The 144,179-nt window shown below is 43.2% G+C and overlaps 1 protein-coding gene across 1 annotated transcript; it reads right to left on the minus strand.

The window, feature by feature from the left end:
• Nucleotides 1-11,649: 11,649 nt before the first annotated feature.
• On the minus strand, nucleotides 11,650-117,100 carry LOC122926153 (otogelin-like protein). Its single transcript, XM_044277533.1, has 63 exons — nucleotides 116,929-117,100; nucleotides 103,677-103,743; nucleotides 103,489-103,541; nucleotides 102,108-102,248; nucleotides 101,454-101,534; nucleotides 82,106-82,186; nucleotides 71,536-71,649; nucleotides 70,957-71,076; nucleotides 69,231-69,341; nucleotides 68,652-68,771; nucleotides 64,301-64,414; nucleotides 58,138-58,260; nucleotides 53,337-53,341; nucleotides 52,540-52,643; nucleotides 52,296-52,345; nucleotides 51,842-51,996; nucleotides 51,622-51,748; nucleotides 51,270-51,444; nucleotides 49,276-49,376; nucleotides 48,689-48,910; nucleotides 48,061-48,238; nucleotides 47,084-47,161; nucleotides 46,921-46,970; nucleotides 46,664-46,808; nucleotides 44,828-44,938; nucleotides 44,386-44,527; nucleotides 43,434-43,577; nucleotides 43,155-43,292; nucleotides 42,065-42,166; nucleotides 41,862-41,969; nucleotides 41,492-41,648; nucleotides 41,373-41,399; nucleotides 41,126-41,275; nucleotides 40,734-41,009; nucleotides 40,529-40,646; nucleotides 40,293-40,372; nucleotides 40,175-40,203; nucleotides 36,276-36,366; nucleotides 35,701-35,717; nucleotides 34,962-35,070; nucleotides 34,767-34,868; nucleotides 34,593-34,633; nucleotides 34,393-34,492; nucleotides 33,245-33,261; nucleotides 31,951-31,965; nucleotides 31,699-31,801; nucleotides 30,405-30,454; nucleotides 28,612-28,711; nucleotides 28,392-28,487; nucleotides 27,560-27,582; nucleotides 26,882-26,981; nucleotides 25,857-25,873; nucleotides 25,097-25,111; nucleotides 23,753-23,791; nucleotides 23,539-23,641; nucleotides 21,682-21,698; nucleotides 20,931-20,945; nucleotides 18,879-18,917; nucleotides 16,994-17,032; nucleotides 16,780-16,882; nucleotides 14,960-15,052; nucleotides 14,310-14,380; nucleotides 11,650-13,495 (listed from the first exon to the last, which is right to left on the minus strand). Exons 1-63 carry the CDS (start codon nucleotides 117,098-117,100, stop codon nucleotides 13,202-13,204), a joined length of 6,078 nt encoding a protein of 2,025 aa, XP_044133468.1. The 3' UTR covers nucleotides 11,650-13,201.
• Nucleotides 117,101-144,179: the final 27,079 nt, after the last annotated feature.

Genomic DNA, 144,179 nt, shown 5'->3' on the forward strand with positions numbered 1-144,179 from the left:
AGAGGCCTGGAGGCTCTGTGTGGTCCAAGCTAGGAGGGCTGAGAGACCACTATTCCCCATGTGTGCTGAGACACTGGACTGGAGGCAGTCGGCGTACTGTGCTCTGTACAGCCAGGAGGCTGTAGGACATTGGCCGAGAAAGCTGCTTGTGTTCACAGGGTGTGAACAAGGACTTAGGTGAGTCAGGAAACTCTGTGTTAGTTAGAGCCTAGCCGGGCAAGTGTTTATTATTTTATGTGGATGTCACATGTTAGGTGAAGCTGCGACTTCATGATAACCTGTATTGGTTGGAGTGTGCACAATAAATGCACGGTTTGGACCTGAAACCTGGTGTCCTAAAGTCATATCTATGAGAATGACCCTCAAATAAGAGGCGATCCCTTACACCCCTTATTAACCCCTGATCACCCCATATAGACTCCCTGATCACCCCCCTGTCATTGATCACCCCCCCTGTAAGGCTCCATTCAGACGTCCGTATGTGTTTTGCGGATCCGCGGATCTGCAAAACACGGACACCAGCAATGTACTTTCCGCATTTTGCGGATCCGCACATTGCCAGAACTATATAGAAAAAGCCTTTTCTTGTCCGCAATTGCTGACAAGAATAGGACATGTTCTATAGGCTCTACAAAAAACGCAGTGTTCGCCTGATCAGGCCTGATCTTGTGCGCACACTTGCGTTCAGTCCCCCCCACCGCAGTGACAGAATTATTTTTTTTCTGATCACTGCAAAAACACCGTAAAATCGCTGCGGCGCTATAAAGATCACTTTTGAGGGGAATGGTGAGTTCATAGAAGATTCTTTTTTTGGCACAAGTTAGCGGAAATATTTTTTTTTTTTTTTTTTGTCACATGAACTCACCATACCCCTCACGGAATCCAAATGCGTAAAAATTTTTAGACATTTATATTCCAGACTTCTTCTCACGCTTTAGGTCCCCTAAAATTCCAGGGCATTATAAATACGCCACAAGTGACCCCATTTTGGAAAGAAGACACCCCAAGGTATTCCGTGAGGGGTATGGTGAGTTCATGTAAAATTTTATTTTTTGTCACAAGTTAGTGTAATATGAGACTTTGTAAGAGAAAAAAAATAAAAAACATTTTCCGCTAACTTGTGCCAAAAAATAATAATATTCTAGGAACTCACCATGCCCCTCACGGAATACCTTGGGGTGTCTTCTTTCCAAAATGGGGTCACTTGTGGGGTATTTATGCTGCCCTTGTATTTTAGGGGCCCTAAAGCGTGAGAAGTAAAATTTTATTTTTTGTCACAAGTTAGTGGAATATAAGACTTTATAAGAAAAAGAAAAAAAATATAATTTTCCGCTAACTTGTGACAAAAAATAAAAACTTCCATGAACTCACTATACCCATCAGCGAATACCTTAGGGTGTCTACTTTCCAAAATCGGGTCATTTGTGGGGTGTTTCTACTGTCTGGGCATTGTAGAACCTTAGGAAACATGACAGGTGCTCAGAAAGTCAAAGTGCGTAAATTCACATTTTTGCACCATAGTTTGTAAAAGCTATAACTTTTACCCAAACCAATAAATATACACTTATTGCATTTTTTATTATCAAAGACATGTAGAACAATAAATTTAGAGAAAAAATTATATAGAAATGTAGTTTTAATTGAATTTTGATTAATATCAAGAAAAGTTAAAATGTCAGCAGCAATGAAATACCACCAAATGAAAGCTCTTTTAGTGAGAAGAAAGGGAGGTAAAATTCATTTGGGTGGTAAGATGTATGACCGAGCAATAAACCGTGAAAGTAGTGTAGTGCAGAATTGTAAAATGTGGTCTGGTCATTAAGGGGGTTTAAGCTAAGGGAGCTGAGCTGGTTAAATTGTACATTGACTAATCCAGATGTTGTAGATTGCCAAAAAAGGGGGGGGGGGGGGGGGGGGGGGGTTGTAACAGAATATGAAAGCTGTATATATTAAACTTGAATTTAACACTTGCAGATCAGGAAAATAGTGTTTTACTGGCAAAAAAAAGTGTGTTTTTAAAACCTCAGAAAATGATGGGTGTATTTCTAGCTTAAATTGCACACTGACTAATTCAGATGTTGTAGATTGCCCAAAAAGTGTTTTTTTGGTAACAGAATATGAAAGCTGTATATATTAAACGTGAATTTAACACTTGCAGATCAGGAAAATAACGTGTTTTTTTTGCAAAAAAATTTTTTTTTTTTAAAAGCTCAGAAAATGATGGGTGTATTTCTAGCCTAAATTGCACACTGACTAATCCAGATGTTGTAGATTGCCAAAATAGTTAACACACACAACTATTTCTATGTACATCGCTGAGTTAGATTCTCTCGTATTCTCTCCCTACAGTCCAGCAGCATCCTCTCCCTACACTTGTAACAGCAGAGTGCCGTGCAGCGCTACGTGACTCCAGCTTATATAGAGCCTGGGTCACATGCTGCTCTGGCTAATCACAGCCATGCCATTAGTAGGTGATGGATTCTAAGGTCAGACAGTTAACCGCTTGTTGATTGGCTGCTCTTCAGCCTTTCAAAAAGCGTCAAGAAAGCGCCGAACACGGAACCCGAACCTGAACTTTTACTGAAATGTTTGGGTTCAGGTCCGGGCTCCAAAAATCCTAAAGTTCGGTACGAACCCGAACTTTACCGTTCGGGTTCGCTCAACCCTAGTCACGCCCCTAACGCAGTTAAAAAGTCGTAAACACATAGATGGAGATTTATCAAGCCTGGTGTAAAGGAAAACTGGCTTAGTTGCCCATAGCAACCAATCAGATTCCATCTTTCATTGTTCAGAGCTCTTTTGGAAAATGAAAGGTGGAATCTGATTGGTTGCTATGGGCAACTAAGACAGTTTTCTTTTGCACCAGGTTTGAACTCTCCCCCATAGTTTGCAACTTTTTAACACCACTATTCAGGAATATGCTAAATGATAAATCTCCCCCTCTATTCAATCTGTTCATTGTTTACATCCAGTGGCACAACTATAAATGATTGGGTTCCACAGCAAATTTATGAATAGGGTACCCCCCAGTAACATATGTGTGATACATTAGCATCACATTCCTGTGTGGGACGGGTAGTGACCTGTCTTTACTGCTGGGACTGGGGCGTTCCTTCTATTACTATGTCTGTACAGCAGTTATTCACTGATGACTGAGTTATTGATATTATCTGAGAGGCTCTTGTCTCTATGGGAACACAGATGGGCCGGGATGTCATGGGACTGCTCCTCTGAACATGCTTGCTGCAATGCATGATGGGATTTTTACTTTCACTTTGTAGCTGCTCAGCCCACACAGCCGCTCTGAGGGAGCTCCTCAAGGGAAGCATGTCAAGTGCAGGCCGGAAGCAGGGCTGCAAGGCTGGATGGAGGCCTGGCATGACTGGGGCTTGGAGGGAGAGGATTCGGGGTTACAAAGGGTTAAGGAGGAAGGATAGTGACGTAAGGGATGGAGGTGTGGCTAAGGGGTTAAAAGGGTTAGCAGGGGCGGGAAAAGGGGCCATTTTGTGAGGACAGCAGTGTGGCAGCAGCCAGTGTCTGAGCTGCTGCAGTACCTCTTTTGGTGTTCCTGTCCCACGATGTCTGAGGTGGAAGCGCTCCTGGCACAGCTCCGTGCGGCAGCAGAGAGCAGGGGATCTGGATGGCTGCAGGCTACCGTTCAAGGTCTGCTCCCGGGGTCTGGGGAGGCTACTGCTTCGGCTCTCCCCTCCAGCCGGCCGCGGAGGACAAGGCCTCCGGCGCGCCTAAGTCCAGAAGTGACCCCGAGGGTCTGGCGCCGGTTAAGGAGCCCCTCTGTGGCCCCTCCAGCACGCGCTGCGGTGAGTACCCGTTCTTCCAGGCAGTCGCGTGCTGGGAGGAATCCTGTGGTACGGCGGGACCCTAGGAGGGGGGTGCGGGACCTCCCCCTCTCCTCTGATGCAGGCAGCGTGGGATCCGGAGCTGGTTCGGCAGGGGGATCGGGCCCTGGTCTCTCTGCCCGGCGTGTGACAGGAAGGCAGGCTGCATCTGTTGGTCGGCGGGGTCCTGTGTGTGGCCTTGAGCTTGTTTACTCACCGGAGCAGCGCAGCGCTGGCTTCAGGTCGACTCTGGAGGATGAAGGAAGGGCGACATCTGGTGGCAGAGCTGCAGATCTGCAGGCTCTTGGAGCTCCAAGCGGGACGAGGGTGACATCTGGTGGCGAGGCTGAGGTACTGCAGGCCTTGGGATCTACAAGTGCTGTGAGGGAGACATCTAGTGGCGCAGCTGCAGTTCAGGCGCTGGAGGTGGGGTTGGGGCAGCGCACCAGGGAGTGGCGGATAAGGAGGGCGATAAAGGAAGGGACGGGACCAGGGAGAAGGATGGTGAGGAGCCGCGTTTGGATGACGCTGCGAAAGGGGAGGTTTATGTGTGCTTTGAGGGGCCGCTGGGGGCGCACTTGAAGCAGGAGGTTAGGGAAAAAATTTGGAAAGGGGAGTACGTGGATTTATTTTCGCTGCTTCCCCTGGAGTGCTTTAATTTGGACCGGGATAGGCGGGATGATAGGAAAAAGGAGGAAGAGGATAAGCGGCGTTCTCGTTTGATTCCGCAGACTTTTTCAAACTGGTTACAGGCTTTTGTGATCTTAGCCAGTGTTATCGGGGAGAAGGCGCCAGATAATTGTTCAGCACTTTTCTGTTATCTGGATGCAATAGGCGAGGCATACCGTGTATATGGGGGTTTGGGGTGGTTGAGGTATGACGACGGAACTTCCTGGAGTGGTGACAGAGAAACTGCGCAAAGAGGTGGAGTTAGGTCGCATGGCAGGGCCCTTTCGGGAATTGCCGATGCAGGATTTGCGGGTGTCTCCGTTGGGGGTCGTACCTAAGAGGGAGCAGAATAAATTCCGCCTTATACATCACCTTTCTTTCCCAAAAGGGAACTCGGTTAACGATGGGATCGCGCCGGAATTGTGTTCGGTTGTATATACGTCGTTTGATGAGGCGGTTCGTTGGGTCCGGTTGTATGGGCAGGGGGCGCTGTTGGCCAAGGTTGATATTGAGGCGGCATTTCGTCTTTTGCCGGTGCACCCGGAGTGTCAGCACTTGTTGGGGTGTTTCTGGGATGGGGGGTATTTTGTTGACCAGTGTTTGCCAATGGGTTGTTCGGTTTCGTGCGCTTATTTTGAGAAGTTCAGTACTTTTTTGGAGTGGGTGGTACGTGAGCGGTCAGGTTGGGGTTCTATCATTCATTATTTGGATGATTTTTTGTTTATCGGGCCGCCATGTTCTAATGGCTGCTCAGTGATGTTGCATTCTTTTGAAGCCATGTCTCGCCTTTTCGGTGTTCCTTTGGCGTCTGGAAAGACGGAGGGCCCGACGACGCGATTGAGTTTTTTGGGGATTGTCATTGACACGGTGGCTATGGAATGCAGGTTGCCTTAGGATAAGCTTGTGGATTTGCGGCGGGAGGTGTCTGTGGCTTGCGGAAAACGGAAAATGCGGCTCCGCGAGTTGCAGTCCCTATTGGGCAAGCTTAATTTTGCGTGTCGCATAATGCCCATGGGGCGAATTTTTTGTAGGAAATTGGCTAGGGCAACGGCGGGAGTGCGGTCTCCCCACCATTTTCTTCGGATTACCCGTGAGTTGCAGGATGACTTGACGGTGTGGGCGTCTTTTTTGGAAACGTACAATGGGCGGTCCTTGTGGATGGCGGACGGAGTGTCGGCAGCAGATTTGGATTTGTTTAGGGATGCGGCTGGGGGCCGGGGTTTTGGGGCGTATCTGGGGGGCCGTTGGTGTGTGGGGGAATGGCCGGATGTATGGAAGGAGGAGGGCTTGTTGACAAACTTGGTGTTGCTGGAACTTTTCCCCATTGTGGTGGCGGTGTCCATTTGGGGTGGAATCTTTCGGGATCGGAAGGTGTGTTTTCATTGTGATAATATGGGGGTGGTTGAGGCCATTAATCGCAATTCAGCTTCGTCGCCACCGGTTGTGCGGTTGCTTCAGTATTTGACGTTGGGTTGCCTGTCTTTAAACGCGTGGGTGGTGGCATCTCATGTACCGGGGGTTAGTAACTCAATTGCGGATGCTTTGTCTCGTTTCCAGTGGGATCGTTTTCGCGCATTGGCACCGGAGGCGGAGACGGAGGGGACCAGCTTTCCGCCGGAAATGTGGAATCTGCCGTTCGGTCTGGTGAGGGGTTCTTTGGCGGCGGGAACCTGGGCGGCGTATGAACGGGCGTGGGCCCTGTGGGAGGCCTGGAGGCAGCGGTTGCAGGGTTGTGGGTTGGAGGATAGCGCGTTGATGTTGCTTTGGGTGGGGCACTGTTGGGAGGAGGGGTGGTCGTATTCCAGGGTGGTCAAGTTTATGGCGGGTGTGGCCTTTGGTTGTCGGAGCCGGGGGGTGGTGGATGTGTCGAAGTCTTTTTGGGTTGCGCAAGCTTTGCGTGGTTGGAGGAGGCGTGCATCCGATGTGGATAGTCGCCGTCCGATTTCTTTTAGTCTGTTGGTGGATCTGTTGGGTCAGTTGGAAGGGGTTTGTATTTCGGAAGGGGAGGTTGGGCTGTTTAGGTTGGCTTTTTCGCTCGCCTTTTTTGGGGCCTTGAGGATCGGAGAGTTGGTTAGTCCAAGTAGGGGGCGGGCGGGAGGCCTTTGTGGGCAGGATGTGGAATTATTTGATGACCGTTTGGAATTCTGCATTAGACGGTCAAAAACGGACCAGCTGGGTCGGGGTTGTAGGGTAGTGTTGTTCCAAGTGGAGGGTTCGGTCGCGTGCCCGGTTCGATGCCTCAGGGAGTTTTGGGGACAGGATGGGACAGGGCGAGCGGGCCCTTTATTAGTTCATGGGGACGGGTCTTATCTTTCTCGTTTCCAGTTTACAGCAGTTCTGCGATCATGCTTGTCGGGCTTGGGTAAGGATCCCTCTTTGTATGGGGGACATTCTTTTCGGATCGGGGCGGCCACGGAGGCTGCCAGGAGGGGGTTGGGCGATGACGTTATTCGGCGTATTGGCCATTGGGAGTCTATTTGATTTTGGTCATATGTGAGGCCCGCATGGGTATGAGGAACTTGCGGGAAAGGGGGCTGGGGGTAGATGGCAGTGTTTGGTTGACGTTTTTCTTTGTCTCTGGTAGGTGTTCCACCGTGCTTGGTTTGGATTATGGGGCACTCCTACGTGTTCTGGGGAGCGTTGCGAGCGGCAGTCAGGCCGGACGGGCGGCAGTTGTCGATTTCGAGAGAGGTGGCGGTAATTCGTTGGATTGGGATGCGTGGGATGCTGTGGAGTCGGGTTCTTCCTGAGTTTTACAGATTTGCACGGTTGGATAGGCCTCCTAATGTTTTGGTGTTGCATGTCGGGGGGAATGATTTGGGGGCGCGCCCCTTCAGGGAGTTAGCGAGGGACATTAAGTTTGACTTGCTACGTTTGTGGGCGCAATATCCGCGACTGGTGACGGTTTGGTCGGATATGGTGCCGCGCCAGCATTGGAGGGAGGCGAGGTCTGTGGAGCGGCTGAATAAGGCGCGAATCAAGGTTAACAGGGCAGTTGGTAGGTTTGTGGCACGTAACGGTGGCATTGTTGTTCGGCATAGGGAGCTGGAGCCCGGTGTGGGGGCGTTTTGGAGGAGCGATGGGGTGCACTTGAACGGGGTGGGGATTGATCTCTGGTGTTCCGATTTGCAGGACGGCATTGAATTAGCGCTGCGGGTGTGGCGGGACACAAGTAGGTGAGGTGTTCACCTTCTTGAGTCGTGGGCGGTGGGGGGTCCTTGGAGTTGGTGGTTATGGTGGCTCTGGCGTGGTGGGGAGAGAGCCAAAGGAGGCTCTGGACTCCCCAGGTACTGGTTTAAGGTGTGATATGGCGGGTAGCGGCCCAAGTTGGTTGCCCTTGGTTACTGGTTCCTGCCTCTGAGCTGGCGTTCATCGGCTAGAGGTAATTTAACTGAGGGCGAGGCCAGTTATCCGTCATTTATGGGGCTTCAAGGACCCTCCCCGTGTTGGCATTCATGGGTTCTTGGTAAGGTTTTAGGGCGGGGCCTTCAGGTGGGAAGGCCAAGGGTTAAGTTATGTATTTATGATATTTATTTGTATTTATGTTATTAATAAAAGGCTGCTGTGGCCATATAATCCACTTGCTGAGTCTGTCATTATTGGGAGGGGGAGTGGAGTTTAAGAGGTAAGCGACTCGACAATACGCCGGTCATGTTGAACAGATTAGAAAAATGATATATAACCAGTACATTGCACATGATATAAATACTTCCTAGTTTTGACTATTGTCTGGGGCACTTTGGATTTTTTATACTTAGGGTGGCCAACCCCTTTAAGCCATCCTATTCACTTCAAGGGTAGAGAGCTTTTTTTTCTCCCTGGAGATGCCACGTCTCCTCCTCCCTGTCCTGATGCTACTAATTAGCACTGACATCAACTCATCATGCCCTACAATGCGAGGTTCTAATATTGTAATGTCAGGACCAGTGAAAGGTCCTCTTTAAAACTTTTTATAGCTACTGAGTTATTCAATTAAATCTATCAGTACAGCGCCACCTGCTGTTTGCGGTTTTTGTCATTTCTCTGTCCTGCTCACTGAAATAGAAGCATATTCTCAGTTCCATCCTTCAACTGACACCAGCTGCAGCAAAAAGGACATACCTCTGAGAAAAGACATGCCCCCTAAGCTGACAACTTGAATGGGGAGATCTCTGGATCCATGTGTGGTACAGGACTGGTTCTACATTTGTTATAAAGAGGTTGTCGTACTAGAACTAGATTATGTATGACTTTTTTTTTTTCCATCACTCATGGGATAACCCCTTTAAGAGACACTGATGAGCACTCTAAGATCTCAACCATCTCATTGACAATGTTAAAATAGCCATTACCACTTCTCACCAGGTTACAGAACGAGCTTAATTCATAAAGCTCTCTAGAAATAATGATTATACCATATTGGGGTAAAGTAAGATGAATTACATTTTTTATCTTTTTCACTTTATCCCATACTTTCCCCATCATAACAATGGTGGGAAATCTAGCTATGTGACCTGATTCCTGAACCTGCCAAATATTACTCAGATTCTCACTCACTTGTTTGAAAACACAAAGCCTGTCTTATCCCAGTTGCTTACCCCTTCTCAATCAGTGCCTTATATGTATGGTGCTGGGCAGGCCATTAAACAGCAAACACCTGGGGCTAATGTCTGCGATTGGCAATAACGCCCAAAAGCAAGCAGGATAGGAGAAGGGAAACGACAAATGCAGACTGGTACTATTAAAATATAAAAATATAAAGCCCATATGACAAAAGGTGTAGTGGGAAAAAAATAAAAATTGCAGTTTTTTGGGGTCGCTTTAAAGAGGACCTTTCACCTGAAAATGAAAGTTAAACTAAAGATATATCCTTACTTACATGCCCCCGGTATTGCTTATTCAGTCATTCATTTTTCAATAAGTGCCGCCGCATGTCCGCGCTGCCCCCCCCGAATATTTACGCCTTGTATGCTGATGAGCCATTTGGCTCAACTGGACGGGCCTTCAAAAGTTCTCCCAGGCGTGTCATTCTTCTCCCTGGCACAGAGCGCATCCAATCAGCACGCTCCGCTTTGGGAGAAGACACTCCAGTTCTCGCAAGATGGTGCTGGCTCCGGATGGATAAAATCACTCCAGTTCTCGCGAATCTCGCGAGAACTGGAGCGTCTTCTCCCTGGCTAAGAGCGGAGCGCGCTGATTGGATGCGCTCTTTGCCAGGGAGAAGAATGACACTCCCGGGAGAACTTTTGAAGGCCCGCCCAGTTGAGCTGAATGCCTCATTAGCATACAAGGCGGCAAATATTCTGGGGGCAGCGCGGACAAACAGGGGCACTGATTGAAAAATGAATGACTGAATACGCATGTAACTAAGGCTATATCTTTAGTTTAACTTTCATTTTCAGGTGAAAGGTCCTCTAACTCCACAATTTTTATTTATTTATAAAAAGTGATGAAAAAGTCATTCACATCTCATTATGGTATTTAATGAAAATGTTGTCATGTCTAAATAGTCAGCTCTAGATCAATGTGGTTCCTTGGATGACTAATGGCCTCCCTGTATATCCTAGCATTTAATTTTTTTTAAAAGAAAAAACCGCCTTGATTGTCTATGGCCCCTAAGCCCAGTGTACCCTGGTAGCCTTTCAGTACTCATTCCATAAAACAAAATGGGACAGGACACATTCTAGCATAACAAGTCACATGCAAGACTGCAACATACAAATTTTCAATGGGTTATTTGTAACATCTTATAGAACATGTGTGTTACGACCAATTAGTGGGATCCACTGGTCAAACCAGAGAGTGTGGATTCTATATGTCAACAAAGGGATGGCAGCTACTAACCCCTAGGGTGTTATTCAGCACTCTCACAGGAGACCGAACAGAACGCAGCAAGAGAGAAACTAAACCACTACCTACAGGATAAGCTAATATGGTTGACAGCTGACTCACTGAGTCAGGCAAAAGGTAATGCTCCCATAGCTCTGGCTGCAGTAAGAACTGGAGCTAGTGGGAACTGAGTCAATAGCAAATACGGTGGTGAGAAGAGGTATTGCAGAGAAGACTGAAGTAAAGGCAGCAGATGAAGATGATGATAATTGTCAGAGGCAGAAGCTGAAGCATGGTCAGAGACAAGCCAGAGGGCAGAAACCAGTATCAGATAGTAGCATGGGACAGACAGGCTCAGGGTCAGACAGGTCCAGTAGTGGATGCAAGCGACAGGCAAACACAATGGTCAAGCACAGAAGATCAGAACACCTTTGCTATTACTGAGAGTAACTCAACACTCAGGAAACTTTCTGGAAGAGGAAGCTGCTATTTAAACTTGTAACCCCGCCCAGAGGCGGTGCTGGGAGGCAGGACGCACACGCCCCTGGAAGCATAAATGACAAGAAGTGACAGACACGCGCCCCTATGGGATGCCAGCATGGGATGGAGCACGGAGCCTGCATGATCAGAGGATGCATCTGGCAGGCATTCCCCTGCCACATCTGGTGGAGACAACAGCGGGCAGTGAGGCAGGAGATGCTGGGGATATAACAGGTGATACAGTGGGAGGTATGGCAGAAGGCCCAGGCCTAACAATGTGTCATTCTAAGTGATTTTGTATTACTCAAAAAATTATCTCATGGATGGGATGTCTGGTTGAAAAGCAAATGTTTTCATCTTCCTGCTAAATAATTTTAGGCCACCTCCATACGTTTCACTTGGTCTAAACCTTTTCTTCCAATCTGCTTTCATAGGAAGTGTTCCTTTTATATCATTTTTGAAACACATTACTGCCATCACCATCCTGATGTGTTTGTTAAAGGGGTTAAGCAGTTTGTTTAAACTGATTTATCCTTAGGATAGATCATCAGCATCTGATCGGCGGGTTCCAACACCCGGCACCTCCGCCGATCAGATGCTGATAATCTATCCAGAGGATAGGATCATAAGTTTAAACAAACTGCAGACCCCCTTTTAATTTCTACTATATGTGTTGATACTTTGTTTTATTTCCATTTAACTTTTTACCTTTAACTGTGTCATATTATTGTACATTGTCCCACTGATGCGATGGGTTTTTGTAACCAGAATATTTATCAGGATTAGTGTGAAAAGAATGAAAAAAAAATTACAAAAAAAACCTGAAAATTGTAAGAAAGTCCTTTATTTTTGGAAATAAGAGAAAATTCGCAAATCTGCTCTAACGGCTGTATTACAAGTAGAAGAAATTACTGATTACAGTCAGACCATCATTTTCCATTTAGTCAGTCCCCACCTCTAACAGAGCCATAATGGGTTAAAATTACATTTTTACAAATTTCATATTGCACTACAACCCCATGAGTTTTGTAATTCTATATTATGTACATTAAATTGAAGCATTTCATACAGTACTTCATTTTTTTTTAAAAAACATCCTTCATTATCAATTCATCCTTCATTTTACCTTGGTTTGAAAACACCTTAGCAAAAGGGTTATTTCCATTTCAACATTTTTGGAATATCCACATAATATGCCATAAACATCCAACTGGTGTTGGTCCCAGAGGTGAATTCTGACCCAATCTCTCAGCTAATGTGAATTGAACGGTGGCTGCACATACAAGACTCACTTCATTAACTTCTATAGGAGTTGCATGCTTGGCTATTTTTGGAACTCACACAGAAGTGAATGGAGAGATCTGCATGTGTGCGGCTACTTCTCTATTCACAGTTGCTGATAGAAAAGGGTCAGAGGAACCCTGTTTGTGAGGCAGGTCCAAGAGGTGGGACTTCCACCTATTGGACATTTATAGCATATCCTGTGGAATAATGCCTTAAAGGCTATGCAAACCTTTATTATGAGCTAAAAATATTTTTTTCAATAGGTATTTATTAAAAATATGGAGTCCTTTTCTCTGTACAGAGCTGAGATGCTCTACTAACAGGATAGGTATTTTCTCTCTGCTCCATCAGGCAGGGAGCTGACGGGCTCCTTATCTCTGCTCTGACCTCATAAACACTCATTAAAGCTCAATCCTTATCTTACTGATAATAATGTGGCTCAAATAAATTTTTATGACCTTTTGGTAATTTTGAGATAAGGATTATTAGATGACCGGCAGAAAGTGAAAGTACCAGTCACACAGCTAGACAAAAAGTTAATTCTTTGTGACAGAATGGCTGAATATTGTAGGTGTATATAGCCTCAAAAAAAAAATTTTTAATTAGAAAAACATGGCTGTCCTTAGGTTTCTTGTAGTATTGCACCTCAGTCATATTCACTTGAATGAAGCTAAACTGTAATACCACTTACAACCTATTGACAGGAGTGGTGCTTTTCCCAGATTTTCTAATTTTTTACAAGCCCTGAAGAAAGTCATGAAGCAATCTGCTGATACTCTCATGGTAAAATACCCCTTGGGGTGCATGATAGCTAATGGAAGAAGAAAAAATAGGCACAAAATACAACAAGCAGTAACACCATACCAGCATATGTCAAAAATATTGCTAATGCGAGGAGCTACATCAATCCGTATGGTCTATTTGGTTGGTTCTGCCAATAGGTGGAGACAAACTTTGAGACAGAAGTAAGAAATCTTTACAGCATTTTACACTGTAAGTAAAAGTGGCTGATTTATACCATACAGGGTTAGAAAAAAAGTCTCTTACAAAATGATGCAGAAATTAGAGCAGCGGTTTTTGCAAGGTTTCCTTAACTTGAAATGCTATAATTATAAACTACAAATTTAATTTCTTATTACGAAAGGTGTCCACAGACCGAACCCACTTGTCTCATCCCCACTGCCGCTGCCGCTTCCAGATCCACTTGGTTTATCATCAAAGCAATTGTTGCAACCGCACTGGGTGGCTTCATACACTGTCTGGCGGATCTTTGTGCTATCTGTGCATGGCAACTCTAAAGTCTTGGGACGGGTTTTTGTTGCAGAACAGCAGCGGCATTGGGAAACTGGGGTCCAGCGGTATACTCTGGTATACTCTGTTTTGGAGTGACAATATCCACTACAAGAAGATAGTATGACCTGGAAAAAAAAGTATATCAATGTTGAGATCATGAATGTCATACAGTCAATGGAAATCACATTCAGTATAGGAATTTAGGCATTATGTTAACAAAAGATTATATTACAAGAGGCATTGTACAAATCATTATGTCTAAGATCATTTAAGATTCTTATACACATTTAATGTACATTGTAAGGGCCCATGCACTCTGCTATATTACAACTCTGCGATACATGCCTATAGACTGCTGCCTCTGTACCTCTACGTGCCGGATTTCATATATTCTATCCATATATATTCTATGTTACAGACATATAGGGGGTCATTTACTATTAGATAGTCTCCTATATTAGGCATATTTCTGCGCCGCAATCAGTGTCTTTTCCCCCGCTCACTCCAGTGTGGGTAGGGAAGGGGACAAGCCAGCAGGCCCTTCTCATTTTTTATTTTCTACTCCTGTTTTAGAGATAGAAAATGGTCTAAATTTAAGCCAGCAAGGTAGCAACAGTAGCAACAAGGTAGTAACATTTAGACTTGCGGTTGATGTGCACCTCTTCATAACTTCGGCAGAGCCACCATCAGCTAAAGGGGTTATTAAGAAACTCCGGTCTTAATAAACGACCCCATTGTCTTTTACTAGCATTGCCTCTAGGAAAGGTTCTAGCTCTTTACAGAGGTAGCACACAGAATGTCTATGACTCCATAATAACAGTAGGGATTTGATCACCCTACTATTTCAGCTATTTTTAAAGGAAACTCTAGTACAAAAAACGCCTTGGTACTCATAATATTACATTGAATAGAGGCCATTTGATTAATCACTATACTTACGTTAACACTGCATTTTCCTGATGTTATATTCACTTGGGTGGGGACAGGATGACAATTATCCTTCTTCTTCTCTGGAATTGGAAAATAAAGTAGAATTTGAGTTTTTGAAGGAGTCGTTGACAAAGTGCAATGGTAAACCATGATAAACTTGTAAAACTTAAAAAAAAAAATATATATATATATATATATATATATATATGTATATATCTGTTCAACTACGGCAGCAAACATTAGCATTTTGCATTTTTCTAGCAAATGACTCTACAATCTAATGTCTTGGCCAATACACTTCTCCAAGGCAATCTGATCTAGTGGTGGCTGCAAGGCTGGCTATAGCTATAGGCCATCTCAAAGCCTTCATCCATCTGTCCCAATAATCTTTGATTGGATAAAACAGGGAAACTGACAATACCTAACAATAGCAGAGGACATTACAAATCCAACTTCTCCAATCTATCTTCTCCCTCAGGTCTAGAATGAAAGCCTGTTAGGCCCTCTTACAACCATTAGATAGTATGCAGATCCCTCCAAATCTTAGAAGAAAGTAGGACCACATCACAAACCCATCATCATCCAAAACGAGTCCTGAAAGTTTGACCATTGAAAAGGTTTAAAAAATTAGCATTCATTTTTCTTTCCAGAGAACTTACCACACTTGAGCTTGGGACAGCACTGGTTGTTCTGCTGTACTGCCACTAACTGCTCATCAGCGGCACAGGTTGGTATAGTTTTGCAAGGACATTCTGTAGAACAACAGAAATAGTTAAGTTTAAATTTTCACTGCAAAGAATTTACAAACCACATAAAGTCCATTAATTTTTATTTCTCCTTTCATTAGGACTTCTTTGTCGACATCTTCTTCAGTCTTGAAGATTACTGCTGTTGGAAATGTAGTTGTATGTGAAGCATTCCAGGATAGGTCATCAATATCACATTGGCAGGATCTAAGACCTGGCACCCCCGCCGGATCAGCTTTTTTGGGAAGGTGATCACGGCTCTGCTTGGTATTTCAGCTCAGCCCCATTGACTTGAATGGGGATGAGCTGCAACTAGGCCAAGTGGTCTCAGGTGTCCGACCCTTGCAGATCTGATATTGCTAACCTATCTGACAATCCCCAGGTAACCCTTTTAATGTATTTCAGTTATATAAACTGCATGGCCAATTATAGTACAACAAAGTGTGTTTTCAATAGCGATTTTTACTGCATGGCCAAAATCATTTTATGTAGCTACTGTATACCTTCAAGTCAATGGGTAGCTACAGCCAAACAATTAGGGGGTGTGAGCAGTGAACATGCCTAGGGCTGCATAAACACTACATACAGCCCTGGAAACACTAGTTTCACAGACCCCTGGGTGGCACATACTCATTTAGTAGAAGATCAATCTGCTATAATGTAATTGAGAATCTTATTAATTACTATATAGCGTTCGCTCAATTTTACCTCCATTTGTGGATTCAAAATGCATACAGGGATGATCTGCTCATATTACTAAAATCATCTGCCATTACTAAAAGGGGTACCACTGGCTATGATGCCCTTGGCACCTGACCTGGAGCTAACACCTTCTGTCCCATACTTGATGCTCAAGCCTATGGAAAGGCAACTTTCCAAAATGCAGTTTAATTCCTTATATTATTAATTGTGTAATATTTGAGATCTACTATAAGGGAAGGCATCAATAGAAGGTATTGCACAGTGCACAAATCAACTTATGGCTAACTATGTCTCCTTTAATGCCCTTTAATCTGAAGGGCTGATCATATGATTTGTTGCTAGTGAAGTATAACACTTTCACTGAGAAAACTGGGGTTGTTGAGCAGTGCATCCCTAGCAACAAAGCTGGCAGACATGACATTATTAGTAGATACAGTATTTGGGGGGTACTATCTCTCCTTGGGGAGAGTGCTTTAATCAGCTTGAGGAGATTTATAGGCCATACATGCTCTTCTTGAATTCTGGAAAGAAAGGGATGCAAATGAGCTCTTAGCAAGCTCTGCTTCTGATGCCACCAGGTGTAAATCAGTTATCCAATGAGGCAATGTTCAACCCTTTAAATAGGCCTTAAGATATGACTTGAATATTAAATAAGCCAGTACTTTCTACTCTGCAATGATGAAGAGCAATCACCCCAAAAACAGCTGTCTGCAGATGAGATGCTGGCTTATTTAATATACGAGTCATGTCTCAAGGCCTATTTGAAGGGTCGAACATTGACTTATGGGATAGCTGCCTTACATCTGGTGGCATCAGAAGCAGAGCTTGTTGACAGCTCATTTGCAGCCCCTTTTTTTTCCTAGTAGCTACAGCACTAGGGGAAGCAACTCAGTAAAGTTAAAGCCAAAAAGCATCACAGACTGTAGAAATAATGAGATTTTTCTGCAAATAATAAGTTTATCATTCTGAGATCAGCTATTAACAACATTGCTGTGAACAGTAGCATCATTACTATTGTCAGTTACACTTACCGCATGTCTTGATTGGACAGCATGGGTCAAGTGGATTTGGTCGTTCAACCAGTTTTTCATAGTCTTTGCAGACCTTCGGTGGGCAGACTGTGTCATCACAGATCTGTATATTAGCATGATAGAGAAGTATAAATCACAATATCTACCTATTGTTACTACTGCTCATACTCATGATGTTACTAATAGGACGTCTAGTGCGGATGTCTGGACATACCGGTTTTGTGCTCGAGATGATTGTAGTATGCGTAGTTTCCTGTGAAAAGACACAAGACAACACAACTCAGTAAGATGAATTACACGAGATCACAATGACTCATCACACCATCTAATGGACAGGAAAACAGAGAATGTTCTCAATATTTTCTACAATCCAAAAAGCCTGACATGTTTATAAACAATACAAGAACATAGGGCACATTTATTAAGACCGATGTTTTAGACGCCAGTCTTAAAAATGGCCTAAGCTTGGCGGTGGTTCCACCAATGTTATGTGGAGGCGCAGGCGTCGCCAGTTCTAAATTCCTAGCTGTCTTACATGTAGACATTTTTCTACACCTAGAAAATGGTAAATAAGATGGACCTGCCGGCCCGTCCCCTTCCCTGCCCACACCGCGCCCAGAATTTTAGACCTCGCGTGAGCAGGGATTGCTGCTCAATGATTGCTGCCTAATATAGGCGTATTTCAGCTTAATAAATGACCCCAAAGTATCACAAGAATTAGGATTTTTCAGGATTTTACAGTTTCCAGTATAGCTCTTGTTTTTTATTAATCTGTGCCACATGTACAGTATATTATTGCTGTTACTGGTGTTACTGCATAAAGGTGAATTGTTAAAAAGTGATTTGAAAGCCATTCTTACAAGGAATCATAACCATAGCTAAAGTTAGAGAATGGTATTAAGGTCCATTTATATGATCATTTAGGGTACTTTCACACTAGCGTTTTTTTTTTCCGGCACTGAGTTCCATCCTAGGGGCTCTATACGGGAAAATAACTGATCAGTTTTATCCCCATGCCTTCTGAATGGAGAGCAATCCGTTCAGGATGCATCAGGATGTCTTCAGTTCAGTCTTCTAGACTGATCAGGACAAAGATAAAACCGCAGGATGCTACGATTTTGTTTCCGGCCCAAAAAACTTCCCTGAATGCTGGATCCGGCATATTTTTCCATAGTAATGTATTTCAAAATACCGGAATGCCGGATCAGTCCTTCCGTTCTGCACATGCCCAGACTGAAAAAAACATTAAAAAAATAAATGCCGGATCCGTTTTTACGGATGACACCGTAAAGACTGATCCGGCATTTCAATGCATTTTTCTGACTGATCAGGCATTTTTCTGACTGATAAGGATGCTGGATCAGTCTTACAAATGCCATCAGTTAGCATACGTTTTGGGGCTGTCCATTTTACTAATGTATGACAGATCCTAACCGAAGGCTTCAGTTCGCATCCGTTAGGATCTGGTTTCACAGTCTGAGTGCCTGATTTTGAGAGAGAGAAAAAAGAAAGAAAGATAGCTTAGGGTACTTTCACAGTAGCGTTTTTATTTTCTGGCACTGAGGTCCGTCAAAAGGGCTCAATGCCGGAAAAGAACTGATCAGTTATATCCCCATGCATTCTGAATGGAGAGCATTCCGTTCAGGATGCTTTAGGATGTCTTCAGTTCAGTCTTTTTGACTGATCAGGCAAAAGATAAAACTGCAGCATGCTACGGTTTTATCTCCGCCCAAAAAAACTGAAGACTTGCCTGAATGCCGTATCTGGCATTTTTTTCCATAGGAATGTATTAGTGCAGGATCCGGCATTCAAAATACTGGAATGCCGGATCAGTCCTTCCGGATCCGTTTTGCCGGATGACACCGGAAAGACGGATCCGGCATTTCAATGCATTTTTTTGACTGATCAGGCATTTTTAAGACTAATCCGGATCCTGATCAGTCTTACAAATGCTATCAGTTGGCATACGTTTTTCCGGATCACTCTGCCGCAAGTGTGAAAGTACCCTTAGATGAAACATTGTTTTCTTCCTTAATTGTGCTGAGGACTTGAGTAATCTGAGACAGACTATTTCTGAAAGGGGTTGTGTAATATAATACCTGTTTTGTGCTCGAGATGATTGTATTTTGCGTAGTTTCCTGTGAAAAGACACAAGACAACACAACTCAGTAAGATGAATTACACGAGATCACAATGACTCATCACACCATCTAATGGACAGGAAAACAGAGAATGTTCTCAATATTTTCTACAATCCAAAAAGCCTGACATGTTTATGAACAATACAAGAACATAGGGCACATTTATTAAGACGATGTTTTAGACGCCGGTCTTAAAAATGGCGTAAGCTTGGCGGCAGTTCCACCAAAGCTATGTAGAGGCGCAGGCAGCGCCAGTTCTAAATGTGTGACAGCTTCCTAGCTGTCTGACCTTTTTCTACGCCTGAAACAGGCATAGAAAATGGTAAATGAGATGGACCTGCCGGCCCGTCCCCTTCCCTGCCCACAATTTTAGACCTGGCGTGAGCAGGGAGAAGGCGCAGATTGCTGCTCAACGATTGCTGCCTAATATAGACGTATTTCAGCTTAATAAATGACCCCAAAGTATCACAAGAATTAGGATTTTTCAGGATTTTACCGTTTCCAGTATAGCTCTTGTTTCTTATTAATCTGTGCCACATGTACAGTATATTATTGCTGTTACTGGTGTTACTGCATAAAGGTGAATTGTTAAAAAGTGATTTGGAAGCCATTCTTACAAGGAATCATGACCATAGCTAAAGATAGAGAATGGTATTAAGGTCATTTATATGATCGTTTAGGGTACTTTCACACTAGCGTTTTTCTTTTCCGGCACTGAGTTCCGTCCTAGGGGCTCTATACGGGAAAATAACAGATCATTTTTATCCCTGTGCATTCTGAATGGAGAGTAATCCGTTCAGGATGCATCAGGATGTCTTCAGTTCAGTCTTCTTGACTGATCAGGACAAAGATAAAACCGCAGGATGCTACGGTTTTGTTTCCGGACAAAAAAACTGAACACTTCCCTGAATGCCGGATCCGGCATTTTTTTCCATGGGAATGTATTATTTCAAAATACCGGAATGCCGGATCAGTCCTTCCGTTCTGCGCATGTGCAGACTGAAAAAAATGTTAAAAAAATAAATGCCGGATACGTTTTTATGGATGACACCGTAAAAACTGATCTGGCATTTAAATGCATTTTTCTGACTGATGCTGGATCAGTCTTACAAATGCCATCAGTTAGCATATGTTTTGGGGCTGTCCATTTTACTAATGTATGACAGATCCTAACCGAAGGCTTCAGTTCGCATCTGTTAGGATCTGGTTTCACAGTCTGAGTGCCTGATTTTGAGAGAGAGAGAAAAAAAAAAAGAAAGATAGCTTAGGGTACTTTCACAGTAGCGTTTTTATTTTCCGGCACTCAGTTTCGTCAAAAGGAAAAGAACTGATCAGTTATATCCCCATACATTCTGAATGGAGAGCATTCCGTTCAGGATGCTTTAGGATGTCTTCAGTTCAGTCTTTTTGACTGATCAGGCAAAAGATAAAACTGCAGGATGCTAAGGTTTTATCTCCGGCCCAAAAAACTGAAGACTTGCCTGAATGCCGTATCTGGCATTTTTTTCCATAGGAATGTATGAGTGCCGGATCCGGCATTCAAAATACTGGAATGCCGGATCAGTCCTTCCGGATCCGTTTTGCCGGATGACACCGGAAAGATGGATCCGGCATTTCAATGCATTTTTCGGACTGATCAGGCATTTTTAAGACTAATCCGGATCCTGATCAGTCTTACAAATGCCATCAGTTGGCATACGTTTTTCCGGATCACTCTGCCGCAAGTGTGAAAGTACCCTTAGATGAAACATTGTTTTCTTCCTTATTTGTGCTGAGGACGTGAGTAATCTGAGACAGACTATTTCTTAAAGGGGTTGTGTAATATCAGTAAATTGCATTTATTATGTACTGTAGAGGAAGTTAATACCCAGAAAATGCGACTAGATCACCGAAGTGTATATCACTGATCTAAACACGAAATGCAGTATTTATGCAGCTCCAGCTCTTATCCCTCATTCCAGTTATTCCACCTGCATAATACTGACCAAAATAATACATAATGTTACATACCTTGGGGGTTGAAGGCTGTAAAATATGAAAAAGAAAGTTAATAAATCAACCACAAATAATCATTTACAAAAAAAAACATAAAGTTCAATACACAATGGGGAATATTCATCAATAGTGCCATAGGATATGTAAATTTATGATACACATGACATGAACATTTTGGGACATCTAGTTAGGTACATGAGACACGCCTTTTTCTGCCGCTATAGGGGGAATAAAGCATTACGCAGCGCCTGTTCAAATCAATGTATTGTCTTTGTAATGCAAGATGGGACAGACAGGGGCAGGGACGGCCAACCTGCGGCTCTCCAGCTGTTGTAAAACTACAACTCACACCATGCCCTGCTGTAGGCTGATAGCTGTAGCCAGTGTGGGCATGCTGGGAGTTGTAGTTTTGCAACAGCTGGAGAGCCTCAGGTTGGCCACCCCTGCTCCAGGACAAGAGAAGCTCTCTCCTCTGCTCTACCCCCTCCTCTAACCAAGCAATGCGGAATGTGAAAAAAAGACCGTATTAACCTTGCATTTCCTAAATTTAAACTAGACTACTCCTTTAATACATATTCTTGAACTCCCCTCAGCCACATCCCTGTTACTAGATATTTTCCAAATCATACATAGACCTAAAAAGGTCCTAAAACACAAAATAAATGTTAATGTAGTCTGTGTATACCGGGGACTTTTAAAGATTCTGGCCTCCATATTCAATCATACAATATATTATATATCAGATGGCATTTATCAGTATACTTACAGTTGTAGTAATAGGAACTAAAGAGAAAAGAAAAAATAACGTGTTATAAGAAAAGTAGGAGCAATATAATAATTTGACCTTCAAGTTGTTTAGAAGACGTAAGCGACATGACCTTCACTATAAGAGTCACAGTACCTTCTCACTGAGCAGAGCAACAAAGAATGTTCTGTATCTCTATGGGTCACTCAGAACCAGAAACATCTATGCAGGATTTTATCTACTCACTTCTCCCATGTGAGAGAATATGTAATAAAGGTAGGTGAAATAGAAATGGATGTTTTCAGATAGAAGAGAAGGACTCTAAACATGCCACATCGTTTTCTGATAGATACATCGATATAAGACAAATACAGAGAGGCAGACAAACACCCAGATAGATAGATAGATAGATACCGCCTGGTAGGATTGATCCTGCTGATTAACATGATTCCTGGCTTGTGAAAATCAGTTGCAGTGATCCTGAGAAAAAAAGACTTTTATTCTTTATGCAGATGAATACTTCAGTGCACCGAGGGGCGGGGCCTAGTCTGTTCATCTACCCCAGCTTTCCAGCTTTGGCCACACCCCTTAGTGCCCTCATCTGCCTAAAGAATAAAAGTATTTTTTCTCAGGAACGCCACAACAGATTTTCAGAAGACAGGTATTATTTTAAACAACAGGATAGACCCTTCCAGGCAGCCTAACCGGTTTAATAGGGTTGATTCTGATGGTAGGTGCTCCTTAACTAACTAAAGATGAAAAACTACTAACCCCATTCAAGTTTCTTGCCATTTCCATTACAGACTAATATTATGGATACGTGATGGAAAGGAGCTTCCAGCTTTTTGAGGTGTTTTTGTTTTTTACATTGCAGTCAATGGGGGATAGATGTAAATGGGATATGTTCCATTTGCATCCTCCATAGAAACCATTTAATGGATCAGTTTTTGTTTTTACTTTGTTATCCTGACGGATCAGAACAACGGTCAGCCTGGCGCAGATGTGAACATCGCCTTAACTGAGATAATAAATGTGCAAAGGTAAAAAACACTCAACGCACTCATATTCCTCGCAGCATGGATTTTGTGAGTTCAATTCCTCCAATCTGTCATTTTCTTTACACACTGGAAGAGGACTTATGGCTAACTATGTCTCCTTTAATTCCCTTTAATCTGAAGGGCTGATCATATGATTTGTTGCTAGTGAAGTATAACACTTTCACTGAGAAAACTGTGGTTGTTTGGCAGTGCATCCCTAGCAACAAAGCTGGCAGACATGACATTATTAGTAGATACAGTATTTGGGGGGTACTATCTCTCCTTGGGGAGAGTGCTTTAATCAGCCTGAGGAGATTTATAGGCCATACATGCTCTTCTTGAATTCTGGAAAGAAAGGGATGCAAATGAGCTCTTAGCAAGCTCTGCCTCTAATGCCACCAGATGTCAGGCAGCTATCCTATCAGTCAATGTTCAACCCTTTAAATAGGCCTTGAGATATGACTTGAATATTAAATAAGCCAGTGCTTTATACTCTGCAGTGATCACCCCAAAAACAGCTGTCTGCAGATGAGATGGTGGCTTATTTAATATCCGAGTAATGTCTCAAGGCCTATTTGAAGGCTCGAACATTTGTTTATGGGATAGCTGCCTTACATCTGGTGGCATCAGAAGCAGAGCTTGTTGACAGCTCATTTGCAGCCCCTTTTTTTCCTAGTAGCTACAGCACTAGGGGAAGCAACTGAGTAAAGTTAAAGACAATAAGCATCACAGGCTGTAGAAATAATGAAATTTTTCAGGAAATAAGTTTATCATTCTGAGATCAGCTATTAACAACATTGCTGTGAACAGTAGTATCATTACTATTGTCAGTTACACTTACCGCATGTCTTGATTGGACAGCATGGGTCAAGTGGATTTGGTCGTTCAACCAGTTCTTCATAGTCTTTGCAGACCTTCGGTGGGCAGACTGTGTCCTCACAGATCTGTATATTAGCATGATAGAGAAGTATAAATCACAATATCTACCTATTGTTACTACTGCTTATACTCATGATGTTACTAATAGGACATCTAGTACGGATGTCTGGACATACCTGTTTTGTGCTCGAGATGATTGTAGTATGCGTAGTTTCCTGTGAAAAGACACAAGACAACACAACTCAGTAAGAGGAATTACACGAGATCACAATGACTCATCACACCATCTAATGGACAGAAAAACAGAGAATGTTCTCAATATTTTCTACAATCCAAAAAGCCTGACATGTTTATGAACAATACAAGAACATAGGGCACATTTATTAAGACCGATGTTTTAGACGCCAGTCCTAAAAAAGGCCTAAGCTTGGCGGTGGTTCCAGCAAAGTTATGTAGAGGCGCAGGCGTCGCTGGTTCTAAATGTGTGACAGCTTCCTAGCTGTCTGACATGTAGACCTTTTTCTACACTTGAAACAGGCACAGAAAATGGTAAATGAGATGGACCTGCCGGCCCGTCCCCTTCCCTGCCCACACCGCGCCCACAATTTTAGAACTTTAGAATTAGGCATTTTCAGGATTTTACAGTTTCCAGTATAGCTCTTGTTTCTTATTAATCTGTCCCACATGTACAGTATATTATCGCTGTTACTGGTGTTACTAATTGTTAAAAAGTGATTTGGAAGCCATTCTTACAAGGAATCATAACCATAGCTAAAGATAGAGAATGGTATTAGGGTAATTTATATGATCCTTTAGGGTACTTTCACACTAGCGTTTTTCTTTTCCAGCACTGAGTTCCGTCAAAAGGGCTCAATGCCGGAAAAGAACTGATCAGTTTTATCCCCATACATTCTGAATGGAGAGCATTCCGTTCAGGATGCTTTAGGATGTCTTCAGTTCAGTCTTTTTGACTGATCAGGCAAAAGATAAAACTGCAGCATCCTTCGGTTTTATCTCCGGCCCAAAAAACTGAAGACTTGCCTGAATGCCGTATCTGGCATTTTTTTTCCATAGGAATGTATTAGTGCAGGATCCGGCATTCCAAATATTGGAATGCCGGATCAGTCCTTCCGGATCCATTTTGCCGGATGACACCGGAAAGACGGATCCGGCATTTCAATGCATTTTTCGGACTGAGCATTGGCATACTGTTTTGCCGAATCACTGTGCCGCAAGTGTGAAAGTACCCTTAGATGAAACATCGTTTTTTCCTTATTTGTGCTGAGGACTTGAGTAATCTGAGACAGACTATTTCTTAAAGGGGTTGTGTAATATCAGCAAATTGCATTTATTATGTACTGTAGAGGAAGTTAATACCCAGAAAATGCGACTAGATCACCGAAGTGTATATCACTGATCTAAACACGAAATGCAGTATTTATGCAGCTCCAGCTCCAATCCCTCATTCAAGTTATTCCACCTGCATAATACTGACCAAAATAATACATAATGTTACATACCTTGGGGGTTGAAGGCTGCAAAATATGAAAAAGAAAGTTAATAAATCAACCACAAATAATCAACATTTACAAAAAAAAAACATAAAGTTCAATACACAATGGGGAATATTCATCAATAGTGCCATAGGATGTATAAATTTATGATACACATGACATGAACGTTTTGGGACACCTAGTTAGGTACATGAGACACTCCTTTTTCTGCCGCCATAGGGGGAATAAAGCATTACGCAGCGTCTGTTCAAATCAATGTATTGTCTTTGTAATGCAAGATAGGACAGATCCTCCAGGGCAGGAAACAGCCAACCTGCGGCTCTCCAGCTGTTGTAAAACTACAACTCACACCATGCCCTGCTGTAGGCTGATAGCTGTAGCCAGTGTGGGCATGCTGGAAGTTGTAGTTTTGCAACAGCTGGAGAGCCTCAGGTTGGCCATCCCTGCTCCAGGACAAGAGAAGCTCTCTCCTCTGCTCTACCCCCTCCTCTAACCAAGCAATGCGGATTGTGAACAAAAGACCGTATTAACCTTGCATTTCCTAAATTTAAACTAGACTACTCCTTTAATACATATTTTTGAACTCCCCTCAGCCACATCCCTGTTACTAGATATTTTCCAAATCATACATAGACCTAAAAAGGTCCTAAAACACAAAATAAATGTTAATGTATGCTGTGTATACCGGGGACTTTTAAAGATTCTGGCCTCCATATTCAATCATACAATATATTATATATCAGATGGCATATATCAGTATACTTACAGTTGTAGTAATAGGAACTAAAGAGAAAAGAAAAAATAACGTGTTATAAGAAAAGTAGGAGCAATATAATAATTTGACCTTCAAGTTGTTTAGAAGACGTAAGCGACATGATCTTCACTATAAGAGTCACAGTACCTTCTCACTGAGCAGAGCTACAAAGAATGTTCTGTATCTCTATGGGTCACTCAGAACCAGAAACATCTATGCAGGATTTTATCTACTCACTTCTCCCATGTGAGAGAATACGTAATAAAGGTAGGTGAAATAGAAATGGATGTTTTCAGATAGAAGAGAAGGAATCTAAACATGTCCACATCGTTTTCTGATAGATACATCGATATAAGACAAATACAGAGAGGCAGACAAACACCCAGATAGATAGATAGATACCGCCTGGTAGGATTGATCCTGCTGATTAACATGATTCCTGGCTTGTGAAAATCAGTTGCAGTGATCCTGAGGAAAAAATACTTTTATTCTTTATGCAGATGAAGGCTTCAGTGCACCGAGGGGCGGGGCCTAGTCTGTTCATCTACCCCAGCTTTGGCCACACCCCTTAGTGCCCTCATCTGCATAAAGAATAAAAGTATTTTTTCTCAGGAACGCCACAACAGATTTTCAGGTATTATTTTAAACAACAGGATAGACCCTTCCAGGCAGCCTAACCGGTTTAATAGGGTTGATTCTGTAGGTAGGTGCTTCTTAACTAACTAAAGGTTTTAACAAAGATGAAAAACTACTAACCCCATTCAAGTTTCTTGCCATTTCCATTACAGACTAATATTATGGATACGTGATGGAAAGGAGCTTCCAGCTTTTTGTTGTGTTTTTCTTTTTTACATTGCAGTCAATGGGGGATAGATGTAAATGGGATATGTTCCATTTGCATTCGTCATGGAAAGCCATTTAATGAATCTGTTTTTTTTTTTTTGTTATCCTGACGGATCAGAACAACGGTCAGCCTGGCGCAGATGTGAACATCGCCTTAACTGAGATAATAAATGTGAAAGATAAAAAACACTCACCGCACTCATATTCCTTGCAGCATGGATTTTGTGAGGTCACTTCCTCCAATCTGTAATTTTCTTTACACTTTGGTAGAGATGGACAGGTGACACCCGCGCACTGTTTGTAAAGCAGAGACATAAACCATGAATTTCGACTTATCAGTTATATGTTTGACACATATCAGTCAAATTCCTAATCTTAACATGGTGGCTCAGTGGTTAGCGCTGGGGTCCTAGGTTCAAATCTGACCAATAACAACATCTGCATGGAGTTTGTATGTTCTCCCTGTGCTTGTGTGGGTTCCTTCAGGTACTCCAGTTTCCTCCTACACTCCAAAGACATACTGATAGGGAACTTAGATTGTGAGCCCTATTAAGGACAGTTGGATGCTAATGTCTGTAAAGAGCTGCGGTATATAAGTGCATAAAATGTGTGGAATTGTGGGGCAATGTTTTTTTTTTGTTTTTTTTTTATATTAAAGGGGATGTGTGAGATTATTAGAGCTTGTAGGCTCTCCTTTTCCACAGTCCAAAAACAATCCCCATCCAGAGAGGTTAAATAGCTTGATATGAAATTGAATGAGTGATGGCCATCTCTGTACAGCTCCATGGAACATGTTGGCATTATATAAGGATCAGAAATAAAGATGAAGCTACAGGATGCAGAGTTAGAAAATACTTGCAGATTACACTTACAGGTGTTGGAACGCTTTCTTGATCTGTAAAGGAAAATGAAAAGTTAAAGAAAATGCTCATACAGGTGAAGGCAGACTATAATTACTATCATAGATGATGCAGAGCAGTGCATCACCTAGAGGCTTGAGATAGTATTGCAGTGATTTATTGTTGCTAGCATTGAGGTTGAGTGATTTGAGGAGCCATTTTCATATCCTGGGTTCTCCAGAGACAATACAATCTAAGGGGGACGGGGAGGTACTGGGAGTCTACGGTTTTTCTTCAGCCATCACCTGGACATATTGAAGATATCGCAGATATACTGTATACTGAGGGTCTAATCCATAATAAATGTATGAATAAACCAAAACTACGTGACTGAAATCCTTTTGTATATTTTACATTGTTACTCGCATCACCAGGGAGGTGGTTTTGTATACTTTTGATCATCCTCCATGTATGCATTCTGCCACGATTTTATTGTTGTTATGATATTGAAGTATTAATACAGATTTATGTTTTACTTATACATATTGTATGGTAATTATTATAGGTGTTTATATTGCCCTCCAGGCTTACTGAAGTAGTCTCGCCATACAATCCCTTTTGAAATCAAGCTGGCCCTGTGATCCGTTGATTACTGCAGATCCAGCTTCTGAAACCCCTGGTGATCAGCTATGATCACTGGGGGAAGTTGTGGGCAGCCACACTTTCCCCAGCATTAGCAGCGGAGATGTAGTGTATTACTAGGGATACATGGAAGCCATTCTTATGGATAGCCACTGACATAACACATGTATGGGCCAGGTCCCTGAGAATGGAGAACATTTTTATTTAGTAAATGAATACTGACCGCATTTGTATGTGAAGCAGCATTCCTTTTCTGGGTCAATGGACATTGTTGGTTTATTTCCATTACAATTTGGAGGAGGGGGGCATGGGTCACATACTGTAAAGAAAAAGAAACAATGAAATGAGCAAATTAATATTTCAATACAAAATTTAAGACGTGCATAGCTCTCGGACACCAGTGTGAAATGCAGCAAGTGTCTTTCAGATATACAATGACTCACCACAATCGTATACAGGACAGCAATTCACTATTGAATCCAAAACCATACTAGAGCCATTCTTCTCACATCTAAATGGTGGGCAAATGGTGCCGTCACAAACCTACAAATAAAATCAGTGTCAGTCTACATGTAACAAGTAAATTCAAACAATTATAAATATATATAGAAACATTTCATTAATGCACTATCAAGACCTTGTAGCTACTAAATTGTGAGATTCACAATCATAAGGTCAGGGGCTCTGCACCCTATAATGAATGGGACAGCTTGTCGAGCAAGCATTGTGCTCCATTTATTCCCTATGCAGTATGTAGGTGAGGAGGCCCCTAACTCGGCTTCTTATAACCAGAATACCTATTTAAGGGTCAGGAGCTACTATAAGGCCTCATGCACATGACCATAGCAGGTACGTTCCTGTATTGTGGACTGCAAACAGTGGGTCCCCAATATACGGGCACCGGCCGTGTGCTCAGCACAAGTGAATGCAGGGGAGGATTGGCCAATAGACCCAACAGAGAAATTTCCCAGTGGGCCGATGCCCAGGAGGCCGCCCAAACCCTCTTGAAAGCCACAGACCAGGTACAATGGCCACAGGTGCCTTCCTTAAATAAACTGTATTGATAGTGATACAGTTGAATACTGTGGTTGGGGAAGCAGTAATTTGTGCTGCACTGTGGTATTTGGTTCTGCTGGGGTGGTAATCTGTACTGCACTACAGTATTACAAGCCCCACCTACTTCTGTTGACCCTGCCTACTTGTCAATTTGGACCCGCCTACAACATAGGGCCACTTTTTTTTTTTTTTCCAGGGCCACTTTAAGTTCCCAATCAGCCCCTGAGTAAATAGGTCCTCAATCTGGTAGATACTATGAACTGCGGAATGAAGGCACGGATCGGAAGCACTACGGAGTGCTTCCATGGGGTTTTCTGTCCGTGCCTCCGCACCACACACTACTTTTTTGCGGTTTGGACTGTTGGATGTGGATCGTGGACCTATTCAAGTGAATGGGTCTGCAAACAGCGTGCACACGGTCGTTGCCCGTGTATTGCGAACTGCAGCACAGGCACCGACACCGCAAGTTCACCGTAAGGCTAAGTTCACGTGCTACACAGTGCGAGTCCATGTAGTTTTACTTATACTGTGCACATGCTTTGTGGATTGTATGTGGATTTGCAGCGGAATTTTTTTTCATAGATGTTCTGAAAAAGGAATTTTGATCTTTGATATCAAAATCCACAAGAGACAACAGTTTACCTGTGGAGTCCATGTCTAAATCCGCATAACATTTCATGGTGGATTTACGTGCGGATTTTAGCACAGATTTGATGCAGAAATCCATACGAAAATTCTCCACATGTGTCTTAGCCTAAAGGCTCATGCACACGACCATATGTATTTTGCAAAAAACGGATCTGCAAAAAATACAGATGATGTCCGTGTGCATTGCGTATTTTGCAGAATGGAACAGCTGGCCCCTAATAGAACAGTACTATCCTTGTCTGTAATGCGGACAATAATAGGACATAGTGAAATACGGACATATGGAAACAGAATACACACGTAGTAACTTCCGTTTTTTTGAGAGGACCCGTTGAAATGAATGGTTCCACATACGGTCCGCAAAAAAACGGAACGGACACAAAAAGAAAATACGTTCATGTGCATGAGCCCTAACGTTGTTGGTTCTTCTCACTGGTCAACAATTACTACAATGGCGGATTATCAGCCCTCCTGGTTTGTCAGATGCAAGATAAAAGACATTTCAGAATGTGTATAATTTAGGTATACTTACGCCAGGTGTTGGGGTCAATACAGGAGGAGGTGTAGTAGTACCATTAGACACTATAAAGTAAAATAAAGGCTTAAGTTCTGTATTGTTGATCTCTTACCTACAACACATTGGCTGAGTACAAGAGCGCAGCATCTGATGTTGGTCAGTGACCTGAGTAAGGGTACGGCTAAAAAGGGTGCCGCGCGACTCCAAGGTGCAGAACAGTAACGTGAAACAACATATGTGCAACTTGTCTGTAACTAGATGTTGTGTGACTCGTTTAGAACTGGGATTTTACTGTGAAAACACAGCCAAGTGGCAGGAAAGTCATGTGTCATGCAGCACTTACATTAAAGTCAATGAAGTGAAAGTTGCATGCAAGCTGCATTTCGCATTGTGACACCATTGACATACATTTAGTCAAATGTCACCATGTAGCCGTGCCCTAATTCTTAAAGGGGTTGTCTCATCTCAGACATTGGGGGCCCACACTTATACTGAGAACGGAACCCGCAATGTCCCGGAGGGTGCACCGTGCATGCGTGGCCGCTCTCTATTCATTCCTATGGGGGCGCCAAAAATAGTCGACCACCACACTTGCCTATTTTCGGAAGTCCCATTAAAAATTAATTGAAAGAGCACCGCACAAGCGTGTTTACTGCTCCATTCACTTCTATTGGGCTGACAGAAATAGCTGAGCCAGTACCTGGCTATTTTCAGCACTCCTATAGTAATTAATGGAGGGTCTGCCGCTAATGTGCGTTGCGCCCTCCGGGACTTTGCAGGATCCATTCTAAGTATAGGTACGGTCACAGTGGTGAGACCCGCACCTATCAGACATTGGGGGCATAACCTAGTGACATGCCTCCAGTGCCTGAAATGGGAGAACCCTTTTAAACCTTAAAATGTTTATATCCTTTCTAGAAGGTAATACTGAATGCAAAGATCCTTCTGTAACACAAGTTGTCAAACACAAATACCTTTGTCTCCATGTATAAAAACTAGCTATTACTGTGTGACGGCCCAGAATCTCTGCAATCACTGAACAACCACGGAGCATGACAGTCCATGGCGTTTCCAGCCTTCCATTTACAATACTGCACATTGAGCACTCCGTGGCTGCTCTGGGACGGGGTTTGGGGTCTGCAGACAAGTTGCTGTTTCTCACATCACATGAGAACAGCTGATTGTGCTGGGAGAAGATAGGGATCTCACCAAAGACACTCATCTGGATTCTCTGCTAGATTACTACAGTATTGTCAACTAAGGGACAGGGTGCAGTGGTCGTGAGTGTCAGAAACGGCTCTGCACTTACCGCATTCATACATCGGACAGTCTGGATTCTCTGGGTTTGGTTTCACAAGGAGTTTTTCCCCAGGGGCGCAGTTGTCCACAGAAAACGTGACTAGATCACATTGCTGTCAACATGAGAAAAAAGCATTCATATTATTTCTATATCACCAAGCAAGAGATACAACATTCATACAACTCCAGCTCCCTTTCATTAGTCATTCAAGTCATTCCATCTATTCCAAAACTGACCAAAATAATATATCATGTCACATACCTTGGGGGTTGGAGTCTGTAAAAAGATGAAATACCAAAGTTATAAATCAACCATAAATACAACAATTACAAAAAAAACCATATAATTCAATACTCAATGGGGAAGATTAATCAATAGTGCCAAAAAACAAATATGAAAAAAGTTAGAAATGAAGAGCAAATAATCAGTATTTTAAATACACAATGGGGAGAATTCATCAATAGTGCCATAGGATGTGTGAATTTATGACACATGACGTGAAAAATGTGCGGCACCTAACTAGGCATTTTAGAACCTCTCTTTTCTTATGCCACCTCCTGACTCGGGTACTGTATATATAAACCAAACATTGCGCAAAATGGCACGTCACTAAAGAAGTTATCTGCTTGCTTTGGACAATCCCTACTTGTTAGAAGGTCCCTTGACAATAAGATGATCACAAAATCTTCCCCTGTAGGGAACCAGAGTGTTCAACTGTAATCTATGGGGGAACTTGGTAGATATTCAACCTCCCTGCAGCGCCATCACAGGCGGAAGGAAGCATTACACAGTGTTTTTTAATAAGTCAGTGTATTGTCTGTATGATGAAGGACTGGACAGATCCTCCACAGAAGAGAAGTTCATTATAACTGCCCTCTCGTCTATTCAAGAGATGAGGATTGTGAACAAAATTAGCCTTGAATTTTCCTAATTCAACCCTAACTTAATTTCACACCTCAACCCCCCCCCCCCCCCCAACCCCCTCTTAGAAAGGCCACGATGTAACTGTGTGTCCTTGGTGCAGTGTAAGTGTATGGAGCCGCCTCATGAGTTTATCCCACTCCATACATGGCGACTGTCAGTTATGTAATAGACCTGGCGCCCAGCTGCAATGACCAGGATCAGAGATAACACCAATCCTGGTAATTTAACCCCTCAGATGCTGTGTGAATAGAGACCAAGCCATTCGAGGGGTTAGACAGAAAGAGGGGGCTCAGATCAGAATCCCCTCTGTGAAATAAGAGGCTCTGATCAGTTGCTATGACAACCTATGGCCTTGTGAAAACTCCCAGCGCTGTCATTGTGTCTCCCCCAATGTCTCCAGGACAGAGAAGGCTAGACAGCAGGTAACTTCTGAACATAAATGTGGGTTTGTAGCAGTTTTAGGGATTTGTAAATGAGGGTCAACTAATATTTATATGTACTTGTACAATGGGCCCCGAAATAAATGTTACTGGTGGTCCCCAGGCACCGCAATCTGACAGTGACCTAGGGCATTTAAAGATTCAATCATACAATATATTATACACCAGATGGTATTTAGTAATATACTTACAGAAATAGTGATAGGTTCTGGAAAGGAAAGAAAAGAAAAGAATATTTTATAAAAGTAGGTGCAATATAGTCATTTAGATCACTGAGCAGAGCAACTAAGTGTTTCTGTATCTCTATGTATAACTCAAAAACAGAAATATACTGTACATATAGAATTGTATTCATCTGAAAGAGTGCAATATAGGTAAATTAAAGAGGTTTTAACTATCATAATACCACATGGCATGGCATGTTGAGATGCTTCGCCATCTCGCCTGAAAACATTCATTTGAATGGGTTGTTTCATCTCAGACACTGGTGGCATATCGCTAGGATACTCCACCAATGTGAGATAGGTGCGGGTCATATTTCTAGAATAGGACCCTCCAAGTGAATGTAGAGCAGCTGCATAGAAATGGGTGCAGAGCATGTTGCACATGCTCAGTGTGCTCTCCTTCACTTTCAGTGGTACGTTCTGTAGATAAGTGCAAGTCCCAGAGGTGGGACACGCACCAATCTGACATGGATGACAAATCCTGGTGATACACCAACAGTGTCTGACATGAGACAATGCCTTTAAATTAAAATGAATGTTTTCCGGCGAGATGTGGAGGCATCTAAACATGCCTCATAGTGTTATAATAGATTCACGGGTATAAGGTAGATAGATCGATAGATAGATAGATATAGATATAGAGAGATAGGAAGACAACAGAACAGCAATAGACAGGCAGCCTGACATATAGACAAATAAATTATACATAGGAGAATCAGTTGTTGTGATCAGACAGAACTAGCTTTCACTTAAAAAAAAAAAAAGTATAATGCTATTATATTCAATGGAAGCATCCTTTTTGCTGTTACTGTTTACCCTGTCTGCATTTTGTTATTTTTGGCAGAAGAAAAAGTCATTTTTGCAGGGCTTTTTTTCACCCAAAAATAGGGATATGTGATGAATACAGATTCCTGTATATTTTTTTGAGTTGAAGTCAATGGGTGACAGATGCAAGCGGAATTTGTTAAATTTACATCCGTCATGGAAATCATTCAATGGATCTGTTTTTTGTTATTACTTTGTTATCCTGACGGATCAGAACAACGGTCAGCCTGGCGCAGATGTGAACATCGTCTTAACTGAGATAATAAATGTGAAAGGTAAAAAACACTCACCGCACTCATATTCCTTGCAGCATGGATTTTGTGAGGTCACTTCCACCAATCTGTAATTTTCTTCACACTTTGGTAGAGATGGACAGGTGACACCCGCGCACTGTAAAGCAAACAGACACATAAGCCATGAATTTCGACTCATCAGTTATATGTTTGATATTTATCATTTCTGAGAAGTTTATCAAAGTGCATGACTGTACCTTGCCTGGGGTAGATGAAGCTGGGGTAGATGATATAGGGGCTGTCAAAGAAACAAACAGAAATCTTCATGGAACATTTTCAGTGGAATCGTCTGAGTCTGAACTTTAGCAGCTATAAGGATGGTTATACCCAACCCCCTGGTCTACATAGTGACGCTTTCCATGAGTACTTACGGCAGTCATACTCTGGGCAACACTCAACATTAGGGTCTCCAATTCTTACTGGCGGACTTAAATCACTGCAAGTAGGAGGAGGATTGCAGGTCTCCTGACATTCTGAAAAATAGAGAAAACCGGATCCATTGATCAGTTAATGTAGTCCATGGACGTCATTACAATAACAATGGTTGTATGGGCAGAAGGACTTACGACACTCATAGTGTTGACAGCAGGGATCAGACCATGGGATTTCTACCAGTTTAGCACCATTCTTAGTACATGTTGGTGGTGGCTCACAGACGACATCTTTACATGGCGTCTAAAATACATACACACAAAATATATTAACGTGACAGACAATGGTTAATAATACTGTAATACACACTTAATTAAGACTCAAATATATTTGGGATTTAAATAATTGGGATTTAAATAATTGACTTACATTGTAAGTCAGGACGGATCCGTTTGGCTTCGCATCCAGAACTAAATGGAGGCGGAACGGAGCCAAACGGATGCATTCTGAATGGATCCTTATCTATTCAGAATGCATTGGGGCTGAATTGATCCGTTTTGAACCATTTGTGAGATTCATGAAACAGATCTCACAAACGCAATTCAAAATGCCAGTGTGAAAGTAGCCTAAGGAATAGTAGAGATTGTACCTAGAGGGAAGGTAACGATAGAGATAGAACTATTCCTAATCTAAATTGTAGGGCAATGTTTTTTTTTTTTTTTTTTTTTTTTTAGTAAAGCGGATATATGAGATAATTTAGGGTTGTATCCGTTCAGTGATATTTTCCAAATCATACATAGACCTAAAAAGGGCCTAAAACACAAAATAAATGTTAATGTATTCTGTGTATACCGGGGACTTTTAAAGATTCTGGCCTCCATATTCAATCATACAATATATTATATATCAGATGGCAAATATCAGTATACTTACAGTTGTAGGAGGAGGAACTAAAGAGAAAAGAAAAAATAATGTGTTATAAGAAAAGTAGGAGCAATATAATAATTTGACCTTCAAGTTGTTTAGAAGACGTAAGCGACATGACCTTCCTTATAAGAGTCACAGTACCTTCTCACTGAGCAGAGCAACAAAGAATGTTCTGTATCTCTATGGGTCACTCAGAACCAGAAACATCTATGCAGGATTTTATCTACTCACTTCTCGCCATCCATTTCTTATACGTATATACTGTATGTCATGTCACTATATATACTGTCACTGTCTATAATGTCATTGTATAATAGTGTTGAGTGGACCCTGACATCTTTTAGTCTTCCTCCTGGGTGGGCCCCTTCTGGGTTCAGGCCCTACAACAGCTGCTTCCCTTGTTGTCCCTATTGCTACGCCCCTGGTAGTGACTCTTTCCATGAGTACTTACGGCACTCATACTGGATCTGTTTTTTGTTATTACTTTGTTATCCTGACGGATCAGAACAACGGTCAGCCTGGCGCAGATGTGAACACTGCCTTCACTGAGATAATAAATGTGAAAGATAAAAAACACTCACCGCACTCATATTCCTTGCAGCATGGATTTTGTGAGGTCACTTCCACCAATCTGTCACACTCTGGTAGAGCTGGACAGATGACACCCGCACACTGTAAAGCAAACAGAGACATAAGCCATGAAGTTCGACTCATCAGTTATGAAAATTTACATGTGACATCTTTGCACTCCTCCTATTATAAGAAACAGTAAATGAGAATGAATCTGCATCCTGATATTACATCTATGCTTTGTATCATCTAAGCATTCCCAAACCTAAACCACAAAAAAAAAAAAAAAATGCTAACATTATACTAGTAAAAAGCTAAAGTGTCAAAATTATTTTGGCAATCCAACAAAAAAAAGCTACAATACAGCAGTGAAGAAGGTCATAAATTGACAGATACTCACATATGGCGTAGTCGATTGGGTGGTTGTTGTCAAGTCTACAAGAAAATACATTGGGAGACAATATTAATCATAAGACATTAGGGGAAGCAAACTTTCCCCTCTCACATATGAAGGGAACTTATTGTATAAGTTGCATTGTGGTTAAGGCGCAAGATAAACCAATACTTTCCAAAGCCAAACTGAGCCCTATAAGTCAGCTACTGAACGTGATTGGATTGTAACCATACCAATCCCCAATATGTGCCCACCTAGCCTCTCTCTATCAAACCATATTTAATAACTGCTGTGGATATAGATTTTGCAGAGATTTGACACAAATGTTTGTGATATCTTATGTGCAAGTATATAGTATTGTGTGCATTGCACAAACTGCACTTATGAAGGTCTGTGCAGTATATGTTTTCGTGAGATGTACTGTATGGATAGTCAATGGGAGGCTTCAAAAGCAGTCCACCTGGCCAGCGGTGGAAGTTCTTCCGTGGATTCATATACATAGATACAATTTTTCAGCTCTCGAAGGTTAATGAAATCATATAGCATCTGATGGAGTGTGACATGATCTTTTTAAATATTCCAGCACCCAGAATGTACAGTATAGTAAAACACCTCTATATAATAATGTTGCATTGAAGAAGGAAGTGCCAGATTTTATATATATATATATATATATATATAAATCCCCTAGTTGTGTAGATATATATATATATATATATATATATATACATACAGTATATATACCGCCACAGTAATATACATATATATACTTATATGTGCCCAGTAATGTCCCCCAATCACAGGTGCCGCCCCCCACCCCCGCTGCTGAATCCTCAAAGTGACATCATATCCTTAGAGTGCGTGACCTTTTTTTTGGTGGCGACTTTTTTTGGGGACAGGCAGTGTATATATATATATATTAGAGTTTATATTTGTTTTAATAAATATATTTTATTGTTAAAATACAGTACATAGTCTTCAGTCACCGCAGTGTCTAGTGCAGTCATCCTCAAACTGCGGCCCTCCAGCTGTTGCAAAACTACAACTCCCACAATGCCCTACTGTAGGATGATACCTGTAGGCTGTTCGGGCATGCTGGGAGTTGTAGTTTTGCAACAGATGGAGGGCCGCAGTTTGAGGATGCCTGGTCTAGTACATGCACAGAGTTTCAGGAAAGTAAAGTTACAGAAAGGTAGAGTTAGGAAATAGGCAGAGTCAACAGTAGCTTCTTACACCTATTCATTAATATTAATTATTGACATTAATATCAATTATTAATAATCACAAATAATTAATATTTCTTATAACAACATTATTTACATTAGTAAAACACTGTACCCATTTATATATTTAATTATAATGTTCGGCTTTAATAGATACATACCAACGCACACAAAATGTGGGCAGCAAGGGTCTGCTGTAGAAACCTGCTGAAGGTATTGCCCATCGGCACAAGTATCCACTGTACAGTGAACATTTTCACATCCAGTCTGGAAGCAGAACACATAATTACTATGAAAAGTTTCTGTAATTTGAAGACATATAAGGCACGGTGCATAAAAACCAGTAAAGACAAAGGGCAGATACCGATGTTAATTTTAAAATGTGTATTTTGTACCCTCCTGTTGGAGGCACACAGACACATCCTTTCTAAAAAGCAGGGTGTGTTTGCATTATGACAGCTGCAATGAGTGTTAAGTTATTGGCCAGAAAACTGCCATTAGATTAACACAGTATCCTGAAAGGGTTGGGGTACGCCCTCACCAGGCCCGCTTTTGCTATCAGGCGAGATGAGAATCTCGCCTCGGGCGGCATCGGCACAGCCTGTGACCAATGCCCCCTTTGCCAGCAGTGGCACTGTACTTTTTCCTTTTATAAGATGCACTGCATCTTATAAAGAGAACACTAGTAAGCGCTTCTATTATGGAAGCGCTCACTAGTATGCAGGAGGCAGGGAGAGAAGTGCTGTGAGTGCTGTACTTACCCCTCCTCCTGCTTGCTCTTCTCAGGTCTCACGCTGCTGTGTCCTGGCTGCCTGTAGCATCAGGACGTACAGGGCGCATGATTACCTGATGCTGCAGAAGGTCAGTTGACTGCAGCGCGGGCCCTGGGAAGAGAACCTGGGAGACCACAGGACCTGGAGAGTGGCAGTGGAGCAGTAGAGGTAAATTAATTAATTTATTTTTAAGTCTGATTTGAGGTCTGATATGGGGGTCTCGGGGTCTGATTGGGGGGTCTGAGGTCTGAAATGGGGGGTCTGGAGGTCTGATTGGGGTCTGATATAGGTTTCTGGAGGTCTAATGGGAGTCTGATATAGGGCTCTGAGGTCTGGTCTGAGGTCTGATATGGGGGGTCTGAGAGGTCTGATGGGGTCTAGTCTGAGGTCTGGTAAATGGGGGGTTTGGTCTGAGATGGAGGTTTCTGACATGGAGGTCTAATGGTGGTCTGTTTTGGGGTCTGACATAGAGGTCTAAAGAAGGTCTGATCTGAGATGGGGGGTATCAAATGAGGTTTGATATGGGGGTCTGATCTAAAATGTAAGGGGGTATTTTTTGTACTGGCACACTATCTGTGTGGTACCAGTATTTTCAGGGTAACTGTTTTGGCAATATAGTATTGGGGAGTACAACGGGCACAGTATTAGGGATGGCAGGATGGGGTGTTCAGAAGGTGAGAGGATGATGAAAAAGAATGATGAAAAACTCTGCAGAGAGAAGAGATGGCTGAAAGAAATCATCATGGTGATCTGGTCTGAATGGAGAAGATGAGGAAAGAGAATATTTACATCAGAGTGTAGACATCACTAGATGTAAGAGGTACATATGTGGGGCTGTATTATCCTGTATGTTTTGTAAGTGTGTCTTTAAAGCGGTTGTCTGCTTTTTTTCTTCGTATGAGTGCTGCCTTCTCTGCTCTTTTTTCCTGCTCATCACTGAAAATGGTGCGGTGAGCAGGTGAACAGAGCAGAGAAAACAGCTCTCATTGCGCTGCCTTCCCTTCAAACAGCTGATCGGCGGGGGTGCAGTGTGTCGGACCCCTGATAATCTGGAGGAAATGGGTTAGGGCTCATGCACATGATCGTATGTATTTTGCGGTCTGCAAAAAACGGATCTACAAAAAATAGGGATGATGCCCGTGTGCATTCCGTACTTTGCGGCGAGGAACAGCTGGCCTCTAGAAGAACAGTACCGTCCGTGTCCGTAATGCGAACAATAATAGGACATGTTCTATTTTTTTGCGGAACAGAAATACAGACATACGGACATGGAATACATACCGAGTACCTTCTGTTTTTTTGCGGACCCATAGAAATGAATGGTTCCGTATACGGTCCGCAAAAAAAACAGAACGGACATGGAAAGAAAATATGTTCATGTGCATGAGCCCTGCTGACTTTGTCCTAGCCTACACGCAGATATGAGAAGTGAAGTGTAATTCATCAGTGTAGAGGCATATACATTGGCTATCCTCCTTAACAATAGTTTTATTAAAATATAAATAAATGTGATATTTTACCACAGGGGGCTCAACAGTCGGAGTGACACCTAGGAAAAAATAATTCAAGGTTAATAAACCCATAGATACCCATGTACACCAATGTTTTGTAAGGAAAAGTTGACACATAAAAACTTACAATCCTCAAACTGTACACAACGATGAGTAATTTCATCAAAGACCATTCCTGGGGCACACATGGGGTAGCAACCTTCAACCCTAAGAAATGTGCAAAATATAACAGTTTAATAGATGTTATATACATACTAAAATATAGTATATAACATGATAAACTACAAGATTTTTTTTATCAGGAACTTTCCTAATGGGCCTGCTCTAAAACATGGTTTATGGTTTATGTTTAGTGTAACTTACTTGAGAGTCAATGTGCACTTTGTACCAATAGGATCCTGACATGTTGGAATACATGGATTTCCACATGCTTTGTATTTCCAGGTACATATAGAGAAAGATGGCAAGCCAAAGCTTTCCTCTGAAAATTAATAGGCAGTGTTTAGGTCTTAAATTTCGTGAAATAACATTTAAGTGCATATATTCGAATTGGGACAGAAGGTCTTACCGATAAGTTTGAAGCTCATCTGCAGCATATTTGCTGATTTCACTTTCGACATTACTAGACCTTCGCCACTGTTGGAAAGATAAAGTCCTCGTGATAAATAGGATTCCAGAGCATTGAATCCGTTCACCCAGCGACTTGGTCTCAAAACAAAAGTAGCTTTTCTACGGAATTCTACACTTGGTTGCCACTTCATCAGGCTTAGACTTCCATCATCATTCTGTACAATAAAGTAGTTCTGGTGTTGTGCAGACTCCAAGGAGATCAACCTTCTCCCATCTACATAAAGAAACAAAAAGGAGTCAATGTTAATTACTCAAGCTGTACATTAAATATTCTGTGGGTTGGTTGAGCATTGAGGTCACATGACATTTGTGAAAACATTTTTCACATACTCTTATGTTGGTCCACATAAAGGCTTGGAGTGACCATGAAGCTAGCCTTCAAGTTGCCAGGAGTATCATCTTCCAGTGACACTGTCTTGTTATGAGACACTAAGTTTTTGCCGTTCATCATTACCAAGCGGTATGGACCTTCTCCAGCACCTTAAGACAAAAAGTTTCCAATTATTAGTAGACGTCATCTTTAATACACTATTTAAGATCATTCAGTTCTGGTAGTCAGTAAAAAGCTATATCTTACCTCTGTTGTAATATTCACAAGGAGATGCTGAAACAAAACAGAATAGACCATTTAAGTAATCAATAAAACTTTAGAGGCAACACAATAATACAACTTTTTGAAGAAAAAAAAAGACTTACGGCATGTGTCAGGACTTCTCCATTCAATGGTGATACCCTTGCGGCAACAGGCACGGGCATAAGCTGCCAAGGCAGTGCAGAAACAAAGACAGCTTTCCCCCTCTGTGCAGGCCTCGGTTTCCTCAACACAAGCCACGTAGTAAGGCTCCACATTCACCTTTTAGGAAAACAATTTGTACTCAGTACATTTTTACAGTATTTTATACCTTATGTAAGTTGTTCTCTAAAATGACAAAAAGCCTTAGTACCATTCACTTTACATGGCTACCAAGGCTGTCAACCTTTATTTCTGTTGAAGGTTAGTAATAAAAAGAATACCTAAAAAATTACATTTACAAACACAAATATAGTAGTGAAGAACAAGTCCTACCAATGTGTTGCATTCAGAAAACTCATCACTCCTAAGAAGGCTGCATCGTTTCTCCACAAATGCCTTGTGATTATCAGTAACAGGAGGAGGAGGTGGCACTTCAGGACACTGTTCAAAAATGAAAAAAATTGTATTAAAAAAATGTGTATGTATGTGAGAGTGTGTGTTTGTGTGAGTATGTATGTGTGTGAATGGTCACCTACCTCATCATACAGGAACTGAGAGGCATATTGAGCCATATTACTAATGGATATCTCACTAGTGGTGGTTCCATCAGCATCACCGCACATACCTTGAACTTTGCCCTGTATCCAAACAAAAGAAGTTAACTATCCTCAATGGTCTATGACTACACATAAGCAAAGTTCTTAAAAATTCAATTCTGCTGCTTTAGCGCATTTTACAATAAAACACGCTTTGTGACGAAATTGCTTGAAGATCCACCACAAAATCTCGCACAGTGCAAGGTGACATCACATGACATGTTGGCCAGTGTGGTGACGTCATGCATCACTGCGCATGAGATTTCGTGGAGGATCTTCAAGTAAGATGGCTTCAGTGGCCTCTTCATGCTGAAATGGATGAGGTAAGTATGATTTTTTTATTTTTACTGCCATTTCAGGGAAAATCAATAGTTTAAAGCTGCACTAAAATGCATTGTCATAGTCCAAGCTGTTAATTTCAGCACAGCATTCAGTGCTAACAATGGGGGAATGGTTGCAGTAGGAAAATAAAAAATGTCGATCTGGTCTCCTTATGTGTAGTACTACTGCTATGTATTACTGCAGCTAATAGTCCAGAACTGTGGTGACAGATTCCTTTTAAACAATTTGTTGCATCCCATATACAGAATAGTGGTGGTACTGTCGCTTCATAGCGTTCACATTCAATGGGGGAGATTTATCAAGACTGGCACTTTCTGTGCCAGTATTGATATCCCCTGCACTGCCAGAGGATGCTCCTAATTCATGACGAGGTGCATGCCTTGTCATAAATTAGGTACATCCTCCTCCTTTCCCCTAACCAGAAATCTACAAAAGCTCAGAACGGCTGTAGATTTCTGGCTTCATTTACACCAGAAAACTGCATAAATGAAGATTATTTTGTCAGGGAAGCTGGTCAAGCCCCTTCCTGACCCTGCCACAGCCCCTTTTCAGACCTGGTGCGAGTGGAAAGAAGTTGTAGATTGAGGCGTAACTAACCGTTGTGCCTCCATCTATGCCTGAAATACACCTAATCTATAATATATAAATGACCCCCTTCGTTTTTAAATCCAAGTTAGTCGTAACATACCTGTAGTTTTGGTTCCAGTTGAATGATAACATCTAGATGTTGGTCATAGTACACAGCAAGACCCTCCAGGAAAGTGACCACCACATAGAATCCAGATCTGTAAGTTCTTAATTGAGTCCTACTGCCTAGTTCATATGCCTGCAAATATAAGACATCCAAAAAACTATGTAATTTCAAAGATCTGATGACACCAATCTCTACAATAAATAAAATACATTTAAAGTCCTTTCAGCCCTTCAAGACGAAGTTGTTTACTGCACAGCTTTGTACAAGTCTTACCACTGTGGTGTCAAATTCACTCAGCACTACACTTGCTCCTTCAAATGTGATGTAGATAGTCTTCTTAAGTAGAGCTCCTCCCATGTCTGCATTTGGATCATTCTTCATTATAACCTTGAAGAATGGGCTTTCACCTTCACGAGACTAGAAGGGAAAATAATTGAAAAATATAGATATTTGAATTTGTGTTACTTGCCCGTTCATTGTGTGCCACTGTTCCTAGGACCATATGTCTGTGTGGCAGTGCACATCCGCCTCTGTTCCGTGCATACTGGCCGCTGTTTACTTGTGAGTGTGAATAGTTCTGTTGTGATGTGTGCTCTCTCCATACTGGTTCTGGGGTTAATTCACCAGTCTGTGCCTGAATCTGTCTGAATCTGTACCTGTTGTCCATTATGTGCTTATTAGTTCTGCTATTTAGTTCCTGAGTTCTGCCTGTTTGGAGTACGTTCTGTCTGAAGTGTGTCGCCAGACCATAGCTGTTCAGCAATGTCTGGTTCTGCGCAACAATGTTTGCTTCAGAAGTCTAAAGCCTGCCCCTAAAGGTTTGCCTTGTATCTGTATGTTCCTGGAAAGTGTTTCTGGGTTTCTGAAGTTATTACCATGTCTGCTTGCTACTACTTGTGTGCTTGGGTTCCTGAAGTTATCCAAGTCCATATCTCTAAGGGTTTGGGTTCCTGAAGTTATTATCCAAGTCTGAACTAGTCCCAAGTCTATTTCCCCTTATGCCTTAGGGTTCCTGATGTTAATTTTTAGGCACAGTGGTTCCACTCAATCTGTAATAACATGTAGCTTCATGCTTTTATAATCTCACAAAACCTCTGGGTGACTAATATTCTTATAGTTTACTGTAGAGAGGGACATTATGAATATTGTTCTATATGTAAAATACTTCAGGAAATATTATTTTCAGTCTATTTACAGATATAAAATCCCAATTTTTACAACTAACCTCAACTAGCACAATTGCACATTTTCCTGTGGTAAAAGTTTTCCAGACATTGTCGAAAAGGAAGAATTGTGATCCACCGTAAGCATTACACACTTTGTTACATTGGTTATTGGTACATGAGAACTTTCCATTTTCACATGTGCTGTAATAAAAATAAAGTAAACATGGATTTTTTGATAATTTGTTTAGTATTTTATTAAATCAAATTATTTTTATGGAATTTAATTTATGGTCATTTTTTAATTTAGGACCAATTTTAAAATCCAAAGGAAGGTATGTAAGGCAATCGAATAAATATGCAAATATAGCAGCGAATAATTTTTTAACAAAAATGTACAGTAACATTTGCCAGGGTTAGATATAGAAATAGTAATAAATGTGTTTAATATGTCTAATATGTGTTAGTCATAGACAACAAGTGTCAACACCGCAAGAGGCTTACCAAGTGTTACAGTCCTGGGCCAGTGTCTCTCCTGGTTGAAACAACTCATCTCCATGGACACAAGGGCATTCATTTAGTGGTATGCAACTTCCATCACTGCTCCTCAGAAGACTAAAATAATTGCAAAGTTTAGCATAGCACATTTTATGCATTCCTGTATCCTCCAACAGCTTAAACCTTCAGCAGATTATACAGTTTAGTTTATACTAAGCGACATATTCACATTGAATAATACTCTAATCCCTTTTTCTATCCCTAAAAGGAGTTCTTCCATCTATCTGGACAACCTCTTTTCTTATCTGATGATTAGTTGATTGGTGTACATCTAGCATCTAAAACCCCCAGTGATTGGCTGTTATTCCAGTGAAAAGCTGAAGGTGGCTGCATATTTGTGACCACTGCAGGAGATATCTGGTTTCACATACCTACCATTCAAATAAATAGGTGACCATTTAATGCATGGTTGCATAGACTCCCTGATAATGGAACCTGCTGTAAGTCTTGGCTCCTCACTTGTGACTAACAGAGAGGGGTCTTAAGCAATGGACCTTCCACTTCCACATGCCATATTAAGACTAATAGATACTGACTTTCCTAAGGTAACAACCCATTAATAATATACATATTCTTGATTGTGAATTCAAATGAAGGGTGACTTAAAAATCACCATTGATTTTCCTTCAGTTACTATAGTAGCTGTGAGAATGGTGAAAGCTCCCAGGCCTGCTGTTGTTAAGCTTCTATTAGGTCCTGCCTCATGCAGGGCTTAATAGGAACTTTGGATCAGAGTTATGAAACTGTCTAAAAGTAAAACTGTCTTTGTTGTTGATAGCACCCAATCACAGTGTAGCTCTCATTTTCAAGAGATATTATCAAAAATATTAAATATTATCAAAAAGTCACACATAGACCTATAGTAAATGTTATTAATAAAACTAAAGAGGAGCTTTACACAGCACTTAGGCCGAAGAATATAAAAGTTATTTATAAAAGTTTGGTATTGTACTGACTGTAATCGTGCTGTCTTTTTTATTGTAAAGTTAAAGGGAATCTGTCACCAGCAACCTTCCTGTCCAACTGTTTGTATAGACACATAGCTGTGGTTTACCTGGTTAAAATGCTGCTTTTCTATTTTTGATTTGAGGCTCCATTCCCAAATTATGATACTTGTTCTTAATATGCAAAATAGGCATTTGGTGCATTGAGGGTGTCACCGTTGCTCAAATTGCACCGAAGCTCCATTCTGTGGGCAGCCCCTCACCGACTGCTTTGATTGACAGGGCCAGGCAGTCACAAAGCAATAAGGAAGGGGTTGGCCACAGAAAGGAGGGGAGCTGTGGTGCAACAAGAGCCAAGAGCAATGGTGATGCCCTTGTTGCACCAAAGGTCTAATTTGCATATTAAGAAAATATATAACTCAGAAACTGACCAACAATGGACCAACAATGGAAAAACACATTTTATTCAGGTGAACTATAGCTATGTGTCTATGTAATCAGTTTGATAGGGAATTTGCTGGCAACAGATTCATTTAGATTTTTTCTTTTCTAGCTTCCCAATACATCATATTAAAGTTTAATTAAAGTGACATAAGAAAGTACAAAAACAAGGCTTCATATGGCAATGTGCATAGAAAAAAGTTATGGCTTTTAGAAGGCAGTGTTTAAAAAACCAGAGAAAATAAAAAAAAAGCCTGTGTTCGCGAAGAGGTTAACTCTTCATGACAGTTACCTATATTCCGTAATTTTACATTAAGATCTCTTAATGGGCCTTCTAGTTTCATATTACTGGAGCTATCATTCATGACCACAAATCTTGGGTATTGACTTTACCTACCCAGATTTACAGACACATCCTGGAACGCATTCAAGGATACATCCGTTTTCGAATATAGCCAAGTTGCTACAAGAGGGCTCACAATACTTTCCAAAGCCAGCTAAACAATCTGAATAGATTTCATTCTCAGGGCACTTTTCCACCTCTGTCAAAATGAAAAACAAGCAAGTTACCTCCACAGCAAAGCATTTTTATAATGATATATCATGAGATCAGTTACTTATTAAAATACAAAATCAAGATTCCAGGAATCTCACCTATTGGGGGTATTTCTGGGTCACCACATTGCAATAATCTCTCACAAGGGCTAAAATGAAAAACACAAGTGATATATGAATTTCAACCATTTTTCTTATGCCGACCATAACCATTATCTGTCTAGTGAAAGAATTGGAATAATTCAGTAAATATATTCCTTACCATGTTTGTCCATCGGCCTGGGTTATAGTCTCGCCTAACTTGTACAGATGGTTATTGTTGTAACAAGGACATGAATCTCTGGAAGAGAGAAATATATTTGAATGGTCACAAATAATGCAGATGTATATAAATATATAATAGTATGTGTTCAGTCAAGCGTTGGGCTAGTGGTTGGGTTTCTGCAATTCATTGGTGAGAACAAGTTGCCCTTCTCAATAGTAGATCATGATTAATGTTGAGCGAATCGAAGCATCTAAAGAGGAATTTGATCCGAAGTGTAGGAAAAATTCAATTCGTCACAAAGCCAAATTTCCTTGTGCTTCGTGGTAACCAATCGTTTTCCCTAAAATGTTGGCTACAGTGGTCTTAGAAAGAACATAAAAAAATACTCACCTCATCAACAAGCTTGGGCAGAGGCAGTCCGCTCCTCTCTTGAGTAGAAAAGACCTGCCCTGCACTGAGTGTCATGATGTTATTGCGTGTTCCCAGTGATCACATGGTGACATCATCAGTGATAACATCACCACTTGATCACGCTGGGAGTACGCAGTGATGTGATGACGTCACTCACCACGTGATTATGCTTGGACATCACCACGCTCAGCGCAGGTCGTTTCGGCATGTCTTTTCCACTGAAGAGAGGGGTGGACTGCCTCTGGATGAGCCAAGTGGATGAGGGGAATAATTATTTTCTTTTAAACCCAAAAGGCCATACTGCACTAGTGTATTACCGCTTTTAATGGCCATTAGACAGGTGCACTTCTGTCTAGGCAGCTGTTAAAAACGATCCCATTGATTGACTGAATAGGGTTTTAACATAGAGATTCGTGACAAATTATTTATTAATGAATGGAATTTCTTGTCAAAATTCGACAAAGCTGCCGAATCAAATTTTTCAAAACTTCACTCATCTCTAATCATGATTATTGCACAACATGACTCATTCTCATATAAGGCTAATATTAAAGTGCCCTTACCCCAACACACAACTATTCAGAGATGCATCATAGTAGAGGTCAGGAGGACAGACACAAGCTTCATTCAGTGGGATAGAAGATGTAATTTTTATAAGGTGTGTAGTAGAGAATTCAGCACAATCGTGTTGTGAGAAGGTATCATCTGTAATTAAAGTCATATCCCCTTCACAAGTCGGAGCTGAAAGTGTAATTAAAAAAACATTGATGGTTAGGAGGCATTTTTTGTCTATGACTAAACATTGACAGACATCATGACTATTGAGATGATTCCTTTCTGTGCTTGTGGAGAAAGCCACATACCAGTTCACATTATGCATGAGGAAAACGCAAATCAAACCTGAATCACTTATCTTAATCAGTCCTTCTTGGGGTTACTGCTAAGGTATCCATGCTTGCTCCTAGTGTAGTTTGAACTGTATGCTGCATGTTACTAACCAACATAAGGTGTTGAGATACAACATGCTGTTTCGGATAATAAAAGTTTGGGGGGGGGGGCTGTAATGCTTAGAAACGCCATATTTTTTTAATGGCCAGAAAACTGGAGTAATAGTACTAATAACACTCCTCCAATCTCTCCACTGAAAGCATTAATACTGGTTGATTTTTCAAAAATAGCAATAAAACTCACTGCAGTCTGAGAATGAAGAACTAACTGGAACAAATATTCCTGCCCGGCCACAGCGATAAGCATAGTCTGCTAAAGCTGCACAAAGTCCAATCTGTTTATTGTAGTAGACACTATTGGCACAAGAGATCCTGTAGGAGTGGGTGTCAATAAGAAGAATGCAGTCTTCAAAGATGGAGCTTTCCAAGGCTTCAGAACAGATCAAATCAGCAGTAATTTTTTTATCTGGTAGAGAATAAACAGAAATGTGTCAACCTCATGTAAGCCAACCATTCAGTTATAATAAGACAGGACACTATTATAATAAGACAAAGATTTTTGACATCTGTCCATCAAGATCAAGTTCTCTGAGATCTAAATCTACAGTAGGTCAAAGGCAAAATATACTCATAGAATAATTTTGGCCACTTTTGCTTGACCAGACAGAAGAAGGAATCCTTTCAGATCCACCAAGGGTATTTGGATACATCCCCTCATTCACAGGATATGCATGTAACACAGATCCCAATTACAACTGTGAAGTTTTTTGTACCTACGAAAAATGTAGATGACCCTTTAAAATATTTGATTCTCAATAATATTGCAGTTACCTTCGTCTTCCAACTGTTTTGCATGTTCTGAGCACTGGGATTGTGTCTTCCAGGATTTGCTGAAGAAGCTGGATACAGTCTCAGTGATATCATTTGAGCTCCTGCAATGCACAAAGGAAAATAAAAAATTACCAAAAGCTTAGAGGTATTTAAATATTATTGTATTTAAATAATCTTCCCATCTTAAAGGGAACCTGTCACATTGAAAATACTGTCTGAGCTGAAGGCAGCATGTTAAAGAGCAGGAGGATCTGAGCAGATTGATATATAGTTTTGTGGGAAAAGATTCAGCAAAACTTGTATTTTATTTCATTGAAATTCCTGCTCATTCTGGGTATGAAGTCAAGGAGTGATTTCCTCTACGGCTGTGCAAACAGAGATAGCTGTCAATCGCTAATAGGATTGCCTCTTTAACTTAAAAGCTCCGAATCACTCTTTAACCTCAAAGCTCAGAATAACTCCCATACTAGCTGTGAACAGTATGAAATGGAACTTAAATATAAAAGCACAGGGGGCACTCAATATCTGGCCATATGGACAACTAAATCCGTTTATTATACATCATAAAACACCTGGCTAAAAAATGCAATAAATATGATGCATTCAATAAAACCTGGACCCCACCTGTGTGGCCCAAATATAGGCGTAGTGTGTGGAGATTCAGAAATTAAGAAGTTCGGCACACCAATTACATTTACTATTGCAGCGGTGAAGACGTTTAGGAACTAGAAGACACGCTCTGCCACCTGCCCCGTCATGTGGGACGCCACGAGGAAATGGATGGATCACGTGGGACGCCGCGTAGGTCCTGGCAGGCCACAAAAGAAAGAATCCATCTCGAAAGGATAAGACCGAACATGGGCGGAGAGTGGTAAAGTACTAACACTTACGCTGTCATTTATTTCTTGCATTCAGCAAATTGACTGTATACACATCGCTAATGAGTGAACATACAGACTGTATACACAGTTTGGAAATTAAATGAAAGGAGGAGGACTTGGATTAAGTGCAAGAATACCAGTAAACTATTGTATATACATATAGTTAGTCGCAGCAACATTATAGCAGTGCATTTTAGCCTAGTATTTATCCCAGTATTTATTGCATGCATCATATGTATCATATTCATTGTATTTATTGCATTTTTAAGCCAGGTGTTTTATGATGTATAATAAAAGGAGTTAGTTGTCCATATGGCTAGATATTGAGTGCCCCCCGTGCTTTTATATTTTAGTTTGATTGTAGTACAAGCATAGGGTGAGCCAGTGGGGTGTGCCGTCTCCATCTTCGGTTTGATAGGTGAGCCACTTACTATCTAGTTTTTTCATGAAATGGAACTTGAAACCTTTCTTTGAAGGAACACTCCTGGCAAAACCAGTACACTGTGTTCTAGGGTAGGACAAGGTATAAGGAGGCAGTGCATGAGACAGAGATTCAACTAATTCCCTTGTCATGCTCCATATCATCATGCAGTACTCTGGGCATAACATAACAAGGTGTTTCAGTTTGCCTTGAGTGTTCATTTAAGTACTAAGGGAGTCATTTATTAAGACTGTAGTTTTAAATGCATATATAACTTTGGCGTATCCACTGCCGGTCTAATAAAAAATATAGGCATATTTCTGATTGTAAATGACCCCCTATATGTTTTTTAAACCCTACCAAAAGAAAGAATTGAGGAATAAATGGGAAGCACTACCCTCCCCATAAGCTGTGTCTAAGGCATCTTATCCAGCCAACCAGTACCATGCTCTGTAAGTACTAAAAGGCAGGAACCCCAAAACATATTTCAGGTGGGTTGTGCTTCTTTTTGGCTAACATGAGCTAATTTTAATACTATTTTCCCATGGAATATTGTCTTGAAAATACATTTCCAAAAACCCATTGGGCCACTTCAAGTAGAACAAGCTAGCCTCCACCCCACCTGCCCAGAGTCATCTTCCATACATATTAGAGTAAGATATTAGTTATGGGGTACAATGAAACAAACTTACCTGAAATCATCGTTACGATTGTCATTGTAAGTTCCACACAAGCCACTGGTTTGGTTTTTGTAGCTGGCATCAAGGATAACATATAGGCGGTTAAGAGTAAGGTCATACTGCAGGTTAAACAGTGGGCTCACCACATCCAGGAAGGTGGAAGAACTTCTTATGACGGTAATAGTGTCTAGAAAGAAAGACAGATTATTAATATCTTAATTTAAATTTGAAGCAATGGTATTAATATTATGAAGCTTGATGTTTGATGGACTGATGAAAGCAAATGACAACTGAGGTTTATCTATCTCTAGAAGAGGTCTTCATCTGATGGTGGCATGATCTTCATAATGCTATATTTACATACCTATGAGGAAGTAAGGGAGAGCTGTGGTTTCTCCTTCTGACAAGATTTTTCCATCATTAAGGAGTTTTATGCTGGCTTTCGATGGGATGTAAATGTCTACAGATTCAATACAAACTGCATCTTTATTCTACAACAGAGGCGGAAAAAAGATTACGGTACCAGACAAATGTAAAATAAAATTTGGGGCTTTTCTTGTACCCCATTGTAATGGAATACCTACATAGTTGTTACCACCCAACTCTGAACAGGGTTTATTATTCAAGCTGATTGTGAAGGCTGCAGTCTTAGCCAAAATGTAACTACAATCTCCAGGCGTTTCATACAATGTCCCATCAAAGGTACGAATCATCTGGAAACCAGTCACTGAACAGACACCTGAGATACAGAATGCACAGAATATCATACACCCTTAAAATTATTATAACTTTACTATACTTGACTGAGGATTTATGTAAAACAGAGAACCTATAATCACACATAAAGATACAACGGACCTAAGGTATTTGTTGGAAGGAAATAATGTCAACTAGTGGTGACACAAAAATGACTATATTGGCTGTGTCCTGGATGATGAGGCATTATATGGACAGTAAATATATTCCAGTGAGTATTCTGAGTAATAAAGTAATGATTTACAGGACTGAAACAAAGAGATGAAGAGGAAATAAAATTACCTGGGCAGTCCAGATTTTTCACACAGGTCAGTGAGCCATCATTGCAAGTACTAAAAAGTCAAAACATGGATTTAATTGAATATAATAACATTTTCACAAATACGAACCATAGAAGACCGGTAATGAAAATGATTTTAGGGCAAAATACATGCAGTTAAAGGTGTTAAGAGACTATAAAGGACAAGGATGTGAGTTACACACTGTTGGAGATGATATACAGTACATATAGAGAGAAGTAACATACCAAGTAACGCAGTTGAGTTTTACACTATCTCCATGAGACACAGAATCATGGTTGAATGTACAAGATTCTCCCACGGATGGAACTGCTGGACTAGGTTCCTCTTTCTTAGGGGATCACTGGTTTCTCAGGCAGAACTGGGGTCTCTGGTTCAGTGGGATTCACCTCCTGAGTAGGCTTAGGTTTCTCTGTTGTGGAACATAGCATGAGAAAATGTATGATACCAAATGTATTACTTGTTTTTCAGTGTAATATTAGACTCCCTTTACAATTAGGATGAGAGCCTAAATAATTGAGGAACAGATCCTGAGTTCTGAAACTGATGATGGTTAGACACAATGGTAGTTAAGAGCATGAACGTATGCTGGATTTACACTTCCTAATGGAGAATATGATTATCGGGAAGGCCCTGTAATTGCTTGCTCCTTGTTGTAGAAGAAGAGCTGCATTTACATACAACAATCTCCTCCACTGTATGTGAAGAAGCAATGGATATTGTAATTTTCTGTGGGCAGCAGAGTGCTGTTTACACAACAAAATCTGCTGCCCAGAAGCTGTTATTTTACAGTCCACATGAAAGATTAATTCACAGAATTTTACAAAAAACATTCGCTATGTGGCGAATTACTTCGTCCCTAAGCACATTTTTTTGTAAGTAGCGGGTGCAATGACAGGGAACGGCGATTGCACCGCTCACCATCTTTGAACCACTCAGATGCCACATTTATCGCTGATTGCGGAATCTGAGATCAATATTAAAGCATTTTAGTGGTTGCTAAAAAAAATGTAATTGTACTTACCTCATCTATTTATCAAGAGAATGAGGTAAGTACAAATGATAAAGACCGTTTGGTTGAAACGTTGCTGCACAAGGTGTAATAAAGAAATCAATTGGATCCATTTGAAGTGCCGTGGCTTATTCTACTCATTTTCTGGCTATTACGGGAATCCTAGGACCAGGATTCAACGCTACGGGCACCACCATTGGAATCATTGCAATAACAGTGAGTAGTGCTGGCCTATTTGCGATCTATTTATCAAGAGACCACCAAGGCCATCTTGCTTGAAGATGCGGCGTGAAATGACACACAGCGGGATCTTCAGGCAAGATGGCCGCGGTGGCCTCTTTGCACTCAAATGGATTAGGTAAGTATGATTTCTTAAAATTTTTACCACCATTTCAGGGAAATTGATTAATTACCTTGAAGCACCGGGAAATTTGGCTTCACAGTGAATTAGAATTTTTCACTTTGTTAACTTCGAGATGATCAACACTAATAATAATTAAAATGACTCTGTAGAGGTCTCTGGAGTGGTCATCTTCATCAGAAATGAAGCACTCATGGGACCGTTAAACCTACATCATGAATTGGATCTGCTCCCGAGATGGTAGCCTACCTTGCCTTCTCATTGACCTAACTTGGGGATCATTATCCTAGGTAGAGATGGCCTTGCGGTTCACCCGGCGGTCGTTTCACGGCGAATTTTGCTCGTTCGCGATTCACCGAACATGCGAACATATGGCAATGTTCGCATACGACATATTCATTTGCATTGCGCCGAACTTTGACCCATGACACATCCATTAGGTGGGACAGAACAGCCAATTGAGACTTTTCAGCACATGGACATACCCCCACCCTATAAAAAGAACCTGATCCGGCAGCCATTTTACATTCTGTCTTTTGTCAGTGTAGGGAGAGGTTGCTTTGTGGAGCAGGGACAGGCTGTTAGGGACACCAAATGCTAGCTAATAGGGCCATAAAAGTCCTTTTAAGGACTGGTATAGGTGTGCTATTGATAGAAGTGATATACTGAGGGGTGTGATATACTTATAATATAATTTCTAACATAGATAGTATATCATAGTGCATTTGTATTGTGTAGCAGTTGTGTGCGGTTCTGCTGCAATATCGCAGCTAGATAGAGGGACAAACGCTATTGAAACGACTGCAACATACCTGCTTCCACAAAATACTGATTGAGGGGTGCAATATACCTGCTTCTACAAAATACTGATTAAGGGGTTCTATATACCTGCATCCACAAAATACTGATTGAGGGGTGCGATATACTTGTTTACACCAAATATTGATTGAGGCCTGCAATACACTGGCTTCCACGAAATACTGATTGAGGGGTGCGATATACCTGCTTCTACAAAACACCGATTAAAAGGTTCTATATACCGGCTTCCACAAAATGCTTAGTGAGGGGTGCGATATACCTGCTTCTACAAAATATTGATTAAGGGGTTCAATATACCTGCTTCCACAAAATACTGATTTAGAGGTGCAATATACCTGCTTCTACCAAATACTGATTGAGGCCTGCTATACACCGGCTTCCACAAAATACTGATTGAGCGGTGCGATATACCTGCTTCCACCAAATATTGATTTAGGGGTTCTATATACCTGTTTCCACAAAATACTAATTGAGTTGTGCGATATACCTGCTTCTGCAAAATACTGATTAAGAGGTTCTATATACCTGCTTCCACAAAATACTGATTGAGGGGTGCGATATACCTGCTTACATCAAATATTTATTGAGGCCTGCGATACACCGGCTTCCACTAAATACTGATCGAGAGGTGCGATATACCTGCTTCTACAAAATACTGATTAAGGGGTTATATATACCAGCTTTCACAAAATACTGATTGAGGGGTGCGATATACCTGCTTACACCAAATATTGATTGAGGCCTGCTATACACGGCTTCCACAAAATACTGATTGAGGGGTGCGATATATCTCTTTCCACCAAATATTGATTCAGGCGTTCTGTATAACTGCTTCCACAAAATACTGATTAAGGTTTTTTTTTTTGGGGGAGGGGGGGGGGGAGCTGTACTGGCCTACAGTAAAATTTGTATCTAAAACAATCACAAGTTCTTTTCTGTCAGGTTAATGCCTAATTTTGGGGGCCTGTACTGGCCTACAGTATTATTTTTAGCCAGTGACCGCCTAATGTACCTCCAGCCACATAATCACAAGTTCTTTTCTGTCCGGTGAATGCCTAATTTCTGGGGCCTGTACTCCAGTGTCCTACAGCAAATCTTTTCTAGGCTCCAGCAGGGCACATTTTTGAGAGTTTCCCTTTAAGACGCATAAAAATGGCCCCTGATTAAAATACATATTTTTTGTGGGAATTTTTGCCAAAGATCCCCCTCTGGTATGTCACTGTTCATGTTGTGGGACTATTCATGCACTTCTAGTAAGTATTTGGTGGCTGCAAATATGACATGAAGGTGTTTAAGGTTTGCCTGCCATTAAAGTCAATGGGGCCCGCCGCAAACTAGCAGTTCGCGAACATTTGATCGCGAATACGCCTTCGCGAAACATCCCGACAGATGTTCGTCAATTACTAATCCTAGGGTATCCTAATTATTTATTAATAACAAATAATATATTTGTTGTTGTTATCATTTTTTTGTCCACATTAATTTGGGGTCTGAACTGAGGTCTCGATTTAATAGAAGGAGGTTATAGTGGGCCACATGATCTTGTGGTCTGTATGAATTTGTGGTCTGTATAAATTTGTACTGTGCAGTAATTGACATAAGGCAACATTATAGGTACATTAATGTGGCCACACAGGGCAACAGCATGCACAGTATTGGTAGAAGCTACACAATGGGCATGTTAAAGGGGCAGCTGGATTAAGGGGTTCTTTGCTATATGGAGTGGGGATAGACTGCAGAAGCAATGAGTGAAGTCAGATAAGTAACCTGATTGTAAAATCTGTAACAGCCCGCCATCTATCATTTTCCATTTATTAATCCTAGTGTCTTCTTATATGCCAAAGCGGGTAGTACACCCCTGGCCAAAAGACGTCTGTGCATGATGGTCTGGACGAAACAGAGAAGAAAAGTGAACAAACTGAAATCCGTGGAGACATCATCTGTCAGTCACTGGAATTTATTTTGCTATAGATGTGACTGCTTCTTATTAGTGTTGAGCATGAATATTCAAATTGCGAATATCAGGCACTTCGAGAATTCGCGAATATTTAGAATATAGTGCTATATATTCGTATTCGCGAATAGTGTTGAATATTCTAATCACAAATTTATCACTAATCTATCAGCAATATATTACATTGCCGATGTTTGCAATCAAGTAAACAATGACTGGATTTCACAAATTCTCGAATTTGAGAATTAGTTGGCAAATATTTGGCCAAAAATTCGCTAGATATCGCGAATTCGAATATTGCCTATGCCGCTCATCACTACTTCTTATAAGATGTGTTTAAAGGGAACCTATCACTGGGATTTTGTGTATAGAGCTGAGGACATGGGTTTCTAGATGGCCGCTAGCACATCCGCAATACCCAGTCCCCATAGCTCTCTGTTCTTTTATAGTGTAAAAAAACGATTTTATACATATGCAAATTAAGCTGAGATGAGTCCTGTTCCTGAGATGAGTCCAGCGTGAAGGAGCCTAGCACCGCCCCGCATCCTCAGAATCTCCTCCTTGATCCCCGACGTCACAAAGCTAGAGCACCGTAATCTCGCGATGTGAGAGCTAGCGCATACGCAGTTCCTTCCCTGAGGCTGATGCCAGCACAGGGAAGGAACACTATGATGACACTGCGCATGCGCTAGCTTGCGCATCGCGAGATTACGGTGCTCTAGCTTTCTGATGTCGGGGAGCAAGGAGGAGATTCTGAGGATGCAGGGCGGTCTGGGTTCCTTCATGCTGGATTCATCTCAGGGACAGGACTCATGTCAGGTTAATGTACATATGTATCAAACAGTTTTTTTTTTACACAATAAAAGCACACAGAGCTATGGGGATTGGGGATTGCGGATGTGCTAGCGGCCATTTAGCAGCCCATGTCCTCAGCTCTATGTACAAAATCCCAGTGACAGGTTCCCTTTAAATATCTTTATTAGAATGTTGGGTCAACGTGAATTGATTGGGTGGGGGGTGCAATTCGCCTGCTCTGCCTAGGGCAGCAAAATACCTTGTCCCGGCCCTGGGTTTGGCAACCCCTCAAACCCACACACATACACTTTACCAGACCTGTAAAGGAAAGACTACTTACCCACTTTCCAGCACTGGCTCCCTGCTCCTCCAGGCCTACAATGCTCTGCTGGGCTCCCTCACTATAAACATCCAGCTTCACATTGTTGCAGCCAATCACTGACCACAGAAGAGACCAGATCCATTTGTGTCATATATCGATTTTAAATAAGGTAAAGGGAGCCGGTAACCACCGTGGCGATGTCAAACCACATGTTTACAGTGAGGGATCCCAGGCTGGGAGAAGAAGGAGCAGGAAGCCAGCGGGGTGAAGCAGGTAACTAATCTTCCCTTTACAGGTCTGGAAATGTATGTCTAGGACAATCACAATAGTGTCACACACTTAATATTGTGATTATAGTTATAGTTATGACAATGAATGCTGCTTAAGACTACCACTTCTCTCCTTGGCGCAGAAGGCTAATTAATCGTCTGAATCAACCTTCTTATATTGCTCTGATTAGATGTCCTCTTAAAAATAGATGTTCCAGGTCCATGGAGGCAGAGTACTTTACAAGATCTAGAGATCCCCATTAAATAAGCTAAGCACATGAACATACAATTACCCTTGTTTTCGCTAGAGTTGTCTTCCTCAGATGATTCCTTGCTTCCTCCTTTTTTATGACCCACCCTTCCTTGGTTCTCCTTGCTTCCACGTTCATGGCCAAATTTACCTCCAAAACGGTTTCCTGTAGAAATGAGCAAAATTAATTTAGATATTAGACCAAACCATCAGCTGAGTAGTTGTATTTATAGTGCCCTGGACCAAGGGTACTTTGGATTATTGATGTTTGTGGACAACACACCTATTGCTACTATGCAAAGCAATCAACTCCCTAGTTTATTGCACTTTGAAGAGTTATGTTGCACTGTGATTTATGCTATTGTGTGCACTTTTGTACTGTTTCATATCATTGAACTGCATTTTATATGTTTATTGTAATATATCCTATATATTTATATATATATATATATATATATATATATATATATTTATATTTCGCCCTATAAGACGCACTGACTAGTAAGACGCACCTAGGTTTTTGAGGAGGAAAATAAGAAAAAATTAAATTTGAACCAAAATGTGTGCTTTTAGTGGGTTTTGAACTAATGGTGGTCTGTGGAGGACACTATTATGGGGGATCTGTTGAGGACACTGTCATGGGGGATCTGTGGGTGACACTGTTATGGGGGATCTGTGGGTGACACTGTTATGGGGGATCTGTGGGTGACACTGTTATGGGGGATCTGTGGGTGACACTGTTATGGGGGATCTGTGGGTGACACTGCTATGGGGGGGATCTGTGGGTGACACTGTTATGGGGGATCTGTGGGTGACACTGTTATGGGGGATCTGTGGGTGACACTGTTATGGGGGATCTGTGGGTGACACTGTTATGGGGGATCTGTCGGTGACACTGGTTTGGGGGATCTGTGGGTGACACTGTTATGGGGGATCTGTGGGTCACAGTGTTATGGGGGATCTCTGGGTGGCTCTTATTGGGGTCTCTGGATGGCACTGTTATGGGGATCTGTGGATGACACTGTTATGGGGGGGATCTGTGGATGACACATATATAGCATCTTATGCTATGTGTCATCCACAGATCCCCCCATAATAGTGTCCCTGCAGTGTGAATGACCCCCAAAACAGGGGGTGGGGGTCACATCTGCTTTTATAATGACAGCGGGGCGGTGCAGTGACTGTATTCTACTACACGGGCCCCGCTCACTGTATGTAATCTTATCTATAATTGTAGACATTGTTAATATATAAAAGTTCAGGGTAATCAGCACCTGTATTACTTACAAGCGCTTGTAGCAGAGAGGAGGGAGGAGGCAGGCCGGGAGGACGGGCGCTGGCAGCGTAAGTCACTACGTCATGCGCCCACGCCGCCTGCTTCATTCATAAAGTGGGCAGCGCAGGCGCGTGACATAGTGACTCACGCTGCCAGCGCCCGTCCTCTCGGCCTGCCTCCTCCCTCCTTTCTGCTACAAGCGCTTGTAAATACGGTATACAGGCGCTGATTACCTTGAACTTTTATATATTAACAATGCCTACAATTATAGATAAGATTATATACAGTGAGCGGGGCCCGTGTAGTAGAATACAGTCACTGCATGGGCCCCGCTGTCATTATAAAAGCAGATGCCGGCCCCTAGCCCCTCCTCCCTCTCAGCTGATACACCCGCCGCGCGGCATCATGGTGCAGCGTATCACTGAAAATTCAGAAAAATGCATCATTCGCCCCATAAGACGCACTGCTATTTCCCCCCACTTTTGAGGGGGGGGGGAAGGGCATCTTATAGGGTGAAAAATTCAGTATATATATTGTTTTCATGATATTTTGCTAATTTTTTGCTTAATATTTGCAATAAATTCGCAAATTGTAGAATTTGTGATCTCGTCATTCTTTTTCGCCATTGCGCAAATTGGCACTAATGATGTGCATATTTTTTGTGCAATACGTGGAACTTCACATTTTATCAGGTCTGAGTAGATATCACTGATTGGTGCACTAAGTATTGTTGTGACATCACAGCACTATGTCTGTACCATATATGTATGGACAGCAGAGAAACAGTAATTCCTATCACACTACCTAACACCCTGCAATGGAACCTATCAGCTACACTATATCACTATCTAACCTACACATCTCCCACTAACTATGTGTACTATATATATATATATATATATATATATGAGATAACTAGCTTTCCAATGTAATTTGATAATGAATAGGATCCAGATAAAAGCACAGAGAACAGCAATGTCACTGCTCTCTCCCTCAGAACTGCAAAAAACTGCAAACTGCAAAACCTACTTATAAAGTAAAGGGGTAGGCAAATTTCCTATTGGTTGCTAGAGATGTTGCTAAGCTCTGACAAAGATATTGCAGCCTTCTTATCTGCCCACAAGCAAGAAAGGAGGTTACTGATAAAAAAAAAATCTAGAATATTCACAATTACGAATATATAGCACTATATTCTACATCTTCGCAAATTCTCGAAGTGCCGATATTCACAATAAAAATTTCCAAATAGATTATTTGTGATCAACACTATTAATTAGCACTGTTATTGCACTGTATTTGCACTGTGCTGTGGAAATTATTAATGCACAGCCAGCTATTGCTGAGAGAGTTTGGCACTTTCTAGTTATGCATTGAGAAGTTAGAATTCTTCCACTGTTACTATAAGGCTACTTTCACACTAGCGTTCATAGGTCCGTTCGTGAGCTCCGTTTGAAGGAGCTCACGAGCGGACCCGAACGCCTCCGTCCAGCCCTGATGCAGTCTGAATGGAGCGGATCCGCTCAGACTGCATCAGTCTGGCGGCGTTCAGCCTCCACTCCGCTCGCCTCCGCACGGACAGGCGGACAGCTGAACACTGCTTGTCCGCCTGGCCGTGCGGAGGCGAGCGGATCCGTTCAGACTTACAATGTAAGTCAATGGGAACGGATCCGCTTGAAGATGTCACCATATGGCTCAATCTTCAAGCGGATCCGTCCCCCATTGACTTTACATTGAAAGTCTGAACGGATCCGCTCAGGCTACTTTCACACTTAGAATTTTTTCTAAGTTATTAATGCAGACGGATCCGTACTGAACGGAGCCTCCGTCTGCATTAATATGATCGGATCCGTTCAGAACGGATCCGATCGAACGCTAGTGTGAAAGTAGCCTAATGGATGCACTGTCCTTTTGACTGCCTGGTTAAGCTTGTTTAAGTTTGTGAAAACTGTGTACTCATTACCATACACTTGTATTGAAACTCTATTCAAGTATATGACAGACTGAAATTGCAACATAGTTTTTTTTTAGGCCGTGCTTTTCTACCCTTTCCAATAGTAAGTTCTAATTCAGTTAGAAACTGTATATAAGCAGTTAGAGCTCCTCATTGTCTGCAGATAAGGACCAGTGTTTAGTAGGAACCTCTGCCAATCTAAATCTAAAGATAGCGACCAGTGGTCAGTAAGACAGACTCTGCCAGACTCCACAAGTGACCACAAAAAAACACTGCAAAAAAGAAAAAATGTAGCAGCACTACAAAAATGATGGTTGTTCCTTACTGTGGTGGTGCTCGCTGTGTCAGAAGCCAGTCTTGTGCTTCCCCAAATCCAGATGCAATTGTAATAGAAAACTGCAGCACTCTCCAGCCTTGATCTTTCCAAACTTTATTTCACCAATACAAATGCGTTGTTTCGATCTGTGTGATCTTTCTCATTGCTTGAGAAAGATCACACAGATCGAAATGTCGCATTTGTATTGGTGAAATAAAGTTTGGAAAGATCAAGGCTGGAGAGTGCTGCAGTTTTCTATTACAATTGCACAAAAAAACACTGGGATGGGAATACTGAGCCAAAGCCGTTTGGCCAGACTAACAGCTTTCTAAGGCTACCTTTACACTGGCGTTTCTGGGTCCGCTTGTGAGATCCGTTTCAGGTCTCTCACAAGCGGCCCAGCTCAGTTAAGCCCGAATGCCTTCTGAATGGATAAGGATGCATTCAGAATGCATAAATTTGGCTGCGTTTGGCCTCCGTTGCGTTTTTTAAATGATCACTAAAACGCAGCTTGCAGCGTTTTTGTGACCGTCTGACTATGCAGAGCCTAACGGATCTGTCTAGACTTACAATGTAAGTCAATGGGGAGGGATCCGTTTTTCACTGACACAATATGGTGCAATTGAAAACGGATCCATCCCTATTGACTTTCAATGTAAGTCAAGACGGATCAGTTTTGACTTACACTTTTTTTTTAATGAATAATGCAAACGGATCTGCTATTAACGGATACAAGCGTTTGCATTATTCGTGTGGATCCGTCTGTGCAGATACAAGACGGATCCGCACAAAAAGTGAGTGGGAAAGTAGCCTAAGAGAGAGAGTGACAGCTAGCTCTGGTCTTTCATCAGCACAAAACCTTCTACCAGACTGGAGAAGCCAGCTCAGTGCCTTGTCTGTATTGTTTTGCACTTGAGTTCCATTAGTAAAGAAGCACACTGGTTTACTGCAGACTTTGACTCTCTGGACTTACTGCCTATCGGGGTGTACTATGCCTTACAATCCTTTTCATAGACCAGCAACACATGGTGACACCTCAATGGCGTCTGGGGGGCCCAGCATAGCGTTGGGACCATCCCAAACCCGACCATTGCATAGTAAGCCCTGATAATGTACCAGATAGCAATTTCTCCCATAGAAAACAACAACAGGGATAAGAAAAGCAATGGAGCGGGGCGCAGCTGTAGCGAAATGCGGCTTGACTTAGGGGGAAGTAAGTGGCGGATAGGGTTAATTATGTTATGAGGGGAGTGTTCCAGTAGGAGAAAGGAAGGGGTGGAGCAGGTTATGGGATGTGAGTTTAGAGGAAATTGGGGTGGGGCTTATTCAGTGAGGGATAGCGTGGGTAGAAGTTGCCCACCCGCCCTCCCTTATGTGTTGTTTATTTGTCGCAGTGGGCAGTAAAGAAGGGGATCCTGGGAGGCAATATTTGGTATAGGTGCATGGCTTTATCTTTACGGCGTGCATCTATGAGGTTTTGGTGGTAAATGGAAAACTGGGGACCCTGATGGGGTTAATAGCCTTGCTGGGATATAAATCGTGCATTTGGGGCCCTTGGGTCGGAGAGTGTGGCCGAGGGTAAAAAAGTGATTTAAAAACGTGGACCGGATGCTCTGATTGCCTTCTAGGATCCCTCAGTGTCTTGGTTATCATATATGTTAAAAGTATTATGTTTAAAGTGGTTATAATAAATGTTAAAAAGTATGGTATTGTTTTTATTTATGGTTATTTAATAAATTGCCGGTACGGCCTTTACACCAAGTACGGTTGTTGTGTTTTATTGATCAGGATGGGGGGTAAAAGGGTAGAGGGTAGGAGCCAGAGTCTCTTCCATCCCATGAAGTCATACCAGTAGTTGCAGTGATAGATATTGCATACTACATAGGGTGAATCTGCAGTCTAAACCTTTCTCAAGAGACTGATAATCGCCTCGTATTAGTCATTACAATTGTCTCATCTATGAAGTGAAAGGACACCGGCTGGTGATATCATTGTGTGTCTTCCTCCTCACTTCACTCTGCTGATTCAAGATGAAGAGTAATACCAACAGTCTTTGCCTACTGAACTATGTTATATATAGCAATATTCCTATGTAAGGCTATGTTCACCCATGACCGTTTAGATGTGGATTTTCTGCAAATGAAAACCTGCATTGTTTCTGCTTGTAATCTTCAGCTGACAAAAACACACCAAATAGTGTTTTTTTGGTGCTGAAATGCTGCAGACTAGACATAGTGATTTCTGGGACTGTGCAATACTGCAGATTTGCAGAATGAAAATCAGCAAAAGCAAATCCACAGCTAATCAGTCATATGTGGACATAGTCTAAATATAAGAATGTACTGAAAGAGCACATGGCCCCACTAGTGACTGTCCACATCTGCCTGCCCACATCACACTGCAACTCTAAGGAGAAGAGGAACCCGGAGACACATAGATGGAACTGCTAGGAAACTAAGGAGATGAGTGGGGATCAGGGATAAGTGGAAGCCACTTTTATATATTGTGCTGATACATGATATAAGATGTCAGCATGGTGTCTTCTATGGAGAGGACACATAAACGACCTCTTGAAAAGTGATGCTCCAGGTCATAGGGGCACAGCACTTTATAATATTTAGAGATCCACATGAAAGAAGATAAGCATTAGCACATAAAATTACCCTTGTTTTCATTAGAGTTGTCTTCCTCCGATGATCCCTTGCCTCCTCTTATTTTATTACCCACTTTCCCATCGTTCTCCTTGCTTCCATGCTCATTACCTCCAAAATTATTTCCTACAGAAATGAAATAATGAATTTAGATATCAGAGCAAAGCTGCAGCTGAGCAGTTGTATTCAGTGCTGATAGTGGACTGGATTGTGTTCTACATGCCATATTCCTGTGTAAACAAAATAATAGCTGATTTGGGGGAGACCAGCTACAAAAATCCCTGTGGAGCCTCTGTAGAGAGTCTCAACACAGCAATCCAAAGTGCAAAGCTCCGTGGGAAACAGTAATATGCAAAATAACCATGAAGCCCCAGTTATGGGTCTACAAAACAGTGAACGCCAGAATTCACTTAAAAAAAAAAAAAAAGAAATACCAGGAAAAGGGGTGTCCTCATTAAAGAGATCACCATATGATGTGGCCCCCAAGTCATGATTTGGCTCTCTTACAAGAAAAAAACCTGTGTAGGGTAGAGGATGTTTAAATAGGGGTGCTCCCACTAACAAGTTGCACCCAGACATCATTTCAGCTGCCCCAGAGTTGCCCCTAAACAATTTGTGGGGTCCTCCTTTCCATAGGACCATCAATGTCCTGTTCTTTCTATTCCAAGAGATCCACTGATCTAAGGATTACCTTTTGCACATTTTGGATTTTTTTCCCCTGATGATAGACCACTTGAAACGTGACACGTCGGGAACTATCCCATAGGGCATAAATAGGGACGCCTCCCTATGTTAGGGTAAGGTATCCGGACAGGGCCGCCCCTTGCGGGGTAGGAACTCTGTGTAGACAGGCAGGTGAACATTAGCAATGCCCCACTCCCCATCAAGGGCTTACTAGGGACATTGGTTCCCTGCACCAGTCTACATCTTCAAACAACCTATGACCACATCTAACCATCGGCCCAGACGCAGCATTTTTTCCTCCACACTAGGCTGATCCCTATCAGGGTGCATCAGAATGGTAAGACTGTTACATAATTTTTAAGCCATACCTCAATCATCTGTTTGTGGCGCTTATTTTCTTAAAAGGTCTAATAGTAAAGGCTCTGTTACAAGCCTTAAGGATGTGACAGGGGAAAAATTAAACCAGTTATCTATGCACAGACAGCTGTTTCAGGGGGTGTATCCCCTCATCAGTGTGCAGTAGGATTCTGGCTAACAGGAGCAATGCCTTGCAGACTTCAAATACTCCAAAGTGGATTGCTGTGTTGAGGCTCTCTACAGAGGCTCCACAATGCTTTTTGTAGCTGATCTCCACAGCAATCTCCAAAACAATACTCCAGAATCCTACTACACACTGATGAGGGGCAATACCCCGAAACAGCTGTCTGTGGATGGATAACTGGCTTAGGTTTAGCCCTGTCACATCCTTAAGGCTTGTAACAGAACATGATCTTGACATAGGGGCCACTTAATATGGTGGATCTGGTGATCTCTATAATGGGGACACCAAATTGTTTAGTTTTCATTCTCTGGAGGACTCTGGACCGCCATAGGGATTGCAAGGGAGGACTGGACCGTAGGACAACTTAAATGCTCCATTCATCCACCTGATATATCTGTGGGGCCAGACTTACGTGATCTAGGACCTTTTCAAGCCATATATCTATATCACATAGGGACGCTCGTCCTATAACATGACGACCTGTGCCCTGTTGGCATACTATACATGGAGTGACATCAAAACACTTAGACAGAAATCCTAATCTGAAGTCCTGCATCTATGTAATTGATAGCCATGCATCGATGGTTGATTATGTCGGATGCTCCCTTAAACTCTCTTTAATACTAATAATATCATGCAAAACCAATAGGTCCAGTTCGAACTGCCATTTGTGCAGTAACAGACATTATCACACTAGGGATGGTGAGAGAGATTCACCAATAGAGTGGTCCCATTATCTGGGCCTTTATCCTATCAGTGTGATATATAGGCTATATGCTGCTGACCTGATGCAGCATTTTCTACACCTCATTATTTAATTTAACGGAAAGATTCATTCACCCCCTGATGATCCCACACCGTGGGGGAAACGCGTTGGGATATTAGTGTATTGCTTTGATTCGGTCCATATATCTGGGTGACCGCTTACACCCCTATAACGGAGTGTCTTTTAATGAGTAAGTCCAGTGCGCCGCGTACCTTTTCATATTTTTATATCACCAGGGATGTATACATGGCGCACTAAATTTATGTTTGTTTTTGTCTTGCTGTCCATAGAGGTCCCCCACAGAATAGGCTCATCTCAACAGGGAGGGCTACCTAGGATCTGTTAGCCTTAGGCTGGAGGACAGGGAGTCCCCACCATCAGGGGCCGTCCCTAGGCAAAGGGTTTAGCACAGGGTCCATAATAGGGACATTGTCCTTGCCCACAGCTAAACCCATCTAGTCGGATAGGTGGTGGACCAACCGTGGACACTCGATATGTGTTGAGATAATAAAGAATATTTAATAACTGAAGCGATTGTTCTCTTGAAGGGTTGACTCTGTAGCTGGATTTTGTACTTCTTCATTGACCCATTTATTAAAAACCTATATTTAATTGCTGGATTAAGTAAGATTTCTGGCTTTCACTGTGTTGTAGACCTATAACTGGGTCTCCATGGTTATTTTGCATATTCTAGTTTCCTGGGGAGCTTTGAACTTTGGATTGCTGTGTTAAGACTCTCTACAGAGGCTCCACAGTGTTTTTTGTAGCTAGTCTCCCCAAGATCAGATATTGTTTTGCTTGAGTAATCTCCAAGGCATTGCTCACATTAGCCAGAATCCTACTACACACTGATGAGAGGCAATACCCCGAAACAGCTGTCCGTGGATGGAAAACTGGCTTAGGTTTTCCCATGTGACATTCTTGACACAGGGGCCACTTAATATGGTGGATCTGGTGATCTCTATATTGGGGTTACCCCTTTGCTTGGTTTTCCTTCTCTGGAGGGATTTCTGGCTTTCACTGTGTTGAAGACCCATAACTGGGGCTCCACGGTTATTTTGCATATTCCTGTGTAAGGCTAATTTTACACATGACTTAAAAAATCCATGCTGGCAAATCAACAGCTAATCAGTCATACGTGTACATAGACTAACTGTAATAATATACTAAAAGGGCACAAGGCCCCAGTAGTCACCCAGCCTTTAACTAACAGGTTATTCAAATCACATTTTTCATCTTTCCTGATCTGTATCACTGCTTGACCGTGTCATCAAGAGAATGGATCAAAGCAAGTGTGGCCGCCAACCGTTTCTAAGAAATGTAGATAGATTTTGAATCTTGCTGTAAGAGAACCACTACCCTTATCCTTAATTTTATCCTAGGGTGTTCTAATTATTATTATTTTTTATTTTTTTTGAACAATAGGTTTTTATTCAATTGAAGAATAGATTACAAGTACAAGATGAGGTAGTACATGAAAAATAGGGTATTGACAATCTCAGTCAATATGACATATGTAATTATAAGTATATTGCAATAGGTGCAAAGATACAGTAGATGTAAATTGTATTAGTATAGCATATACAATTAAGAAACAATATCTATCAGAGAATATAAGTAGTTAGAGGCATAGCTATGTAGGAATCATCCCCGATCTGATGGATGAATTTAAAGGTATCTTACACAACTTGTGATTGATCCATTGTTCCCATTTTCTAGTGAAAGGAATTTTGGCATTTCTGGAGGAAGCCCAAGACCCTTCATACATGCAGCTGTTATCTAAATCTCTGAATATTCTAGTGATGTTAGGGATTTCTAAAGATTTCCAACAAGATGCAATTTTGGAACGGGTGGCAAATATGACATGACCAGCAATAGATCTAATATCTACGGGGAGGTCTCACAAACCCATAATTAGTAAAGCTAATTCTGTTGATGGATTGATATATAGTGAACTGAAGCTAGATAAGAAGTCAAAAACTTGAATTATTGTTTAGCCACTGCTTTATAGAACGAGCAGTGGCTGGTCAGAAATTCAACCGCATCTGCCTACCTACACCACACTGCAGCTCTACGTAGAAGAGGATCACTGAGTCACATAGACCAAACTGCTAATATACTATGAGAAGAAGTGAAAAAGTGCTAGTCTAAAGCCACTATCACATGTTGTGCTGATGCCTAGTTTTAGAGGTCAGCATACTGTCTTCTATGAAGAAGATAAGACACTGGTGGCATACTGTACTTCACGACAGTCTGCCACACACCATTCTACAGTCCTCTTGAAAAGAGATGCTCCTGGTTATAGAGACAGAACACTTTACAAGACCTAGAGAGTTACATGAAACAAGACAAGCACTTGCTCATATAATTACCCTTGTTTTCGTTAGAGTTGTCTTCCTCCGATGATCCCTTGCCTCCTATTTTATTACCCACGTTCCCATGGTTCTCCTTGCTTCCATGTTCATGGCCAGATTTACCGTCAAAATTGTTTCCTGTAGAAATAAATTATTAATTTAGATATCAGACCAAAGCCACAGCTGAGTAGTCGTTATCAGCCCTGGGGATGAGCTGCAATACCAAGCACAGTGACTATACAGTGCACAGTGATGTGCTTGGTGAGCAGAGAGAAGGCTTTAGCACAAACTACCAACTTCTGTGCCTTCTCAATTAGCTTATTGGTAGGGTCCTGGATGACTGACCCCCAACTTATCAGATAAGTGGAAGCCACTTTTACATATTGTGCTGATACATAATATAAGATGCCAGCATGGTGTCTTCTATGGAGAAGACACACGAACGATGGTGGCATACTGTACAAAACTTCACTACTGTCTGCTGCACACCATTCTGCTGTCCTCTTGAAAAGTGATGCTCCAGTTTATAGGGGCACAGCACTTTACAATATTTAGAGATCCACATGAAAGAAGATAAGAATTAGCACATAAAAATACCCTTGTTTTCATTAGAGTTGTCTTCCTCCGATGATCCCTTGCCTCCTATTTTATTACCCACGTTCTCATGGTTCTCCTTGCTTCCATGTTCATTACCTCCAAAATGATTTCCTGTAGAAATGAAATAATTAATTTAGTTATCAGAGCAAAGCTATAGCTGAGAAGTTGTATTCAGTGCTGATAGTGGACTGGATTGTGTATACATTCCTGTGTAAACAAAACAATACCTGATCTTGGGGAGAACAGCTACAAAAGACACTGTGGAGCCTCTGTAGAGAGTCTCAACACAGCAATCCTAAGTGCAAAGCTCTGTGGGAAACAATAATATGCAAAATAACCGTGGAGCCCAAGTTATGTGTCTACAAAACAGTGAAAGCCAGAAATTCCTCCAGAAAAGAGGAAAACCAGGCAATGGGGTGTCCCTATTAAAGAGATCTCCATATCCACCATATTAAGTGGCCCCTATGTCATAATTTGGCTCTGTTACAAATCTTAAGAATGTGACAGGGGAAAACCTAAGCCAGTCATCTATGCACAGACAGCTGTTTTAGGGTGTTTCCCCACTTCAGTGTGCAATAGAATTCTGGCTAAAAAAAAGCAATGCCTTGGAGACTCCAAAGACTCCAAAGTGGATTGCTGTGTTGAGACTCTCTACAGAAGCTCCACCATGTTTTTTAAGCTGGTCTCCCCAGTAATCTCCAAGGTATGACTCCCGTTAGCCAGAATCCTACTACACACTGATAAGGGACAATACCCCCCAAAACATCTGTCTGTGGATGGATAACCGGCATAGGTTTAGCCCTGTCACATCCTTAGGGCTTGTAATAGAACCTGATCTTGACATGTGAGCCACTTCATATGGTGGGTCTGGTGTTCTCTATAATGAGGACACCACTTTGTTTGGTTTTCCTTCTCTGGGGGGATTTCTGGCTTTTATTGTGTTGTAGACCCATAACTGGGTCTCCATGGTTATTTAGCATATTCCTGTGTAAGGCTATGTCAACACATGACTACCTGTATTTAGCTACATTGGAGAAATGCCACGCAAAAATCCATGCTGGCAAATCAACAGCTAATCAGTCATACGTGTACATAGACTAACTGTAATAATATACTAAAAGGGCACAAGGCCCCACTAGTGACCTAGCCCTTAACTAACAGGTTATTCAAATCACATTTTTCATCTTTCCTGATCTGTATCACTGCTTGACCGCATCATCAAGGGAAAGGATCAAAGCAAGTGTGGCCGCCTACCGTTTCTAAGAGGTGGAAATAGATTTTGAATCTTGCTGTAAGAGATCCCTTACCCTTATCCTTAATTTTATCCTAGGGTGTTCAAATTATTGTTTAGCAACTGCTTTATAGAACTAGCAGTGGCTGGTCAGAAATTCAACCGCATCTGCCTACATACACCACACTGCAGCTCTACGTAGAAGAAGATCACTGAGTCACATAGACCAAACTGCTAATATACTATGAGAAGAAGTGAAAAAGTGCTAGTCTGAAGCCACTATCACATGTTGTGCTGATGCCTAGTTTTAGAGGTCAGCATACTGTCTTCTATGGGGAAGATAAGACACTGGTGGCATACTGTACTTCACGACAGTCTGCCACACACCATTTTACAGTCCTCTTGAAAAGAGATGCTCCTGGTTATAGAGACAGAACACTTTACAAGACCTAGAGATTTACATGAAACAAGATAAGCACTTGCTCATATAATTACCCTTGTTTTCTTTAGAGTGGTCTTCCTCCGATGATCCCTTGCCTCCAATTTTATTACCCACGTTCCCATGGTTCTCCTTGCTTCCATGTTCATGGCCAGATTTACCGTCAAAATTGTTTCCTGTTTAAATAAATGATTAATTTAGATATCCGACCAAAGCCACAGCTGAGTGGTTGTATTCAGCCCTGGGGATGAGCTGCAATACCAAGCACAGCGACTATACAATGCACAGCAATGTGCTTGATGAGCAGAGAGAAGGCTTTGGCACAAACGACCAACTTCTGTGCCTTCTCAATTAGATTATCGGTAGGGTCCTGGGTGACTGACCCCCAACTTATCAGATAAGTGGAAGCCACTTTTACATATTGTGCTGATACATAATATAAGATGTCACCATGGTGTCTTCTATGGAGAAGACACACGAACAATGGTGGCATTCTGTACAAAACTTCACTACTGTCTGCTGCACACCATTCTGCTCTACTCTTCAAAAGTGATGCTCCAGGTCATAGGGGCAAAGCACTTTACAATATTTAGAGATCCACATGAAAGAAGATAAGCATTAGCACATAAAATTACCCTTGTTTTCATTAGAGTTGTCTTCCTCCGATGATCCCTTGCCTCCCCCTATTTTATTTCCCACTTTCCCATAGTTCTCCTTGCTTCCATGTTCATTACCTCCAAAATGATTTCCTGTAAAAATGAAATAATGAATTTAGATATCAGAGCATAGCTACATCTGAGCAGTTGTATTCAGTGCTGATAGTGGACTGGATTGTGTTCTACATGCCATATTCCTATGTAAACAAAATAATAGCTTATTTTGGGGAGACCAGCTACAAAAAGCACTGTGGTGCCTCTGTAGAGAGTCTCAACACAGCAATCCAAAGTGCAAAGCTCAGTGGGATTCAGTAATGCGCAAAATAACCATAAACCCCAGTTATGGGTCTACAAAACAGTGAATGCCAGAAATCATTGCAAAAAAAGGGAAAACCAAGGAAAGGGATGTCCCTATTAAAGAGATCACCATATGATGTGGCCCCCATGTCATGATTTGGCTCTGTTACAAGCCTTAAGGATGTGACAGGGGGAAAAGTTAACCAGTTATCTATGCACAGACAGCTGTTTCGGGGTGTTTCCCCTCATCAGTGTGCAGTAGGATTCTGGCTAACAGGAGCAATGCCTTGCAGACTCCAAAGACTCCAAAGTGGATTGTTGTGTTGAGACTCTCTACAGAGGCTCCACAATGCTTTTTGTAGCTGATAGAGTTGAGCGAACACCTGGATGTTCGGGTTCGAGAAGTTCGGCCGAACATCCCGGAAATGTTCGGGTTCGGGATCCGAACCCGATCCGAACTTCGTCCCGAACCCGAACCCCATTGAAGTCAATGGGGACCCGAACTTTTCGGCACTAAAACGGCTGTAAAACAGCCCAGGAAAGGGCTAGAGGGCTGCAAAAGGCAGCAACATGTAGGTAAATCCCCTGCAAACAAATGTGGATAGGGAAATTAATTAAAATAAAAATTAAATAAATAAAAATTAACCAAAATCAATTGGAGAGAGGTTCCATAGCAGAGAATCTGGCTTCCCGTCACCCACCACTGGAACAGTCCATTCTCAGATATTTAGGCCCCGGCACCCAGGCAGAGGAGAGAGGTCCCGTAACAGAGAATCTGTCTTCATGTCAGCAGAGAATCAGTCTGCATGTCATAGCAGAGAATGAGGCTTCACGTCAGCCACCACTGCAACAGTCCATTGGCATATATTTAGGCCCAGCACACACACAGGCAGAGGAGAGAGGTCCCGTAACAGAGAATCTGGCTTCATGTCAGCAGAGAATCAGTCTGCATGTCATAGCAGAGAATGAGGCTTCACGTCAGCCACCACTGCAACAGTCCATTGGCATATATTTAGGCCCAGCACACACACAGGCAGAGGAGAGAGGTCCCGTAACAGAGAATCTGGCTTCATGTCAGCAGAGAATCAGTCTGCATGTCATAGCAGAGAATGAGGCTTCACGTCAGCCACCACTGCAACAGTCCATTGGCATATATTTAGGCCCAGCACACACACAGGCAGAGGAGAGAGGTCCCGTAACAGAGAATCTGTCTTCATGTCAGCAGAGAATTAGTCTGCATGTCATAGCAGAGAATGAGGCTTCACGTCACCCACCACTGCAACAGTCCATTGGCATATATTTAGGCCTAGCACACAGGCAGAGCAGAGAGGTCCCGTAACAGACAATCTGGCTTCATGACAGCAGAGAATCAGTCTGCATGTCATAGCAGAGAATGAGGCTTCACGTCACCCACCACTGCAACAGTCCATTGGCATATATTTAGGCCTAGCACACAGGCAGAGCAGAGAGGTCCCGTAACAGACAATCTGGCTTCATGTCAGCAGAGAATCAGTCTGCATGTCATAGCAGAGAATGAGGCTTCACGTCACCCACCACTGCAACAGTCCATTGGCATATATTTAGGCCTAGCACACAGGCAGAGCAGAGAGGTCCCGTAACAGACAATCTGGCTTCATGACAGCAGAGAATCAGTCTGCATGTCATAGCAGAGAATGAGGCTTCACGTCACCCACCACTGCAACAGTCCATTGGCATATATTTAGGCCTAGCACACAGGCAGAGCAGAGAGGTCCCGTAACAGACAATCTGGCTTCATGTCAGCAGAGAATCAGTCTGCATGTCATAGCAGAGAATGAGGCTTCACGTCACCCACCACTGCAACAGTCCATTGGCATATATTTAGGCCTAGCACACAGGCAGAGCAGAGAGGTCCCGTAACAGACGATCTGGCTTCATGTCAGCAGAGAATCAGTCTGCATGTCATAGCAGAGAATCAGGCTTCACGTCAGCCACCACTGCAACAGTCCATTGTCATAAATTTAGGCCCAGCACCCAGGCAGAGGAGAGAGGTCCCGTAACAGACAATCTGGCTTCATGTCAGCAGAGAATTAGTCTGCATGTCATAGCAGAGAATCAGGCTTCATGTCAGCCACCACTGCAACAGTCCATTGGCATATATTTAGGCCTAGCACACAGGCAGAGGAGAGGTTCATTCAACTTTGGGTAGCATCGCAATATAATGGTAAAATGAAAATAAAAATAGGATTGAATGAGGAAGTGCCCTGGAGTCCAATAATATATGGTTATGGGGAGGTAGTTAATGTCTAATCTGGACAAGGGACGGACAGGTCCTGTGGGATCCATGCCTGGTTCATTTTTATGAACGTCAGCTTGTCCACATTGGCTGTAGACAGGCGGCTGCGTTTGTCTGTAATGACGCCCCCTGCCGTGCTGAATACACGTTCAGACAAAACGCTGGCTGCCGGGCAGGCCAGCACCTCCAAGGCATAAAAGGCTAGCTCTGGCCACGTGGACAATTTAGAGACCCAGAAGTTGAATGGGGCCGAACCATCAGTCAGTACGTGGAGGGGTGTGCACACGTACTGTTCCACCATGTTAGTGAAATGTTGCCTCCTGCTAACACGTTGCGTATCAGGTGGTGGTGCAGTTAGCTGTGGCGTGTTGACAAAAGTTTTCCACATCTCTGCCATGCTAACCCTGCCCTCAGAGGAGCTGGCCGTGACACAGCTGCCTTGGCGACCTCTTGCTCCTCCTCTGCCTTGGCCTTGGGCTTCCACTTGTTCCCCTGTGACATTTGGGAATGCTCTCAGTAGCGCGTCTACCAACGTGCGCTTGTACTCGCGCATCTTCCTATCACGCTCCAGTGCAGGAAGTAAGGTGGGCACATTGTCTTTGTAGCGTGGATCCAGCAGGGTGGCAACCCAGTAGTCCGCACAGGTTAAAATGTGGGCAACTCTGCTGTCGTTGCGCAGGCACTGCAGCATGTAGTCGCTCATGTGTGCCAGGCTGCCCAGGGGTAAGGACAAGCTGTCCTCTGTGGGAGGCGTATCGTCATCGTCCTGCCTTTCCCCCCAGCCACGCACCAGTGATGGACCCGAGCTGCGTTGGGTGCCACCCCGCTGTGACCATGCTTCATCCTCATCCTCCTCCACCTCCTCCTCATCCTCGTCCTCCTCGTCCTCCAGTAGTGGGCCCTGGCTGGCCACATTTGTACCTGGCCTCTGCTGTTGCAAAAAACCTCCCTCTGAGTCACTTCGAAGAGACTGGCCTGAAAGTGCTAAAAATGACCCCTCTTCCTCATCCTCCTGGGCCACCTCCTGTTCCATCATCGCCCTAAGTGTTTTCTCAAGGAGACATAGAAGTGGTATTGTAACGCTGATAACGGTGTCATCGCCACTGGCCATGTTGGTGGAGTACTCGAAACAGCGCAACAGGGCACACAGGTCTCGCATGGAGGCCCAGTCATTGGTGGTGAAGTGGTGCTGTTCTGTAGTGCGACTGACCCGTGCGTGCTGCAGCTGAAACTCCACTATGGCCTGCTGCTGCTCGCACAGTCTGTCCAGCATGTGCAAGGTGGAGTTCCACCTGGTGGGCACGTCGCATATGAGGCGGTGAGCGGGAAGGCCGAAGTTACGCTGTAGCGCAGACAGGCGAGCAGCGGCAGGATGTGAACGCCGGAAGCGCGAACAGACGGCCCGCACTTTATGCAGCAGCTCTGACATGTCGGGGTAGTTGTGAATGAACTTCTGCACCACCAAATTCAGCACATGCGCCAAGCAAGGGATGTGCGTCAAATTGGCTAGTCCCAGAGCTGCAACGAGATTTCGCCCATTATCACACACCACCAGGCCGGGCTTGAGGCTCACCGGCAGCAACCACTCGTCGGTCTGTTGTTCAATACCCCGCCACAACTCCTGTGCGGTGTGGGGCCTGTCCCCCAAACATATGAGTTTCAGAATGGCCTGCTGACGTTTACCCCGGGCTGTGCTGAAGTTGGTGGTGAAGGTGTGTGGCTGACTGGATGAGCAGGTGGAAGAAGAGGAGGAGGAAGCCGAGAAGGAGGAGGTGGCAACAGGAGGCAAAGAATGTTGCCCTGCGATCCTTGGCGGCGGCAGGACGTGCGCCAAACAGCTCTCCGCCTGGGGCCCAGCTGCCACTACATTTACCCAGTGTGCAGTTAGGGAGATATAGCGTCCCTGGCCGTGCTTACTGGTCCACGTATCTGTGGTTAGGTGGACCTTGCTACAGATGGCGTTGCGCAGTGCACACTTGATTTTATCGGATACTTGGTTGTGCAGGGAAGGCACGGCTCTCTTGGAGAAGTAGTGCCGGCTGGGAACAACATACTGTGGGACAGCAAGCGACATGAGCTGTTTGAAGCTGTCTGTGTCCACCAGCCTAAATGACAGCATTTCATAGGCCAGTAGTTTAGAAATGCTGGCATTCAGGGCCAGGGATCGAGGGTGGCTAGGTGGGAATTTACGCTTTCTATCAAATGTTTGTGAGATGGAGAGCTGAACGCTGGCGTGTGACATGGTTGAGACGCTTGGTGACGGAGGTGGTGGTGGTGGTGTTGGTGGTACATCCCCTGTTTGCTGGGCGGCAGGTGCCAACGTTCCTCCAGAGGCGGAGGAAGAGGCCGAGGCGGCAGCAGCAGAATAGGCCGAGGCGGCAGCAGCAGAAGAGGTAGCAGGGGGAGCCTGAGTGACTTCCTTGGTTTTAAGGTGTTTACTCCACTGCAGTTCATGCTTTGCATGCAGGTGCCTGGTCATGCAGGTTGTGCTCAGGTTCAGAACGTTAATGCCTCGCTTCAGGCTCTGATGGCACAGCGTGCAAACCACTCGGGTCTTGTCGTCAGCACATTGTTTGAAGAAGTGCCATGCCAGGGAACTCCTTGAAGCTGCCTTTGGGGTGCTCGGTCCCAGATGGCGGCGGTCAGTAGCAGGCGGAGTCTCTTGGCGGCGGGTGTTCTGCTTTTGCCCACTGCTCCCTCTTTTGCTACGCTGTTGGCTCGGTCTCACCACTGCCTCTTCCTCCGAACTGTGAAAGTCAGTGGCACGACCTTCATTCCATGTGGGGTCTAGGACCTCATCGTCCCCTGCATCGTCTTCCACCCAGTCTTGATCCCTGACCTCCTGTTCAGTCTGCACACTGCAGAAAGACGCAGCAGTTGGCACCTGTGTTTCGTCATCATCAGAGACATGCTGAGGTGGTATTCCCATGTCCTCATCATCAGGAAACATAAGTGGTTGTGCGTCAGTGCATTCTATGTCTTTCACCGCTGGGGAAGGGCTAGGTGGATGCCCTTGGGAAACCCTGCCAGCGGAGTCTTCAAACAGCATAAGAGACTGCTGCATAACTTGAGGCTGAGACAGTTTCCCTGGTATGCATGGGGGTGATGTGACAGACTGATGGGGTTGGTTTTCAGGCGCCATCTGTGCGCTTTCTGCAGAAGACTGGGTGGGAGATAATGTGAACGTGCTGGATCCACTGTCGGCCACCCAATTGACTAATGCCTGTACCTGCTCAGGCCTTACCATCCTTAGAACGGCATTGGGCCCCACCATATATCGCTGTAAATTCTGGCGGCTACTGGGACCTGAGGTAGTTGGTACACTAGGACGTGTGGATGTGGCAGAACGGCCACGTCCTCTCCCAGCACCAGAGGGTCCACTAACACCACCACGACCATGTCCACGTCCGCGTCCCTTACTAGATGTTTTTCTCATTGTTATGGTTCACCACAACAACAAATATATTATTTGGCCCAATGTATTGTATTCAAATTCAGCGGGATATAAATTTGAGGCCTAGTATTTAGGCGCTGGGTGACCGGTATGGATTTAGTGACAGAATTAGACTTGGAAATGCACAGAAGCGTGTGTGTGAAGTTATTCTGAATGACCCAATGTGCACCTTGAATATTATATACCCTTTTTGGGATAGATTTCAAATAGCTCTGATATAGCAGGAACCACTAAATTATGAAATTGCTAAATTGGGAATTGTACTTCAACCCAGAACAAAAAATGTGCTTCGACGGGCACTAAATATCTTGCCCAGCAACAACAGTACAGCGGTGGGTAACGAGAGATTTAGAGGGATTTAAATTTGAGGCCTAGTATTTAGGCGCTGGGTGACAGGTATGGATTTAGTGACAGAATTAGACTTGGAAATGCACAGAAGCGTGTGTGTGAAGTTATTCTGAATGACCCTATGTGCACCTTCAATATTATATACCCTTTTTGGGATAGATTTCAAATAGCTCTGATATAGCAGGAACCACTAAATTATGAAATTGCTAAATTGGGAATTGTACTTCAACCCAGAACAAAAAATGTGCTTTGACGGACACTAAATATCTTGCCCAGCAACAACAGTACAGCGGTGGGTAACGAGAGATTTAGAGGGATTTAAATTTGAGGCCTAGTATTTAGGCGCTGGGTCACCGGTATGGATTTAGTGACAGAATTAGACTTGGAAATGCACAGAAGCGTGTGTGTGAAGTTATTCTGAATGACCCTATGTGCACCTTCAATATTATATACCCTTTTAGGGATAGATTTCAAATAGCTCTGATATAGCAGAAACCACTAAATTATGAAATTGCTAAATTGGGAATTGTACTTCAACCCAGAACAAAAAATGTGCTTTGACGGACACTAAATATCTTGCCCAGCAACAACAGTACAGTGGTGGGTAACGAGAGATTTAGAGGGATTTAAATTTGAGGCCTAGTATTTAGGCGCTGGGTCACCGGTATGGATTTAGTGACAGAATTAGACTTGGAAATGCACAGAAGCGTGTGTGTGAAGTTATTCTGAATGACCCTATGTGCACCTTCAATATTATATACCCTTTTAGGGATAGATTTCAAATAGCTCTGATATAGCAGAAACCACTAAATTATGAAATTGCTAAATTGGGAATTGTACTTCAACCCAGAACAAAAAATGTGCTTTGACGGACACTAAATATCTTGCCCAGCAACAACAGTACAGCGGTGGGTAACGAGAGATTTAGAGGGATTTAAATTTGAGGCCTAGTATTTAGGCGCTGGGTGACAGGTATGGGTTTAGTGACAGAATTAGACTTGGAAATACACAGTAGCGGGTGTGTGTGAAGTTATTCTGAATGACCCAATGTGCACCTTCAATATTATATACCCTTTTTGGGATAGATTTCAAATAGCTCTGATATAGCAGGAACCACTAAATTATGAAATTGCTAAATTGGGAATTGTATTTCAACCCAGAACAAGAAATGTGCTTGAACGGACACTAAATAACTCGCCCAGCTACAGCACTAGGGACAGATTTAGCTGGATATAAATTTGAGGCCTAGTATTTAGGCGCTGGGTGACCGGTATGGATTTAGTGACAGAATTAGACTGGGATATGGCCAAAAAATGAACAGACTATTGCTGGTTAAATGCACTTGGTGTGACAGCTTCACCCTGATGTAGGCTTTAGCCAAAAAACAACCACACCATTGAGGGTTAAATGCACTTGGTGACAGGCGCAGCTTGCCCCTGATTTTGTATATGGCCAAAAAATGAACAGACTATTGCTGGTTAAATGCACTTGGTGTGACAGCTTCACCCTGATGTAGGCTTTAGCCAAAAAACAACCACACCATTGAGGGTTAAATGCACTTGGTGACAGGCGCAGCTTGCCCCTGATTTTGTATATGGCCAAAAAATGAACAGACTATTGCTGGTTAAATGCACTTGGTGTGACAGCTTCACCCTGATGTAGGCTTTAGCCAAAAAACAACCACACCATTGAGGGTTAAATGCACTTGGTGACAGGCGCAGCTTGCCCCTGATTTTGTATATGGCCAAAAAATGAACAGACTATTGCTGGTTAAATGCACTTGGTGTGACAGCTTCACCCTGATGTAGGCTTTAGCCAAAAAACAACCACACCATTGAGGGTTAAATGCACTTGGTCGCAGCTTGTGCTGGCGCACCACAAGACACAAAATGGCCGCCGATCACCCCAGAAAAATGAGACTGACAAACGGTCTGTGCAGCCTAAAAACAGTGAGCAATTGAGGATCAGCAGCTCAATGATCCACAGCTGCAGATCGATCAGTTAATCAAGTCCTTTGGAGGAGTTAATCTGCCTAATCTCGCCCTACTGTCGCAGCCGCAACCTCTCCCTACGCTAATCAGAGCAGAGTGACGGGCGGCGCTATGTGACTCCAGCTTAAATAGAGGCTGGGTCACATGGTGCTCTGGCCAATCACAGCCATGCCAATAGTAGGCATGGCTGTGATGGCCTCTTGGGGCAAGTAGTATGACGCTTGTTGATTGGCTGCTTTGCAGCCTTTCAAAAAGCGCCAAGAAAGCGTCACAAAAGCGCGAAGAAAGCGACGAACACCGAACCCGAACCCGGACTTTTACGAAAATGTCCGGGTTCGGGTCCGTGTCACGGACACCCCAAAATTCGGTACGAACCCGAACTATACAGTTCGAGTTCGCTCATCCCTAGTAGCTGATCTTCACAGTAATTTCCAAGGCATTACTCCCGTTAGCCAGAATCCTACTACACACTGATGAGGGGCAATACCCCGAAACAGGTGTCTGTGGATGGATAACTGGCTTAGGTTTAGCCCTGTCACATCCTTAAGGCTTGTAACAGAACCTGATCTTGACATAGGGGCCACTTAATATGGTGGATCTGTTGATCTCTATAATGGGGACACCAAATTGTTTGGTTTTCCTTCTCTGGAGGGATTTCTGGCTTTCACTGTGTTGTAGACCTATAACTGGGTCTCCATGGTTATTTTGCATATTCCAGTTTCCTGAGGAGCTTTGAACTTTGGATTGCTGTGTTAAGACTCTCTACAGAGGCTCCACAGTGCTTTCTGTAGCTAGTCTCCCCAAGATCATATATGTTTTTGTTTGAGTAGTCTGCAAGGCACTGCTCACATTAGCCAGAATCCTACTACACAGTGATGAGAGGCAATACCACGAATCAGCTGTCTGTGGATGGATAACTGGCTTAGGTTTTCCCATGTCACATTCTTAAGGCTTGTAACTGAACCAGATATTGACACAGGGGCCACTTAATATGGTGGATCTGGTGATCTCTATATTGGGGTGACCCCTTTGCTTGGTTTTCTTTCTCGGGAGGCATTTCTGGCTTTCACTGTGTTGTAGATCCATGGTTATTTTGCATATTCCTGTGTAAGGCTATGTCAACACATGACTACCTGTATTTAGCTACATTGGAGAAATGCCACACAAAAATCCATGCTGGCAAATCAACAGCTAATCAGTCATATGTGTACATAGACTAACTGTTATAATATACTAAAAGGGCACAAGGCCCCACTAGTGACCCAGCCTTTAACTAACAGGTTATTCAAATCAAATTTTTCATCTTCCCTGATCTGTATCACTGCTTGGCCGCATCATCAAAGCAAGCGTGACCGTCTACCGTTTCTAAGAGGTGGAGATAGATTTTGAATCTTGCTGTAAGAGCACCCCTACCCTTATCCTTAATTTTTTCCTAGGGTGTTCAAATTATTGTTTAGCCCCTGCTTTATAGAACTAGCAGTGGCTGGTCAGAAATTCAACCGCATCTGCCTACCTACACCACACTGCAGCTCTATGTAGAAAAAGATCACTGAGTCACATAGACCAAACTGCTAATGTCCTATGAGGAGAAGTGAAAAAGTGCTAGTCTGAAGCCACTATCACATGTTGTGCTGATGCCTAGTTTTAAGGTCAGCATACTGTCTTCTATGGAGAAGATAAGACACTGGTGGCATACTCTACTTCACGACAGTCTGCCACACACCATTCTACAGTTCTCTTCAAAAGAGATGCTCCAGGTTATAGAGACAGGACACTTTACAAGACCTAGAGATCCATACGAAACAAGATAAACACGTTTTGTATTCCAAAGGATCTACCGAGTCATATATTTTAAACCACCCAAATTTAAAAAATAAAACAACTGAAGCAATTTTAATATTAGATATCTTACAAATATCTTGGTTGTTATAGACTTTTTGGTAACTCAGAGAATGATTACAGACCCGTGTGACCTTGTTATGTTTTTACAATATTTGTAGATACTTGATCACTAATTAGGGCAAGCACACATTTCATATTAATTAAAACTAAATTAACTGCAAAGACGTTTAAGCTAATATTTTTGAATCAATGCTCCTTTTCTCCTTGTATAAATATAATTATTATAACCAGACAGTTTTGGGTAAAAATCAAGACTTTATTTTAAATCAAATATATACAGACCCTTTTCTTTTGAGTCATCATCTTCACTTGAGTCATCCTTGCCTTTACCAGATACCTTCTTTCCATCAATACCAAATCCAACTGAAATAAAAGAAAATGTGTTTTAAGAACTTTTTCATTTGGTTTTATATTTTTAAGTCCATAGGTATATCAATATAATGGTAATATACTTTGAACATAAAAAATAATTAATAAATGTGTGGCTACCAAGCTCATCCACAGTTCTGTAATATTCCTTTAGAATTAAAGAGGATCTGTCATCACTCTATACTGATGTCTATGTTTTATAAGCTTCATGCATTCCCCATGTAATGACAATTCTGCAGTATCTATTCTTATGGCTCTATGTTGTGCCATTCCTTTATTATCAACACATACAGCCATAGGTATAGATGATCCTGAATTGTTATTACATGGCAAGTGCATGAATCTATTAAATAGGCATGTCAGGAGTGGTGAAAGGTCCTCTTTAAGAAGAATCATAGATGCCTTAAGCAGTGCACAGAAATATAGCATAAATCACCTTTAATAGAATTTACGACTACTTTATTTTACTTTGAAGGCTGAAGAAAGTATGAATTATGTAGCCACTTAACTACTGACTTTGTTATGTAGTGTAAGTATACTCTGTAAGGGAGGCAGCCCATGAAAATGTATACACCATGCTATGCCTGGAAGAGGGTCTGAGGGTGTGATACATAACACTTGAATTGAATTCACATTGAAGAACGAATCCCTGTCTCATGCAGTGCCCCCCAGATCCTGAACCAGGCATTACACTTTGTGTCAATTACTATATGTGGTATTGAAACCTTCTGATGATTACTTAATATGATAAGACCCCAACACCTGCAGTTATCACTATTATCAGCTTACGTTTTCCTCTATGCTGTTAAGAACATATATCAATTCCACCTGTAATTTCATGTTTTCCATTCATTTCAAAAGTTTTTGTCACCACTAGTGTTGAGCGCGAATATTCGTAATACGAATTTTTATCGCAAATATCGGCACTTCGATAATTCGTGAATATTTAGAATATAGTGCTATATATTCGCAATGACGAATATTAATTTTTTTTTTTAACACAGTACACATCAGGTGATCATCTCTCCCTTCTTCTAGCTAGTTGGCCAATGAGAAGGCTTTGTCACAGCTTAGCAACATCCCTAGCAACCAATAGAAAAGTTGCCTACCCCATCACTATATAAGTTAAGCCACTCCCCAGCAGCCATTTTGTGGAGTTTCATGTGAGAGAGAGAGAGAGGATCTTGAATACTGTGCTGGGCTTTTTCAAATTACATTCCAAATCGCATATAAATAATCCTAATATTTAGTGTTAGATAGTAGGGATGAGCGAACTCGAACTGTATAGTTCGGGTTCGTACCGAATTTTGGGGTGTCCGTGACACGGACCCGAACCCGGACATTTTCGTAAAAGTCCGGGTTCGGGTTCGGTGTTCGTCGCTTTCTTGGCGCTTTTGTGACGCTTTCTTGGCGCTTTTTGAAAGGCTGCAAAGCAGCCAATCAACAAGCGTCATACTACTTGCCCCAAGAGGCCATCACAGCCATGCCTACTATTGGCATGGCTGTGATTGGCCAGAGCACCATGTGACCCAGCCTCTATTTAAGCTGGAGTCACATAGCGCCGCCCGTCACTCTGCTCTGATTAGCGTAGGGAGAGGTTGCGGCTGCGACAGTAGGGCGAGATTAGGCAGATTAACTCCTCCAAAGGACTTGATTAACAGATCGATCTGCAGCTGTGGATCATTGAGCTGCTGATCCTCAATTGCTCACTGTTTTTAGGCTGCACAGACCGTTTGTCAGTCTCATTTTTCTGGGGTGATCGGCGGCCATTTTGTGTCTTGTGGTGCGCCAGCACAAGCTGCGACCAAGTGCATTTAACCCTCAATGGTGTGGTTGTTTTTTGGCTAAAGCCTACATCAGGGTGAAGCTGTCACACCAAGTGCATTTAACCAGCAATAGTCTGTTCATTTTTTGGCCATATACAAAATCAGGGGCAAGCTGCGCCTGTCACCAAGTGCATTTAACCCTCAATGGTGTGGTTGTTTTTTGGCTAAAGCCTACATCAGGGTGAAGCTGTGACACCAAGTGCATTTAACCAGCAATAGTCTGTTCATTTTTTGGCCATATACAAAATCAGGGGCAAGCTGCGCCTGTCACCAAGTGCATTTAACCCTCAATGGTGTGGTTGTTTTTTGGCTAAAGCCTACATCAGGGTGAAGCTGTCACACCAAGTGCATTTAACCAGCAATAGTCTGTTCATTTTTTGGCCATATACAAAATCAGGGGCAAGCTGCGCCTGTCACCAAGTGCATTTAACCCTCAATGGTGTGGTTGTTTTTTGGCTAAAGCCTACATCAGGGTGAAGCTGTCACACCAAGTGCATTTAACCAGCAATAGTCTGTTTATTTTTTGGCCATATCCCAGTCTAATTCTGTCAATAAATCCATACCGGTCACCCAGCGCCTAAATACTAGGCCTCAAATTTATATCCAGCTAAATCTGTCCCTAGTGCTGTAGCTGGGCGAGTTATTTAGTGTCCGTTCAAGCACATTTCTTGTTCTGGGTTGAAATACAATTCCCAATTTAGCAATTTCATAATTTAGTGGTTCCTGCTATATCAGAGCTATTTGAAATCTATCCCAAAAAGGGTATATAATATTGAAGGTGCACATTGGGTCATTCAGAATAACTTCACACACACCCGCTACTGTGTATTTCCAAGTCTAATTCTGTCACTAAACCCATACCTGTCACCCAGCGCCTAAATACTAGGCCTCAAATTTAAATCCCTCTAAATCTCTCGTTACCGCTGTACTGTTGTTGCTGGGCAAGATATTTAGTGTCCGTCAAAGCACATTTTTTGTTCTGGGTTGAAGTACAATTCCCAATTTAGCAATTTCATAATTTAGTGGTTCCTGCTATATCAGAGCTATTTGGAATCTATCCCTAAAAGGGTATATAATATTGAAGGTGCACATTGGGTCATTCAGAATAACTTCACACACACCCGCTACTGTGTATTTCCAAGTCTAATTCTGTCACTAAACCCATACCTGTCACCCAGCGCCTAAATACTAGGCCTCAAATTTAAATCCCTCTAAATCTCTCGTTACCGCTGTACTGTTGTTGCTGGGCAAGATATTTAGTGTCCGTCAAAGCACATTTTTTGTTCTGGGTTGAAGTACAATTCCCAATTTAGCAATTTCATAATTTAGTGGTTTCTGCTATATCAGAGCTATTTGAAATCTATCCCTAAAAGGGTATATAATATTGAAGGTGCACATAGGGTCATTCAGAATAACTTCACACACACCCGCTTCTGTGCATTTCCAAGTCTAATTCTGTCACTAAATCCATACCGGTGACCCAGCGCCTAAATACTAGGCCTCAAATTTAAATCCCTCTAAATCTCTCGTTACCCACCGCTGTACTGTTGTTGCTGGGCAAGATATTTAGTGTCCGTCAAAGCACATTTTTTGTTCTGGGTTGAAGTACAATTCCCAATTTAGCAATTTCATAATTTAGTGGTTTCTGCTATATCAGAGCTATTTGAAATCTATCCCTAAAAGGGTATATAATATTGAAGGTGCACATAGGGTCATTCAGAATAACTTCACACACACGCTTCTGTGCATTTCCAAGTCGAATTCTGTCACTAAATCCATACCGGTGACCCAGCGCCTAAATACTAGGCCTCAAATTTAAATCCCTCTAAATCTCTCGTTACCCACCGCTGTACTGTTGTTGCTGGGCAAGATATTTAGTGTCCGTCAAAGCACATTTTTTGTTCTGGGTTGAAGTACAATTCCCAATTTAGCAATTTCATAATTTAGTGGTTCCTGCTATATCAGAGCTATTTGAAATCTATCCCAAAAAGGGTATATAATATTGAAGGTGCACATTGGGTCATTCAGAATAACTTCACACACACCCGCTACTGTGTATTTCCAAGTCTAATTCTGTCACTAAACCCATACCTGTCACCCAGCGCCTAAATACTAGGCCTCAAATTTAAATCCCTCTAAATCTCTCGTTACCGCTGTACTGTTGTTGCTGGGCAAGATATTTAGTGTCCGTCAAAGCACATTTTTTGTTCTGGGTTGAAGTACAATTCCCAATTTAGCAATTTCATAATTTAGTGGTTTCTGCTATATCAGAGCTATTTGAAATCTATCCCTAAAAGGGTATATAATATTGAAGGTGCACATTGGGTCATTCAGAATAACTTCACACACACGCTTCTGTGCATTTCCAAGTCTAATTCTGTCACTAAACCCATACCTGTCACCCAGCGCCTAAATACTAGGCCTCAAATTTAAATCCCTCTAAATCTCTCGTTACCGCTGTACTGTTGTTGCTGGGCAAGATATTTAGTGTCCGTCAAAGCACATTTTTTGTTCTGGGTTGAAGTACAATTCCCAATTTAGCAATTTCATAATTTAGTGGTTTCTGCTATATCAGAGCTATTTGAAATCTATCCCTAAAAGGGTATATAATATTGAAGGTGCACATTGGGTCATTCAGAATAACTTCACACACACGCTTCTGTGCATTTCCAAGTCTAATTCTGTCACTAAATCCATACCGGTGACCCAGCGCCTAAATACTAGGCCTCAAATTTAAATCCCTCTAAATCTCTCGTTACCCACCGCTGTACTGTTGTTGCTGGGCAAGATATTTAGTGTCCGTCAAAGCACATTTTTTGTTCTGGGTTGAAGTACAATTCCCAATTTAGCAATTTCATAATTTAGTGGTTTCTGCTATATCAGAGCTATTTGAAATCTATCCCTAAAAGGGTATATAATATTGAAGGTGCACATAGGGTCATTCAGAATAACTTCACACACACGCTTCTGTGCATTTCCAAGTCTAATTCTGTCACTAAATCCATACCGGTGACCCAGCGCCTAAATACTAGGCCTCAAATTTAAATCCCTCTAAATCTCTCGTTACCGCTGTCCTGTTGTAGCTGGGAAAGTTATTTAGTGCCCGTCAAAGCACATTTTTTGTTCTGGGTTGAAGTACAATTCCCAATTTAGCAATTTCATAATTTAGTGGTTCCTGCTATATCAGAGCTATTTGAAATCTATCCCAAAAAGGGTATATAATATTCAAGGTGCACATTGGGTCATTCAGAATAACTTCACACACACGCTTCTGTGCATTTCCAAGTCTAATTCTGTCACTAAATCCATACCGGTCACCCAGCGCCTAAATACTAGGCCTCAAATTTAAATCCCTCTAAATCTCTCGTTACCCACCGCTGTACTGTTGTTGCTGGGCAAGATATTTAGTGTCCGTCAAAGCACATTTTTTGTTCTGGGTTGAAGTACAATTCCCAATTTAGCAATTTCATAATTTAGTGGTTTCTGCTATATCAGAGCTATTTGAAATCTATCCCTAAAAGGGTATATAATATTGAAGGTGCACATAGGGTCATTCAGAATAACTTCACACACACGCTTCTGTGCATTTCCAAGTCTAATTCTGTCACTAAATCCATACCGGTGACCCAGCGCCTAAATACTAGGCCTCAAATTTAAATCCCTCTAAATCTCTCGTTACCGCTGTCCTGTTGTAGCTGGGAAAGTTATTTAGTGCCCGTCAAAGCACATTTTTTGTTCTGGGTTGAAGTACAATTCCCAATTTAGCAATTTCATAATTTAGTGGTTCCTGCTATATCAGAGCTATTTGAAATCTATCCCAAAAAGGGTATATAATATTCAAGGTGCACATTGGGTCATTCAGAATAACTTCACACACACGCTTCTGTGCATTTCCAAGTCTAATTCTGTCACTAAATCCATACCGGTCACCCAGCGCCTAAATACTAGGCCTCAAATTTATATCCCGCTGAATTTGAATACAATACATTGGGCCAAATAATATATTTGTTGTTGTGGTGAACCATAACAATGAGAAAAACATCTAGTAAGGGACGCGGACGTGGACATGGTCGTGGTGGTGTTAGTGGACCCTCTGGTGCTGGGAGAGGACGTGGCCGTTCTGCCACATCCACACGTCCTAGTGTACCAACTACCTCAGGTCCCAGTAGCCGCCAGAATTTACAGCGATATATGGTGGGGCCCAATGCCGTTCTAAGGATGGTAAGGCCTGAGCAGGTACAGGCATTAGTCAATTGGGTGGCCGACAGTGGATCCAGCACGTTCACATTATCTCCCACCCAGTCTTCTGCAGAAAGCGCACAGATGGCGCCTGAAAACCAACCCCATCAGTCTGTCACATCACCCCCATGCATACCAGGGAAACTGTCTCAGCCTCAAGTTATGCAGCAGTCTCTTATGCTGTTTGAAGACTCCGCTGGCAGGGTTTCCCAAGGGCATCCACCTAGCCCTTCCCCAGCGGTGAAAGACATAGAATGCACTGACGCACAACCACTTATGTTTCCTGATGATGAGGACATGGGAATACCACCTCAGCATGTCTCTGATGATGACGAAACACAGGTGCCAACTGCTGCGTCTTTCTGCAGTGTGCAGACTGAACAGGAGGTCAGGGATCAAGACTGGGTGGAAGACGATGCAGGGGACGATGAGGTCCTAGACCCCACATGGAATGAAGGTCGTGCCACTGACTTTCACAGTTCGGAGGAAGAGGCAGTGGTGAGACCGAGCCAACAGCGTAGCAAAAGAGGGAGCAGTGGGCAAAAGCAGAACACCCGCCGCCAAGAGACTCCGCCTGCTACTGACCGCCGCCATCTGGGACCGAGCACCCCAAAGGCAGCTTCAAGGAGATCCCTGGCATGGCACTTCTTCAAACAATGTGCTGACGACAAGACCCGAGTGGTTTGCACGCTGTGCCATCAGAGCCTGAAGCGAGGCATTAACGTTCTGAACCTGAGCACAACCTGCATGACCAGGCACCTGCATGCAAAGCATGAACTGCAGTGGAGTAAACACCTTAAAACCAAGGAAGTCACTCAGGCTCCCCCTGCTACCTCTTCTGCTGCTGCCGCCTCGGCCTATTCTGCTGCTGCCGCCTCGGCCTCTTCCTCCGCCTCTGGAGGAACGTTGGCACCTGCCGCCCAGCAAACAGGGGATGTACCACCAACACCACCACCACCACCTCCGTCACCAAGCGTCTCAACCATGTCACACGCCAGCGTTCAGCTCTCCATCTCACAAACATTTGATAGAAAGCGTAAATTCCCACCTAGCCACCCTCGATCCCTGGCCCTGAATGCCAGCATTTCTAAACTACTGGCCTATGAAATGCTGTCATTTAGGCTGGTGGACACAGACAGCTTCAAACAGCTCATGTCGCTTGCTGTCCCACAGTATGTTGTTCCCAGCCGGCACTACTTCTCCAAGAGAGCCGTGCCTTCCCTGCACAACCAAGTATCCGATAAAATCAAGTGTGCACTGCGCAACGCCATCTGTAGCAAGGTCCACCTAACCACAGATACGTGGACCAGTAAGCACGGCCAGGGACGCTATATCTCCCTAACTGCACACTGGGTAAATGTAGTGGCAGCTGGGCCCCAGGCGGAGAGCTGTTTGGCGCACGTCCTGCCGCCGCCAAGGATCGCAGGGCAACATTCTTTGCCTCCTGTTGCCACCTCCTCCTTCTCGGATTCCTCCTCCTCTTCTTCCACCTGCTCATCCAGTCAGCCACACACCTTCACCACCAACTTCAGCACAGCCCGGGGTAAACGTCAGCAGGCCATTCTGAAACTCATATGTTTGGGGGACAGGCCCCACACCGCACAGGAGTTGTGGCGGGGTATTGAACAACAGACCGACGAGTGGTTGCTGCCGGTGAGCCTCAAGCCCGGCCTGGTGGTGTGTGATAATGGGCGAAATCTCGTTGCAGCTCTGGGACTAGCCAATTTGACGCACATCCCTTGCTTGGCGCATGTGCTGAATTTGGTGGTGCAGAAGTTCATTCACAACTACCCCGACATGTCAGAGCTGCTGCATAAAGTGCGGGCCGTCTGTTCGCGCTTCCGGCGTTCACATCCTGCCGCTGCTCGCCTGTCTGCGCTACAGCGTAACTTCGGCCTTCCCGCTCACCGCCTCATATGCGACGTGCCCACCAGGTGGAACTCCACCTTGCACATGCTGGACAGACTGTGCGAGCAGCAGCAGGCCATAGTGGAGTTTCAGCTGCAGCACGCACGGGTCAGTCGCACTACAGAACAGCACCACTTCACCACCAATGACTGGGCCTCCATGCGAGACCTGTGTGCCCTGTTGCGCTGTTTCGAGTACTCCACCAACATGGCCAGTGGCGATGACACCGTTATCAGCGTTACAATACCACTTCTATGTCTCCTTGAGAAAACACTTAGGGCGATGATGGAACAGGAGGTGGCCCAGGAGGAGGAGGAGGAGGATGAGGAAGAGGGGTCATTTTTAGCACTTTCAGGCCAGTCTCTTCGAAGTGACTCAGAGGGAGGTTTTTTGCAACAGCAGAGGCCAGGTACAAATGTGGCCAGCCAGGGCCCACTACTGGAGGACGAGGAGGACGAGGATGAGGAGGAGGTGGAGGAGGATGAGGATGAAGCATGGTCACAGCGGGGTGGCACCCAACGCAGCTCGGGTCCATCACTGGTGCGTGGCTGGGGGGAAAGGCAGGACGATGACGATACGCCTCCCACAGAGGACAGCTTGTCCTTACCCCTGGGCAGCCTGGCACACATGAGCGACTACATGCTGCAGTGCCTGCGCAACGACAGCAGAGTTGCCCACATTTTAACCTGTGCGGACTACTGGGTTGCCACCCTGCTGGATCCACGCTACAAAGACAATGTGCCCACCTTACTTCCTGCACTGGAGCGTGATAGGAAGATGCGCGAGTACAAGCGCACGTTGGTAGACGCGCTACTGAGAGCATTCCCAAATGTCACAGGGGAACAAGTGGAAGCCCAAGGCCAAGGCAGAGGAGGAGCAAGAGGTCGCCAAGGCAGCTGTGTCACGGCCAGCTCCTCTGAGGGCAGGGTTAGCATGGCAGAGATGTGGAAAACTTTTGTCAACACGCCACAGCTAACTGCACCACCACCTGATACGCAACGTGTTAGCAGGAGGCAACATTTCACTAACATGGTGGAACAGTACGTGTGCACACCCCTCCACGTACTGACTGATGGTTCGGCCCCATTCAACTTCTGGGTCTCTAAATTGTCCACGTGGCCAGAGCTAGCCTTTTATGCCTTGGAGGTGCTGGCCTGCCCGGCAGCCAGCGTTTTGTCTGAACGTGTATTCAGCACGGCAGGGGGCGTCATTACAGACAAACGCAGCCGCCTGTCTACAGCCAATGTGGACAAGCTGACGTTCATAAAAATGAACCAGGCATGGATCCCACAGGACCTGTCCGTCCCTTGTCCAGATTAGACATTAACTACCTCCCCATAACCATATATTATTGGACTCCAGGGCACTTCCTCATTCAATCCTATTTTTATTTTCATTTTACCATTATATTGCGATGCTACCCAAAGTTGAATGAACCTCTCCTCTGCCTGTGTGCTAGGCCTAAATATATGCCAATGGACTGTTGCAGTGGTGGCTGACGTGAAGCCTGATTCTCTGCTATGACATGCAGACTGATTCTCTGCTGTCATGAAGCCAGATTGTCTGTTACGGGACCTTTCTCCTCTACCTGGGTTCTGGGCCTAAATTTATGAAAATTGACTCTTACAGTGGTGGGTGACGTGAAGCCTGATTCTCTGCTATGATATGAAGACTGATTCTCTGCTGACATGAAGCCAGATTGTCTGTTACGGGACCTTTCTCCTCTGCCTGGGTTCTGGGCCTAAATTTATGAAAATTGACTCTTACAGTGGTGGGTGACGTGAAGCCTGATTCTCTGCTATGATATGAAGACTGATTCTCTGCTGACATGAAGCCAGATTGTCTGTTACGGGACCTTTCTCCTCTGCCTGGGTTCTGGGCCTAAATTTATGAAAATTGACTCTTACAGTGGTGGGTGACGTGAAGCCTGATTCTCTGCTATGATATGAAGACTGATTCTCTGCTGACATGAAGCCAGATTGTCTGTTACGGGACCTTTCTCCTCTGCCTGGGTTCTGGGCCTAAATTTATGAAAATTGACTCTTACAGTGGTGGGTGACGTGAAGCCTGATTCTCTGCTATGATATGAAGACTGATTCTCTGCTGACATGAAGCCAGATTGTCTGTTACGGGACCTTTCTCCTCTGCCTGGGTTCTGGGCCTAAATTTATGAAAATTGACTCTTACAGTGGTGGGTGACGTGAAGCCTGATTCTCTGCTATGATATGAAGACTGATTCTCTGCTGACATGAAGCCAGATTGTCTGTTACGGGACCTTTCTCCTCTGCCTGGGTTCTGGGCCTAAATTTATGAAAATTGACTCTTACAGTGGTGGGTGACGTGAAGCCTGATTCTCTGCTATGATATGAAGACTGATTCTCTGCTGACATGAAGCCAGATTGTCTGTTACGGGACCTTTCTCCTCTGCCTGGGTTCTGGGCCTAAATTTATGAAAATTGACTCTTACAGTGGTGGGTGACGTGAAGCCTGATTCTCTGCTATGATATGAAGACTGATTCTCTGCTGACATGAAGCCAGATTGTCTGTTACGGGACCTTTCTCCTCTGCCTGGGTTCTGGGCCTAAATTTATGAAAATTGACTCTTACAGTGGTGGGTGACGTGAAGCCTGATTCTCTGCTATGATATGAAGACTGATTCTCTGCTGACATGAAGCCAGATTGTCTGTTACGGGACCTTTCTCCTCTGCCTGGGTTCTGGGCCTAAATTTATGAAAATTGACTCTTACAGTGGTGGGTGACGTGAAGCCTGATTCTCTGCTATGATATGAAGACTGATTCTCTGCTGACATGAAGCCAGATTCTCTGTTACGGGACCTCTCTCCTCTGCCTGGGTGCTGGGCCTAAATTTATGACAATGGACTGTTGCAGTGGTGGCTGACGTGAAGCCTGATTCTCTGCTATGACATGCAGACTGATTCTCTGCTGACATGAAGCCAGATTCTCTGTTACGGGACCTCTCTCCTCTGCCTGTGTGTGTGCTGGGCCTAAATATATGCCAATGGACTGTTGCAGTGGTGGCTGACGTGAAGCCTCATTCTCTGCTATGACATGCAGACTAATTCTCTGCTGACATGAAGACAGATTCTCTGTTACGGGACCTCTCTCCTCTGCCTGGGTGCCGGGGCCTAAATATCTGAGAATGGACTGTTCCAGTGGTGGGTGACGGGAAGCCAGATTCTCTGCTATGGAACCTCTCTCCAATTGATTTTGGTTAATTTTTATTTATTTAATTTTTATTTTAATTCATTTCCCTATCCACATTTGTTTGCAGGGGATTTACCTACATGTTGCTGCCTTTTGCAGCCCTCTAGCTCTTTCCTGGGCTGTTTTACAGCCTTTTTAGTGCCGAAAAGTTCGGGTCCCCATTGACTTCAATGGGGTTCGGGTTCGGGACGAAGTTCGGATCGGGTTCGGATCCCGAACCCGAACATTTCCGGGATGTTCGGCCGAACTTCTCGAACCCGAACATCCAGGTGTTCGCTCAACTCTATTAGATAGTAATAGGGAATTGTGTAGCAGAATAGCTGATAGGGTCCAGTGCAGGGTGTAGTGTAGGTTATAGAGATAGTTAGCTGAACTATATTACCCAGATAGTTAGTGCTAGATAGTGTAAGTTAGTAGGGAATACTGTAGTTTAGCTGATAGGGTCCAGTGCAGGGTGTAGTGTAGGTTATAGAGTTAGCCTGTGATGTCCCAACAATACTAAGTTCAACAATCAGTATTCTGTTGTTCGACCTGATTAAAGGTGAAGTTGTATGTATTGCGCTAAAATATTCGAATCAATAGTGGCGATTTGCGCAATCTCGAATACTTTAAAAAACTCTATCTGCATATAAAGCTATTGTTATGACATGCATGGAATTTTAATCTAAAACAGTGCTGCAATGTACAATTACTTACTGTGATCAGGAGTTCTTCCTCACCTTCTTGAAATTGCTGCCAACCATTTTCATCAATTATGTAGCTATTAGCTAATAGTGTGTGCATGCGTAGGTGCACACACGCAAAATAGTGCAATTGAAAATAATTTCACGAATATCACGAAATCATGAATATTTGGCAAATATTCGCTTAAATATTTGTGATGTATCGCGAGTTTGAATATTGCCCCTGCCGCTCATCACTAGTCACCACACCATTACCAAACTTAATTTTTCCAGATTGGTGACCAGTGAAACCCCCAAGATTGGCATCACCCACTACTTTGACATCACCCAACTGTAATTTGCCTCCTTTCAAATCAAATAGATCTGTTGAAGAATTACAATAATAATTTTCAATTTTATAACCAAAAATACATTAGGTTATAGTTCAAATTCCCAAAGTCTGTTATTTAATATAAAATTATCCCAACACTTCAACAGTTACATACATAGTTACATAGTTCATACAGTTGAAAAAAGACATGGGAATCCCAGAAGGAATTTAGACTCAGATTTCTACACGTTTTCATAAGCACTAATGTTGTTTACTTTTAAGAATTTATCTGAACACTTTTTAAAACCGTCCACTGTTCCTCCTGTGACCACATCCTGAGGAAGTCTATTCCACAGATTCACAGTTCTTACAGTAAAGAAGCTTTGACGCTTCTGGAGACTGAACTTTTTCTTCTCCAGTAGGAGGCAGTGCCCCCTTGTCTATTGAGGGCATTTTACATTGAACAGCTTTTCACCATATATTTTCTACGGCCCATTTATATATTTATATAGGTTAATCATGTCACCCCTTAGAGATCTCTTCTCAAGACTAAATAAATTCAATTATTTTAATCTTTCTTCATAACTAAGACCCTCCATGCCCCTTATCAGCTTAGTCGCTCTCCTCTGTACTTTTTACAGCTGCAGTGCGTCATTTCTATGGACTGGTGCCCAGAACTGAACTGCATATTCCAGATGAGGCCGCACCAACGCTTTGTAAAGTGGTAATATTACATCCCTGCCCTGCGAGTCCATGCCTCGTTTAATGCATGACAATATCCTGGTGGCCTTAGAAGCAGCTGATTGACATTGTATGCTGTTATTTAATCTACCATCTACAAGGACACCCAAATCCTTCTCTATGAGTGACTCTCCCAGTGTTACATCACCTAGGACATATGAAGCACGGAGATTATTGCTACCAAGATGCATAATTTTACATTTGTCCACATTGAACCTCATTTGCTAAGTTGATGCCCAATCACTCAGAGTGTTCAAGTCAGCTTGTAGTTTATGGACATCTTCCATAGACTGTACAGTGCTACACAGCTTAGTGTCATCTGCAAAAATAGAAATGGTGCTATTAATCCTGTCCTCGATATTATTAATAAATAAATTAAATAATAGAGGGCCAAGCACTGAACCTTGGGGTACACCACTTATAACCCAGGACCATTCTGAATAGGAATCATTGACCACAACTCTCTGGACACGGTCCTTCAGCCAGTTTTCAATCCAATTACAAACTATACTTTCCAAGCCTATAGACCTTACTTTACCTATTAAACGTCTATGAAGGACAGTATCAAAAGCCTTTGCAAAATCCAGAAACACTACATCCACAGCCGCCCCTCTGTCCAGGCTACTACTCACCTCCTCATAAAAACAAGATTAGTCTGACAACTTCTGTCCTTGGTAAACCCATGTTGGTTATCACTTATAATATTTTTACAGTCACATACTCCTGTATATAGTCCCTTAAGAGTCCTTCAAACATTTCTCCCACAGCAGAAGTTAAAATTACTGGTCTACGTGTGGAGGACCTAGATCCTTTTTTGAATATGGGCACCACATTTACCTTGTGCCAATCACTTGGCACTGTACCAGTACCTAGAAAATCTTTAAAAATTATAAACAGGGGCACAGAAATGACTGAACTGAGCTCTTTAAGCACTATTGGGTGTAATTCATCTGGACCCTGAGCCTTGATCACATTTACCTTATTTTACTTCTCTTGGACCATATCTACAGTTAGCCTATTGAGTATATTACTGGATGTACTAACAGCCCCAGCACCACAAATATCCGCTCCTTTCTCTTCTTTTGCAAATACAGAGCTAAAAAAAACATTTAGTATCTCTGCCTTTTCCTTATCCTTAGTGACTACCCTCCCCCTTTACCATTATTTAGGAGACCTACCTGCTCGGACCTTGGCTTTTTAGCATTTATACATTTAAAGAATTTCGGGGGATTTGTGTTGCTCTCTTTTGACACCTGTTGTTCGTTTTGTATTTTTACAAATTTTATCTCCTTTTTACAGATTTTATTAAGCCCTTTGTAATCTTCAAATGCTACAGTTGCCCCTCAGATTTGTATTTTTAAATGCCCTTTTTTGTCTTTTATTGCCCTTTTTACAGTAGCTGTAAGGTGACCGGGGGGGTGGGGGGGGGGGTACCTAAAGGAAATAAATATTTTAGTGCAATTACTCAATGTGGATTTGAAGCTCTCCCATTTATTCCCAGTATTATTATGTGAAAGAAGCTACTCCTAGTCTATGCCCTGAAATGCTGCCCTCAAACCAGCGAAATTAGCTGTTTTGAAATTCAGTGTCTTTGCTCTGCCTGACAGAGTTTGCTTCTTATAGTTTAGGGGGAATATAATTATATTGTGGTCACTATTACCTAGTATTTCTTGAACAGTAACATTTCCAACGAGCTCTGCATCATTAGAAATTACCAGATCCAACACAGCATTGCCCCTAATGGGAGCTTCTACAAACTAGCCCATAATGTGGTCCTGCAGCAAGTTGAGGAATTTTATCCCCTTTGCTGTTGAGGCAGAATCATGACCCCAGTCAATGTCTGGGAAGTTAAAATCTCCCATTATGACCACTGTACCAGCCTGTGCAGCCTGTTCTATTTGGTTATACAGTTGTGTTCCTATCTCCAAAAGACTATTTTCATGTATACAAACCAAGGTATGCATTTAAAAAAACAAGACATTATATTGTTCCAGTGACTAAGAATGAAGTATTGTACTCTGATTTTCCTTCTGGAAATCTATGTGCAAATTACCAACTGATTGTAACTAGAGATGAGGAAACCAACCAAGATTTAGTTCGATTAGCCAAAATTAAAAAAAAGTTATTTTCAGGCCAAAACAGAATTGCACCAATTGTCCTGAAAATTGGTATATAACCCCCTCTAGCATCCTAGGACCCATCATTTGTAGGAAAACGTGTTATCTCTTTTAATTTATCTTTTATGACTTTTATCTTTTTCCCTCCCCCTCCCCAAGCTCTCAAACACAATGACAGCAATAGTAAATAATGTCTGAGTGACACTGAAATACATACATATGACTTCACTAACATACAGCGTGTTTAAAAACACACCATGCCGTGACATGTGTTTTACTTTTTCATATTCCACAGCTTCCAAAAATTGCCTCTTATCAGGGGCAGATGGTGTTTAAACACACATGGTCTTATAGGATAAAATAAATAAAAAAGAGTCTTGGGGGACGAAGCTTCCAAAAACGCTGCCTTGACAGGGTCAGAATGCCTGTCCATGCAAGTGTTAATTGTCAAAAGAAAAAGTGGCTTGTTGGGAACGAGCCTACAAACATTCTCCCATTTAATGGGAGCAGCAGCACTGCAGTGTTGATGTGGAAAGGGTACGGATATAGTGTCATGGGGCCGCAAAATTAGCAGCAGCAGGTGCAGCATAGAAAGGTAGCAGAATAGCTGTCTATGAGTAATAGTAGTAGTAGTGGTAGCAGTGACAGATGCTTTGCATTATTAGTGGTACCAGTAGGGCAATAGCAGCGAGGAGCAGCAGCTGAGGCAGTGACAGCTGCAGCAGCCATATGGTATATGTTAGCAGGCACGCAGGCAGCATGATGGAGGCAGCAGCCTTACGAAAGATGATTGTTGGCAGGCCGCAGCAGTGGCATGATAGAGGTGGTGGCATGATGGAGGCAGCCATACAGAACATGATGGTTGGCAGGTCGCAGCAGTGACATGATGGAGGTGGCAGAAGCAGCCATACAGAATATGATGGTTAGCAGATTGCAGGAGTGGCATGATGGTGGCAGTGGCATGATGGAAGCAGCAGCCATACAGAACACGATGGTTGGCTGGTCGCAGCAGTGGCATAGTGGAGGCAAAAGCCATACAGAACATGATGATTGGCAGGTCGCAGGAGTGGCATGATGGTGGCGATGGTGTGAGGGAGCTGGCAGCAGCAGACGTACAGGACATAATGCTTGGCAGCTGAACTGCGTGAGCAGGGCAAAGCCATTCACAATTTGCTTTTGTACCAGACCACCTTAGCATGTGTTGCTTCCAGGTCAGGCATTGGCAGCTCATGCAATTCATACTGCAATAGCCCCTCTTCCCTCTTATGTATTTTTGAATAGAGACTGTAGAAAAGCTAATTGCTGCTGGAGAAAAGTTTTTTCATGGCCAAACATTCAGTTATAGATGTCTCACGATGGAGCCGAGGAGAAGTCTTAGCAGAAGAAGAAGGTAATGATGATGAAGATAAAGACAAAGATTCCGTATTGCTTGGGGATGGGAGTTGGCTTCCACAAAGAGGACAAGGAGAAGAACGACAGACTTGTTCTGTTTGGGAATGCTGGCCAGTTGTATTTCCCCAAAAGATCTGGTGATGCCGCCTCATGTGCTGCAATAGACCTCTGGTAGCTATGAATGTGTTTGAACAGCCACCGCTTATTTTAAAGGATAACAGTCATATTTTTATTTTATTTGCTAGTTTATTAGAGCTAGACAGGTATACCTGAGTTAGACTGTCGATAATTGTCAAAAGATCTGCAATTACCTTATAATAACAGCTCTCATTAATGTCTCCTGTCCCTTTCCACAGCTCCCTTAAAAGACCGTTGCTAGGGCTTGTCTGTTTTCCTTTTAGCATAAACAGAAGACAGAGAGGCGGTCTTCCACACTGCATGCCTGCATTAGGCTTCAGAGTGAGGAGGCGTGTTTCTCAGTAATCCAATCTAATTGGCTGCTAGGGAGCTGCTGGCTACAGCAAATGTGTATGGGAAGTGAGGGAAAGCAGTTTTGGCCTCATAGAACTGGCAAAGGAGCCATCTTGAGAAGATCCTCATATTGTAAATGTTTAAACAGCCGTAACTAAGGGAAAAACTCAAGGAAAACAGTGAAGAAACTAAAGATTGCTTTATGTATAATGCTGCTGCAGCAGTAACATATGCTAAAATAGATTTTTTTTTTATGAAAACATTACAGTTACCCTTTAATCCTGCAGATGTTGCACACCGCTGGACTTTTGTGTGCTTGCCTTGTGGACAAAAAGTGCCATATGGGAGTTGCTCGTACAGAGCTACAGGCAGCTGACCATGTCAGCAGCATCACCAGATACTAAAGAAAATGTGGCCTGGGCTGTTTTTTGGGAAGTATGTTGTTTCTGCTCTTTATTGCTGCCCCACCTCCCTTCTCCACTAATGTTGCCTCCTCCTCAGCACCCTGATCCAGCTCCCAGGCGCTGTCCAGCACAAGATTGGCATTGGAGTCCTCATCCTCCCTGCCACTTTTATCAGACTGTGAGATATCATGGTGGGCTCCTGGGAACCCCTACCCTGTTCAGCATTTTCCCCAACTGCCACTGTTGTTGCCCCAACCACCAATGCAGTGGATATAGGTGCCACTATTACCACCTCCATCAACACAGCTATGCATGGGTCCCCAGCTTCCTCCCCAACCTCCTCCTCAGGGCAGCTCAAACAGTGAGGGCTCTCACACAAGTCGTTAACAGGGAGACTCTCTTGACTATCTGCCGTATAGTGTGGTGGGTTTTTTTGGCTGGTTTTAGGAAAAAGTAAAGTGTCTCACTAGGAAGGAAGTGAAGACTGTGAGGGCTCCACTGAAAGTCTTCTCTATGGCTGAAAGGAAGAGGAGCAAGAGGAACACTGTGGCCCCTGGCTCCATGGAACAGTGTTGGACTCCAAAGTCACCTCCACATCATATTGCATGCGAATCAGAGGAGGAGTGAGACATCCATTCCACAATCTCATCCTCTTTCTCCTCAACACAAATGTTGCGGCTTTCCAAAGCCAGCAGGGACAACTGCGGGCTACTTCTACTGCTAGTAATACCCTTGGCCAGATAGCTGGTGCTACTACTACCCACATTCTGGCTCTGGGTACTTCGTTTGGAGCCCTTCCATAGCCTTGATATATTTGGGCCTCTCAGACAATATTAGGCACTACCCTGTGTATTGGTGAAGTAAAGACTTATATGCTAGTTTGAATATAATCAACACCTCAACAAAAAATCAGATTGGAAATGTGTAGATACAGAAATAAATGGAAACGGATTCAGGACAAAATTCGTTATCACTCACAGATAATTTTGTGCGATACCCAATGTTTTGTTGTACTGATCACCTATATGCTGGTTTAAATGAACAACCCCAAAAAAATTACATTCCGACTGTGTGGATATAAATAAATGAAAACTGATTATTAAGGGCCAGGCCTGATGCTCAATTTCACATTATCACTCACAGGTAAACTGTTTCTCTAGCCTGTGTATTGTTGTACTGATCACCTACTGTATATGCTGGTTTATTTAAATTGAACATTCCCAAAAAAAAATAATCTATAGAACTGTGTGGATATTAAATAAACAAAAACAGATTATTAAGCGCCAGGCCTGATGCTCAATTTCACGGTAAGACTCACAGCTAAGTTGTTGCCCTAGCCTGTATATTGTTGTATGGATCACCTTTATGCTGGCTTAATTAAATTGAACAGACCCCCCCCCCCCCCCCAAAAAAAAAAAAATTGCAACTATCTGGATAAAGAATAACCAGAAACAAACGATGATGCTCAATTTCATGTTAACACTCACAGGTAAACTGATGCCCTAACCTGTGTATTGGTGTACTGATCACCTATATGCTGGTTTAATTAAATTGAACACACCCCCCAAAATTAAATTGCGCAGGGCAAGGGCTTTTTCTGCTGATGTATTTGGCTTCACGTGGGTATGCTAGGTGGAGACTTCCGGCACTAATGGCTGGTTTTTAGGACTGCCCTAGGATGTTTTATAGGATAGGGCAGTGCTAAAGACCACCCATTAGTGCCAGTGATGTCACCAGGCTCACTGCTAAACCATGTCTTCAATCAAGATGGCCGCAATGGCTTCTACGTGATCAAATGAATAAGGTGAGCAGCAAGTCTTCATCAGTACCACCACAGGAGGACTAAAGTAATACATAGATCCCCCAATGAACTATTCCTGTAAAGCAAGGATGTACCAGTTCCTCCAGAGAAAGAGGTGTTCTTTGTATATTATGTGATACTTACTTGTCTGCTTTTGCTTTTCCTCTGATATCTTTCTAAGCTCATCTTTAATCCTCTTCTCTTCACCTTCATCTGCATTTACACCTGTTTGAATGTTAATAATACCAGCAACGCCACATTAGTAAAAATAATAATAATAATGTTTTCTATGGTTATTGAAGGAAAACTACATGAGTGTTTTGCTCATCAGTGAGCTGTATATGCTTAGAAAATTGCTTAAAGGGTTATGTTATTTAGAAATCCCTTTTTCAAATACTCTATTGGAACATTCTGGATGTCAGGCAAGAAACACCAGAGAACAAACACCCAGCAAACATTGGTGGAAGAATACAAGCTGCTGGTGGCAGCGTTATAGTCTGGGAAATGTTTTGTGGCATTCTCTGGGCCTACTCATCCATGTGGAAGGCACTCTCAACCAATTTGGGTAAGAATCCATCATTGCAGATCAGGAACGCTATGAAATGTTTTTGAAATTCATTGCTTTCTTCACAAGCCTATGACCCTTGCCAATATGGATCATGTAGACCTAGCTGGACTATGCCAATTATCTCAAAGTGTAATAATGAATCAAAGTGATACAGTATGTACAATATTGAAAAATTTTAGCTAATTCCAAAACCTTACCTAATTCCAAAACCTTACATCTGGTTAACTTACCAAAGCCATTTGATTTTCCAGACATGTCCTTGGAACGCTTTAGACGATTTGGGGCTGTCTGGTCGCTGCTTCCAAAGACATCTGGTTCATCATTATAATTAATGCTTTCTTCATTCAAGGTAACTTTCTGGTCTGCAGGAACTTCAATACATATATGTATAGATTAGTGATGGTGTCTGATAAAATGTACAGGATATACATATTGTAACACAGTAAAAGGTCTGAGGGGGAGGTGCTTTCCTCCCAGTATGTGCTGCTGGACTGATTGACAGACAGGTGTGGTCAAGCACTGGACTGGATCTGAGATGCCGGTCCAGGCTTTGCCGATACCTGTCTTAAAATGCCAACTGGAGTGCAGTAGCGGGGTCTGTATGAGGCTTGTGCCTGGATGAATGTTGGCAACCTGTCTGGGGAGGACAGGTCGACTAAATCCTGGACTTTTTTTTTGTGAGGACCTGTTTGCAAAGCGTGAACACACGCCTGGACTTGGACTCTATATGCAGGACCTGCAGCATAGTGTGAACTGAACACCAGGACTTTAAACTAAGGTGAAGTTGTTTGCTGAGCTGCTATACCTGCTTGTGTGAATAAAACACTGGAGTCTGATTAAGAACTGTTTTTTGGTGCCTCTGTTCTGCATCCGCTCACGCCCTGCCTACCAGAGCGAATCTCTACTATATATATATATATATATATATATATATACATATATATATATATATTATACATATACACGTGGTCCCTCAAGATACAATATTAATTGGTTCCAGGATGACCATTGTATGTTGTATGTTGAAACCATAAATCCAAGATAAGAGAAAATAACAGATAAATAAAGTCCTTACATATAGCAGTTAGGAATAGCTGATAACTGGCAACTAACACAGCTATTTTACCAGAAGTGGCCTTGATTGGTTGGATCTGATTCTGAGACTTTGTATGTTGGGTCTAGTTTCAACTTACAATAGGACAGAAAAGACAATTGTATGTTGAAAATATAGTATCCTGAGGGCATTGTATCTTGAAGGATCACTGTATATCAGGAGTGCACAACCTTTTACGGTTGGGGGCCACATTGTCTGACTGAAGAAATCCCAAAGGCCAAAAATAATTACAAACTGAAATACTGTATTTATGGGGTATTGTACATACAGTATGCACCATAAATGTCTGGTTACACTTCCTGGCTTCCCATCTAACAGCCACAAGATATAGACATACATGTCTGTCACCAGATGGTTGGAGGCCGCACAGAATGATATTAAGGGCCGCATGTAACCCCCAGGCCGCAGGTTGCGCATCTCTGCTGTATATAATGTCAAAAGTTTCTGGTTACGTCATTTACACCATAAGAATATAATAACACACAACATGAGCTTACCAGCGCAATTCACAGTGAACAGACAGTCTTTGATTTCTCCTTTGACACACTCACTACAGATAAAAATAAAATAGGTTAAGATCTTAAAACTTAGCTCACATCATTAAAGAAAATGCTACCTTAATAGTAAAAAATAATATATAGTCTTCTTTAATTTTTATTTTTTTTTTGAAAATTATGTTACTTACCAGATGTAGCAGTCTTGGGTCACCGTGTCGCCATGTTTGTATGTCCTCCCTTCATAGTAGCAATTTTCTGTTGATGAAAGTAAGTTTTTATTGAGATATCATTGAAAGATACATTGAAAAAGAAAATCCCAGTGTACCATTCATTTGGAAACTATCTAGTATTTCTACAGGATGCATGTAGTTTTATTAACTGATCACCACCAGCTGGATCTTTGCTGTATTAAATCATCCATACAAATGAAAGGATAATCATCTGATACTTGATCGTACTGAATCCTCCATATTGATAGTGAATTATCATTTGCTGTCTACTCTGCCTAACAAAGGGGAGTCCTGAGCAAGGAACACTCTTTATGACATCTGTATGCTCGTATAAGGTATACAGAGAGGCAGAGGAAAGCTAGGCTTACCTTCACCTGGAGAAAAGGTTTAGTTTGCTGGTCTAGCTCTGTATCTTCATAACCTGTCCAAGGTGGTGTGGCATAAAGATGCATGCTCTACCAGCCCCCAGCCCTTACTCATCCACAGAGCTGTAGCAATGAATTACTGCAGGTATTGACATCAGACTAAGGGCTCACTCACACGTGGTTTTGCGGCTTGGGTGCGGACCCATTCACTTCAATGGGGCCGCAAAAGATGCGGACAGCACTCCGTGTGCTGTCCGTGTCCGTTGCTCCATTCCGTTTTGCGGACAAGAATAGGCATTTCTATAATGGCAATTTGCGGACTGCAAAAACACGGCTTGGTCGTGTTAACAATCTCTAAGGGCCCTTTTACATGGGCTGAGGAACAGGATAATTGACCTGTGTACGGGTGCTGCCAATCACCCAACAAGTGAACAAATGCTTGTTTATCAGCAGCACATTACCCTATGCAGGGCCGGTGCAAGGATTTTTGCAATAAGAAGCGAAGCTACAAAATGGATATATATATACAGGGGGAAAATGGAATATACACAGAGGGGGCAAATGGATATATATACAGGGGGCAAATGGATATACGGTATATACAGGGGGCAAAATGGAATATATACAGAGGGGGCGAATGGATATATATACAGGGGGCAAATGTATATATATTATATATACAGGGGGATAACTGCTCACAGAGGCCAGGCGGCCATCGGCACAAGTGATTTATTTAAAAAAAGTTTTTCCGCCCCCCTGTCTCTGCGCCCTAAGGCAGCCGCTTGGTCTGCCTTATTATAGCGCCGGGCCTGACCCTATGTAGACATGGGTTTGCTGCTGACAAAGAAGGAAATTTTATGCAGATGAATGAGTGTAGTATCATACATCACCAATCATTGCTGCATGAATCTCCTCACCCCATCCATTGCCCACTCTGCTACCCAATGTAAAAGGGCCCTAATATCGCACTTGAGCATTTGTACAGCCTTTTGTCAACTTGTAGAAGTTCTTGTGCCCACAGGCTACAGACTGAGTATGGACACACTATGGACTAAATGGCCTTAACATGAGCAATTTATCATAAAATTACAAGAATAATTGGGCTAATTTATCAAACTGGTGTAAGTTAAAACTGGCTTAGTTGCCCATAGCAACCAATCAGATTCCACCTTTCATTTTCCAAAGGCACTGCCAAAAATAAAAGGTGGAATCTGATTTGTTGCTATGGGCAACTAAGCCAGTTCTACCATACGCCAGTTTGATAACTGACCCCAAATGTGCTTTAGATAAAAAGACAGAACTACAAAGCAAGATACAGAAATCCATTACTTGTGCTCTATTGGTTTTTTAACAGTATGACAAATGTGATGTTTACGTAAGGCACAGAGCTGACGGGAGTCCCCCACCCTTCACCCAGTTCATAATAATGAAACTCCGTCATAAATGTCCTATGGTTTTATGTGAAATGTTGCTCAAAGTACAACATTTCTAGTTATAGCAACTCTGCAAACACGCACTCTGTACTACTACTCATGTATTTCTTCAGACAATAGTCCAATATCACGGTGACAGACTCCTTTTAAGATTGATGTCTTGTAGAGATTTGGTGACACCACTCAAATAAAGTATGTTATGAAAAGTTGCTTTATAGGATCAATTTAATACTCGGTCTGCATTTGTTAGGAAGAAACCATTTAGAAAATGCTGTTTAAAAGAACAAAATAAAGTATTTTTATGAAGTTTCATTGTCATTGTAGAGGCTTCAAGTAATGAAGTAGGAAGTATAGCTGCATGGGGATCATAGATGGTATATATAGCAAAAATCTTCCTCATAATTACTCATTATACTGGTTTATGTAGATTATCTTCATTCTCTAGCGAAAAACTGTCCGAAGATTGGACCTTCAAAGCCTTTCTTACAATGGTCCATGTCAGAGAATAGAAAGGGGGGATAACCCAGGCTTTGACTGCACTGGTTTAGCTGTATGGAGCAACTACTTTTCCACAAGAAGCACCAGGTAAGTAAGAATTCCAGGGATGTCTAGAAGGTGCTATCTCCAGCTAAACGTCAGCATCTGAGACCGACTTCAAGGTTATATTAGATGACAATGCCATTTGTCTACATTGAAAGGTCTGGACCCCTGAAGGATCCCCATCAAAAGTAGCCTAAAATGAATAACTGATGACCCTAACTATAATAACCCCCAAGGTTTTCTTTGCTTGGGGCCAAATATAAATTTTGTCTGTGAAGCAACTGATTAGTATCACGTCAGTAGGACTTGGGTACTTGTATTTTGTATGCAGCTTTATAGCCACATATATTAGGTAGTAGTCAGTGAGTGGGTATATTTCTGCCAATACCTTAAAGGGATTTTCATGCTTATTATAAGCTAAAACCAATGTATAATACTATTTTCTGGGGTGGTCGGTAATATACTTTGTGTTTCCATTTTCAAAATCTCTTCTTGTTATAAGAGAATTGAATGTTTTTTCTTACATTACTCTGTGTAAATCCCATAGAACTAATACTTCTCATGACTGAGAGTGTGCTAGAACTGTATCCAATCTAGACAACCTTCCATGAGCTAAACAGCCTGGACAATTTAACACCATTTGTATCCAAATCCACTTCAAAATCCTCTTGTAAGATTGCCTGTGGCACAGCATTTATGGTGTGTGTGTTCCATCCTCCAAGGCAGAATAGGAAATTGTGCTGCTAATGAATTTACTGGAGCTCACAGAGAATTGTCTTCACAGGATTATAGCTAAAGCTCCACTGTGGAGGACACTGGACCTATAGGGTTTTTGGCCTCTGGACTAAAAAAAAAAAAGACTTTGACAGAACCAAATTCAACAGATTTAACTAATTAATAGTACTGAAAATAAAACAAACATGATAAACTAAAAATATAATAAAGATCTGTTCATATGCATTAGAAGCTTATTCATCGGCCTCCCATTCACTCAACACATCAAAAGGGTTTCATTTAGGCTTACATGGGGGTTACATTGCTAAAGCCATATTTTCTGTAAGGAATACAGTAACTGACGACCTTATATACATGTGTCCTATGGGTAACCTAAGCAACTGTATGCCCATGCAAGTATACATCAGGAAATACTTTCAATGTACAAACACCTTCGAGGACAGCTCAAACGGAGCCTAAAAGAAATACAAGAATGAAGTAGAACAAGAATGCAGCAGGTAGGTGAATTTAATCCCTGCTCCTCTAAGTACGTAAATATGCACAGGTTCAGCAGGTGACGATAAGGGGCCACATATAATGTGACAATACAAGCACTACACTGTAGATCCAGCATGGTCAGATTTCTCAAGGGAATTAATCTCTAGTATATGGTTGAGAAGACTCAAATAACACGAAGAGGAAGATATCTTTAGAGGAATGCCATTTAAGTTTTTATGGTCAAGAGTTTAAATATACCTAGAGAACACACATAGATAGAGCAGGGTTCTCCTGCATAAGCGCAGAAGAAACTGACCCTTGTTTTCAACAGTGGACATTGTCAATCCCTTTGACCAAACTGCAAAGTAATGCCGCTTTCAAATAATCAGTGTTTGGTCAGCGTTTGATCGATGATTTCCATTAGTGATTGTGAGCCAAAATCAGGAGGAGGCTACACAGACATAAGGTATAATGGAAAGATTTGTACTTGTTCTGTGTTTTTGGCTTGCACCAGTTTTTGGAAATCACTGATCAAACACTGTGTAAAAGCGGTCTGAGCAGTGTCAGGCTGGGGTACTTAGGGCCCACCAGCGTAACGGATTATGGTGGCCCACCTTTGGGCTCCCAGAATCAGGGTCCATGTCCGTACCGTTCTCTTCACTTCAATGGGGCCGCAAATAAAAAGACTCTGTGTGCAAAAATGATAGAACATGTCCTATTATTGACCACATTACAGACAAGGATAGGAGTGTTCTATTAGAGGCCGGCTGTTCTGTTCCGCATATAATGTGCAATGCACACACCCGTTATTCATATTTTGGGTATCCGCAATTTGCGGACTGCAAAACATCCAACGGTCGTGTTCATGAGCAATAACAGTGATAACAGAAATATTAAAGATGAAGTATAATGGCAGACATTCACAGTAAAATGCACAAACATACATGTGGCAGAATTTACACGTATATGGATATCCTGCACTTAAGTCAGTCAGAAACAAGACACATGCAGCGCACACCAATCACTCATTGGACAGATATGGCACACAAGACATTTATATATCAATTTTTGCAGATTACACTAAACTGTGTAAAGTAATTAACACTGAATAGGACACTATACAGCTACAGAGGATTCTGGATAGACTAGAGACTTGGGTAGATAAGTGGCAGATGAGGTTTAACAATGACAAATGTAAGGTTAAGCACATGGGAAGGAATAATGCAAGTCACCCGTACATACTAAACGGTAAAACACTCGGTAACACTGACATGGAAAAGGACCTAGGAATTTTAATAAACAGCAAACTAAGTAGAAAACAGTGTCAGGCAGCTGCTGCCAAGGACAATAAGATAATCAGTTGCATCAACAAAAGGGGCATAGATGCCCGTGATGAGAACATAGTCCTACTACTTTACAAATCACTAGTCAGACAACACATGGAGTACCGTGCACAGTTCTGCGCTCCTGTAAACAAGGCAGACATAGCAGAGCTGGAGAGGGTTCAGAGGAGGGCAACTAAAGTAATAACTGGAATGGGTGGACTACAGTACCCTGAAAGATTATCAAAATTAGGGTTATTCACTTAAAGACGACTGAGAGGAGATCTAATAACTATGTATAAATATATCAGGGGTCAGTACAGAGATCTATCCCATCATCTGTTTATCCCCAGGACTGTGACGAGGGGACATCCTCTGTGTCCGGAGGAAAGAAGGTTTGTACACAAACATAGAAGAGGATTCTTTACGGTAAGAGCAGTGAGACTATGGAACTCTCTGCCTGAGGAGGTGGTGATGGTGAGTACAATAACGGAATTCAAGAGGGGCCTGGATGTATTTCTGGGGTGTAATAATATTACAGGCTATAGCTTCTAGAGAGAGGTCGTTGATCCAGGGAGTTATTCTGATTGCCTGATCGGAGTCGGGAAGGAATTTTTTCCCCCTTAAGTGGGGAAAATTGGCTTCTACCTCACAGTTTTTTGTTGTTTTTTTGCCTTCCTCTGGATCAAGTTGCAGGATAACAGGCCGAACTGGATGGACAAATGTATTTTTTTGGCCTTATATACTATGTTACTATATAGATCACATGCCACTGATGCATATGGCACATGCTGCACATACATCTCTGATACATAGATCATATATAGCACACACCAATCACACATAGGAAACAAGCAATGCCCACACCAAGACATTTATGCCTAACACTATTAAGTGTAGCACACTTAAAGGGGTTGTCCCACATCAGCAATTGGCATTTATCATGTAGAGAATGTTAATACAAGGCACTTAGTACAATGTATTTTGATTGTCCATACTGTCTCCTTTCCATTACATTATACACAGCACGTATCCGTGGTTATTACCACCGTGTAATCCAGCAGTAGTGGCCGTGCTTGCACACTATAGGTAAAGGTGTTGGCCTATGCACACTCCCAGCATTTTCCTATAGTGTGTAAGCACAGCCACCACTGCTGGATTACACGGTGGTAATAACCACGGATACGTGCTGTGTATAATATGATGGAAAGGAGGCAGTATGGAGAATGACAATACATTAGTAAGTGCCTTGTATTAACTGCATGATAAATGACATTTACTGAAGTGAGACAAACCATTTAACACCTTTAAGCATAAATGTCTGACAGGAAATTTACAAAATCCTAACCTCCTCAGATTGCACATAATCTACAGCATATTTAAAAGGGTTGTCCTACCATAATGACCTATTGCCTATCTACAGGATAGGTAATAAATATCAGATTGCTGGGGTCTGACTGCTGGAACACCGACTGATCATGAAAAAATGGGTCCTGAGACATTCAATTACATTACCGCCAATCTATGTAAACAAGAGTCTTACTGGGGTCTCTTTTTGGAGAAAATGATCTTTTAGATCAACATGCTTGTATAAATAATATGGCAGGTTGTCAACTCCCTTTATGCACGCTACAAAATACTCAGGGTGAATTGGCCATAGAGCCTACAGGGAAATTTCCTGGTGGACCGATGCCCAGGGGGCCACCCAAGCCCTCCTCTCTGCCGCTGGCTGTGAGAATCAGGTTCTCATGTACCTGGACAGCAACCACACATGCCCTCCTGAATTCAACTGCTGTGGCTCACACCTTATCTCCTAAGCCTCCTGCTCCATATCTTAGAGACAACTGAAGGAGGAGGACAATAAATATCAGAAATGTATAGCCACCAGGGATGGTTTTGGGGCAATATATTGTTATGCACTGTGGTATATGGTTCAAACAGGAAATTATTTTACCCAACTATCTGAATGAAGGAGCTGCCATTATTTCTTGCCCAGGCACAGAAGCACCCATTTGGTTGTGGCTGTCCAGTTCGGTCCAATATCAATATTAGTCACAGAAAAAGCATCTAAAGCCTGATCGGTTAAACGTTCCTATAATTTCCATGGACAGAAAACAAGAACTTTTTTTGCTGTGATGGGAATGACTTCTTGTTCCCTTGCATTGCTTTGGAACATCTTTCCATTGAATGGAAAAAAAAAAAAAGAACAGTTTGCCTTCAAGTGCATTCAATGATGATCATGGCTGGTTATGGTATATTTCAATGCATCCCTGGAAATTGGATCTCTCTACCAAACAGACTTTAGCCTATAATCTTTAGTGAAATAAATTATATTTACCTGTATGTTCAGCAGCTCCTGTGCTAAGCAAGCAGACCGCAGATAGAACCACAAAGGGTAGAACACCCATGGTGCCAGGTTCAAGTTCTACACCTTCCACTGTAGGTTACTGGGACTGTGCTATAATTACTGACCCAGCAACAGTCTAAACTGGTGGAATGCAGTAGCTGAAACGCTGTGTGACACCTTTTATAAGGAGAGTTATTGGAATGGAGGAGGAGAACATTGACAGGTACAACAGGTTCCACCACAACAATACCAGTTCTTAACATTACAGAAATCGGGCAGCAGTTGCTCGTCTAAATGTTACACTGATTAAAGAGCAAGCATATAGTTATCAATTTATTATTTTTTTTTTTTCCTTTGTAGTTTTTTTAATCCTATGTTAATTTGTTACATTCCTTCATGTTTAGTATTCGGAGATATTTTAGAGGCAGCTTGCCCACAAATCCTGTATTCCCAGTAATCAATAACAGTTAACAGAATAATGCAGGATGTGGAGTTTACAAAGAAAAAATATATAAATGGAAAATACTTAGCTCCTTAGGGTACTTTTACATGTGTCATAGAATTCCAGCAGGCTGTTTTGGGAGCTCTCTGGATCCAGCATAATCGGATAATGCCGCATGCCCGCCGGACCCCTTTGACTATAATGGAATGCGGCAGTGATCCAGCATGCTCCTCAGTATATCAGCCAGGATTCAGACTGACAAAAATTCCTGCATGCAATGGTTTTATCCAGCCAAATACCAACATATATGCTGCAGAGTAGCCGGATCCCCGCTGCATCCCAATAGAGTCCGGCGGGCATGCTGCATTATCCTGATAAGTTGAATCCAGAAAACTTCGGAAGGCTTTTATCTGCAGAGGCAGTCTGCCTGAATTATATAGCCAATAGCAGGCCAGTGACGGGAACGACCATTCCTAGCGTCACCCTAGATGGCTCATTCCCGTCATGGCCTGCTATTGACTGTGCCTCCCCCCGGATGTTTTCATCTGCACGGCGGGTGATGAAGCGGCCGTGCCGGTGTCAAAAGCAACGTGGGAGCAAAGTAAGTACAATCTGTGTGAAGGGCCTGGGCATATGGGGAGGCATTGTAGGTCTTAGCTCTACCTTTCGAAAGGTGTAGTGGGTTCAGGTTTCCCATATTGAAAAAGCCTCCATATCATATGTGCGGCAGCAACAATTTTTTTTAAAACCATTGTGGCAATGTTGGCAGAGGTGGTTTGTTCCATCTAAATGGGACAATGGCCTTTGCTGCTGAAGAGAGCATGTAAAAAGAGTGAGGAAGCGAATTTTCAGAAGGAGCATAATGGGTGTGAAAGCCAAGACCAATCTACAGATTTTCTTAATATTTATTTTACGCACTACTATATTCTCTGCGCTTTACAGACATTTGCTTTCAACTCTCCCCAATGGGGCTCACAGTCTAAGTTCCCTATCAGTATGTCTTTGGAGTGTGGGAAGAAACCAGAGTACCCGAAGGAAACCCACGCAAACACAGGGAGAACATAGAAACTCGATGCAGATTCGAACCTAGGACCCCAGCGCTGCTAGGCACCAGTGCTAACCACTGAGCCACCAAGCTGCCTGAAAGTTTGTTTTTCTTAATAACGGCGGCGGGCAGTGAGATGGCACTAATATAGTTATGTTCAGCTGACATTATCACATCGCTAATGTCAGCCAGCTTAATACCCACAACAAGAATTGTGTGATGTAATTAGTATGAATGATTCAGAGATAAGTGACAAATCACTTGGTTCTCGTCCATCGTGATCTTTCAGCATGTTGCTCCTCGATAACAGAACTGTTCGTATACAGCAATATGGAGTCTACTCGCTAAGGATCTCATACATGCTTTATGACAAAGCATCTGTCCCCCATCTTTACATGTAATAACTAGGAACAATTTAAAAGTGAACGAGTAACAACCACAAGTACAAACATTTATCTATGTGTATGATGTGACATTTTCTTTGTTAACAAGTCACTTGTCCTTGTCCTGTCCACTAGGTGTAATTCTCAGTATCTGCTCTTATTCTGTATACTGTATATGGACACTGCACAGTACCACTTCTCTTGCCCTGTATACTGGGTGTGATTCTCAGTATCTGCTCTTATTCTGTATATATGGACACTGCACAGTACCACTTCTCCTTTCCTGTATACTGGGTGTGATTCTCAGTATCTGCTCCTATTCTGTATATATGGACACTGCACAGTACTACTTCTCTTTTCTTGTATACTAGGTGTAATTCTCAGTATCTGCTCTTATTCTATATACAGTACAGACCAAAAGTTTGGACACACCTTCTCATTCAAAGAGTTTTCTCTATGAAAATTGTAGATTCACACTGAAGGCATCAAAACTATGAATTAACACATGTGGAATTATATACATAACAAAAAAGTGTGAAACAACTGAAAATATGTCATATTCTAGGTTCTTCAAAGTAGCCACCTTTTGCTTTGATTACTGCTTTGCACACTCTTGGCATTCTCTTGATGAGCTTCAAGAGGTAGTCACCTGAAATGGTTTTCACTTCACAGGTGTGCCCTGTCAGGTTTAATAAGTGGGATTTCTTGCCTTATAAATGGGGCTGGGACCATCAGTTGCGCTGTGGAGAAGTTAGGTGGATACACAGCTGATAGTCCTACTGAATAAACTGTTAGAATTTGTATTATGGCAAGAGAAAATCAGCTAAGTAAAGAAAAACGAGTGGTCATCATTACTTTAAGAGTAGTCAGTCAGTCCGAAAAATTGGGAAAACTGAAAGTGTCCCCAAGTGCAGTCACAAAAACCATCAAGCGCTACAAAGAAACTGGCTCACATGCGGACCGCCCCAGGAAAGGAAGACCAAGAGTCACCTCTGCTGCGGAGGATAAGTTCATCCGAGTCACCAGCCTCAGAAATCGCAGGTTAACAGCAGCTCAGATTATAGACCAGGTCAATGCCACACAGAGTTCTAGCAGCAGACACATCTCTAGAACAACTGTTAAGAGGAGACTGTGTGAATCAGGCCTTCATGGTAGAATATCTGCTAGGAAACCACTGCTAAGGACATGCAACAAGCAGAAGAGACTTGTTTGGGCTGAAGAACACAAGGAATGGACATTAGACAAGTGGAAATCAGTGCTTTGGTCTGATGAGTCCAAATTTGAGATCTTTGGTTCCAACCACCGTGTCTTTGTGCGACGCAGAAAAGGTGAACGGATGGACTCTACATGCCTGGTTCCCGCCGTGAAGCATGGAGGAGGAGGTGTGGGTGTGCTTTGCTGGTGACACTGTTGGGGATTTATTCAAAATTGAAGGCATACTGAACCAGCATGGCTGTCTTGCAGCGGCATGCTATTCCATCCGGTTTGCGTTTAGTTGGACCATCATTTATTTTTCAACAGGACAATGACCCCAAACACACCTCCAGGCTGTGTAAGGGCTATTTGACCATGAAGGAGAGTGATGGGGTACTGCGCCAGATGACCTGGCCTCCACAGTCACCGGACCTGAACCCAATCGAGATGGTTTGGGGTGAGCTGGACCGCAGAGTAAAGGCAAAAGGGCCAACAAGTGCTAAGCATCTCTGGGAACTCCTTCAAGACTGTTGGAAGACCATTTCAGGTGACTACCTCTTGAAGCTCATCAAGAGAATGCCAAGAGTGTGCAAAGCAGTAATCAAAGCAAAAGGTGGCTACTTTGAAGAACCTAGAATATGACATATTTTCAGTTGTTTCACACCTTTTTGTTCGCTATATAATTCCACATGTGTTAATTCATAGTTTTGATGCCTTCAGTGTGAATCTACAATTTTCATAGTCATGAAAATAAAGAAAACTCTTTGAATGAGAAGGTGTGTCCAAACTTTTGGTCTGTACTGTATATGGACACTTCACAGTGCTACTTCTCTTGTCCTGTATACTGTGTGTAATACTCATTATCTGTTCTTATTCTGCATATATGGACACTGCAGAGTACTACTTCTCTTGCCCTGTATACTGGGTGTAATCGTCCTTTACATTCCCTAATCAGGTATTTTTTCCTGCCTTCAGTAGGGTCTGACAGAAGTAAAAAATCTGCCCTTGATTTATTTGTCAGTCTTTATTATGCATGTGACAATAAATGACGTCCACAGTGCAAACCAGATACTTAGTATTTTCTGCAACCAGGGCTCTGAGGAAGGGATCTGAATTATATGGACTGACCAAGAGTTTTTGATACATTGCTGCCAGCAGGGGCGTTGCTAGGGTCTGAAGACATCCGGGGCACGAGCCCACGTGATGCCACGCCTCCACCCCATGAAGCCACACCCTCATTGCCACCTTCAGTGAATGGGGGACTGCTGAATGGGGTTAATAACTACAGTGAAGGGCCTAGCCATCTGTGCAACCCCACAGATCATCCTAACCTATGGTTAGCCTAATTTAAAATTAAGCAAACCCTATAAACTAATCACAGAAGTTGGAACCCATCAACCTCCCATGTACTTGTTCTGCTACTTTCAGGCTGCGTGGGCATGAGTTCAGAACTTCAGTCACTTCGGTCTGCAATTCTGTTTGGGGGGTCTCCAGAGTAATATCCTGAGAAGTATTGGGCTAAGGTGTTCTTCTAGTGCCCACCAACACCATGACCTTTATAATCACGGGTCAAAACCAATATAGTACAGTAATGTTTCTCAGTCTTCCTCAGACAAGTACCCCTTACTTAAAGAAATTCCACCAAAGTGCCCTCAAGACTTTATCATATTCTATACTGTGCCTTTTAAAACCATAGCATGAAGACAGTGAGAATACCTCATTAAGATGTGGGGTATAACCCACTGGGTACAGAGTTTGAGAAAAACTAGGTAGTAATTAATTCTGTAGGATATCTTCTGAGGATGTATCGTGAGTGACCCACCCCTATACAGTATATTTGCATTCAGATATATCCTCAGTCATACCAGCCTACATTTTCAAATATTATTTTTCAGGTGTTATAAAATTTTGCCTATGACTAACGTGACTTAATTAACATATCTTATATTGGTTGCAAAAATAAAACAAAACAAAAATTACAAGTGACTTCCCCATACAGTTCAGTTTTCTATGGTGGGCATAGTTCTCAGGTCCTTTGCTTCATCCTTCATGCATTAGTCATATTTACCTTTGAAAAGACTAAAACAGCCTAAACCGGATTGTCTTTTTAGTAAAGGGCTTTTGAAGAATGTTCACTAAGAATACAACAATGTCTTGTACCTACAGTGCATTTTCTTTTCTTTTAATAGCTGTGAAGCAGCTGGGTGCTCCGTGATGGTTATTCCATTTCACTATATTATAATATAGTAGCTTTTAAAGTGTGGTCCCTACAAAATATCCATTCCTCCATAATTTGTATATATAGTCCTTTATATATTTGCTTTACAGATGATATATTCAGTCACATTGATCACTACCCTCAGTGAGGACATTTTCTCTATATAATAATGTGCAGTGTATGTCTATGTACTGTATAAGGCAAGCACACCATATTAGGAGTATTGGTAACAACTAGACTATTTCTAACAAGCCATCAGAAACCCACACAAATGGTAACATTTCTAGACCAATGCTCGGGTTGCAAGGCTTTTGTTGTTGTTTGTCCATCGTTTTAGATGAGGACCTTGACATCTGATAAATAGATCTTCGGCCATTAGCAATGTATCCTTAGATGGCTAATAAGGCCTATGTTGGCATTGAATGCTTTGTTGCATACTGAACAGACAAATATGGATGTTTTAGTTTCAGCATTGGCATTTGCAGCTTTGTGTTTCCGAAGTGTACGATTCTCCTGTGCTAGAATTGTCCTTCTGGATTCGTATGTCTGGCAACCCTGATGAATCAGGGAACGCCATGTATAACGATCATGCGCCAGAGATTCCTACGAGGTGATGTTGATATCCAGGGACTTGAGAGAGTCTTTCCGTGTATCTTTGTAACGCTTCTTTTGCCCCCCCCCCTCCCCCCCACCCCCTGCGATAGATTACCCTTGGACAGCTCACCATAGAAGATCTGTGTAGGGATGCAATGGTCTGGCATCCTTACAACGTACCTGCGCCGGTGCATCTGGATTTTCATCAATAAGGTGTAAACTGGTGGTAAGCCTGCTCTGGAGAGGACTTCTGTGTCTGGCAACTTATCCTGCCACTTGATCCTCATGATTCTAAGGAGGCAAGTCATGTGAAAGCGGTTCAGCTGTCTAGCATGTCTTCTGTATACTGTCCAGGTCTCACTAGCATACATCAGGGTGGTTAACACTACCACCTGGTAGATATTAAGCTTTGCAGCAAGGCTTATTCCATGGCGGTCCCACGCAATGGTCCGCAGTCTGCCGAATGCAGAATTTGCCTTTGCAATTCTGCAGTTGACATCGTTGTCAATTGTCAATGCACGGGAGAGGGTACTGCCAAGATACGTATATTGGTCCACTGCATGCAGCTTCTGTCTTTTCACGGTTCCTGATATTGGGCTTTCGGAGCTGGCTGGTACATCACTTTGGTTTTCTTTGCGTTGATGATGAGGCCAAAGTTATCACATGCTGCTGCGAATTTGTCCATACTGGCTTGCATTTCCTGCTCTGATTCCACATTAGGTGCACAATCGTCAGCAAAAAGAAACTCCCAAAGCATTGCTGAAAACATTATGCTGAATAGGGTTGGTGCGAGAACGCACCCTTGTTTCACGCCATTTGTAACAGGGAAAGCCTCTGAGGATTCACCATTGCTCAGAACACGAGCCGCCATACCATCATGGAATTGCCGAACCATCAAAATAAATCTGTCTGGGCATCCAAACTTAGACATGATGCACCATAAGCCTTCGCGACTAACTGTGTCAAAAACCTTGGTAAGATCGATAAGGGTGGTGTATAGTTCACGATTTTGTTCCTGACATTTCTCCTGAAGCTGACGAGCTGCAAATACCATGTCCACCGTGCAACACTCTTGGCAAAAACCACACTGTGTCTCAAGCAGCAGACCCCGTTCCAGATGATCAATCAGACGATTCAGGCTACTTTCACACTTGCGGCAGAGTGATCCGGCAAGCAGTTCCGCCTGCCGGATCCTGCAATCTGTATGCAAAATGTCATCCGGAGAAACGGATCCATTAAATATTTTTTTCACATTTTTATTGGAAGGACAGATCCGCCACTAATACATTTCAATGTAAATTAATTCCGGATCCAGCATTCCGGCAACTGATCTGGAATTTTGGACGGAGACAATACCGCAGCATGCTGCTGTATTTCCTCCGTCCGAAACACCATTCAGTGACTGAACTGAAGACATCCTGATGCATCCTGAACGGATTTCGGATAAAACTGATCAGTTATTTTCCGGTATTGAGCCCCTGTGACGGAACTCTATGCCAGAAAAGAAAAACGCTAGTGTGAAAGTACCCTTAGCAACATTTGTGCCAAGATCTTGCCTGCAATTGAGAAAAGTCATATTCCTCTATAACTATATTATATAGCCATAAGAAACCCACACAAACGGTAACATTTCCAGACCAATGCTCACGTTTCAACGCATTATGGTTAGAAAAAATATACTATACTAAGACATTAGTACATAATATAGGACTATTACCCATATAGGATCTATCAGCCAGAATGGCTACAGAGATTTACCAAGCTAAATTTGCTAGAATCTTGGATCAGTTAATGAAAAAAAATCCTGACATACAGTACCGGTATATGGCTTGCACTGCATTTTGTGTGTGTTTTAAACACCTTTTGCCCCCGCAAGCCAATACAAGTGGCTTAGGGTATGCTTAGGGGCAAAATCTGGACATAAAGTAAGCCAACTAATTGGTGCAATGAAGTCAGACAGAAGTAAATAACTTCTACAAAGATGCACCAAATTTAATTTATGCTGCACAACTACCTGGTCTAAGACTGCAATGTTTTAGTTGTTTCATTGGAGTGTCTGCTGTGCCTATCTTATTTGCAACAAATTTAACAAATGTCATATGCCAGTTCTTAATTTTGGAGCTTTAGATTTTTGCCTGTGACATTAATTATAATGGTACCTTCAGTTTCTACTTTACAAGGCAGCTGAAGTGGACTATTCTATCTCCAAACAACTAAGAACACTCCACTTTTCTGGCACGTGCATTAGGCTTCTTTTACACTGGCATTATGATTGTCCGGCAGGCTGTTCTGGCAGGGGAACATCCTGCCGGATCCGTACTAACGTTTGTACAAGTGTACTGCTGGAAGTCCGTGCCTGCCCTAATCACTATAATGGAGATGGGCGGGAGAGGCGGCCGAAGCACAGCAAACAGGCCGAGAGGCGGCTAAATAAATACCGCAGCACACTCGTGCAAACTTAAGAACACATCCAGCAGGCTGTTCCCTTGCCAGAACGGCCTGCCGGAAAATCCTAATGCCAGTGTGAAAGATCCCTTAGACAGTATTAGTGCCCCAAGGTATCTTGCTCTGTGGAACTGCACAGTTCCCATTTCAGTGTGAACTGTGCAATTCCCCATTTTCCCTGAGGTGGTGCTGCAGGGAAACGGAACACTCGCTGCCAGATTCTCAGTTCATTACAGCTGACCACTAGGGTCCTGGTACCATGAGACCTTGTAATCAGCTTATTTTCAGGGGCCCATTTTTATCCAAAGCAGAAAATCTGTTAACCCCTGTCCCTTTTATTCCATTGGACCTTGAAAAGTACATGACATTAACCCTTTCATGACCGGTCCCAAAAAAGGCCCAAACATCCAGGCAACTATTTTCTATTTGTTTGACTACCCCAAAAAAATTTGAGATTTTTACTTGATAATTAGGACTTTTTATTAAAATTATTTTTAGACATTTTTTCCTTTTTTTGTTTCTTTTTTTAGGTTTAATTATTATCAAAAAGTTTTTTTTTTTAATTATAGCTTTTTATTTCATAAATATTAAAACTGACTAAAACTATTTTGTGACAATTATTTTCATATAGCATGTGTAGGTTTGAGCGAACGGGGCGACTATGGTGACAGTTTCTGTTAGCGACTGCATTTTAAAAGTTTTTTTGACATTTTTTTTTATTATTATTATTATTATTATTATTATTATGTTTTTACTTATATTTCTAATGTATTTTTGGCACATATGTCCCCCAGGAGGTCATTAAAAGACCTCTGGAGGACACTGTTTGTTTTTTCACTGTTTATACTATAACTGGGGCATCCACAGGGGGAAACAGCCCCCTGTGGGGCATAACACACAGGCAGAGCTGATCAGGGTCTCCTTAGACCCTGCAGCTCTGTTCCTGTCCTTGCCCCAGACACCCCCGGCGGTCACGTGCCCGCTAGGACTAAGAGAGGTAGTGGCACTGCCTCTTCCTGCTCTCCCCCCTGCGCTCATGCAGAGCTCTCCTCCCAGCACAGGAGAAGGTATAAGTGCTAATAAACCGCTCCTGTCTTTTCCTCAGGGTCCCTGCTGTGTCTCACAGCTGGGACCTGACCTGCTCCTGCTAAATTGCAGGAGCAGGAGCTTTAATCCCAGAGCTGATCAGTAATGCACTGCTTGAACGTTTATACAGGGAGTGCAGAATTATTAGGCAAATGAGTATTTTGACCACATCATCCTCTTTATGCATGTTGTCTTACTCCAAGCTGTATAGGCTCGAAAGCCTACTACCAATTAAGCATATTAGGTGATGTGCATCTCTGTAATGAGAAGGGGTGTGGTCTAATGACATCAACACCCTATATCAGGTGTGCATAATTATTAGACAACTTCCTTTCCTTTGGCAAAATGGGTCAAAAGAAGGACTTGACAGGCTCAGAAAAGTCAAAAATAGTGAGATATCTTGCAGAGGGATGCAGCACTCTTAAAATTGCAAAGCTTCTGAAGCGTGATCATCGAACAGTCAAGCGTTTCATTCAAAATAGTCAACAGGGTCGCAAGAAGCGTGTGGAAAAACCAAGGCGCAAAATAACTGCCCATGAACTGAGAAAAGTTAAGAGTGCAGCTGCCAAGATGCCACTTGCCACCAGTTTGGCCATATTTCAGAGCTGCAACATCACTGGAGTGCCCAAAAGCACAAGGTGTGCAATACTCAGAGACATGGCCAAGGTAAGAAAGGCTGAAAGACGACCACCACTGAACAAGACACACAAGCTGAAACGTCAAGACTGGGCCAAGAAATATCTCAAGACTGATTTTTCTAAGGTTTTATGGACTGATGAAATGAGAGTGAGTCTTGATGGGCCATATGGATGGGCCTGTGGCTGGATTGGTAAAGGGCAGAGAGCTCCAGTCCGACTCAGACGCCAGCAAGGTGGAGGTGGAGTACTGGTTTGGGCTGGTATCATCAAAGATGAGCTTGTGGGGCCTTTTCGGGTTGAGGATGGAGTCAAGCTCAACTCCCAGTCCTACTGCCAGTTTCTGGAAGACACCTTCTTCAAGCAGTGGTACAGGAAGAAGTCTGCATCCTTCAAGAAAAACATGATTTTCATGCAGGACAATGCTCCATCACACGCGTCCAAGTACTCCACAGCGTGACTGGCAAGAAAGGGTATAAAAGAAGAAAATCTAATGACATGGCCTCCTTGTTCACCTGATCTGAACCCCATTGAGAACCTGTGGTCCATCATCAAATGTGAGATTTACAAGGAGGGAAAACAGTACACCTCTCTGAACAGTGTCTGGGAGGCTGTGGTTGCTGCTGCACGCAATGTGGATGGTGAACAGATCAAAACACTGACAGAATCCATGGATGGCAGGCTTTTGAGTGTCCTTGCAAAGAAAGGTGGCTATATTGGTCACTGATTTGTTTTTGTTTTGTTTTTGAATGTCAGAAATGTATATTTGTGAATGTTGAGATGTTATATTGGTTTCACTGGTAAAAATAAATAATTGAAATGGGTATATATTTGTTTTTTGTTAAGTTGCCTAATAATTATGCACAGTAATAGTCACCTGCACACACAGATATCCCCCTAAAATAGCTAAAACTAAAAACAAACTAAAAACTACTTCCAAAAATATTCAGCTTTGATATTAATGAGTTTTTTGGGTTCAATGAGAACATGGTTATTGTTCAATAATAAAATTAATCCTCAAAAATACAACTTGCCTAATAATTCTGCACTCCCTGTATATGTGCTATCTGCACGGGGCATGTGCAGATAGGATGTATATACCCAGTGGGCAGTCGGTAAGGGGTTAAAAATGATAAAATTAGAACTTCTGCCATGTACTATATTTGTATGTCTTATAACATGTATTATTTATACAATGTATTATTTATACTTGTTGTACTGGATGTAGTTTGTTTTAAGTAAAGAAAATATACCATTTAAACCGAAGGTTTACAAAGCAAAAGCAGAAAAATGCTAAGGAGGAAGCTGTGAAGGAAAACAGGGTACAGTGTTGAAATTGTGAGAAGAAACATGCACTAATACAATGATAGGAGGAGTACTGATTCATTGGATTCTTCTATAAATCGTAGGCAAAGGAAAACACTAAACAAAAAAGAAAATCATTTTTATTTTTGCCTATCTTCCAATTGGCAATGTTTCCTCAAACCTTAACATGTCCCGAACTTGTTTTTCTTTTCCTACTTGCTGCAGTTCCTGGTATTCTTAGAAGCTGCAAAGAATAATGGCATGACAGCGGCATAGAGTTGGGGGATACTGTTAATTGAGAGCCACAGGAGCCTATGGCTCCCATCTCATCCATTCTGACACATAGACCTAAGGCCACTGGATCATGGTGAATTTATTATGATCTCCTGCGTCGGGAACCGCAAGATGATGTGGTAAAGCAGCGCAGGAGGGAGTGATGTGTTTGTGACTGCCTGAGCCAGGACACCTGAACTCAGGCCACAAACCGCAACAGAGAGCGGAATAGAGGTGAGTATTTGTTTTACTTTTTTAATGTATGTACCCTAATGCAGTGTTTCCCAACCAGTGTGCCTCCAGCTGTTGCAAAACTACACTTCCCATCATGCCCGCACAGCCAAAGGCTGTCCAGGCATGCTGGGAGTTGTAGTTTTGCAACAGCTGGAGGCACGCTGGTTGGGAAACACTGCCCTAATGCATGCAGTACTAGGGACTCTATAAGAGTGGGGGAGCATTATAAATACTATAGAGGAAAAATACGTACAATAATTCAAATGGGGCCATTATATAAATAAATAAATATATATATATATATATATATATATATATATATATATTTATAGAGAGGGGGCCTTTACATATACTATATATATACACAGTACAGACCAAAAGTTTGGACACACCTTCTCATTCAAAGAGTTTTCTTTATTTTCATGACTATGAAAATTGTAGATTCACACTGAAGGCATCAAAACTATGAATTAACACATGTGGAATTATATACTTATCAAAAAATTATGAAACAACTAAAAATATGTCATATTCTATAAATATGTCATATGACCTTCATTTCGTAAAATAATGATGGCCACTCGTTTTTCTTTACTTAGCTGCTTTTTTTCTTGCCATAATACAAATTCTAACAGTCTATTCAGTAGGACTATCAGCTGTGTATCCACCTGACTTCTCCACAACGCAACTGATGGTCCCAACCCCTATTTATAAGGTAAGAAATCCCACTTATTAAACCTGACAGGGCACACCTGTGAAGTGAAAACCATTTCAGGTGACTACCTCTTGAAGCTCATCAAGAGAATGCCAAGAGTGTGCAAAGCAGTAATCAAAGCAAAAGGTGGCTACTTTGAAGAACCTAGAATATGACATATTTTCAGTTGTTTCACACTTTTTTGTTATGTATATAATTCCACATGTGTTAAGTCATAGTTTTGATGCCTTCAGTGTGAATCTACAATTTTCATAGTCATGGAAATAAAGAAAACTCTTTGAATGAGAAGGTGTGTCTAAACTTTTGGTCTGTACTGTATATCATAATAATATAGAGGGGGTATTATATATTATAATAATACAAAGGGAACCATTATATATACTAATAATAAAAAGGGGGCATTATATATCATAATAATTTAGAGGGGGCATTATTGTCATGACCGGCGTGCCGATCACATGCGTGACACAAAGGGAGGGAAAGGGGAAGGCCCTGTCCAAGGGAGAGGGAAAGGTGGTGACCCCTAACTCACCTTGAGGCTGGCACCTGATTGCCCTGACGTCCCTAGATGGGTTCCTCACCCGTATGCCGATCACGTGCCTAAAACCCTGGCTTTCCCTAAGAATGAGCCCTAGGTAGTGAATAGGGCGGTAGGAGTACTAGTCCGCACCACTAACACTAAAGGAAAACACCAAGGAGAGGACAGACAATACAGACAAAACATATAATCCCAGGTGGGCAACCACAGTGGACAACAAAAGCCCAACAGGGATCCGGAGGCAGGGCTGTTGCTACCATAAGGCAGACCAAGCGGCTGCCTTAGGGCGCACCCTGGGGGAGGGCGGAAAAATGTGACATGGAGGGGGAGAAAGGTGACATGGAGGGCTGATGTGACATATGGGGAGCATGATGGCTGACATGGGGGGCTGATGGATGGGGGCTGATGTCTGACATGGGGTCTGATCTGAGGTCTGATTAACATTGGGGGTCTGATTGGTGCTGTTAGCTGAGGTCTGATTAACATTGGGGGTCTGATTGCTGGTCTGACCTGAGGTGTAATGGAATTTTTTTATTTATTATTATCCTCCTCTAAAACCTAGGTGTGTCTTAGAGGGCGAAAAATACGGTCCTCAAACCAGCGATTGTCTGAAGCAGAGAGAAGATACCAGGACCAAACAGAGGAGAAGCCAGCTGCTGCTGTCATGGTCTTACCTTCTTGCTGTTCTCCTTCGTTTGACATGTGCTGGCGGCCATCTTGGTTTCTGGGTTTCTTGTAGCCTCCCACCCTGCGGCTTCTCCTTCCCACTGGGAGGAGCTGGATGCCTAGCTCATATATATAGGAGGTCTGTGGCTTCAGTTCCTTGCTTGGTCCTCCTGTGTTCACATGCTTCTAAGACTGCTGCTGCTTCTGGTTCCTGATCCAGGCTTCGTCTGACTACCCTGCTGGTTCCTGATCCAGGCTTCGTCTGACTACCCTGCTGGTTCCTGATCCAGGCTTCGTCTGACTACCCTTCTGGTTCCTGACCTCTGGCCTCGCAAGACCCTGCTTCGGTTTAGCCATCCGTTTGGACTTTTGCCTTACAGCTTGATTTTCAATAAAGCCTTCTTATTTCCACTTATCTCTTGTTGTACGTCTGGTTCATGGTTCCATGACATTAGGACCAAGCCATGAATTCTGACGGTACAGGGCCATCCTCGCTACCTACGCTGGTTGCCAGACTTGATCAGCAGGATCACCTGTTGGGTCGGTTCGCTGTGGCGTTGCAAACCCTGCTTGAACGCACGGCTCATTTAGCTTCCGTTGCCGATGGGTCGGTTGTCGCTCCTGGGCCCGCTCCTACTGCCGCTCCGGTTGTTGCGCCAGAGTCTACCCCGACACCTGTTGCTGCGCCTGCGGTGTTTCGGGGTATGACCGGTTCTGCCCCCCTTCCACAGCGCTTTGGGGGAGAGCCAACTCAGTGCCGAGGTTTCCTTAACCAGGTGGGCATTTATTTTGAGTTGCTGCCACATGCCTTTCCTACTGAGAGATCAAAGGTGGGCTTCTTGATCTCGCTGCTCTCGGACAAGGCCTTGGCCTGGGCCAGGCCTTTATGGGAGAACAACAATCCGGTGGTTGCCGAGTTTTCCGGTTTTGTTGCTTCTCTTCGGAAGGTATTCGATGTGCCGGCTCGTGCTGCCTCTGTTGCGAAGCTCCTTATGTCCATCAGACAGGGTTCACGATCCGTAGCTGAATACGCCATTGAGTTTCGTACCCTGGCAGCAGAGGTGGGCTGGAATAATGAGGCTCTGGTCGCTGCTTTCTCTCATGGTCTCTCGGATGCCTTGAAGGATGAGGTTGCAGCTAAGGACCTACCAGTGGAGCTCGAGTCTCTTATTTCTTTCCTGATTTTGATTGACACCAGACTCAGGGAGAGACCTTCCTTTAAGGAGAGCCTGCGGAGGTCTTCTAACAGATTGGCGCCTACGTTTGCTGTCCCACCCGTGCCTCCCTCTCCTCCCACGCCTCCTGGGGATGACTTGTCTGGGGGTGAACCCATGCAGCTGGGGTTTGCTCGCCTGTCCGAGGGGGAGAGGGTACTCCGGAGACGCGAGGGCCGATGCATGTACTGTGGTCTCGGTGGGCATTTTCGGTTGGCATGCCCGAACCGTCCGGGAAACGCTCGCACCTGAGATCCTGTCGGGGGCAGATCTTGGGTGGAGTCTCCTCGTCCCCGGTTTCCCGTGTTGACAAACCACTGATTACTGTTGTCCTCTCCTGGGTCGGGGGCTCGGTGACGACCCAGGCGTTGGTGGACTCTGGTGCTGGTGGTTTGTTCATTGATAGTGTGTTCGCTGCCGCCAATTCCATTCCTCTGCAGCCTCGAGGTTCCCCACTGGCTCTTGAGGCGATAGACGGCAGACCCCTTCTGCCGCCACACGTGACTCAGGAGACCCTTCCAGTGGGGATGGCCATTGGTGCCGTTCACAGAGAGTCGGTCTGTCTCCAGGTTATTTCGTCTCCACACTACTCGGTGGTCTTGGGGTACCCCTGGCTCCAGAAGCATAATCCGACTTTCGATTGGAGATCGGCCGAGATCCTCTCGTGGTCACCGCAGTGTGGGGCTAGTTGCATCCATGGGCCTGTCAAGTTGCTGTGTACTTCCTCAGACTCTCTGTTGCCTCCTGAATACGAGGAGTACCGGGATGTATTCGATAAGGTGCGTGCGGTTGCCCTACCTCCGCACCGCCCATACGATTGTGCCATAGAGTTACAATCTGGTGCCGTTCCTCCTCGTGGCAAAGTCTATCCACTGTCGGTAGCGGAGAATGAGGCCATGGAGGAGTACGTGAGGGAGGCGCTTTCACGCGGACACATTCGCAAATCCTCGTCCCCGGCAGGGGCTGGATTTTTCTTTGTGAAAAAGAAGGGCGGTGAGTTGAGGCCTTGCATCGATTACAGGGGTCTCAATCGCATCACGATCAAGAACGCTTACCCGATACCCTTGATTTCCGAGCTGTTCGATCGCCTCAAAGGGGCCACGGTCTTTACCAAACTCGACCTGAGGGCGGCATATAACCTGGTAAGGATCAAGGCGGGCGATGAGTGGAAGACCGCGTTTAACACCAGGACCGGTCATTATGAATCCTTGGTTATGCCCTTTGGGTTGTGCAATGCGCCCGCAGTCTTCCAGGAATTCATCAACGATGTTTTCCGTGACCTGTTGCAGCAGTGTGTGGTGGTCTATTTGGATGACATCTTGGTATATTCTGAATCCATGGAGGCTCACATTCTGGATGTCAGACGAGTGTTGCAACGGTTACGAGAGAACAAGCTGTTCGGTAAGCTTGAGAAATGCGAATTTCACCGATCCCAGGTAACCTTCTTAGGTTACATCATTTCCGCTGAGGGGTTCTCCATGGATCCTGAGAAGGTTTCGGCTGTCTTACAGTGGCCCCAGCCCAGTGGTCTTCGTGCCCTGCAGCGCTTTTTGGGCTTCGCCAATTATTATCGGAAGTTCATCAGGGACTTTTCCATGCTAGCCAAGCCTCTCACGGATCTGACCAGGAAGGGCAGTAATCCCCAGGTCTGGCCGCTCGAGGCCATCCGAGCTTTTGAGGCTCTAAAGTCCGCCTTTGTGTCGGCTCCGATTCTGTCGCATCCCAACCCTGGGTTGCCTTTTGTCCTCGAGGTGGACGCGTCTGAGACAGGAGTAGGCGCCCTTCTGTCTCAGCGTAGAACACCAGAGGGTCCTCTGCTTCCTTGTGGGTTTTACTCCCGGAAACTGTCTTCCGCGGAGGGCAAATATCAGATTGGTGACAGGGAGTTATTGGCCATCGTGCAGGCCCTTAAAGAATGGAGGCACTTGCTCGAGGGCTCGGTGGTTCCGGTTCTCATCCTGACGGACCACAAGAATCTGACCTACCTCTCTGAGGCCAAGAGATTGACACCACGTCAGGCCAGATGGGCTCTGTTCTTGTCACGTTTTAATTACGTGGTCTCCTACCTACCCGGTTCCAAGAACATCAGAGCGGATGCCTTATCACGGCAGTACTCCGAGCTGTCCGGGGAGGAGTCTATTCCGACTTCGGTCATACCTCCGAATCAGATCCTGGCCGCTATTCGCACCAGCCTGACCTCTCCCCTGGGTGAGCAGATTTTGGCGGCTCAATCTGGTGCTCCCTCTGGGAGACCCAACGGCAGATGTTTTGTGCCTGAGGAGTTGCACACTCGGTTGTTGCGAACCTACCATAACTCCAAGGCCGCGGGGCATCCTGGAAAGAATCAGCTGTCCTGGGCTGTTTCACGTCTGTTCTGGTGGCCTTCTCTACGTTCCGACATCGCCGCATATGTAGCGGCATGCTCCGTTTGTGCCCAGAGTAAGTCCCCTCAGCACCTTCCGTTGGGCCTTTTGCAACCCATAGCCACCGGGGAGCGTCCATGGTCACACCTGGGGATGGATTTCATTGTGGACCTCCCTGCATCCCGAGGCCATACGGTCATTCTCATGATTGTGGATCGGTTTTCCAAAATGTGCCACTGTGTTCCTCTCAAGAAGTTACCCTCTGCACAAGAGTTGGCCTCGATTTTTGCCAGGGAGGTCTTCCGGTTGCACGGTTTGCCCAAGGAGATTGTGTCGGATCGGGGGAGTCAGTTTGTGTCCAGGTTCTGGCGCGCCTTTTGCTCCCAGTTGGGGATTCATCTCTCTTTCTCCTCGGCCTACCACCCTCAGTCCAATGGGGCCGCAGAACGATCCAATCAGGCCTTGGAGCAATTCCTTCGTTGCTATGTCTCCGATCACCAAGACAATTGGGTTGACCTCCTGCCTTGGGCTGAGTTTGCCAGGAACACGGCGGTGAACTCTTCCTCTGGGACGTCTCCCTTCATGGCCAATTATGGGTTCCAACCTGCCGTGTTACCGGAGGTATTCTCTCCCCAGGATATTCCGGCTGTGGAGGATCACCTTTCCGTCCTACGTGCTTCTTGGGTACAGATTCAGAGGTCCCTTGAGGTCTCTGCGCAGCGCCAGAGACTCCAGGCTGATCGCAGACGAGCGCCCGCTCCTTCCTACCAGGTCGGAGACCGCGTATGGTTGTCCACCCGCAACCTCAACCTTCGAGTGCCCACTCCCAAGCTGGCGCCTCGCTTTGTTGGTCCCTTCCGAGTGCTTCGCAGGGTAAACCCGGTAGCCTATGCCCTTGCGCTTCCTCCTGGCATGCGGATCTCCAACGTGTTTCATGTCTCCCTGTTGAAGCCACTGGTGTGTAATCGTTTCACTTCCTCGGTTCCTCGGCCTCGTCCGGTCCAAGTGGGCAATCGTGAGGAGTATGAGGTGAGCAATATCCTGGACTCACGCCTGGTCTGCGGTCGAGTGCAGTTTTTGGTCCATTGGCGTGGTTATGGTCCAGAGGAGCATTCCTGGGTTCCCTCCGCAGATGTCCATGCTCCTGCCTTGCTCCGAGCCTTCCACGCACGCTTCTCTCAGAAACCGTTCTTTACTCCGCGGAGGAGGGGCCCTTGAGGGGGAGGTACTGTCATGGTCTTACCTTCTTGCTGTTCTCCTTCGTTTGACATGTGCTGGCGGCCATCTTGGTTTCTGGGTTTCTTGTAGCCTCCCACCCTGCGGCTTCTCCTTCCCACTGGGAGGAGCTGGATGCCTAGCTCATATATATAGGAGGTCTGTGGCTTCAGTTCCTTGCTTGGTCCTCCTGTGTTCACATGCTTCTAAGACTGCTGCTGCTTCTGGTTCCTGATCCAGGCTTCGTCTGACTACCCTGCTGGTTCCTGATCCAGGCTTCGTCTGACTACCCTGCTGGTTCCTGATCCAGGCTTCGTCTGACTACCCTTCTGGTTCCTGACCTCTGGCCTCGCAAGACCCTGCTTCGGTTTAGCCATCCGTTTGGACTTTTGCCTTACAGCTTGATTTTCAATAAAGCCTTCTTATTTCCACTTATCTCTTGTTGTACGTCTGGTTCATGGTTCCATGACAGCTGCTGACGGGACCAGGGCCAGTTGAGATGCGAGGGGAGGGCGCCAAAATGTAGCTTCGCTTGTGTTGGCAAAAATCCTTGCACCAGCCCTGTCCGGAGGGTAACACTCTGGAACAACAACCAGGGATCACAGCTCCAGTGGGTCAGTATAGAAGTCCAGGCAGGAAGCTCTATATCTGGCAACCAGAGAAGTGGGAGAAGAGAATAAAAGGAGGTTGGGAGTGACAGACAAGAAACAGCTGAGGAGAAGAAGCTACGGATCCCTGAGTGAGGCAAAAAGGATTGCAAGACAAACACAGAAGACTATCATTAAGAAACAACGTGATCTTTAGACATAGAGCGCGCAGCCACCCGCTGCGACTTCCTGACCCCGGGTATAACGGAGTCAGACGTGGCTCTTGACACCCGCGTGACAATTATATATTATAATAATACAAAGGAACCATTATGTATACTAATAATACAGAGGGGGCATTATATATCATAATAATATAGAGGGGGCATTATATATTATAATAATACAAAGGGAACCATTATATATACTAATAATAAAAAGCGGGCATTATATATCATAATAATATAGAGGGGGCATTATATATTATAATAATACAAAGGGGACCATTATATACGCCTGTGGTGGCTAATCTCCAGCACTCCAGCAAGGAGAAAACGACGACTCCCAAGATGTATACTTGCTTGGCTGTTCTCAGAACTCCATAGAAATGGATGGAGCATGCTGGGAGCCGTAGTTTCACCACAGCTGGAGTGCCGGAGGTTAGTCACCACTGATATATATACTAACAATACAGAGCAGGACATTATATATACTAATAATACAGAGAGGACCATTATATATACTAATAATACAGTGGGGGTCATTATATATACTAATAATACAAAGGAGACACTATCTATACTATCCATACAGAGGGCATTTTACATATGGGCACTACGGGGGGAGTGTATTTTATCTAGTGGCACTACAGGGGGCATTATAATACAGGATACACTACAGACCATCATTCTAACATTCTACATAGGGAACTGCAGTAGGTCTTTATAAATACTGGGGCTACTACAGGGGTTTTTATATATACTTGGACCCAGGCACCCTAGGTGGAGCGGATAACAGTGTAGAGGCACCAGGATGGGAGGATGATAGTAAAGTGAGGAATGTAAAAAATTTATGATCTACTCTCTACTCTGAAGAGACGAGACTGAAAGAGGTATCATGGTGGTCTTGTCTCCGAATAAAGACATTGAGGAAAGAGTGAGAACTTGTCACTGGATATATGAGGTATGTGGTGCTGTATTCTCCTATATATTTCGTAGCAATGTATGTAATGTCCACCGTCCACGCAAGTATCTGTTTCAAGGTAGAGTTTGGGGGGCGGAATTGGTAATGCCCCGAGTGGCATTACCACACCTACATCCTGTTTCTATCTGGGTATGCAATCTCAATGTCAATTTATACATTTATTCCAGGTCCTATATATTATGCATTTCCTGGTATGCATCTGTTTACGTTAAAATGTTATGTGCCTGGTTTACCAGAAGGTGGCAGAGAATATGGCAGAGCAGTAGGTAGAATAGAATAGAACCTTCCAGTCCATTCTAATCCCCCCATGGAGGAGTGGGCGAGTCCCATGATCCTCAGGAAGGGTGGGGACCAGTTAGTTCCAGTTGAGTAGTTGAGTGCTAACTAAACCAGGGGGGTAGCTAGAAATGCATGGGCCCCATAGCAAAAAAAAATTATGGGCCCCCCACATATCTATCGGGCCTCCCACCACCCCTTCCAGAGCTCCCACCCAAACACCCATCCTAGATCTCCCACCGCCATGAGCAGTTTCACACTTGCGGCAGGACGGATCCGACAGGCTGTTCACCATGTCGGATCCATCCTGCCGCAAGTGTGAAAGTACCCTTAAGAATTTAGATTATCTCAGAAATCATAAATTCTCAATAATCTCACTTCCTTAAGTTCCAATGAATCACATATTCACATCACTTACTTGTAGTCACACAGACAGCAGGTGCCAGCCAGGCACAGACTGGAGTGGCACGACCGACGGCGTCACGGCGGGACTGAGTCTGTCACTGGACTGGAGAGTGGAGACCAGGCAGTGAGGCAGGCACTGACTCCACTGAGACTGAGGACTGGAGTGACTGTGAGATCACGGGTGGGTTCCCCTCTCTCTCACTTTCTCTGAGTGTCTGAGGCTCTGAGCTGTGCCGCCGCCTGCTCTGCTCAGCCAGACTGGTTTCGGGCAGTCAGATTAGCATATCACCTGCCAGCCGCATAGCGCCTAATCTGACTGGTACCCCCCCGGCCCGGCCCCGCCCCCTCCACCACCTGAGTCTGCCTCCTGAGTCCTCCCTCTAGTTACTAGGACTCTAGGAGGCGGAGCCAGAGGAAATCTTTCCTGCACGCACTGCTCTGGTGCCAGCCTGGCTCCGCCTCTGCTATGCCCCCGTTCCGGCCCCCTCCACCGCCTACCTTATGTTCTCCTGGGCCCGCCTGCTCCTACTACAGCTCCTCCTTCCTGTTGGCCTCCTTCCCCCCAGCCAGGCCAGAGCCACGGACCGCCCGATCCCTGCCCAGTGTGTGTGTCGTGTTTGTATTAATAAAAAATAAATAAATAAAATTATGCGGTGCGGACGGGCCCCCAGTGGCGTAGGGCCCCATAGCCACTGCTATGGTTGCTATGGCGATCCCTACGCCACTGAACTGAACCCTGCTAAGATGGCAGGTCTGCAGTGCTGCGTCCCTCCCGGACGTGTGCTGCCCACACCAGCCAGAACACCTCCAGTTCTGCTGGGGCAGAGAGACCACTTCTAAAAGTCTCATTAGCCAGGAAGAAGTTGCCATAGAGTCAGACAAAGAGAGAAGTTGCAGCAGAAAGCAAAAGGAAAAGTTCCCATTTAATCCTGTCAGCACAGTAGAGCCAAAGAGTAGTAGATGTAGCAGAGCTGAGACTGTTTGCCTGCCATTTTAATGCTAAAGCTTTCTGGAAACCAAGGCCAAGTCTGTAAACCGTTTGAAGAAACATTTATGCAAAGTAAAGCTGCCGTTGAACTATATACAAAGTCTGGACTCTCAATCTCTTTCATCATCCTCTTCACTACCTATTCACCCTATTTGCTCTTCTTCATCCGGCAACGTCTGGGGTTCCCGGATATCCAGGTAGGAGCACCGTGACAAGAGCGCAGCCACAATACCTGAAGGGACATTATAGACCACCCTTACACCACTCTGGCATTCCTTCACCTGGGTTCCACCACCACCTTCTATATAGGGGGACTTAGTCCCTCGTTGCTGAAATGCAACTGCCATCACAAAAAATAACATTTATTGCATCTTAAAAGGAGCCTAGTCGCACGTAGGAGTGTTGCAGATTGAGAATTTGCCCCACACTGCTGCACCCTGGCCCCAAACTTCAGGTCACACTGCATGTGTGCTGAATTCTATGGCCTCCGACCTATCTACTACATTATCTGCACTCAGAGAACTATCACCGTGTTATCTGTGGTGTTAAATAGGACTGCAGGTGACATGCATTACATTATCTGTAAAAAGGGGCGTTTCCACAAGTTTGGGGGCGCAATACTTGGCTTGCCTCCTGTGCTGGCAACCCACTCTACGCCACTGTGGCATGATCTACCTCACTCTCCCCTTAACCCTTGCTTTCATGCATCAAGGAGTTGTAAGTGATAACAATATTAGGGTGAAAGGATACATTTATTGGGGGACACTGTACAATAGAAAGGAGTCTCTATTACCTTGTTGGGCCGCCTCTAGACTGGATGCAAGATGACATATGGTTGAACATGAAGGCATATGGTATCCTGCGGCACATTTCCCCACAGTTTTTGCAGCTGGGCCTCAAGATTCTGCACGTAGGTTGCCAAAGCTGGTGCAGTGGCTGGATTTGAGGTAGCCCCCAATGCTACACTGGTCCCTCGCAGATGTTGTGTTTCTGCTCTCTGGAGGGGATGGTAATAATAGGGCCCACAGAGCATTTAGCTTGGGAGACACATGGTGGCACCATTCTGTGGGCTTTATTGTTATTGGTACGGTCCACTTACCCCCCCCCCCCTGCTTTTCCTCTTACCGAGTGGCTATTTTTGGGTCAAGCTGTACATCTGGTATGAGCTGGTTCTGGTCACTTCAGCTGTTCCTGGGGATATCTTGGACAACAGCTAATTGGTTATTGAAATTTGTGGCAGAAAGATTTGCCCTTTATAAGACTGTACCATCTGAGGTTCAGTGCCAGTCTGAGAAGAAAGAAGACCAGCACTGAAGAATGGAAGAGCTCCTGAAGCAGCTGAATTTCAAAGCAGAAGTGGCAGGTGGTGAAGAGTGGCTTCGGCAGTAACTGGAGTTGTAAGAGCCTGGACTTCGCGGTTAGAATGGCGAGAGAGGAGAGCGAGCGCTCGTGGAGGAGGGGCAGGCAGTGGCATCCCATTCAAATGAGCTGCCGTGTGGTGATTTGCCGGCCAAAAGAGCTAGATCCAACGTTAGATCTAACTAATTTGTCTCCCAATTTTCGGCTTCTCCGAAAAGAGCATAGAGGAGGAACTTTAAATTCTTCTATATTGTCGAAGCCACTAGCTAAAATTGGCCAGTGTTTCCTGACAACAGAGGAGACTTGAGGGCTACTGATACAGTAATCGGACACCAACGGGATCCTTTGTGTAGACTCCCTCGGTCTCATCTGGTCTCCATCTCTCAACCTAACTCTAGTTTTCTGAATGCTCTGTGTTACAAGTTTATTGGGGTAACCCCTGGCCCTAAATTTATTGGCCATTTCTGATAACCGCTGATCCCTCACTGGGCCCTCACCAACTATCCTGGCCACACGCAACATCTGGCTCAGGGGAAGAGATTCAATCATCGGCCTCGGGTGGTGGCTCTCATATCTGACAAGAGTATTTTTGTCTGTAGGCTTCACATAGAGGTCAGTGGCCAGAGTATCACCCTGAATCAGCACCTCTGTGTCAAGGAATTGTAATTTGTCATGAGAATACATTACCGTACATTTGACACTAGGGTCAATCCCATTCAAGAGTGAGTGGAAAGCCATGAGGTCCTCTATGGCACCCACCCATATCAGAAAAATATCATCTATATAGCGCCACCACCCCAGCACATGGCTGAAGTGGCGGCACCCATAGATGTAAGAATCTTCCAAAAATGTCATATATATGTTTGCATAGGTGGGCACCACATTGGACCCCATTGCGGTCCCTCTTAGCTGTACATAGTAATCATCCCGAAATAGGAAAACATTCTTGCATAAAATAAACCTTAATAGACCAAGTAAAAACAATCTGCATTCCTCTGTATAGTTTGTCCGAAGCAGGCATAATTCCACAGCATGGAGACCGAATTTATGCTCGATTGACGTGTACAGGCTGCACACGTCAAAAGAAGCAAGAATGGCACCATCTGGGACCCTCAAATCCTTGATCTTCATAAAAAAATCATTTGTATTTCTGATATAGGATCTAACAGATACCGCAAAAGGCCGCAAGATCCTATCCAGAAAAACAGCCGTGTTGCAAAATAGAGACCCCCTGCCGGATACAATGGGCCGGCTAGGGAACTCCCGCAGATTCTTGTGTATTTTTGGAAGAGTATATAGTATAGGAGTTATTGGTTTTTCAAATAACTACATAATTTCTCATCAATGATGCCACCAGATTTGGCCTGTATTAACATATCTGTAAGTTCCCTCAGCAGATTAAATTTAGGGTCATTTGAGACCCGTTGATATACATTATTGTCGGCCAGTTGAGATAAAATTTCCTGCACGTAATGATCCGTATCCATTACCACAACCAAACTACCTTTGTCCGCAGACTTGATGGTGAGGCTGTGGTCCGCAGACAGATCATTAACGGCCTTGATATCATCAGAAGTCAAATTCCCATGACTCAAAGAATTCACCATCATATCCTGTTTTAACTTTTCTATGTCCCGCCCAACCGCCAGAGTGAAAGCCTCAATAGCGGGATGGTGTGACACAGGATTAAAATCACTCTTCAAAAACAATCCCGTACCTTGTAAACTTAATTCACTAATTCTTACATTAGTAAACGTGGAACTGTCTTGATGCTCAGATGCCCACACCTTCAATTTGATCCTACGGTAAAACCTCTGTAGGTCTAGTTCCACATTAAACCAATTGGTTTTGGCAACTGGGCAAAAGGACAACCCCTTATTTAAAACATGGATCTGAGCATCAGCTAATTTGGTTGAAGAGATGTTTACCACTGTGCTTTCTTCTTTTCTTTCACAGTCCTTGGTCTCTGGGACCTTGGTGTCCTCTCTCTTTCGCCATTTGTGCTGACGCCGACCGCCCCGCCGGAGTCTCCTGGACCTGGGGACTCTAGTGTTGGGAGAATGTGCTGTATTTTTATCCTTGGGACCTCGATTTACATTTCTGCTGTCGCCCCCCATAGTTGGATTTCTCTTATCCCCCAGTGGTCTTCGCAAGTCACCTTGCCAGTTGTATACATATCCTGTGGCATAATCGTCCATATCCCTGGACCATTTATTTCTTTTTTTATTCTGGAGGTCACTTTTACATTTTTCAAAAATTAATGAACTAGTTGACATATATGTATCAAAGTCCTCTGTAGGCAACATAGCTTGTAGTTGTTCAACGAGGGCCTGCATAGCAGCTCCCGTGGAGATCAGCTCTTTTTGTAAAAATGTGACATTTAACAAAATGAAATCAAAAGCATATTTGTTGGAGATCTGTGTAAATCTGGCACAGAACTCAGGATTATTTAAAAATAGATCTGGTCCGAGATGCGAACGCATCCCTCTCTGTATTCTATGGAGGCGATGATATTCACTTAGCGTTTGTAGATGTAAATCCAAATTAATAGAACGTTTCGATTCATTTTCACATTTTTTCTTAACGTCTATAATACAAGGAGAAGATAAAAAGGAGACATCTCTCACCGTGTTCTGAAAAATTATTTCCTCGTCCTCTCTCGTGTAGGAGAACACATCGGGGTTAATGGTATTTGCAGTATTATCCATACTGGTGGTGCAAACCAGCTCGTCTGGTCCAGATAATATAAAACAAAAAGTAGATGAGCAGCACACACTAGAAAGGTGCAATTCCTTAGAGCAGACCACGGACTAGATCCAATTTGAATATGTATAGAAAAAATCCAAGGCAGCACACAAAAATCCGTGAAAAACAGGGTGTTTATTCCCCCATGTGAAGACAGCAACGTTTCAGCTCTCTCTATGGAGCCTTTGTCAAGCCATAACAGTCAGTGCACACACAGGTGTTTATAAAGCATACCAAATTACAATATAATTTACATGATTATACAATAATTTTTATAAAAAAGTGAAAAATACATGATCCAAATTCATGACATATATATATGATCGGTCATTATACAAAATTCATATCAGTGTTTCATTTGTGATATTATATAAAATCCATAAATCAGTTAATTCTAATTCTAGTTATTATTCTAATCTAATACTAGTTATTTGGAAGGATACATTTTAGCAGATGCATTATCTCGATTTCAGTTTCTCAAGTTCCGGGAGCTGGCTCCAGACGTGGTTTTGGAGGGACATTCTTGTCCTCAGCACTTATGGAATCTCATTTAGGACTAATAGTAAATAATTTTAAACGGTCCTTGGTACCGCGAACATGAGCTAATTATTTAGCCGCATGGAATGAATGGAATTTATTTTGAGATTCTGTTGGTGTTGATTATTTTCAGTCTGATGTACGTTTGAGTTTAGTATTCATTTGTAGTCTAATGCAAAGAGAGTTGGTGATTTCATCTATTTTGAAGATGGGGTATCATTTTTTTCAGAAATTAAGAGGTGCTCAGCCTTTGAACGGGTTTTTTCCTGTTAAACAGGTTATTAAAGGTTATAGTAGATCTTGTGCTGTGGCTGAAGGGAGAAGGCCTATTTTGGTGGATCTATTGTCTAGGCTACAAAAAATTCTGCTTGAGGTTTGTTCGGATGATTTAGAAAAAAGGACGGCCTTTGTTTTAGCTTTTTTCGCAGCATTATGGTTAAGTGAGTTAGTAGCAGTTAATAAATTTGGTTGTCCCAATGATGTCGTAGTTGAGGATCCTTTCGTTTTGGTGTTCATCAAGCAGTCAAAAATGGATCAACAAGGTAAAGGCCACTGCATTAGGTTATGTTAGATGGAAGGTTGTTTTTTGTGTCCTGTTTTTAACAATCAAAATTGGTTGAAGGTTCGGACATTTTTTTAAGGTTTGTCTACATAGTAACATAGTACATAAGGCCGAAAAAAGACATTTGTCCATCCAGTTCGGCCTGTTATCCCGCAAGTTGATCCAGAGGAAGACCCCTCTCTAGTAGCTATAGCCTGTAATATTATTAAGCTCCAGAAATACGTCCATGGCCCTCTTGAATTCCGTTATTGTACTCACCATCACCACCTCCTCAGGCAGAGAGTTCCATATTCTCACTGCTCTTACCGTAAAGAATCCTTTTCTATGTTTGTGTACAAACCTTCTTTCCTCCAGGCGCAGAGGGTGTCCCCTCGTCACAGTCACAGTCCTGGGGATAAATAGCTGATGGGATAGATCTCTGTACTGACCCTTGATATATTTATACATATTAATTAGATCTCCCCTGAGTCGTCTTTTTTCTAAAGTGAATAACTCTAATTTTGATAATCTTTCAGGGTACTGTAGTTGCCCCATTCCAGTTATTACTTTAGTTGCCCTCCTCTGGAACTTCTCCAGCTCTGCTATGTCTGCCTTGTTTACAGGAGCCCAGAACTGTACACAGTACTCCATGTGTGGTCTGACTAGCGATTTGTAAAGTGGTAGGACTATGTTCTTATCACGGGAATCTATGCCCCTTCTGATGCAACCCATTATCTTGTTGGCCTTGGCAGCAGCTGCCTGACACTGGTTTTTGCAGCTTAGTTTGCTGTTTATTAAAATTCCTAGATCCTTTTCCATGTCAGTGTTACCGAGTGTTTTACCATTTAGTATGTACGGTTGACTTGCATTTTTCCTTCCCATGTGCATAACTTTACATTTATCAGTGTTAAACCCCATCTGCCACTTATCTGCCCAAGCCTCCAGTCTATCCAGATCCCTCTGTAGTAGTATACTGTCCTCATCAGTGTAAATTACTTTACACAGTTTAGTGTCATCTGCGAAAATTGATACTTTACTATGCAAGCCTTCTACAAGATCATTAATAAATATATTGAAGAGAATAGGGCCCAATACTGACCCCTGAGGTACCCCACTAGTGACAGTGACCCAATCTGAGTGTGTACCGTTAATAACCACCCTCTGTTTTCTGTCACTGAGCCAGTTACTTACCCACATACAGATGTTTTCTCCCAGTCCGAGCATTCTCATTTTATATACTAACCTTTTATGTGGTACAGTGTCAAATGCTTTGGAGAAGTCCAGATATACGACATCCATTGATTCGCCGCTGTCAAGTCTAGAACTTACCTCCTCATAGAAACTGATTAAATTAGTCTGACATGACCGATCCCTCACGAAGCCATGCTGATATGGCGTTATTTGCTTATTTCTGTTGAGATGCTCTAATACAGCATCTCTCAGAAAACCTTCAAACAGTTTACCCACAACAGATGTTAAACTTACCGGCCTATAGTTTCCAGGGTCTGTTTTTGGCCCCTTTTTGAATATTGGCACCACATATGCCATGCGCCAATCCTGTGGGACATTCCCTGTCAGTATAGAGTCTGCAAATATCAGAAATAAGGGTCTGGCTATGACATTACTTAATTCCTTTAGGATACGGGGGTGTATGTCATCCGGTCCTGGCGATTTGTCTATTTTAATCTTTTTAAGTCGCTGATGTACTTCTTCCTGGGTCAGACAGGACACTTTTAATGGGGAATTTATTTTTGCATTCTGCATGTCATCTGACAATTTATTTTCCTCAGTGAATACATTGGAGAAAAAAATATTTAACAGCTTTGCATTCTCCTCATCGCTCTCTGTGACTTCCCCCTCATTACTCTTTAAAGGGCCGACACCTTCAGATTTATACTTTTTAACATTTATATAATTGAAGAACATTTTAGGGTTAGTTTTACTCTCTTTGGCGATTAATCTCTCGGTCTCTAGTTTGGCCGCTTTTATTTGTTTTTTACATGTTCTATTTTTTTCCTTATAGTTTTTCAGTGCTTCCGTGCTCCCCTCCTGTTTCAGTGAATGATATGCTTTCTTTTTGTCATTTATTGCTTTCGTTACAGTTCTATTTATCCACATTGGTTTCTTTTTATTCCTTAACCTTTTATTCCCATACGGTATGTACCTCTCACAATGAGATTTTAGGATGTTTTTAAAGATATCCCATTTTGTGGCTGTATTTTTATTTTTGAGGACTTTGTCCCAGTTAGTTTGGCCTATGGCCTCTCTTAGTTGGCTAAATGTAGCTTTTTTGAAGTTTGGTATTTTTGTTCCTCCCTGTAGAAACGCTCTTTTGAATGATAATTGGAAGGTTATTACTTTGTGGTCACTATTTCCCAGGTGTCCCCCAACCTGCACGTCTGTTGTTCTGTCCGGCCTATTGGTTAATACTAAGTCCAGTATGGCCGTCCCTCTAGTCGGGTCCTGAACCAGTTGGGAGAGGTAATTGTCTTTGGTTATTGCCAAGAACCTGTTTCCTTTTAAGAGATATACAAGTTTCAGTTTCCCAGTCTATATCTGGGTAGTTGAAGTCCCCCATAATAACCACCTCATTATGATTTGCCGCCTCGTCTATCTCGTTTAGTAATAGATTTTCTGTGGACTCTGGTATATTAGGTGGTTTATAGTAAACTCCTATTAGTAATTTATTGTTGTTTTTAGCTCCATGTATCTCTACCCACAGTGACTCCACATGTTCATGTCCCTCATTTATATCTTCGCGGAGTGTGGGCTTTAGACCGGACTTTACATAGAGGCAGACCCCTCCTCCTCTCCGGTTTTGACGATCTTTTCTAAACAGTACATTAACCGCCCAGTCATAGCTATCATCCAGCCATGTCTCAGTTATTCCCACTATGTCATAGTTCTCCTCACACATCACTAATTCCAGTTCCCCAGTTTTATTAGTCAGGCTTCTGGCATTAGTATACATACATTTGAGAGGTTTATGTATATTTTTTACCCTACACCTTTCCTTCTGAACTGTTCTAGTCCCTCCTTCCATTCCTCCCCCAGTCCCATTACTTTGCCCCCGGTCTCTATCTGCACTATCTTCCCGTCCTATAACGTAATTACCCTCCCCCCCAGTCCCTAGTTTAAACACTCCTCCAACCTTCTAGCCATCTTTCTCCCCAGCACAGCTGCCCCTTCCCCATTGAGGTGCAGCCCGTCCCTACGATAGAGCCTGTAGCCGATAGAAAAATCGGCCCAGTTCTCCAGGAACCCAAACCCCTCCTTCCTACACCAGTTCTTGAGCCACTTGTTAATCTCCATAATCTCCCGCTGCCTTTCTTGTGTGGCTCGTGGTACAGGCAGTATTTCGGAAAATACTACCTTTGAGGTCCTTGCCCTCAGCTTTTGACCTAAATCCCTGAAATCATTTTTAAGGACTCTCCACCTACCTCTAACTTTGTCATTGGTTCCGATATGGACCATGACCGCTGGATCTTCTCCAGCCCCTCCCAGTAATCTGTCAACCCGATCCGCAATGTGTCGAACTCTAGCGCCAGGAAGACAGCACACTGTTCGGCGATCACGGTCTTTGTGACAGATTTCCCTATCTGTTCCCCTAATAATGGAGTCGCCCACTACCAGCACCTGTCTGGCCTGCCCTGCTTTCCTGGTTCCCTGCTTACTGGAGCTGACATTCCCCTGACTGGCAGAGGAAGTGTCCGGCTGCAGCAGTGCCATCCCCGGACTGACATCCCCCTCATCTGCCAAACGTGCAAACTTGTTGGGGTGTGTCAGATCAGGGCTAGCCTCCCTGGCACTCTTCCCTCTACCCCGCTTTCTAACTGTTACCCAGCTAGCTACCTCACTTTCCTCAGCCTCCTCTCTGTCACCCTCCCCCTCATCTACCCCAAAGAGTGCTTGCTCGGTGAGAAGCAAACTCTTTTGCAAATTATCAATGCCTCTCAGTGTTGCAACTTGCCCGTTTAGAGACTCGATTTGCGATTCCAAACGGGTTATTTGCTCACATCTAGAACAAAGATATGCACCCTTGAACTCCTGTTCCAGGACTGCATACATCATGCAAGATGTGCACTGGACTGCGTTGTAAATTGTGCAACACATACTAAATGGGGATTACAACAGTAAAAAAGCCAAAGTCTGAATATTTTTGTTGCACCAGGATCTTTTTAAACTGACTAGGTTTCAGTTTAATTCTGTGCTCAGACGCTGTCTTTTGGCTTTGAGTTTGGGCAGGCCCGGCACAATAATAAGGCAGACCAAGCGGCTGCCTTAGGGCGCAGAGACGCCGAGCTAAGGGGGGGTGAAAAAAAAGAAACTTAAAAAAAAAATCACTTGCGCGCCGCCGGCCACCATCCGCAGCTGTTCTCATCTGTGTGGTCCTGGTATCTTCTCTCTGGGCTCCCGACAATTTTGAGGACCTTTCCCACTCACGTGACACAGCTGTGGCCACTGATTGGCTGAGTGGGAAAGGTCCTCAAACTTGTCAGGAGCAAAGAGAGAAGATACCATGACTACACAGAGGAGAAGAAGAGCTGCTGCAGACGGGACCAGGGCCAGGTGAGCATAATGTTTTTTACACAACATTAATAGAGGGGGGGTGATATTGGAGGGGGAAATGTGCCATGGAGGGGGAGAAATGTGACATGGGGGTAAAAATTGACATTGAGTGGGTGAAATGTAACATTAAGGGGGAGAAATGTGACATAGAGGGGGAGAAATGTGACATTGAGGGGGTGAAATGTGACATTGAGGGGGTGAAATGTGACATGTAGGGGGAGAAATGTGACATGTAGGGGGAGAAATGTGACATGGGGGGAGAAATGTCATATGGAGGAGAAATCTCAAATTTTTCCCCCTTCATGTCACATTTCTCCCCCTCCATGTCTCATCACCACCTCCTTTTTACATCACCACCTTTGTGTCACATTTCTTCCCCCCATGGCACATCATCCCCTCTATGTCACATTTCTCCCCCTCTATGTTACATGACCCCTGTGGCAGAACCTGCCTCGCCACTGGGCATTGGAGAGGACTGGCTACCCGCCTCCTACCTAATGACTATGGCCCCTGGTAAATTTGTACGTTTGAATGCAATTTGGGCATGTGGTATTTTATATTGCTGCTACTGGCCCTTTAAGGACCATCCGTGGACATATTATGACAATGCCCTTTAAGACTGTGTAGCAGATTGCATTCAGGCTGTCTTAAATATTATGTATGTTATTATGGGTTCGGTTAAATTGTATTGCGGTGTGTTGTGAGCTGTATATATCTTGTTCTTACTGTGGTGTTTGCTGTGTTGGAGGCATTGCTGTTCTGTGCCTCTTCTCCTCACCCTTTTTCCTGTCCCATTGTTTCCCCAGCAAGGTGTTGTCTCAGGGACACTGGGAGACCAGTTTAAACTAGCTGCTCTGTCCCTCCTCAATCTCCCATCTGCCCTTGCTATTGTCGGGCCCCACCCTTCCTGTGGGATGGCATCCTGGTGTGAGAGGAACAATACCCTGGAGACACAGGAATTATTATGGAGCGGCATAGAACCAGAGAGTCCCTGGAAAACGCTCGAGGTAGGAAATGAATTTAACCGGAGGTTACAGAACCTCTTGGCACCACTTGTCAAGCCAATAGGAGAGGTAACCAGGTTGGACTGCAGAGAGAGCGCCCGACAAGAGATGTGGGAAGAAATCCTAGAAGGTGTCCAGCGTTGGCGAGGTGAGCATCTTCCCAGCAAGGAGCAGCGGCTACAGGCAAGAGTGGCCCTACGGATACCTATTCTGGGAGAACAACCCAGGAGGAATTGGTGATGCTACTTAATTCACTGGCATGGAGGGAACTGGGTCTCGATGATGCATACCAAGCGCTACGTTGGTACGCGGTTCAGCGGGTTCCCGGAATGGCGAAATTTGACAAACCCGAGGGCAAGGATTATAATGGCCCTGGCTTATTATGGGGGACCTTTGCAGAGCCGGAATTTGGGAGTGGGGCAGAGTCACGGCTTTGGGACATATTTGACTACAGAGAGGCCAT

This window comes from Bufo gargarizans, chromosome 2 (genome assembly GCF_014858855.1).
Source record: "Bufo gargarizans isolate SCDJY-AF-19 chromosome 2, ASM1485885v1, whole genome shotgun sequence".
Lineage (NCBI taxonomy): Eukaryota > Metazoa > Chordata > Amphibia > Anura > Bufonidae > Bufo > Bufo gargarizans.

Coding starts and splice junctions, on each gene's coding strand:
- LOC122926153 (XM_044277533.1), bottom strand. CDS start 117,100: ATGAGGATCAAGTGGCAGGATAAGTTGCCAGACACAGAAGTCCTCTCC. Junction 101,535..102,107: donor TGGAAAATCAAATGGCTTTG/GTAAGTTAACCA, acceptor ACATTCAAACAG/GTGTAAATGCAGATGAAGGT. Junction 41,400..41,491: donor GAGAAGTCCTGACACATGCC/GTAAGTCTTTTT, acceptor GTTTTGTTTCAG/CATCTCCTTGTGAATATTAC.